The sequence below is a fragment of the Chenopodium album genome, chromosome 24, assembly GCF_948465745.1.
Source record: "Chenopodium album chromosome 24, dcCheAlbu1.1, whole genome shotgun sequence".
Taxonomy (NCBI): domain Eukaryota; kingdom Viridiplantae; phylum Streptophyta; class Magnoliopsida; order Caryophyllales; family Amaranthaceae; genus Chenopodium; species Chenopodium album.
Genome location: NC_137857.1, coordinates 10,743,162 through 10,887,340, shown reverse-complemented (window position 1 = coordinate 10,887,340; position 144,179 = coordinate 10,743,162). Strand labels below are relative to the sequence as shown.

At 34.9% G+C, this 144,179-nt stretch overlaps 10 protein-coding genes across 13 annotated transcripts in view; 4 read left to right on the top strand and 6 right to left on the bottom strand.

The window, feature by feature from the left end:
• Positions 1-583, bottom strand: part of LOC145612727 (endochitinase EP3-like) — a 1,443-nt gene extending 860 nt beyond the window's left edge. Inside the window, exon 1 of the mRNA XM_081668026.1 lies at positions 163-583. Coding sequence (XP_081524152.1) covers positions 163-583 — 421 coding nt within the window. The remainder of the gene's footprint in view (positions 1-162) is intronic.
• Positions 584-27,003: 26,420 nt separating this feature from the next.
• Positions 27,004-28,573, bottom strand: LOC145612726 (endochitinase EP3-like). Its single transcript, XM_081668025.1, has 2 exons — positions 28,144-28,573; positions 27,004-27,533 (listed from the first exon to the last, which is right to left on the bottom strand). The coding sequence occupies exons 1-2, from the start codon at positions 28,556-28,558 to the stop codon at positions 27,133-27,135; spliced, it is 816 nt and encodes a 271-aa protein (XP_081524151.1). The 5' UTR covers positions 28,559-28,573; the 3' UTR covers positions 27,004-27,132.
• A 9,279-nt stretch (positions 28,574-37,852) lies between these two features.
• Positions 37,853-40,227, bottom strand: LOC145610250 (endochitinase EP3-like). The gene is made up of 2 exons (XM_081665555.1): positions 39,744-40,227; positions 37,853-38,431 (listed from the first exon to the last, which is right to left on the bottom strand). Exons 1-2 carry the CDS (start codon positions 40,159-40,161, stop codon positions 38,025-38,027), a joined length of 825 nt encoding a protein of 274 aa, XP_081521681.1. The 5' UTR covers positions 40,162-40,227; the 3' UTR covers positions 37,853-38,024.
• A 3,457-nt stretch (positions 40,228-43,684) lies between these two features.
• Positions 43,685-46,060, bottom strand: LOC145610249 (protein EFFECTOR OF TRANSCRIPTION 2-like). The gene is made up of 2 exons (XM_081665554.1): positions 45,635-46,060; positions 43,685-44,545 (listed from the first exon to the last, which is right to left on the bottom strand). The coding sequence occupies exons 1-2, from the start codon at positions 46,058-46,060 to the stop codon at positions 43,700-43,702; spliced, it is 1,272 nt and encodes a 423-aa protein (XP_081521680.1). The 3' UTR covers positions 43,685-43,699.
• Positions 46,061-48,366: 2,306 nt separating this feature from the next.
• Positions 48,367-54,164, top strand: LOC145611215 (inactive protein kinase SELMODRAFT_444075-like). Its single transcript, XM_081666512.1, has 9 exons — positions 48,367-48,875; positions 50,308-50,462; positions 50,554-50,648; positions 50,800-51,803; positions 52,186-52,346; positions 52,590-52,666; positions 52,748-52,895; positions 52,982-53,131; positions 53,626-54,164. The coding sequence occupies exons 1-9, from the start codon at positions 48,725-48,727 to the stop codon at positions 53,668-53,670; spliced, it is 1,986 nt and encodes a 661-aa protein (XP_081522638.1). The 5' UTR covers positions 48,367-48,724; the 3' UTR covers positions 53,671-54,164.
• A 937-nt stretch (positions 54,165-55,101) lies between these two features.
• LOC145611868 (putative acyl-[acyl-carrier-protein]--UDP-N-acetylglucosamine O-acyltransferase, mitochondrial) lies at positions 55,102-60,437 on the top strand. Of its 3 annotated transcripts, none has more exons than XM_081667249.1 (11): positions 55,103-55,301; positions 55,398-55,474; positions 55,660-55,784; positions 55,954-56,062; positions 57,312-57,404; positions 57,482-57,598; positions 57,709-57,792; positions 58,007-58,111; positions 58,638-58,724; positions 58,799-58,938; positions 60,070-60,437. In XM_081667249.1, exons 1-10 carry the CDS (start codon positions 55,211-55,213, stop codon positions 58,910-58,912), a joined length of 1,002 nt encoding a protein of 333 aa, XP_081523375.1. In that variant the 5' UTR covers positions 55,103-55,210; the 3' UTR covers positions 58,913-58,938; positions 60,070-60,437. The 3 variants fall into 3 exon arrangements, 2 of the variants coding, with proteins under 2 accessions (XP_081523375.1, XP_081523374.1); XM_081667248.1 differs by having other exon boundaries at positions 55,106-55,301; positions 58,793-58,938; XR_014106479.1 differs by lacking the exon at positions 60,070-60,437 and having other exon boundaries at positions 55,102-55,301; positions 58,631-58,724; positions 58,793-58,832.
• Positions 60,438-61,004: 567 nt separating this feature from the next.
• LOC145611232 (protein SHOU4-like) lies at positions 61,005-67,237 on the bottom strand. The gene is made up of 5 exons (XM_081666534.1): positions 67,107-67,237; positions 65,194-66,140; positions 64,004-64,159; positions 61,827-62,038; positions 61,005-61,550 (listed from the first exon to the last, which is right to left on the bottom strand). The coding sequence occupies exons 2-5, from the start codon at positions 66,067-66,069 to the stop codon at positions 61,358-61,360; spliced, it is 1,437 nt and encodes a 478-aa protein (XP_081522660.1). The 5' UTR covers positions 66,070-66,140; positions 67,107-67,237; the 3' UTR covers positions 61,005-61,357.
• Positions 67,238-78,436: 11,199 nt separating this feature from the next.
• On the top strand, positions 78,437-80,319 carry LOC145610549 (uncharacterized). The gene is made up of 3 exons (XM_081665865.1): positions 78,437-78,547; positions 79,447-79,777; positions 79,892-80,319. Exons 1-3 carry the CDS (start codon positions 78,437-78,439, stop codon positions 80,317-80,319), a joined length of 870 nt encoding a protein of 289 aa, XP_081521991.1.
• Positions 80,320-81,728: 1,409 nt separating this feature from the next.
• On the bottom strand, positions 81,729-99,185 carry LOC145611948 (protein ANTI-SILENCING 1-like). Of its 2 annotated transcripts, XM_081667334.1 has the most exons (13): positions 99,032-99,185; positions 98,468-98,664; positions 98,295-98,335; positions 92,306-92,474; positions 91,224-92,212; positions 88,290-88,316; positions 84,827-84,919; positions 84,016-84,094; positions 83,809-83,899; positions 82,677-82,782; positions 82,420-82,536; positions 82,190-82,336; positions 81,729-82,072 (listed from the first exon to the last, which is right to left on the bottom strand). In XM_081667334.1, exons 2-12 carry the CDS (start codon positions 98,646-98,648, stop codon positions 82,286-82,288), a joined length of 1,944 nt encoding a protein of 647 aa, XP_081523460.1. In that variant the 5' UTR covers positions 98,649-98,664; positions 99,032-99,185; the 3' UTR covers positions 81,729-82,072; positions 82,190-82,285. The 2 variants fall into 2 exon arrangements, with proteins under 2 accessions (XP_081523460.1, XP_081523459.1); XM_081667333.1 differs by having other exon boundaries at positions 98,295-98,664.
• A 38,035-nt stretch (positions 99,186-137,220) lies between these two features.
• Positions 137,221-142,558, top strand: LOC145611977 (putative inactive purple acid phosphatase 28). The gene is made up of 5 exons (XM_081667356.1): positions 137,221-137,462; positions 137,574-137,721; positions 139,403-139,818; positions 140,764-141,251; positions 142,087-142,558. Exons 1-4 carry the CDS (start codon positions 137,277-137,279, stop codon positions 141,232-141,234), a joined length of 1,221 nt encoding a protein of 406 aa, XP_081523482.1. The 5' UTR covers positions 137,221-137,276; the 3' UTR covers positions 141,235-141,251; positions 142,087-142,558.
• Positions 142,559-144,179: the final 1,621 nt, after the last annotated feature.

The window sequence follows — 144,179 nt, the reverse complement described above, 5'->3', positions numbered from 1 at the left end:
AGTATTATAAGAATTATTTTTTTTATTTTACAAGTGGCACACAAAACACGGTGATTAAATAGAGACTTACGATGTGTTAGACAATATTATGTAATATTTACTTATGATAGAACTAAATGCATAGTCATGTTGATAGTGTAATTTGAAGTATACAGTACTTACGTCCAGTTTCATGGGTGACATGAGCAAAGAAGGCAGCAACTTCACGTTTAGTATCTTCAGAGGATTGACCACCAGTTCCAAACTTAGGATAAAAATTGAGTGCATCCAAAAAAGCAGACCTACTATAGAAGTTTTTACCCGCACAACTAGAGGAAGCTTGGCTGATAATTCCATTGAAGAACTCTTGAGTCACAAGGTTTCGGATCGGAACACCGTTACCTGGTCTCGGGGTACTTGGGGTTGGATTTCTGAGCACACATGGACCTTCTCGACACCCGTCGCCACAGTACTCGGCGGTGTTGCCACAGAAACCCCATTGGCTGCAACATACACCAGGACCACATCCACAGTTTTGAGCTAGGGCGCTTGACATACAAGCAACCACGATAGTAATGACTAAAATTGATCTTAAGGAATACATTTTGACTTTTTTTGTTGCAAAATATTCAAGTATGAATAAAAGAAAGAGATGAGGAAACTCAACGCAGGTTAGTGGGTTTTTATAGGTACACAAATGATGGAGGTGGTCATCTAGGGATGGAAGACGTTCACTTGATTATTAATTAGCTATTAATTATGCTAATAGATTATTGTCTAATAAAATATTTTAAATAATATTCTGTCCCTTTGTTTAAATTAAAGTATCCTTAGTTTGACTTTTCTTGTTATATTTAAAAATAATCGAATTTGGATAGATAGAAATTGAAGGAATAATTCCATTTACGTTGATAAATCATAACACTAGACATTAAATGAAAATTTTAGGGTTGGTATCAAAGGAGGACCTTATATAAGATAAAGTATGGTTAGTCGGCCAAGATTTATTTATTATACACAAACTTTTATATGTGGCTGGTAATACCGTATGGTCGGGGTTAGTTATTAGGGTAACCTTTGACCGATCGAGTAACCCATGACCGACCATAGTAGCCCGTAATCGAGTAACCCCTGACCGACCGAGTAACTCTTGATCAAGTAACCCCTGACCGCGAAGTAACCCCTGATCGACTAAGTAACCCCTTACTAAGTAACCCATTATTAACCGTGTAATCCCTGACCGACTGAGTAACCCCTGACCAAGTAAAAGATGAATAAGTAAGCCTTAACTGAGTAACCCCTGATCGATGGAGTAACTCCGGCCACACGGTATGCTCAGTTACATAGAAAAAGCGCTATATATCTAATATAACTTTTTGGAAATTTTTTGAACAAAATTGAAATTATTATTACTGTATTGAAACCAATTTGAATGAATTGAAATTATTTTTGATACTCGATCTAACATATTTTTTCTAAAAAGTTACTATTTTATAATAATTAAAGATTATTTTACTGAATTGAATTTATTTTTTCTAACTAAACTTATTTTTATTAAATTGAAATTATTTTTCTTGAATGTTTATTATTATTATTTTTTTGACGGGCTTGAATGTTTATTTTTAAGGTGTGTTGAATTTGCACCTACATCGTTGTGATATGGCAAAAGCTAACGAGAGTCCCCGTGGCGTTATATAAGAGAATTAAAAGTGAAAATATTAGAATAAAACTACCACTAATAACACAAACGACGCGTGATTTTGTCATGCATTCATAACTTCATACTATTTTAAGCAATATATTCATTAGAAATCTGACTTCTTGAGGTACTTGTGAAAAAGATCCTTTTTAGGAAAGTTTAAGTAGTAGTCGATAAACATTAAAAGTATTCCATAATATTTATATATTTACAAATTTATCATTTGAGTAACATACATACGTAGTAATGTATTGTTTATTAGTAAGAACTAGGTTAGATCTCGTGCCATGCACGGTGATCTACAGTATATATAGTACTTATAGATTATTGATTGATAAACATTATTATAATAAATTAGTCGATGAATTATATATAATAATAAAAGTATGTGATATGTTGATTTTTTAGTTGTACCTTCTAATACACAACTAAAATAAAAGTAGACGAAAATTTGAGCAATATTATTTCTAGTTGTAAAAAAGGTCACAAAATTTATTTTAAGAATACGATTATTTTAAGTTCAGTTCAGTTCAGCTCTTAATTTCCTTCTCTTATAAAATATTCATTTCAGTTCAGTTCATTTCAATTCAGTTCATTCAATGAGAACATGCCCATAGTATTATTTTGTAATTTATTTTTGGAAAATTTGATTCTAATAATCCAACCTTTCACGGGTCTTATTTAATTAATCCCACCTTTTGATTATACATGATTACTCCCACCTTTACACCCCATTCTATTTCATTAGGCCAAATCGGTCACCTACCTCCAATAGCAAGTTGCCTTGCCACATGTCATGCTATGATTCGTCCAAATATTAAATTTTTAATTTTTTTCAAATTATTTTAATTAATAATTTTTTTATTTTATTTTTTAGTTTTCCCCTTCCTTCACCTTCATCAATGGCTGCCCTCTTCCCCTCCACCTCCATCCTCCCCCTTCCCTCCCTTTTTCCGGCAGCCCCCATCCTCCCCTTCCCTTCCTTTCCCGTCACCCCCATTCCTCCCTTTCCCGACAGCCGCCTTCCTCCCTCTTCCCAACCCCCGTCCCCAACCTTTTCGACCACCCTTAGATCAATTTTCCAACCACCCTCCCCCTTCTTATCCCTCTCCGGCACCTTCCCTTTTCTTGAACCCGAAAACCACGTAATCCCAAAAACCCCAACCTGAAGATCCCAATTAACCAAAAAGCCCCAATTAATCCAAAAACCCCAATTAACCAGAAAATCCCAACCCAGAAGCAGAGAAACCCCCAAACTGATCCCTAACCAATTATCCCCCACCCCCTCTCGAAAAAATCAAAGAAAATAAGAGGAGAAGTGTGAAAGTAGATGCTACCATTGGAGGGGCAGGGGCGCAGGAAGAAGAGGGAGTGGTCGGAAACTGGATAGCGACGGAGGAGGGCGGCAGGGGGCGAGGATGGTCGGGGAAGGGGATGGCTGGGATGTTTTTATTTTATTTATTTTTTTATCTATCTATTATTTTTGTTAAAAATTGTTAAAAATTGTAAAAGAAAAAAAAATACTTGAAGAAAAGGTTACCGGTCACCTTGGCCTAATGAAATAGAATGGGGTGTAAAGGTGGGAGTAATCATGTATAATCAAAAGATGGGATTAATAGAATAAGACCGGTAAAAGGTTGGATTATTAGAATCAAATTTTCCTTTATTTTTTTTTCTTTAATCAATTCGATGACACGTGTTGTTTCAAAAAAAAAAAAAAAATGACACGTGTCGTTGCTAGGGTGTTTTTTTAGTATATAGTTATTGATGATAAAAAAAAATTAATTTTCCTTATAAAAAAATAGGAACTTATTCATTTTTTTAAAAAAATAGTACTACCACCCATCAAAAAAAAATAAAAAATAGTAATACTCGACAATCTAATATATATATATATATATGGGAGTTTTTTTCCCGAGATTATAGACAGCCACGTAAGATTTAATTTTCTTAGCGCGCCATGTAGGATTATAAATTTAAGTTATACCCAATTAAATAAGAGATTATTAATTTATTTTACAAATAAATAATTCAAACGCACGTAAGCGAAATTGACGAATGAGATTTAAAAGTTTAAATTAATTAAATACAAAATATAATCTTTTGAGATATGGATTTATCTTATATTTTAAAACTACTATGATAACAATTTTAATCACAGAAATATGAAAAATATTTTTAAAAAACATACTAACAAATCGTGCATCATAGGGCTTCATCTAGTTACAAGTATTTCGAAACATAAAGCATTAAGCATGTGAGGTAATTAAATAAATTTGAAAAAAAAAAAAAATAGACCGTTTGAAGAGTTGACAACAATATTCTATTAATGGCGTTCGGAATAGCATGTGATTATGTGAAGTATATATCTTTTTCTGGGAACAATCTTATGTAATTATGAATGCCAATAATTACATTTAACATTGACATTTAAGAAAATTAAAGAAATGAATTGTTCATGATTAGTTACTGGGATTTTTTTTTTCTTTTTTTTTTTTTTTTGTGAGATACTGAGAATACTATATGTAGCCCTTAAAACAATGAATATCTAAGCAATTAAGATCTTTTTTACTCCGTAATAATATAGTATTTCCTCCATTTTATTTTTAGTTGACACGTTTCTTTAATAGTGTTTGCTAATGCACAACTTCAACGATTAATTTCTTTAATTACCGTTAAACAAAATTATGAAAAATTTATATTTTGAAAATATATATCGTGACGAATCTAGCAAGATCTCACATTGCATGACTATATTTTTCATTACGTATAAAGCACAAAACATGGTTAAAAGAGAGTGAGTGAATAGTGATAACGTTAAAAAGTGTCAACCAAAAAAACGGAGGTTGTATTAATTTTATAGGGAACTAGTATAAGTCCCGTGCAATACACGGATTTACAAAATTGTATTACGAATTACAACATTTAGTTATTACTACAATAATTAATTTTAAAAATAAATTACATTACTAAACATAATAAAATAAATTCATTGTTATTGTTTTAAAATAATAATAATAATAATTAATTCATTATTACAATACATTATAACAATAAAATCAAGGTCAATACCAGTGCAATACATTTTTAATCCCACACTTTATTAGTCACATGAGTAATTTACTTGATTATTTGTTTCATTTTAAGTGAATGGTATGGTGAAGAATTTAATTTGTGTTTGTTTTATTAATATTGTTGTTATGATTATAGTCAACTGGTATTTTTTATCTTATATTCCTATAACATTAAACAGAAAATATACATAATTTGTATAAATATATAATTTGATTAATTATTTAGGACTACATATTTGTATTATATTTACTAAATGAGGACAATGTTAATAAAAGTATAGATTCTTACAAACTTCATTTATTTTACTTATTTTTTCCAGAAATTGTTGATGAGTTTATTCTTGTAGATAAAATAAAAAGTACAACATATGCATATAATTAGACAAAAAAAGAATAATTTAAAGTTTTATAGAAAATTACTAATGGTAAGAAAGATATGAAAAAATATATTGGTAGAACATATATGGAAGAAAATTGATATCAAATATAGTAGTTAATATTCCAAAAAAAAAAAAAAAAAAAAAAAAAAAAAAAAAAAAAAACATTTAGCCTAAAAAATTTTAATTAGAAGATGACACGTGTTATCTCGAAGTTCGCCTGTAATATAAAGTTATAAATATTCTTATAGGAAAACATGTAGTATTTTATTTGAATATTAATTGTCCAAAACCAAAAAAAATGAAACTGTTGTATTTAATATTCTAAAAAAAGTACTTGTACATTTCAAGATAGGATTGAAGATCATGGAATAAGGATTGTAAATTCCAAAAGATTCTAGCTAAACAAATTATTAAGTGATTCTCGAATTTTTAAAAAAATAAATAAAAATAAATAATAAAAAACTATAGAATATATTTAAAATCAAAAATTGGTATTGATTCGGCTACAAAAGAGTTTTGATCACTGCTGCAAAAAAAAAAAAAAAAAAAAAAAAAAAAAAAAAAAGAACATTTAGCAACATATTAAATCCGTAGCTAGATTGTACTTTTCTGTCGCTAAATATGGGTAGTGACAGATTTTGAAACGGAAACTGTTGTCGCTAAATAAGACTAGCGGCGTTGTATTTGTTTTCCGCCACTGAGAATAATCGCAATAGGTAGGAGTCAAACCCGTGACCTAAAAATCACATAGTGAAACTCTTACAACTATACCAAATATTATTTAAGTGAAAGAAATATTAGAGAAGGAATTTAAAATCTGCCTCTAGTTTAGCAACGGAATTTAAAATTCGTCTATAGTTTACCAACGGAATTTAAAATCCGTCTCTAGTTTATTAGATACGGATTTTAGTTTACATAATTTGTTTCGAAAATAATTTAGAGACAGAATTAGAAATCCGTCGCTCATATCAGCAACGGAAAAAAAAATCTATTGTTAAAGAAAAAAACTCGTTTCTAATTTTGCAACGGAAAAAAAAAATCTGTTTCTAATTTAGTTATGAATTTTCAATTCCAAGTCTAATTTAGAGCCGGATTTTTTTTATTTCCGTCTCTAATTTAGAAACAAATTTTTTAATTCCGTTTCTAAATTAATTTAGAGATGGATTTTTTAATTTCGTCTCTAAGTTAGAAACGGAATGAATTCCGTCCCTAGAATTCCGTTTCTATATGGACATTTTTTTGTAGTGAATTAGGTTAAGAACTGAGTTTTATTTCATTTTATTAGATGATAAAGATACATAATAATATTTTTGACAAAATATTCTATTTACTATTTTTTAATTGTACATTTAAATGTATGAGATCTAATCAAGATTTCAATATTTAAATAAATCGAGATTAAAATATTAGGAAATTATATTAGGGACGATGATAAATTCAGATTCCACTCTATGAAATTGGATATATAGATCTAGACATTTTAAATATATTAGGTTTACACCACTACATTTTTTAATAGTTTTAAGATAGTATAAGAAATAACAAAGGAATAAATTCACAAAAGAGGATTAATTATAAAGAAGCAAGGATAATGCTTAAAGAGATTGTGTGTAGATGAAACAAATTGGGATGCAGGCCCGTAGAACAGGGAGTGCAAGGCGCCCTCTTGCATAGGCCTCCAATTTTAAGAGGGCCCATTTTTTTTCCTATTTTTTTTTTAAATTTGTATTGAGAGTTTGAGACTATTTTTTTATTTACCGGAAGATGAATATTATCATTAATAAATAGCCATACGGCATTTACAACAATAATAAAGATTTGTAAACCACATATCTAGAGAAACATAACTTTTACAATCAAAATCATAACTAATTTATAATATCGGGCATAGCTCACACTCCACCGCTACAAACTTTACGCGAGCAGTGATTTTTGATGTCTTTGCATCTTTTTCAAGTAGAGACCTTCGCAACCTGCGCTGACGTTTTGATCTTAGCGTTGATGACGAACCCTAAACCCACATGAATCCAAATCACCTTCTCAATTATTCTTAAAACCCTAAAATTAAAATTCTCATCCATAGATGAGAATCAAAACCCCAAAAAATTGGGAAAAACCCAAAACAATTAGGACAAACTCTCACAAACGGAGAGGATAAAACAAAACAAATAACAAAAAAGCAAATTAAATCAAAGAAAAAGGGTCGGAAATTGTCTAATTTCCGAAAAATCTAATCTAATATATATAAATAAAGTAGGCATTTTTGGAGAGCATTTGGCGCGCCACATAAGCAAAGGTATATTTTTGACCAATCAAAGATTAGATTTCTATTTTATTTTAGAATTAAAAAATTCACTTGCCACCTAAATAAAAGTGACTGAGATTTAAGAAATTTACCACGTAGGTAAAAACAACAAATCATGATTTATTAGGATTTTATTTATTTAAAAAACTAAAAATTATCTTTTAAAAAAATCATCTTTAGATATAGGATTTATATATCTAAGATAATCTTTATAGTGTTTATGATAAGAAATAAAAATTATTTTTAAATTGTAATTAAATTAAATTTGTGATGCCTACCACTATATAAATTGACGCATTCTACGACATACATAAAATCTCATATCAATAAACAACCAAATCAAGCGAATTTTGTGTCCGTTTTAGGTCATCAACGGTTGCGTAATTCTTAGTTTAATTTTTAAATTTCATGTGTTAAATGTATATTTTGTGATTATTGCTTACATTGTGTTTATTTGGAAAACTAATGATTATATGTTTATGTTTTGTTTATTGAATTTTGTTTTTACATGTAGATCTAATTAAATCAGAGAATTAAATTCAATCAAAAATGATTGGAAAATCAAAGTACAAAGAGGTATTATATCTTTATAAATCGTTTACATTTTTAAAATTTCTTATAAACCTTTTTAGTTTTTATTAATTAATTTTATGATTTAAATTTATTTTTTGTGATTTAGGTAGCATAATCAAGTCATCAAATTAACTTAATTTTTATTTTTAATTACAGGATGATTGTGTTCATGCCTCAATTAAAGCTAACTTTGTAGCTTTTCGTCCAAAATAAATTGAAAGAAAAGTTTACGCCATTGATACTTTTCAATCATTACAAATAAGAAGCAATATCGCACGCATTGTTAGTGACAACAAAATAATGATGTAATTTTTTTTAAAATATTATTTTTCGGGCAATTGAGGATGATGATAAAATTCCAATGCATAGATCTAGATTTGATTTTGTACAATTAAAATGTTTAGATCAATTTCACAACAATTATTCACTTCCGGTAAATATATAATGATTTAATTTTTTAAAATATTATTGTTCGGGCAATTGAGGATGAAGATAAAATTCCAATGCATATATCTAGATTTGATTTTGTACAATTAAAATTTTTAGATCAATTTCACAACAATTTTTCACTTCCGGCAAATATATACATTGATTTTTTTATAAGACTATAAAGATTAATTTTATGTAAATTTTATTTTTGCTAACATGTTTTGCTTATCCATTTTGATTAGATGCAAAAGATATGGGTGTGAACGAAGTTGGTGATTCTATCTATAGTATACATGATTTTATTATTTTTTAATATTTTTATCTTTTAAAAAACAACGAATAATGATTTAAGATTTAAATTATTTAAAAATAAAAAAATATCGTTTCATATTAAAGATTTTATCCTAATATGTAACAGATAAAATATCACATTTACAAATTTTTTTTTTGAAAGATATCATATTTACAAGTTATTCATATTTTTAAATTCAGTTGTTATATAATTAACAACCACAATAAAATACAAAACAATAATTAAAAAAAAGTCGAATCATAAATTACATTTAAAAAAAAAAAAAAACTTTTGTAATAGGCAACAACACTTTAATTAAAATATTATGTGTTTTTTTTTCTAAAACTATTAGATAGTAAAATAAATGAAATAATTAAAAAAAAACATAGAATCTATACGAAAATATATTTTCTTGAGATTTATATATGAAAAAACCGTGCATCGCACGGGCTTTCATCTAGTATATATAAATAAAGTAGGCATTTTTGGAGAGCATTCAGCGCGCCACATAAGCAAAGGTATATTTTTGACCAAATAAAAATTAGAATTCTATTTTATTTTAGAATTAAAAAATTCATTTGCCACTTAAATAAAAGCGACGAATGAGATTTAAGAAATTTGTCACATAGGTAAAAACAACGAATAATGATTTATGAGGATTTAATTTATTTAAAAAATTAAAATTTATCTTTTATAAAAATCATCTTTAGATATAGGATTTATATATCTAAGATAATCTTTATAGTGTTTATGATAAGAAATAAAAATTATTTTTAAATTGTAATTAAATTAAAATTTGTGATGCCTACCACTATAAATTGACGCATTCTACAACACACGTAAAATCTCATATCAATACAAAACCAAATCAAGCGAATTTTGTGTCCGTTTTAGGTCATCAATGGTTGCGTAATTCTTAGTTTAATTTTAAAATTTCATGTGTTAAATGTATATATATGTGATTATTGCTTACATTGTGTTTATTTGGAAAACTTAATGATTATATGTTTATGTTTTGTTTTTTTAATTTTGTTTTTACATGTAGATCTAATTAAATCCGAGAATTAAATTCAATAAAAAATGATTGGAAAATCAAAGTACGAAGAGGTATTATATCTTTATAAATCGTTTACATTTTTTAAATTTCTTATAAACCTTTTTAGTTTTTATTCATTACTTTTATGATTAAAACAATTTTTTTGTGATTTAGGTAGCATAATCAAGCCATCAAATTAACTTTATTTTTATTTTTAATTACAGGATGATTGAGTTCATAAAGAAAAGCTTACGCCATTAGATACTTTTCAATCGTTACAAATAAAAAGCAATATCGCACGCATTGTTAGTGACAACAAAATTATTTAATGATTTAATTTTTTAAAATAATATTGTTTGGGCAATTGAGGATGATGATAAAATTCCAATGCATAGATCTAGATTTGATTTTGTACAATTAAGATTTTTAGATCAATTTCACAACAGTTTTTCACTTCCGGTAAATATATATATATATATATATATATATATATATATATATATATATATATATATATATATATATATATATATATATATATATATTGATTTCTTTTATAAGACTATAAAGATTAATTTTATGTAAATTTTATTTTTGCTAACATGTTTTATTTATCCATTTTGATTAGATGGAAAAGATATGAGTGTGAACAAAGTTGGTGATTCTATCTATAGTATACATGATTTTATTAATTTTTTTTATATTTTTATCTTTTAAAAAACAACGAATAATGATTTAGGATTTAAATTATTTAAAAATAAAAAAATATCGTTTCATATTAAAGTTTTATCCTAATATGTAACCGATAAAATATCACATTTACAAATTTGTTTTTGAAAGATATCATATTTACAATTTAGTCATATTTTTAAATTTTGTTGTCATATAATTAACAACCACAATAAAATACAAAACAACAATAAAAAAAGTCGAATCATAAATTACATTTAAAAAAAAAAAAACTTTTGTAATAGGAAATAACACTTTAATTAAAATATTATGTGTTTTTTTGTCTGAAACTATTAGATAGTAAGATAAATCAAATAATTAAAAAACAAACATAGAATCTGTACGAAAATATATTTTCTTGAGAATTATATATGAAAAAACCGTGCATCGCACGGGCTTTCATCTAGTTTAGACTATTTCCGGCCTAAACGGCCAAGAAAATTAAAACCCTAATAAAGAGAGAGGAGAGAGAAGAGAGAAAAAAGAGAAAGGGGAGGCGACTATATGTATAAGAGTTTGAGACAATTAACTGTATAGTCTTTTTGCTTATAACGCCTTCAAGTATTCAATGTACCAAGCAAGTCATACGATTACTCCCCCCTCCCCCCCCCCCCCCCCCAATTCAAGCTTCATATTAAGGATTATTTAGAAAATAACACCACAAAAAAGTCACAATTTTGATTATAACACCACAAAAAATAAAACTTTTATTATAACACCTCACAAAAACACAAAATTTTGATTTCACCACCACTTAACAGATTCCATCCAAGAAACTGTTAGTGGGGCCCATAACAGACACATGTCGCTAACCTATTGGTTTAACAAAAAAAATAAATAATTAAAAAAAGAAAAATAAAAAAAAAGAAAAAAACCTAAACTACCAAACAGAGACCAATTCCACCACCGCCACCACCTGTGCCCCACCCCCGACAACTTAACCCAAGTCGCCGGGACCCCTGCCCACCAAAACCAGCGTAACCCTCCCTTTCCCCTCCCCGAAAACCACCCCAGCTCTGCCTTGCCGACAACCTAAACCCAATACGCACCGAGCAACCCCCGCATCCACCACCGCCACTGCAGACACTGAACTCCCACCCCTTCGAACCCCTTCCGACACCTCTCCAGCCACCGAAACCCTCTTCCAAAACAACCCCAGCCACCGAAAACCTCCTTCGACACACCCAAGACACCGAAACGCTCCTCCTTTCCCCACTCAAAACCGACAGCCACACCACATTTCTTCCACTCTAAAACAAAATTAGCTACTCGCGGTTGAGATCGGCCAATTTAGGGTCAAATTTGACCACTCAAGCCCTAAATCGGCCAATTTCAATCGTTTGTGGCTAGTTTTGGTGGTGGCTAGGGTTTGGGGGGTTGCGGGTTGGGGTCAATCGCGGCATCTGGGGGTCGATAGGGTTTGTTAAGGAGGGTGGGGGTGACCTGATGAACGTTGGTGTTGCTTGGCGAGTTGGCGGCAGTGGAGGGTCATGCCGGCGGTGAGATGTCGGTGCTGCTGGTGGTGTGGTTGGTGGCTGACTTAGGATTTAGTTTTTTTTTTAAATTTTTTTTAAATTTTTTTTAAACCAATATATAAATGACACGTGTACTTGGTGGGGTCCACAAACGGTTTTTTGGACGGCATCCACTAGGTGGTGGTGAAATCAAATTTCTCGGTTTTTTGGTGGTGTTATAATCAAAGTTTTTTTTTAGTGGTGTTATAATCAAAATCGTGACTTTTTTGTGGTGTTATTTTCTAAAAAATCCTCATATTAATTTCTACAACTTTTAAAATTCCTTTATTAATTTAAATTATTATTATCTTAATTAAATCAATTTAATTTCATGAAAAATAATTTCTCCATTCAAGATTTCAATGGAAAAAAAATCTTGTTATACTCAATTGATACACAACAAACAAAAACAAAAATAAAAACGAATTGGACCTTCACTTTTTTTCCTATTGTTTTGATAGCTTTGTGAATCACTGATTTTAGTGATTCCTTCTTTGCCCATCGATTAAAGGTAAAATTTTGATGTTTATTCTATTTTAATTTTTAAAATTTTTTCTGGTGTAGATAATATTAATTGAAGCAATTTTTAATTGAAACAATTTATTTTTATACAGTCCTGACTCCTGGTTTCTAATTTTTCTATGGGCATGTATAAATTGTATGAATGTAGTTATGTAGCATCTTAAGGCATATTAACATTTACTTAATTTCAGTTCAGTTCCAATCAGTTCAGTTCAGTTCAGCTCCTAATTTTCTTCTGTCATAAAATATTCATTTCAGCTCAGTTCAGTTTAGTTCAGTTCAACTCCAATCAGTTCAGTTCAATTCAGCTCCAATCAGTTCAATTCAATTCAGCTTAGTAGAGTAAATTTGAACAGGCCCTTAGGGCGTGTTCGGCACTAGCGTTTAGGTAGCTTTTGAGTAGCTTTTAGCTTTTTGACTTGGTCAAAACGCTACTTGATAAAAATTAAGCATGTTCAGCAAGGTAGTGGTGAAAGTAGCTTTTAGTGTTTTATGTAGCTTTTGCCAAAAGTTAAAAGTTTTAACGTTGGATTAGTTGTGGGAATTTTTTTTTTTTTTTTTTTTTTTTTTTTTTTTGAAAAATAGGTATAGAATTTTTATTCAAAATTTATAAAATAAAATCCAATCTGTTTTTTTATCCTTCAAATTTGAAATGCTGTTTTAATACTTATCAAAATTTTAACGTTGAAATTTGTTTTGATAATTATCTCATGTCTAACGTTCAAATAACATAGACTTGGTCTGACATTCTATATTTTGCATTCTTCATTTCAAATCATATTAAAAAAAAAAAATTGTCATTGCTTTACAAAAGACGTAGCTCTGCATTGCTTTGTTCGGGTAAATTTTGTCTTCCTATATGTCTTCTTAAATTATTAGTTTCTAATATTATGAATTAAGCTTTATTGTATATTTTTCCTATTGTAGATATAAGCATCGGGTTGAATTGTGGTTCTCATCCTCCCATTGCTTTTCTTGGATTAAGGTATGAATTCTTATACTATTTTTTCAACAAAAAAAACTCTTGTGGTTCTATTTAGGGTTTTTTTTTAATTATTATTATTATGGGGATTTCTGGTATACTGTGTTTATATAACAAGATAGAATTATATTTATGTCAATAGATAATATAAGCTAGCAAATGTTACGTGTAAACTCTTAAAATTAGGCATATTGTGATTTTGAGATAATTTTGGCAATGTATATAAAATTGTGATGATGTCATGATTAATAAAACATACTATTTGATACAGTATAAAAACATCACTACTAGAAAACAAGCCATTTTCGACGGAAAAATTCCGTCGGAAAAACCCTGAAATCCGTCGGAAAACACGTTTCCGACGGAAATTCGGTCGGAACTGGTTGTCGGAAAAGGCTTTGTAGGAAAAAGCACCTTTTCCGTCGGAAATTCCGTCGGAAACACTTTTCCGACGGAATTTTCCGTCGAAGGAGGTAATTCCGGTGCCGGGAAAATTCGTCGGAAATTTCCGACGGACTGAATTCCGTCGTGAATTTCCGACGGAATTTCCGTCGGAAAACGCTTTTAAAAAACCAAAAAAAAACACACACCGCCACCCCGTACCACCGCCGCAAGCCGTCACCCCACAACCTACCCCTACCTCACACAACCAGCCAAACCCTCACCAGACCCACACCCAACCTCATCCACCGTATCACCAGCCCACACCAAAACCCCTACCCACCAGCCACCTAACCAGATCTACCACCCCACTACCCACTTAAATCACCACCGCCACAGCCACCTACCTAATCAGATCTACCCATCTACAACCACCACCCACCTTCAAACACCACCACTCCAAAAATAAACCCCAAAAACACAAAATTTAGCAAAAAAAAACCAAAAATAACCCATAATCGAAAATCAACCCAAAAATACGAAAATTGAGACAATAAAATCGAAAAACACCACACAAATAAATCAAAACCAATAGATCTACAAATTTAGCAAGAATTTCATAAAGAAAATTAAAAAAAACCATAATTAAACCACAAAAATTAAAGGAAATATATAATTATACAATCATCTAATAAAATTTATAAATTAACATTACAATTTCATAAAAAATTAACTAGATCTATGGTCGTCGTTCTTGTTTTGGTCGCCATTGTTGGTTTGGTCGCCGGTGTTGTTGTAGTCCCCCGTGTTGTTGTTGTTTGGTGTTTACGGTGTTGTTGTTGTAGTCGCCGTTTTGTTGCTTGCTTGGTGTTTTATGGTGTTGTTGTTGTTGGTGGTGGTAGGGGGTGAAAGAGGAGAGGAAAACAACGAAGAGAAAGAGGAGAAGATCGAGAATGAGAGGAGAGAGGAGAAGAGAGAGGAGAAGGTGAGAAGAGAGAGGAGGAGGTACGATAGAGAGGAGATAGAGGGAGAATGTAGAGGAAAGAGGATAAGGAGAGGAGAGAGAAGAGGAAAGAAGGAGGCGGAAATGAAAGGGGGGGTCTAGGGTTTTAAGAAGTTTGGTTTTTTTTTTTAAATAGTAAAAATATATTCCGACGGAAATTTCCGTCGGAAATTTCCGACGGACTATAAATCCGTCGGAAAATGTCTTATCCGACGGATTATTCCATCGGATTACACATATTTTCCGACGGAATTGTGACGGAATTGTTGAATTCGTCGGAAATATCCGACGGATCAAAAATCCGTCGGAAATTTTGATTTCCGACGGAAAAATGTGTCCGTCGGAACCAGTCCGTCGCTATTTGCCTGTTTTCTAGTAGTGCATATTCCTGGGTTTCAACCATCAGCTTAAGCTTATGGTTGAATTGGTCCTCTAACATGGTTTCGGAGCCAACGTGTCATACAGGTCACGGGTTCGAATCTCATCCACCCCTCCTTCAAAGTGGAATTAATTTGCGCCAGGTATGAGAGGGCATGTGTTGCATCCTTCCTAGGAACTTTTGAGATTGCTAAGATGGGTTTTGGATTTTTTTTAAAAGACTAATGCAACTTCGTCTAATCAACGTAATCAATTAATGGAAAAAGATAGAATAAGATATTGTATTTGACTTTCCATCTATATCTATATTTATGTAGATAATCATGTTTAACATATATTAGCTAGAGTATTTGGCTAATCAACTAGAATGTTGTACTTAAGACTAGTGTTATGCTAGCTATCTATATAACCCTAGTATGATCTCAATCAATATAATGGGAACCAAGGAAGAATTTCATTCTTTTTTGATACACTTCTTTTTAAGGTAGCATGTATATCTTTAATATACTATACAAATTTAATATACATTAATTATGCCTTCAATTTATTAAAGACAATGGCCGTTCACAATTTTTTAAGTGGAAGGAAATTCAAATGGAAGTTGATAAAAGAATTGGGTGGGTGTTTATAAATACAAATAGCTGCAAGCATAAGTATGATACAATGAGAATAGATTGACATCATTGGAAGACTTTGAAATCAAAAGAAACTGGTTTAGGATGGAATCCAGAATCCGGTAGAATTGATGTCACGAATGAATGGTGGGCTCAAAAAAATTAAGATGTGTACACATTAAATTTTAAATAGGATTCTCTTATTCATTAAAATAAAATTATATGACATTTTTAAATTTGATTTTATTTTAATGAATTTTTAGGAGTATTCATATTTCAAAAAGTTTCGTTAGTGCAAAGCTTGAAAACAAATGGGATAGTTTATTTGGAGATTCATATGCTACTGGATAATGTGTATGTTTTCAAAGACACCAATTTACATCTGAATTAACAAATGATATTTTTTCCAAAATTTTATGGACTGTTTTTTGCTTTGGGCTCGAAGGTTAGATTGTATATTTGTTAGAATCTTTTTTGTTTTTACGAACCTATAATTGTATTGTAACACTATTATCATAATTATGAGTTTATATTTACTTGCTTATTATCAACAATTCAACATGAGGACGAAATCTCAAAGCATTATGCATTTATGGTGAATCACCCCAAATGATACCCAACATCTTGTATATATAGTTGATTTATGGAAGTGGATGAAGTACGTAGAAAAATCTACACAAGCTTTTTCAATTTTTCGCCTAACTCTAGAAGCTTCATGAAGATAGAAGGTTTCATTGTTTTTTTTAAAATTTTTTTAAATTTTTCCATCGAGCTTTTGAAAGTTGTTACCAATATTGAGCATGCTAGAATTATGTAGGAATCTTTACAAATTCTCAAATGAACCTGGTTCACACTAATTTATTGTGGACCACTAACATTAGAGATAATATGATTGTTTTATTAATAATTAAAAAGGTCACTATACTAAAAATAAAAGTTAATATGTTGAAATAAAAGTTAGTGTGACATTATAAAAGCTATAAGAGGTTAATTTTTTTTAATGAAATTTTTAATATAATGGTCAATATGAATAATAAAGATCACTTTGTTAAAATTAGGTCACTATTCAACACAATGTTTTACTTTAAGTTCATAATAACATTAAGGGTCACACAAGTTTTTAAAAAAGTTACTATATTAAAAATAAGGTTAGTAATAAAATTAGGGGTTACTATGTTGAATGTAATGTCAGTTATGTTGTGGATTAGGTCCATACAAGATTTTCTGAGGAATCATAAGACATAAATAATTAGTTGAAGCGAAATTTGGGCACAAAAATTCAACATGTAAATTTTTTTTAAGTAAAAACCTTAACTTTTTTTAATATTTTTGTAAATTTTTTTAATTCTTATTGCTTGATTTTTCCTTTTTCTTTGGTTTGGTCAAACCTTTTTTTTTTTTTTATATATCTTTTCCTTTTAACTGATTTTCTTTTTTCTAAAAATTAATATCTTATTTTTTGAAAATCTATTTTTTATTTTAATAATTTTTTTATTAATCGGTTGTGATTATATAATAATAATAAAAAAAAATTAACAAAATTAAAAATCAAAATATTGTTCTTATTGTTCTAATGTTCTTCACTGTTCTTCTTCCAGAGATGAAAATAACTATCAATATCAGAATCTTAATCTTTTGAAGGAACTCATGCATCAATGGAGATTGAAAATATGTCTCGAACAACATAGTATATGTGAAATTTGAGTTCACTCAAAATTGGGATTCATACAAATCCGGGTTCAATTTAAATCCTAAAATAATACATACTTGTATTAATTAGACAATCGCAATCAAGGTCAAGGATGCATAATCGGCAATTATATTCTGTGAAAAAAAAAATCTATTTTTTGATGATCTGAGTTCGTGAGGCAAATTGGAAAGAAGCCATATTTTTTTTCGAAACATGTTTGATCCAAAAAAACGAAGATGATAATTTACAACCTGTTTGTGAATAAGGTATTTACTATATTATGAACTGGAGCAATGCCTCGAATGAATAGTTGTATAAAAAATTGTAAATCAATCCTAATTCTAATACATGTTTCAATAATATAGATTTTTTTTCAAAAGGGTAATGTCAATTATTTAGAAGAGAATAGCTTGAACTGTATTGATGATCTTGGCTCATATTTATAGCCTACAAAATATAACCTACACAATATGAAACTGTATCATATAAACTTTCATAAATCTATCTTAGAATATCATTAAGATATATTATTATCCTAAATATAATATCATAAGATGTATATGGAAAATATATCACAATAATATATTTTCCTATATTCCTAACTGGGCTAACACCCTCCCGCAATCGTAACAGCAGTAACACGAACGTTACGATTAGAAGTTCGCACTTTGTTGAAGTCGATCGAGTTGCACTACTCTGTTGATATCGCTTTCAATTTTTTTAAAAAATAAAATAAAATAACAAACTTTTGCAACCACGGCCCTTTGCTGGTGTCCGTGGTCTTTTGTCACGGCCCTTTGCTGGTGTGGTCTTTCTGCCACGACCCTTTTCTTCATGGATAAGCAATAATGGAGGAAGCACACTCAAACACTTCAACCTAACCAAATCACATATGATCATTCACATTGATCACATATACCGGTAAAAAACCCACTTATCACATGGTTATTCCATAAAAAAAGATTAAATCAAAAAGTAGAAATTTCAAAGAGCAATACCATTGGATAGCGGAAGCAAATTTATAGGAATCATCAATAATCAGACAGTACATATTTTAATTAGACAAATGTATTTTAATTAAATAGAGTATCAGTATGCATGCATGTCCCTAAGTCAAATTAATAAAGTAGATAACATATACATAAGAAACTCAAGTCGATATAACAATCAGACAAGTGTATACAATTGTGTATAGATTCACCTAAGTGAACACGATGATAACTTATACAATGCATTAGATTCCTTATTATTATTATTATTTTTTTTTTTTTTTTGGTGTTTAGAGAGCCAAAAAGGCGGGGGTGAGAATCGATCCCAAGATCTCCTGGAATCAGAAGCTCTAACCACTTGAGCTATCCCTCACTCTCATTATTACACATTTAATTGTTGTTTGTTGTTGCAATATTTTTTTATACTAGGGAAGCCTACGCGCGCGATACAGCTAGCCATCGTAGGGGAGTTATAAATTCGAACCTCAAAGTTTACGTACTTTGAGTTGCTGTTGAATTATACTTGTCTTAGGACGATCAATAAAAGTTTTTATCTTAATTTATTTAATTGTAGAAATATGATTTGTATTATGATTATTTATTTTGAAAATGATCATATATATTATAACTCGCCAATGTACGTATAACTATATAAAAAGGCAATCAAAGCTATTGCATCATTCTATAACTACAATAGGAGTGTTATGAAGAGGACAAAACCCTCATTGAACACCCTGGCACAAAGTCTATGTAGTATATTTCCCTGCAATGGAGGAGATAACATTTATGAGCTACGAGCATTTAACTGATGATGTATGAGTACGTCTTAACTATTTCCTAGCTATAATCATAAACTATAAGCTTTTCCTAGGATAAAAATCGAGCCAATGACACAGTAACTAAAGCAAAATACATCTTCAAACAACCTCTTAATCAAAAGCATAAGACTATAGTACCTCATATGTAAGACATAACTGCTACATTCCGTAAAAGACTCATCAAATGAGTTGCTTTGTTTGATTCCCCTATAAACACAACTAAAAGATATTGCTTTGTTTGATTCCCCTATAAACACAACTAAAAGAGATTACATCAAAAATATTACTCTGATGGTTTTTTTTTTTTTTTTTTTTTGGTTTATCATTTTAATGGTATCCAAGCAATTACATTCCACCACTACGAAGGTACCATTATTCCATTCATCCGTCAACTCAACCAATCTTGAGTTGTCCCCAACTCTAACCAGATACGGGCGTCTCCGAATAGTATGCTTATTCACCTCTTCGTATAACATAAACAAAATAGATGATGTACTCCCTGCTCACCAGTTGGCTACTTCAGCTAGAAGACGTCAGTTAGTTTTGTATTAGGTTCTGTTTGTTTTGAGTTGCCCTTTGTCAAAAAGAAAAAAAAAAAAGATTGCACAAACTTTACATTTCCTTTAGTATTAAAAAACAACCAGTAGGGTCATCATCCTTATAGAATTATTGTAACACCCCAATAATTCTCTCTTTAAACCTCTGAGAACCCTGAACAATATTCAAGAGAATTACTGGCGTGCTACCGCCACGTGTTCAAACGTTAAGGCTTTATCAGAAAATAGCAGCGGAAAAACTAAATCAGTTATAAATAAGTTTCAAAACCAACGAATGAAACCAAATTAAGTCATACAACTTGGAACCATTAAGGCCCTTATTCAAAACCCAATAAAAGTAGTAAGTGATTAAATTCAGTGTTCAAATAAATTCAAACCCAAAAGAAATAGTGTCGAATAAAATCGAATTAAAATAAATTCAAACTTGCAAAAGAAATAAAATGAAACAACCAACTCTCTACTCAAGATCCCACAACCCTGATGAATGCTGCATGTGTAAGAACCTGTGGTAATTCTGCTCCCCAATATTACAAGTGTAAAAATTGGATCATCACAGGGTCATTGAAAGGCGAAGGCCATGACCAAAGAAAGACACACAAAGCACGCAATCAGCAAAGCTGAGTACATACAAGCTGCAAAATAAATTAAGAATTCCATAACATGCTACTAATAATCAATCATCATGCATCATTAAATTATAGACTCAACACACGACTCAACTATTTATATTATTAAGACTCCATTAATTAATAATAGGTAAATCATTATTTTTATTCATTGGATTACGCAATAGACAAGGTTGTCTAACCCATGCTCCATTTGGAACATCAATAAAAGAAAAACCCCATGCCTCCTTTCGGAAACATCAATAAACATCCAACGACCACGGGCGCGACTCCGTGACCGTAGTTAGTATGAGATCTCACCTAACTCCTAGTTTTGAAAAATATTTGAAATAAGAGACTCGTAGATCAGACGGCCTCGAGAAAAGTACACGGCTAATACCCCATGTACCCCAACCCCTGATTGTCATTACTCCAGAAGTGCATCAATCCAGAGTTTTATTGCTCATCCATCTTGCACTTTACGTGATTTACAGGTTTAGACTTGGTGATGACTCATATGCATAACAATACAATCAATCCAATATCAATTCAATCAAGTAAAGCAACTTTTCAATTTCAATTCTTGATTTATTAGTGGCAAGCAACATTTATTATTTATTCCTTTACTACCTCGGTGTATAAACACCTTGAGTGCATAAGGCACCCCAAACTCTTAACCTTGTCTTATAAGACATGAACCATTCCTTTACTCATCCTATTTCATTAAATCATGAATGAGTAATAATTAAGTCATTTCACCAATCACATACCTTTGCCTCTAAGCGCACCTTGCATAATTAGAACATAACCAATAATTACAATAAGGAATAGTGCACGTCAAAGGAAATTCACAATGTATAACCAAACAATTTAATCCAGTCATCCCTAGACATGATACTAAGTTATCGATCCGTCCTTAAACATGCACCTAAAAGCAAGGTTTTGTAACTTGTACGTACCTTGAGCAAACGAATTGGTATGCCACTTTACTAACTAGAAATCACCTTCAATAAACTCCTCTCCTAAGCCAAATAATAACATCTCAATCAATACCCAATCAATTAAATTTACAGCAATAGTAACTTACTTTAAAACCTTCAAAATCCAAATCAAACAACACTCTAAAACCTTCCCTTTTGTTAAAATTAAAGGCTTATATATAGTTCTTTAAATTTTTTCTTCATAAAAACCTTAAAATACACTCTTATACATGAAATTACAGCAAGTTCAAAGTCTAATAAAAATCTGAAAATTATATAAAAACCCCTAAAATCTCTCTTTTTAATGGGTGATTAAACTTCTTTATAAAACATCAAAAGTAGTACTTAGAAACTATTTCCAACACTTGAAACTTCAATAAAAACATATATTTATGCTTAATTAACTTTAAACATAATTAATTTTATTAATCAAACTCAAGGATAATATTTTAAGTATGTAAAAACTTCGTTAAAATCAAAAACTGCCCGAAAATCATATTTAGAGGCTGAATTTGGCCTCGAGAGGGTGGTGCTCACTACCATAGGTAGTGAGTCTTTTTTAAAACGTGGTTTCCACATGGAAAACACTACTTTTTTTTCAAAATCGGATGAGTTTAGAACCTGATCGGGATTAAAACGGGATTAATATTAACGAACGGAAATCTATAAATTAAAACACGAATCTATGTGTTCAAAATAATCTGGAATTAAGTTAAACTAATCAGTAGTTATAATCACCAAAATTTCAAAACATCATTACTATAAAAGCTCTAAATCAATTGTTCATAAAAACCCTAAAATCATGATTTTCAATAAATTGAAACCCTAGGTTTATAATTGTTAAAATATGAAATTTATAACATAAATATAATCTGAAATTTATAATCTTTATACCATTAAAATATAATTTGATACTTGTAGACACCCATTTGTGTCTCCCCAAAACCAAACCTTGTGATGAATGCCTTTCACGTTGCACCATTATCGGATTAGGTGAAAGTGGTTGAAAGTCAAGTGTTGCGGTTTAGTTTTAATTAAAGTTCTCTTCTCTCTGTTTTTGAAAATGACTTTATTTACTTGAAAATAGCCGAACTAGTTTAGTTTGGTCCATAATTAAGGTCCAATAATAGTGTAGATGGATGGGGCTCGAAAAGACCTTTCTAACGATATATTATAAGCCCAATTCCGATGAATATTGAGGAAGTTATGGCCAAAATACTAAACTGGGCCTGGTTAATTATTTAAATACGGCCCAATGATCTAGAGGAGGGCCCAATGTTAATTATTATTCCTAAAATTATTAGGATTAATTATAGTTTTCTAGAAGTTTCTAGAAAGTTCTTTTTAATTATAATATTATTAGATTTAATAATTAATTATTTTAAAATAGATTTTTATTTGGAGTAAAATATCGTTTTATTATCTTAAAAATATATATTTTATCTTCTGTACGGATTCCGTAGATCAAGTTGATTAAAGATCGGATTCCGCGTGAAGAAAAACGCGCTAATACAGGTTGTCGCCAAACGACAAGTCTGTCGCCTCGCGACAGACATTGATTCCTGGCGACAGTGTGTAGTTTTATTCCTTATCAAATTCTATGATTTTTCCGGACTATTTTCATTATAAATAGAGTCCGAATCCCTGTTTTCAGAATCATCAATTCTCATTCATTCTTCCTTAATTCTCTCTTTTTTCTCTTGAGCAATATATGCTTTCTTTCTCCCTCTCTTTCTAAATTAGCTTTTTACACACAATATTCCGCAATCACAAGACTTAGAATCTCTTAGCCAAGTTCGAAGTTGCCTTCGCCCTAGACGTGCAAGGTTTGATAATTTCTGAGGGTTTGGTCCAAAACTAGTCAAAACTTTATTCAATTTGATTTCAATTTGATTCTTTAGTTATTGTTTATTATTTTCATTGAAGTTTACTAACTTGTGTATTTTGTTATTAGAAAGAGGCACGAGGCTTCAAAGTAAGTAGATTAGCTTACTCCCTATTTTATTAACAATGTAGATGGCATGCTTATTATTGTTTATGCTTCCTAGCATCATGTTAGAATGTTATTTTATGCTTTCTAGTATCATGTTTAGGGTGCCTTTATCCTTTCTAATATCATGTTAGTACCATGTTAGGTTTAAAGCTTTGATCTTTATTGTTTAGTGACATGCTAGGATTGGTTATTAATCTTGTTAGTATCATGCCTAGGATCTTGCTATCATTATCAAGCTTTATTATGCCTTATCATGCTATCATCATTGTTATTATTGTTTATTACTATGTTGCTTGATCACGCCTTTTATGCAGGTTTAAAGGGAATTTGTACTTGAAATCACGCTTAATAAGATAATTATTAATTTGGTTTAGGCTAATGTGATTTTAATTCAAGTGATCGCCAATAATAGATTTATTTGTGCATTAATATTCAACCAACATAGATAAACAGGGTAGGATTAATATAATGTTTGTATGTTATTCGAAAAGCGCACATGAATACGAGCAGAACAAAGTAGAGGCCTATTTTATAGGGCGGGTCCTTTCTTTTGTAGATTGGATTCGTACCCTCATCCCCGACCCTGTTTGGTTCAAGACCTTATGGAGTAGTTGATGGTCCTTTTGGATTGTCTTTTGGGTTTACAAGTTCCTAAAACTTGTTGGCGACTCTTTTTGCTCTTTTTCTTTCCCTTTGGAACGCCACCGTACTTTAGTGTATGATCACAGTGGGGTTCAAGTTTGGGATCATAATGCTTGAAATATTCCCTACAATACTAAAAATATAATCTTTATACTAAAATCAAAACCCAAAACAATTTAATTAACATTAAGCAAAATAATGAAACAAAGGAGGATGAAAATAAGACTAACCTTTTTGTGTTGGAAATTTTTGGAGATTCATGGGATATTTATAGGAGAGAATTATTGTAGGGTAAAAAGAAAGATTGGGCCTCATAAAAATAATGGGTCGATTAAGTAAACAAATAGGTTAGGCTTGTATGATTGGACATAAATTGTAGAATAAAGGTGCATAAAATAATTTGTTCAAATAATTTTCGACCCAGATTAATAATTTGAAACTTTTGAAATTAAATTATGAAAAATAACAAATAAATATTATAAATAAAATAAATTTTCATTTATAAAATATTTAAAAATACGGGGGATTACAATTATTGCGGCGGTGGGTGGTGACCGGGGGTACCGGAATGGAAACTGACATGTTAACAGTATTTTCCAACAACCAGAAAAGGAGTTCGTGAGAAAAGAGGAAATTGAGAAATGAGGAATTTTGGCCTTTTCGTTAGAATTATAAGAAGGAAGATAAACAAAAGAAATAGAGGACAAAAATACGAAAGGTTAAATACTTAAATGCATCAAAATTAATTTTAATTAGGGGTAAATATGTCGATTAACTTTTTTAAGGGTATAATAGTCTTGACACTATTCATAAGAGTATTTTCCCACTTTTTATAAGGTAGGGATTTCTTTTAACACTTTTAGGGGTCTTAAGTTGTCAATATTCATACTAAAGTGGGATTATTATTTTTTTGATTTTTCCTAACAAATTCGGGTTATTCTTATTGTAAACTAAGGTTACCCTTAAATATATAATTAAGGTTACTTATACTAATGAACTAAGTTAGGTCCCGTGCCATGCACAGTTATTTTAATTAATCCATATTTTCTTTTTATAAAATAATTTATGGCATACAAAATAAAAAGCTAATATTCTCGTCAAAAAAAAATAAAAATAAAAAGCTATTATCTTTGTAGAATAAATTATATTCCACCATAAGCCCGTGCGATGCACGATTCTAGTAATCATTTTATTTAATTTAAAATTGTGTATATTGAGAAAGATCATTCATTAAATATAAGGATAAAATTCCTAATATCATAAGCTAATTTTTTAATTTTAACACTAAAGTTATCTTTTGTTGTTTTATTTATTTTATGTGACGCTTGAATTTAAAATCCCAAACTTATTCACTAATTTTGCTTAAGTGACAATTTAAATTTTTAAATTAAAAAAGAAATGACAAATCTCATTTTTTTTTATTGATCAAAATAAGTCCTTTGCTATGCATTTATTTAATGTACTCGTTTGTTTTACTATAAAAAATTATGGGAAATTAGTCATATGAGATTTTGTTTTATTCGTCTCGATGAGTACATTATTAAAATCAAACTTTTACAATATTTTCTACGGAGAGATTAAAGATATTAGCGATTAAAAATTTGCATCCATATATGTAAAAAAGATAATTATTACTTATTTATTTTTATTTTTTTTAGAGAAGATAATAATTGGTTTTTAAAAGTAATTTAAATTTTAATTATTCTCTATTCGTTGTTTTTACCTATATGTCAAAATTCTTAAATCTTATTCGTCACTTTTGCTTAGGTGGCGATTGAATTTTTTAATTCTAAAACAAATCATTAATCTAAAATTTCATTCGTCAAAATAACACCTTTTCTTATGTGGCGCGCCGAATGCTCCCCAAAAATGCCTACTTTATTTATATATATTAGATTATATATTTCCTTATTAATCATTACTTAATTGTGTAATAACATAAGAAAGGTAGATATTATTGCTTGTTTATTTGGTTGACAAAAAAAAACTTTTCTTTTAAATAACTTCCCTAAATAATTTTTTCTAATTAATTTTTTTAAAAAAATGATAAGGACACACCAGGAGATGACACGTGTCATTGCTGGTGTGTCTTTTAGTATATATTATTATTGATTGATTATTGATGATTATTGATTATTGATTGATTATTGATGATAAAGGTTACTCTTAAAATAAAATGCGGCTACATATGCACTCCATGAGATTTGTCACACTACACAAGACTTGCCATGTAAAGTGTGTAACTGATATTGATTTGTATGTTGCAAGAACCGTATAAAAATGATTGTAGGTACAAATGGTCATGGCATCAATTCGCCTAACACTCTAAAATGGCCTAGATCGCCTTGTTGGCTTGTTGATCGAGCGGATGGTTCTTCTTATGGAACGGGCGCTACTTTTGGAATTGATTTCGTCTCTTTGTTTTATTTGCTTAATTTAATGTAATTTAATCTAGTAATACTCTCACTTAAACTTAAAGGCGGTAAAGCTACTAAATTCGGGCTTGTTCACACTGAACGGAACTGATGGGAGCTGAACTGAATTAAACTGAATAGAGATTCAATGAATATTTTGTGAAAGAAGGAAATTAGGAGCTGAAGTGAACTGAACTGAACTAATTGGAGCTGAGCTGAATTGAACTGAATAAATTGGAGCTGAACTGAAATTGAATTGAATTGAAATTAAGCTGAATTAGTGAACAGGCCCTTTGAAGGGATTTATATGTACCTTTTTTCTTGTAACTCAAATACATGTATTTGATGTATGTTTCAACAATTAGCCTAAAGAATTAAAGATGGATTAACGTTTCTTTTTATTATCAATTCAGAAAGGATACAAGTGAAACAACACAAACAATTAAACTGTCATGACTCAACCCTGAGTTTACATGTACATGATCATATTTTCATTTTTCTTTTGTTATTATAATAAAGTTTGTTTACACATATTAAGCCATGTTATAACTAATTTAACATGAAAGGTTATCACCAGGTGAAACACCAAGCTGGCTACAATATGTAGTGTAGTACCCAACACGAGCATTGACAGCAGGAGTGTTTCCACCACCACATTCTCCACCGTTGATAGCTCGAATGGTGGATCCGAACCCTTGGCCGGAGATGATAAGGGAGTGTACATTGTTCATCCAAAACCAAAAGGCTGTCCTAAACGCGATAGTTGGATCGTTGGCAACTGTTTCTGGTGCATTTAGGCCATCGAATCCAAGGCTTTGACCTGCTGGTCCGTAGTTGTAGTTCCATGTGATCTGAATTGGTCCTCGGCCGTAGTATTGCTTATCTGGGTTACATGGCCAATCTTGACTTTCCTGGCAATAAGTTGCCTTTGCAATTTCCTCAATGTAACAAAAATCTACAAATGAGCAAAGTTTTGTCTAGTTAGCTGTTGAGTAAAATTTTCCATAACAAAAATCTACAATAGAGTCCGATCCGCTTGACAAGAATGTCACAAGTTTTATTAATTCAATTTCATCCACTAGCTCCTTACAAAATGTAATATTTAATATTGTTTATGACGAGTCTCATGTTATTCTACAATTCAAGCCTAAACAACCCACGTGTAAGGTGGCATACATGTCAAAATAAATGACGAAACATCAGACATGCATGTTATATCCACACTTCAAGCCTACATGACCCATGTAAGTTGGTGTGGCATCATGTAAAATTCATCGTGGGATTTAACTATCAACTTAAAGTTTTTTTATTGAACATTTAAATTCTTATTTAATTTATCACCTAAGTTCAAAGATTATTAAGCAAAAAACTATGGAGTACATTGTATATGATTGATCAAATTCGTGTGTACATAGGTTATGTTGTATGATATATTTGGAAATATAAGTGATGAAATGTTACAAATATGAAAAATTATAATTGTAGTTTTTTTTTTTTTAAAAAAAAAAACTTTGTTAGAGATATGAGATCTCATCAATATTGGGCAAGGGGAGAATTTAACTTACGTCCAGTTTCATGGGTGACATGAGCAAAGAAGGCAGCAACTTCACGCTTAGTATCATCACCAGACCCTCCAGTCCCGAACTCGGGGTAGAAACTAAGAGCATCCAAGAAAGCAGACCTACTATAGAAGTTTTTACCCGCACAACTAGAGCTAGCTTGATCAATTATTCCATTAAAGAAAGCGTCACTCACCATATCAGAGATCGAACCACCACCACCACCACTTGGAGTTGGGTTCATAGAATAGCAAGGGCCTTCGCGGCACCCTTCACCGCAATAGGCATCATCATTACCGCAGTAACCCCACTGGCTGCAACATACACCAGGGTCACAGCCACAGTTTTGGGCTATAACTAGGTAACTTGACATACAAGTAACTGCCACGAGTATGGCGAAAATTGGCCTTAGGGAAGACATTTTGGTTTTAGAGGTTTGTAAATTGTAATGTGTTGTGTTAGATGAGGAAACTCAAACAAGAAAAGATTGGTTTTATAGAAGAAAATGAGAGAAGTTACCTAGGGAAGAAGTTAGCTTAGTTAGTTGATATTACGCTAAGAGATTGTCCAAATCTACTAATTATTGTCACACTTGTTCATTATTATATTTTTTATGGCGATTCTATACGGTGCATACGTTCAAAGTATTGACATTTGACTTTGACTCTAACGTATTTTTTGGGAATTATTTTAATTTATATTAATTCCTTCACGCATCTTATAATACGGTGCCTTTTCTGTGTGGTCACGGTTACTTATTTAAGGTTTACTTAGTTGATTAGCGTATTTTCGCCGGAATTACTTATTCAAGTAATTCGTATTAATTATTTAAAATTTATTCAGTCGGTCAAGGGTTACTTATTATGGGGTATTTCTCAGTTGGATAACATGTTTGTTGTGTGAGAATTACCCCTAACCGACCAAGTAACCCCTGACCGAGTAATCCTTGACTGACCGAGTACCCCTAAATAAGTAATTAACCTCATCAAAATAAGTAATCCAGTAAACCCTGTATAGGTAACCTCATCAGAAAGTTATAATGCAATAGAAATTTCAAATTTTATGATATTTTTTTTTTAACCACAAATTTTGATCAAAAGTATTTCATAAATGAATAAAAAAAGATATTAGTCTATAGAGATGCAGTTTTATTGAAAAAAACATTAATGTATAAAATAATGGCTAAAGCTATATCTCAAAGAAGATTTAAAATGCCACCTCCGTTTTATATTATTTGCAACGATTTGACATAAACTAGAGAGAAAAAATATTTAAACGTTGCAAATAATATGAAACGATTGTTGTAAATATTTTCCGATATACTATTATTATACTCCGTATGCTATAATATGGAATGGGACAGTATGTGGTATGCCAATTATTACTAGGTTGTGGGCTTCTAGACTTGTTCAAACTAAGCGAAATATAAAATAATGTTCCCATGGATTATCTTCCTTCTAGATGGTTGACTATGTTAAAATATTACAATTTTTAAGGAAATAAGAGGTGAGGTAATGAGTTATTTGTGATTATTATAATTTCTAGAGAGTACAAACTTACAAATCATATCGATTATGAATGTTAATTAAATAGATGAGTTGAGCCAAGTATTAGCTTGATCTAGCTAGGACTCGAGGTAAGCGTAAAAGACGAGTCAGCTTTATTTGCACCTGAAGGTGCAGGAAACCTAGCTGGCAATGCTCTAAAGGGTAGGGGTGGGATTTGTCGTTGGTGAGGATCAAACTTCGCACCTCGAGGATGCGAGGCGACCTCTTGTGCCACTGCACCAAGAGGTCTCCCTCAATCGAAATACGGATATAATTTTTAACATGTTATTGTTAAAAATATTGAAATTAGAAATAGCAATGTTAATTTCATAAAGTACATTTTGTTTATCTCTTTTTTTTGGAAAAATTGCCCGCAATAATCCCACTTTTGGCCCGTCCGCTGAAAATAATCCCACCTTTCGATTATTTTTTAATAATCCCACCTTTATCCCCCGATCTTTTTTAATGGTCCCAGCCGGTCACTTAACTTGTTACAGCAAGTTACTTGACACGTGTTGGCACCCGATTAGTCTAAATAATAAAATAAATTTTTTTTAAAAAAAAAGTTAAAAAAAAAACAATTAATTAAAATTAAAGCCACCACCAGCCAAAACCACCTCCCCAACCACCGATCCCGGAGCGGCGACCTCCCTAACGACCAACCCCGACCACCCAGCAACCCATCCCAGCACGACAACCTCCCTAAGGACCTGACAGGCTAAAGTCGTATCACCTAATCAAAAATAATTACCTAAGTCCACTAGCTTATGCAGATAGGGAAGTAGGGTCGAATCCACAGGGAAACAAGTCTTTCTACTCCTAATTAATTAATATAGTCTAGATTACTAGAGTAACCAATATTTGTTGTGATTAATAACTATACTACGAAGATTATGAGTAAAGAGAATAGTTAGGAAGAAATCAAATATTAAAAGGCCTAGGGCATAGGTTCACTAATAAACAATATTCCAGGGTAAAACACAATAATCAATCATCAATGCATTAATTAATCAGATCATAAAGGGCTTTCGCTACGTATTACAATCACAGAATTAATTTACCGGTATTAAATCTCATCTCTCGAATCTCGACCTAACCATTTATAAATTAATCTGCCTATTGAAACTAAGCCTAAACATCAATTCTCATCTCTCGAATCTCGAATCAATATTGCTAAACTCATACAATTAAACCTGGCCAAATCTAATTGCATAGCATTTAAACAATCAATAGGAAATCAATTAAGCATTAATAATCAACAATCATAAAATTACCCCTTCATATTATTTATTAGATCCCCATAAACCCTAGAAGGAAAACTACTCAGACATAATTAAAACTAAGCAAAACATAATAATTAAACAAGACATGAAGAAATTGAATGAATAAAATACTGAGATTAATTAAGAGAGAAATTGTACCAAGACGGCGGAAATTACAATAGAGTTGAGGAACAAGAAAGAATAAAAGTCTAGAGAGAGAAAGTCTAAGTAGAGAGAAGGAGAGAAAATAAAAGTCTAGAGTAAGGAATAATGAAGAAGTCTCTAATCTTGCCTAATAAAATTACATTAATACTAAGCAAGAAGATCTCCGCCAAACAAAAGCAAAACGGAAAACTAAAATCCCTAAAACCTACACACGCCCGGTCGGGCAGTGGCTCGCCCGACCGGGCCCGCCTTCTTTGTCTCTGATGGCTTCTCGCGCCCGTCCGGGCGCGTCTTCGGGCGCGGGAAGTCTCAAGCATTGCTCCGCCCCGCCCGGCCGGGCGCGCCTTCGGGCGGGGCCTTGTGGCTTGGGCGAGGCTTTTTAGCCTCGGGCTTCTACCTTTGGGCCTCCGAACTGAGCCCTTAGTCACCGATTTGATACCTCCAATCGGCCTTGGGCTATCGAACTGGGTCGCGGTCTTCCAATACTTGTAGATGCTCCTCGAAAAACCCGGGAAAATACTCCAAGTACACAAATTCCTACAAAACTCAAGCAAAACTACCAAAGCCCTGGAAAACACAAATTAGTAATAAAAGTGGCTCATAAGAGCCAAAAACACTACTAATTACGACCAAGGGACGGGGATAAATATATATATGAAATGAACACATCAGGACCAACCCCGACCACCTCCTTCCCTGACCACCTAAATCCGCTCCTTCCCCGACCACCCAACACACCTAAACCACCTTCTTCCCCGACCACCCAAACCACCTATACCAGTAAACCACCTCCTTCCCCGACCAAAACGACACCCTATCTCCAGATCCACCGTCGAAATCGGCAAACCCCAAACCTCCATCACCTATACCGGCCTCGCAACCACCCCCATCCCCCATTAAAAACCACAAACCCCCATTAAATCCTTGCCCCGATTCTCAAATTCCAGCCAACCCAATCCGTCGGGTTTGGTTTGGTGGGTTTTGTGGTCTTAAATTAAAGGGTTATTGGGGGTCTGTGGTTGGGTTGGCTGGGTGGGGTCGTCAGCGCGGCGGCTTTTAGGTGGCGGTGGTTTCAGGCATGGGTAGGATGGTGGTTCTAGGCTTTGAGTTTGGGTGGTGGTGGGAACGGTGGTGGCTGAATTGGGGTGACTGGTGGTTTTTGTTTTGTTTTTTTTTTTTAACTTTTTTTACTTTTAATTTTTGGCCAATCAAGTCACGACACGTGTAAATTAAACTTCAAAAAAAAAAAACCTACTCAACCGGTTCCAGGTAAAATGGGACCATTAAAAAAGATCGAGGGGTAAAGGTGGGATTATTAAAAAAATCAGTGCCTTTTTGGTGCAGCAGGCCACATGGTGTGGCCTGCTGCCAAGTCAGCAAAAATAATGGGAGTTACTGGTATTGTCAAGGTTACTTGTATTTTTCAGGTGTTACTTATATTTTTTTTTTCAGGAGTTACTTGTATGATTACTTATTTAAGGGTTACTTATAATTTTTTTTTTCAAGAGTTATTTGTATGGATTACTTATTCAGGGGTTACTTGTTTTATTTTTTTTCAGGAGTTTTGATTACTTGTATTTTTTAGGGGTTACTTGTTTTTTTTGAAGGGGTTACTTGTATGGATTACTTATTCAGGGGTTACTTGTATGAGTTAATTCAAGAGTTACTTGTATGATTAATTATTCAAGGGTTACTTATATGAGTTACTTGCTTATTTAAGGGTTACTTGTATGCTTGGGTTACTTGTATGAGTTACTTATTCAAGGTTACTTGTATGAGTTACTTGTTCTAGGGTTGCTTGTACGTATGCCCTATACCAAACCAGTAACACCCTACAAGTAACCCCGACCAAAATTAGTAACACCCTACAAGTAACCCCTGACCAAAAACCAGTAACATCGTACAAGTAACTCTTGAAAAAAAAAATTGTATTCTGAGTTACTTGTTTCAATTCTGGAGTTACTTGTATTTTGGGGTTACTTGTATGGAACACTTGAATGGGTTGAGTAACCCCAGATCAAAATCTCGTACCAAACCAATAACACCCTACAAGTAACCCCTGACAAAAACTAGTAACACGTATACAAGTAACCCCATAATACAAGTAATACCTACAAGTAACCCCTGACCAAAACCAGTAACACTCATACAAGTAACCCCAGAATATAGGTAACACCTACAAGTAACCCCTGACAAAACCAGTAACACCCATACAAGTAACCCTAGAAACAAGTAACACCTATAGTAACACCATACAAGTAACCCCTGCCGCACCATGTGGCCAGCCGCATACAAAAATCTGTGTTAAAAAATAATCGAAAGGTGGGATTATTTTCAGCGGACAGGCAAAAGGTGGGATTATTAAAAAATAATCGAAAGGTGGGATTATTTTCAGCGGACAGGCAAAAGGTGGGATTATTCCGGACAATTTTTCCTTTTTTTTTGTTAGGAAAACGGATTGTTTATCTTTTTTGACATTTACTAGGAAGAATAGTTCTTAATCAAAAGGTGTATTAATATGAGTAATAATAATAACAAATGAGTTTTGATCAACTTTGTTCTCTCGTCATACACAAGTGAATTGACCCATTGAAATTCTTAAAGACATACAACAAAATCTGTACAATCTTTTAAGTTCTGGTAATTAAATTATATAACGTAGTTTGTAATCTTATACATACTTTATTTCATATTAGTTGACACACTTTTAGGCGCGTTGCGTGCATTACATCAAATAATAATAACTTCAATTTTGTACAACAATAAATTATTATTTAAAAAACAGATGTTGAGACGAATCAAACAAAATTCCTTTCGAATTGTTTTATCTCAAGAATATATCACAAATAAAAGTATCTAATGTTAGTAGTGGTGAATTGAAAGTCAAAATTCCCTCAAAAAAAAATGAAAGTTAAAATTTGCCAACTAAAAAAATAAACTGATGAGAAAGTAATAAATAATGTACTAAACTCTGTTTCAAAACCAAAAAAAAAAAAAAAAAAAAAAAAAAAGAAAAAAAGTACTAAACTCATTACTAGGGATGATAGTAGATCGGGTTAAGTGCGGCGGGGATGGAGGGAGGTATAAAGGGTGATAGGGCGGGGATGGGTATAAAATGTGTACATGCCCTGGATGATGGGGCGCGTACGGATTTTAGATTAATTCCACCCCGCCCCGTACCCGCGTTATTCCCGCCCCTTATTTTCTTTAGGAGAGTTTAAAATTTATGAAACCTGATACCCCTAAAGCCCAATCCGCATAAATAGTATAAGATAGTTCCAAAATTTTAATTGAATTTAATGTAATTGTCATTAGTGTGATACTATGCAGCATCATGGCAGTAGGTTTAATTTGGGATAGTTATGGGGCGTGTATGAGTTGGGTATGGGGTGGGTATGGATATCCAAGTGGGTGGTGAGGCGGGGATGGATCCTATCTTGTACCCAACGAGATGTGTATGGATGTGGAATACCCGCCACGGGTAGTGGGACGGGGATGGGTATAAAATTTTTAGGTGGGTATTGGTATGGGGGTACCATCATCCGCATCCGACCCGCCTCATTGTCATTCCTACTCATTAGTCATTACCCATTCCACAATCTTGGTAAATTTTAATGTTTTTTTTATAAGACTTTAAATGTATTTCAAACCCTTTTTAAAACAGAAGAAAATAAAAATATTAATAATAATAATAAATTGATTGACTTTGTAGGTTTTTTTGATATTTTTATAATAATAATAATAATAATAATAATAATAATAATAATAATAAAAAGTCATATGGACTATTAAAAGAAGAAGCGAAAAATTACTAAATTTAGTGTATGCTTGATTCATTCATTTTTAGTTGTTCAAATTAAGGATGAATTTCAATTAATTAATTGGATTCTAAGCTTCCATATAATTACAATTTCAAATAGAATTTATATTTTGCATACAAAAGTGTCGATTAACTTGAGATGTTAGGGTTGCATAAATGAAATTAGCATTTTCAATAACATGGCGAGTTTTGAAGCATCAAGGACAACGAATAAAAGGAAGAAGAATGAACAATCGTTTTGAAGCACCAAGGACAACTACTAAAAGGAAGAAGAAGGAACGATTGAACGATGCTAAAAACTTCAAGGTGCGTGATTACAAGTTTAAATTATTTATCGGTTTTGGATTATAGTTTTACTAAATATAAGTCTATTCAAATTTATGACAAATTCTCTCCAATAATTGATTATCTTCCCTTAGCTTGAGTTTATTTTTAGCTTTCTAGTGTAAGTCAATACTTGCATATATTTTCCCCTCAAAAAAATACATATATATACTTGTATCTATTTATTTGAGATGCTTGTAAAGGATTAAAATTAGTGCATAAATGATCACTAAAATGGGTAGAAATGACATATCTATACTAATATATTAAAAGGTGTTTATAAGAACGCCCATGTGTTACGTAGACTCCCCTCATTATGCCACGTCACCAACTCAACTAATCATTACGCCATGTCATGCACAAGGTGTTCCTAAGAACGTCCACATGTCACGTAAACTAATCATTACACCATGTCATGCACTTAGAATAAAAAAATAATGCTCTCCACAAGATTTGAACACACAACATCTAAATCTAAAACTAAGTGTTTTACCACCAAACTAAGTTATTTTTTATGTATTTCTTTGAATACGAAATATTATTATTATGTAACAAATGACAATTCAATATGAACAATAAATTTAATTACAAAAAACTTGAGTTATAAATTACAATGTATATTAATGATCAACCCTATGTAATAACCCGGGACATCGCCCGGGCTCAAAAACTAGTTTAATTTGGGAATGTGTTGTTCAAAATTTTAGATATAGTACACGTGTGAGATAAGCTAGCCAAAGTCCTTCAAAAAACAAAAGCCAAATTGTTTAACAAAATTACTAATTACTTCATACAATGTATTCATATGTGTAATTAAGTGTAGGGAAAAAATATATTTAATGTAAGAAAAATTATATTTAATGTAAATTTTTTATATTTATTATTTTGACAATATGCAAAACAATTACAAGATGAAAATCAAACCTTGCAAATGATTTACTAAATACGAAGAAACACGTTCAATCTATATGCAATATAAAAATAAATATCGATATATATTGTACGTGAATATGGTTTTGGATTTGTACTTAGAAATATATGGCTACGACAAAAGAAATAAAAGGCTGATGACAGTTGTTTAATTAAGAGGTTCTTTTTTTTTTTTACAAGAATTAAGAGATAATTTAAATTGATTTGAACCACTTAAAAAGATTGTCAGCTCTACTGACTAAGTAAAACTATCTCCTATGGATTAACTCCCAATTCTAATTTTACTAATGTCGTGGAAATAGTCATGTACGTAGATAATAATTTATATTTTATTACTAGTGAATGAAGGCATTTGTATCTTAAGGCTCTTCTTGTCAAACATAAAAAATAAAAAATAAAAATAAAAAAAATAAAAAATCTTAAGGCTCTTTTTTTTTTTATATATTTATTTATTTATTTATTTTTCAGATGCTTGTGTCACTTCTGTTGTGGACCATTCTCATTCCGGCAGTCTCAGGAGTAGATGGTGATCTAGATGCCATGAAGATACCCGAGAACTTCTATATAGCTTATGTGATTGTAATAGTAAAAGTATTATGTAGTTTGGTTATTGCCTTAGTTCTAGGATTCATAGGATATTATATTTATAGATGTTGTTTTCAACCAATTCAGGTTCATCCTATAATTGAGTTGGTTTAATTTAGAAATATTGTTAGTCACGTAAAACTAATCCTTTGTAATAAGATGTACTCTAACTAAATAATTAAATTCCTTTCTTTGATCCCTACATTTTCAAATAAGTGCATCACTTGTTTATGCATAAAGCTTAGCTTTGGGGCCTTGCCCCTCGTGTGCACCAAAAAAAAAAAATAAAGTTTAGCTTTGGCAAATTAATTAAAACTAGTTATTGACCCGGACGATGTTCCGGATCATTATAAAATTCATAGGTTTGATCAAATTAATTTAAAAGAGTTGATGCTGAACACTATTACAATAATTAAATGAAAATATAATAAGAGATTATATATATGAAGAGTTTTCAGTAAAATTAAACACTACAAAGTATTATGTAGCATCAAAGTTAGGTCAATGAAAAGTTTTTATTAAAGAGACTAAACATCAATACAATTCAATATGGTGAGAGAAGATGGGTGACACATTGGGTGACTTGTAGGCTTGTAGTGCACATGTGGTATATGGGTGACACATGACATAAGCATATTGTTACCATGAGTTTCGATAATATTAATTATACATAAGTATGTATATTATCGTGCAAGTGGGTCAAGTTGAGAATATAAAATGCTAATAATAATAAGTGAATGGGAGGATATTTTAGTCACACACTGCACAAATGATAAGATTGAGAAAATATGTACAAAGAATTATGGCCTTGTTTGGCTCTTGTTGTCTGAACAAAGTTGTTTGTATTGACTTTTTATATTAATTGTTAATTATTTTATATATTGTTGGCTCTTGGTAAATATGTTTCGTGAAGTTGATTGTTAGTTACTGGCTGTTTTATGTAAAAATGTCAAAAACTAACAAAAAAAGTTAGTCTTACTCGCTTTTGGCTGATAAGCTAGCTTTTTAGCCAACAAAAAAGCCAAATAACCAAACATATATATTTAAAATCCAAACTTTAAAAGCCATGGAAAATTAAACAATTTATCAAACAAGCCCTATATGTTTTTATTCCGTTTGTACGGACACATGCAAACTAGTTCTTATTAATTTAATTGACAAAGTAAGTATACATGTTATTTTGCTTGAATTAGTCAAAGACAAAATGGTATAAAAATGGAATACTAAATTAGTGATACAATTCTATATATGTAACTAGCAAGAAAGGTTATCCCCAGTAGAAACACCAAGCTGACTACAATACTCAGTATAGTACTTAATACGAGCATTAACAGCAGGAGTATTACCACCATTACATTCTATGCTATTTATAGCCCTAATGGTTGAGCCGAACCCTTGGCCGGATATGATCTTAGAGTGTACATTGTCCATCCAATACCAGAAGGCCGTCTTGAAGGCGATAAGGGGATCATTGGCCACAGTTTCCGGTGCATTTAAGCCGTCGAATCCAATACTTTGGCCTGCTGGTCCATAGTTGAAGTTCCATGAGAGCTGAATTGGTCCTCTGCCGTAGTATTCCTTTTTGGGGTTACATGGCCATTGTGTGTTGGTTTCATCACAGTAGTCGCCTGATTTATCAATTTCTTCTATGTAGCAAAAATCTGTACATGAAGAGAGTTTACTTTAATTATTACTTGGATCAAATTGATATAGTTTATTTCAACTTGAATGTGCTATTATTACTTAGTCAAACTAGTCATTGATAATGATCACATATGAAAAGATTTTCTATTTTACTAGGGCAGCTAACGCGCGCGATGCGCGCGTCATAGCTAGTCATATCTTGAAGGTTTTTTTGGTTTGACTTTTAAATCACAAATTTACTTAAAATAACAATAAGAGAAAATTTTCCTCAAAAAAAAAAAGAAAAAAAAAAGAAAATATATAAATAATTATATTTAGGTGGTATAAATGTTCAAGACAACTAACATTAATGAAAACATAAGAATACATAAATATTTTAGAGGGTATAGTTGTCTAAACACTATTCATTAACAATAGCATGTACATATTAATGAGGGTATCTATGTAAATACACATTTTGAAGGGTATAATTGGCATTACACTATTCATAAGAGTAGTTTTCTACTTTTTATAAGGTAGGGATATACTACCTCCGTTACAGGTTATGTGCAACGATTAGACATTTTCCCTCTATACTTTATGTCAAATCGTTGCACATAATCTGTAACGGAGATAGTATGTAAAGTAAACTACGAAAAGACATGCTAAGTGCTTAAATGAAATGGACTAGAGGTGACCTATTAAAATAGCAATAAGGGAGTCAATTAATCCCACTTAATTAATAATATGTTAGAGATTTTTTAGATTTGAGATTTTTGTTTTTCATAATTTTTTAATAAAATTACTGAACCACTTGATTTCATCACTTGATTTTATATTATATAACCTCACTATAATATAATTTTAGACCTGCCACTTGAAAGTTGAAACAAACTGACATATTATGCTCAAAATTCGTACAATAAAGAAAATATTTTAATAGATTTGCAAATTTGCATATCAATTAAAGATTGACCATAGTAGTTTACCTTGTTCTAACTATATTTATTAGCAAATTAAACAAACTAAATCATGATATTTTTTTTCAAATAAAATTGACAACGGCCAAGCATGTACATAAGAACTAAGGCCCTGTTCTCTTCACCTTACAAAAATAATATTAAGTAAAAATAATTTCAGTTCAGTAAAAATAAGTTCTTTCAGTTCAGTAAAAATAAGTTCAGTTCAGTAAAATTCAGTTTTTTTAAAGAAGAATTATAATAGAAAATCAGTAAAAATAATTTCAGTTCAGTAAAAATAAGTTCAGTTCAGCAAAATAATTTCAGTTCAGCAAAATTAAGGTGAATCAAACAGGGCCTAAGTATATGTAAAAAGAGTTAGTATACTTACGTCCAGTTTCATGGGTAACATGAGCAAAAAACGCCGCGATTTCACGTTTAGAATCATCAGCTGTTCCAACAGTACCAAACTGAGGATAGCTGCTAAGAGCATCCAAGAAAACAGACCTTGTATAAAAATTCCTACCAGCACAACTAGCATCAGCTTGATCAATTATCCCATTAAAGAATGCATCAGTCACTACATCAGGGACCGATACACCACTCGGCGAGGTAGGAGTAGGTGTCACGGGGGTTTTGCAAGGACCTTCTTGGCACCCATCACCACAGTAATCATCTGTAGAGCCGCAGTAGCCCCATTTGCTGCAACACAAACTCGTGTCACAGCCGCAGTCCTGAGCTTGAGCTAGGATGCTCGAGGCACATGCGGCGATGAGGACTACCGCGAAGATTGGGTTGAGGGATGTCATGGATTGGATTTGGGTCGAGTGGTTATGGGAGGTGAGTAGAGGAAAGGGAGATGAGATGAGGTTAGAATGGGTGGAATGAATAAGATATTTATAGTTAAAATAATAGGATAGGAAGTGAAGGAGAAAAGTCTAATTTGAATAGCTATTAGTTGAAGCGTATTGGGATATACGATGTTCATATTATAATAAGCATGTTTGGATCATTGACATTGTACGTTACAAAGTGTATCTAGATGGATAATTGGTGAATTGTTGACTTTTGACTTTGGCTTGGTCGTACGATCTCATACACTTGGGTGGGTTTATTCTGTGTCGGCTATTAGTGTCAACGGCACCATGCCCAACTATTACATACTCCCTTCCTCCTTTATTTTACCATACAACATTTTTCGTGTGAGTTTTTTTAGAGCAGATGGTGTATCTACTACCTGTCTATTTCCGGTTTTTATTACTCGCAACAAAAGATATTATTTGTGAGACATAAAATATTTCTTTGTTGCGAGTAACAAGAACCGGAGGTAGTATAAAGAATTAAACGGAGTTATAATGACATATATAAGAATAAAAAAAAAAACTGTATTTTTTTTCTTTTTAAAAGTTCAACTCGCTTTTCATTTTAAGTCATTTTAATAAATTGAAGTCGTATATATTTTGAAGGATTTTAAAAATCTCTTATCAATCTTACTCCACACTATATTCACCTTTATAGTCTCTCTTATTTTAACTACCTTTAGCCCTTTTACCCTATCTTTTTTACATAACCAGTTAATCACTTTTACCTTACAGTCTTACACCCACTTATTTACTTTTACCTTACACCCACTTATTTACTTTTTGTGTTTCTTTTATTTTATTTTTTTTTCTTTTTTGGTGAAATTTACTTTTTGTATGCATTCTTAGAAACATAAAAATATATAGAATAAGCAAGTTGAACTTTTTGAAATTAAAAGGTTATTTATTAATGTGATTGGATGTAACTTATATTTGACAAAAACAAGAACATTTGAACGTTCAACGTAACTTAATTTTACCCTCAATTATCACCTAACACTTTCTCTCAAAAAAAAAAAAAAATATCACCTAACACTAAAGAACCCTCAAATGGTATTTGATAGTTTTGTAAATAAAACTAACTAATTTGAGGTGAGCTAGCACTGTAGCATTAGCATGGCAATGGACATTGGTTTTTCTTACAAGAATATATGCCGTCCATGAGAGTCTTAACAAACAAGCATTAAGCGAAAAGATGAGGTTAGATCAACTCTTTCAAATATGGAGTATCATATATAGGCAATAATCAAATAGAATAAAGTCCCTTCATATATTTGTAAAACCATGAACGTCAGTAGCACATATGAAGTACATGAAAGAGTTAAACTTTAACCGAATTTTGTAATCAATGTATGAGAGAAAAAAAAAATTACATGTGAGATATTGTTAGATTTATTACTTACAATTTATAATTTCATAAAATCATATTTTCGTAAATTTTACGAATACAAATATAGAGATATTAATGGTAAAGTTGTACTTTTAAGCCCCACATAAATGGTACATATGAATAGGTGTATAATAAATTAAAGTGTTTCAAAGTAGAAGAGAAAATAAAAAAAAGAAAAAAATAATAAAAGAAGTTATTGATGCTAGTTAGTGCATATACAGTATGTAAGAGTGGAACTTCTTTCCTCCAAAGTATATAATTAATCATATATCAAGGAAAAATAAAAGCCATTGTTATGAAAAGAACTAATTACAGAGCTTCATAGTCGTCACCTAGTCACATACCCATTATCCCTGAATTTGGAAGAAGTATCCAGAGTTACATATGCAAAATTATTACAAAGAATTTTTTAGACATGAAGGCATATGTTAGCAATAAAGTATATTATCGAATTAACCAAGTAGCCAAGTTGAGTCCTTTACAAGAGAACAAATATAATGAAAAAATAGCCAAGTTGATTAGTATCTAATTTGTCCCTCACTAGTCCAACCTTAACCTATATAGCTTCGCTCCTTAGCTTACATGTTATAACAGACGTAAAAAAGATTAATGATAGATTTCGTAAATATATGTGGCTAGCTGATGATGAGCTAGCTAAATTCGCGAGTAAGATATAGTTAAATCAATTTTGAGAAAGAGTACAAATTACACGAACTCAAAAGATATACTTCAAATTTAGGGTTACTAGTAATTGGGCACGGTCATATGAATTCAAAGTCGTAAAGGTACACTTGGTTTATAAGAAAATAAGAACAATGCAGTCTATAAAGTAAAGTTGTGCTATTTAAACATGTACATACTCATTTAAATCATCAATAATATCTTAAAATTTTACATAGGAAAGCGAAAGTTGTTTAAAGATATTGGTATTGATACATGGTATATATTATGTGGACCATGTGATCGAGTAACAAGAGATAAATTTGACAATATCTTTTACTAAAAGAGATGTCAATGAGTCAATGCTCTTTTGAATGGCTCATGAACAAACTCAACTCGATCATATATATCAAGTGTCTCTCACTAATAAACAAATGAGCATGAACAAAATTTTGAGCTCATTTAGTAACACTAAGGGTCTGTTCTAATACGTTTATTTTCAGTTCAATTTAGTTCAGTTTTAAACTTCTAATAAGTTCAGTTCAGCTCCTAATTTCTTTCTTTTATAAAATATTCATTTCAGTTCAGTTCAGTTCAATTCAGCTCTAATAAGTTCAGTTCAGTTCAGTTCAATTCAACTCTAATAAGTTCAGTTCAGTTCAATTCAACTCTAATAAGTTCAGTTCAGTTCAATTCAACTCTAATAAGTTCAATTCAGTTCAGCTGAGTTCAGTCAATGAGAACAGGCCCTTATTACTCGACTCATTTAGTATGGTAGACAAGTTGTTCATGTTCATTTAGAAGCTCATTTAAACTCAGTAGCCTCAAATTTTACAACATAGTAGTTTATGGCCCTTATTTTATTTTAGGATATGAATTAGTGAGTACATCTTTACTAAGTAAAGTATCATGCATCAGATTTTAGTAGCCAATACCCAAGACAAAAATCATAGTGTTCCTGGAATCAACAACAATGAAAACTTTCAGTAAAGAGGTATCCAATTATTATTTCTCACTTCTGATCTGTAACATAAATTACAGAGTATAATAATATATATCCTAAACTTTTCAGATGCCTCTTAAAGTATGGCTAAACTCTAAAATACAAATCTATTCCTATTGAAAGATAATTAAAGAAAAAATACACCTTGTTCTACATTTTTTTTGTTTTCATTTTTTCTTCTGTGTTTTAAAACAGACTGTATCTTGTGTTTCTGTTTGTTTAAATAATTTTGAAAAAAGCTATAATTTTGATGAGGACACAATAAATTATGCTATCAATCAGGCTCATTTGAGTCTTCCTTCTGCAGTAAGAACTAAGAACTTCCTGCTAATGATCGAAAGCACTCGGACCAGTGCCCAGTGGCTACAATGAGTAGCAGATAATCATGTACAGGCCTGACATCTGAGATTGGTATCAAATTGGTGTATTTTTGCTCATTTCACTCTTGAAGATAACTTAGACACATATGCATTAACGCGCATACCTTTATGCTGCTCACACCTCTTTCTTCCTTTCACTGTCTGCCTTTCACAGCATTTTCCATCACCCAAATTCACTCCACAACAGTCTGCAGGGTTGGGATCAGATAGAGGCTTTTCGATGACAGACTTAAATATCAGAGACTTGGACATTATTTGGTTAATTCTCATACCTTTATGCTCCTCACATCTTTTCCTACCAGGAAAGGGTGACTTTGTACATGGAGAATCATCAAGTAAAATTACACCACAAATGGAAGAAAACTCGTCGTTAACAAAATTTTCTACCTGAGAGTTGTCAGTGCTTAAGTCCTTTGTCATGAGTTTCGAGTTGATTGATACACTAGTCAATCTTCTTCCTTTGTGCTCGGAGCAACGTTTTCTTCCCTTAGATGGTGAATTACTACAAATTGTTCCATCATTTGCAATCACTCCACAAATGTGAATTTTATTGGTGTCCTTAGCATTGGCCTCAGGATTAGTAGATACTAATCGTGGTTGTGAACGAGAAAATTTGAAAACTCGGTCAAAGAGGCTGAAATTCTCGTCATAAATATCATGACTTGGTTTGTTGCCAAGTGAAAACTTCTCTGCTTTGATTTGGATGCCTACCTTTTGCTCTCTGAAAGATTGTAGCATCTTCAGAATCTTAGGGATTTTAATGTTTCGGGATGAAATCTTCTCAATTTTAGTTAGAACGTCATCAGGACGGCGTGCACCATTTCCAACTTTGTTCCATGCATAATCAAATCTTTCAAGCAGCTTAGCTTCTGTTCTCTCAGCATCACATTTGCTCTTCATCTGTTTCAAGGTTCAACCAAGAAGCAAACCATTAATAACAAAGAATATACCGCCTTTAAGGTTGCAACAAGTTCTGGGAAAAATTACAGCAGTTTCTCTTACTTATCTATCTAGGGATAAAATACATATATAGAAATCTAATGCAGGGAGTAGCATCCACATATTAACACTGAAAGTCATAGAATCGAAATCTAACAGACTAATAGTATCCAACAAAATGAGCACTATTCTGGAGGAAGCTAAGCTATTAAATCTGAGTGATCTATGCTAATAAATTTGCTCACAAGTCTGTCTTATCAGCAAAAACACCAGGAAGTCTTCCCATCTTTACCACTCTTAAGTCTTTGTCTACATGAACTGACTTATTTTATGCAGCATAAACTCTGCCATAAAGTACCATGCCGGTTTATATGCTCAAATTTGGATAATGCTATCTTCACTCTTCAGCAATTTGCAGCATTAAAAAAAGGGAATTTCAGCTTGCAAATTAAAGTACTAAACCAACACTTTCACAAGAAATTACTGAAGTAGCAACCTAGGCAAAAATGGAAATCCAAAACATATTTCTTTAACAATTTGATAAAATCGAAAAAACCCTAACAAAATTGAATTGGGATTTTTTCTTTTTTGTGAATATCTGATCAAATCTTCATAAGAATTTGATCAATATCTGTTGATTCTATATTAATAATGTTTGGTTTGGCGGGGCAGGGCGGGCGAGGCGGAGCAAAGCTAATAAGCTATGCCTATGCTCATCACCAGAATAAACACAATTATCTCTATCATATAAGTGAAGAAAACAGGTTCAATTTAATCAAAACAAATCAAAAATCAAGATCTACAATAAATCTTCTTGACCTTTTACTCCTAACAAATTCTAAAAAAAAAAAAAAAACAAGGAAAATCAATAAAACAGTGGAAAATCTGGCACCAGCCCAAGAATCAAAATTGTAAATTCTTGATACACTGAACAATAATTATAGACCCAAAACCCCAATTAAAAATTAAAACTTACCAAAAAAAATTCAAGAAATAACAAATAAAAAAGACTAAAAACAAAGAATTAAAATTATTTGTACAAATACTTACAGGAGCCCATCGATAAACAATGGGATAGCCTCGAGAAAAGATCTCCTTAAACAACCCAAAACCCTTAATCAAATGAGATCCATTCCGACCATAATCCTGAAGCCTAGACCTCACATTATCAGCTTGTCCCAAGTACACCACAACAATAAACTCGGTATCGAGTTTCGAAACATCACGGCCCGAATCAGAGTGACAAACCACAACTCCAATTTCATACAATCCAGGATTACAAACTGGTGGGAGGTTAGCAACTCTGTATCTTTCTGCCCCTTCTTTTTTGGCCTCATAGTTAACCCAATCTGATGGGCCGATTAGTATTTTCCATTTCGAGAAGGCCGTATCGTGTTTCGTCTGTCGGTAATTCTCCCTCTTTAGCCTTGGTGTGGTGGTGGAGGGAGTGGTGAGGCCTTGAGGCTCTCCTCCCATTTTTTGGAGGTGTTTTTAAAGAAATGACCGTTAAAGTTTAGGCGGCTTTTTATAGTTGGAGTTTTAATAATTTGATTTATTTTTGTTTTTTTTTATACAAAGTGATTTATTTTTGTTTTTATTTTATTTTTTTTTTTGACAAGATTGCCCATGTGAAAATGTTACAAATTGTAGGTGGATCATGCTTAGTTGTGTGTGGTTGAATTTTTTTAATGATTTTATCTCTTTCCCTTTTTATTTTTTATTTTTTCCATTAAAAGGAGATTCGATTATACTTCTTTATGAAGTATTTGTGCTTAATGGGTTTGATTTCTTTGATTGTGATCCCTTTTAGGGCCATTATACCAAAATAACAAAAAGCTTACTTGATTTCACACGGTCACACGTCATTAACGTTTACTTGATTTGATCCCTTTAAGGGCCATTATACCAAACATAACGAGAACTCAGAATTTACTAATCGTAAACACAACTTGATGCAATTCCAAACTTAAAATTAGAGGTGTCAAAACCACACTCGATTTGATTCCGATCCGAAACTGACTCGAAAAATATCCGATTCGGATTTGGATTTAATAATTTAGTATAGCTCAACTTTAAAAATTTACTCGATCTCATCAGCCGAATTGATACCCCTACCTAAAAGTAACCCAACATAAATTTGATTCGCTTTTACTCAACCAGCAGACGAAAGGGTAAACCAACAATCAGACATAATCCAAACTGAACTTTACACAACCCAACTTTAAAAACCCGATAATGAGATGTTGTACGTTAGAGAATAGAGACATTGTATCTTACATAACATTTGTAGACACCAAAATATCTCCCCAAAATAAACCCCGATAATAATAAGACATACAAAATTTGGATTATAGTCTAATATTGTGCGAGTTGCATAATGGACTAGAAGATTGTTTGAATAAACTTTTGTTCTAACCCAAAGCCATTTCAATTTAGCCCATCAGCCATTTAAACCTTTTTTTTTTATTAATTTAGCATGAAACCTTTTGTTTTGCCTAAGATCCATACACCTAAAGCCACTTTTTTTTTTCTCATAGCCTTAGTCCAAAACAAGGTTAACCTAATTTTTTAATCTTATAATTTTTAATATGAAGCTTAGATAGATAGATAGATAGCCCTTGAAATCACAATTTCAATGATAATTCATAACCTCAATTCTGACTTGAAACGAAAGAGATATGACAGATTGACAATTCAACCAAATATTAAAATTTACAAAAGATATTGATCTTATTCTAATTTGATTAGAAAGTAGATTTGATCTTTCCAGCAATATATCATCCTTATTTCGAATTCGAATCAAAAGTTATAACAATTTTAAAATCGGCAAATTAAGTAGACCTCGAGACACGCGAGTCAAGTTGCATGACACGCGAATCCCATGTGTGTCTCACGAATTTCTAAACTTTTCAATCTTTTTCTACCCGTGAAATGGTTTAAGAGGCATCAACCTTTGAGCACCTATTAAAAATAATTTGTTCTTGATCAATTTCCAATTTACTTTCAATCACAAAAATTCCATAATCAAATAAGTTTTATATATAAAGAAAATCAAAGTTCATTCTATCTCCGTTTATAAAATAAAAGTGCAAAGTATAATGTTTCCAAAAATGGAGGAAGTAGGGGATGCCAACCTTTCGTGAAGTTCATTTCTATGGGAATTTTAAAAAGATTTGGTTCAATCACTTGAGTTGGGTTAGAGACAACAAGTTCACTATCTTATGCTATCACATTGTCGACTTCTACAAGACATACCTTTTTCCACAACCACGCTATCACGCATTCACGCCTAATTGAGCAATCCTTGTGAACTGAAACAAGTTAAATTGCCAAGAGTTTATTTGTCACTTAGCCAAGAGTAACAACATAAAATTAAACATGTGGATGATTAATTAGCTTAATAACCTAAAGTTTTTAAAGATGGTATTCAAGACTTGAGATCAAATCTCGTTTATATCATTTGTCTTTGTCCTCTATAAAACCAAAAAAAACATAAACATAAAAATTCTCAAAAATAAATTTGATCAATCAATCATATTCAATTCACACACTCCTTATTTTAGTAAAAAATAATTTTCTTTTATCAAATAAAGTAGATAGATCAATTAAGTCCATAATTAGCTAAAATAGCATGAAAACTTTAGCTTAATGAGAAAGAACATGGAACAAAGTGGGATTGTCACCGTGTCAGTGGTCCCACATAAAATTCTCAATAATTTTGATCTTACCTGTTTATGGGATCAATTTCATTGTCATTATTACAAATCCAAACTTCATTAAAACTTCCATACATAATTTGTCTAAACTCCCTTTTTTATCCTCAATTTCTGCTCCAAGAACATTACCCCTTTTAACATCATCTTCTTTACCCCTTTTTGTATTTAATCATGCAATAAAAGTTGCTTCAGAAAAAAATGTAGAAATCATGACATTTTGATTGATTTCCCCAAAACCCCATCTCAGTTTTTGCATCATTGCTCATGCTTTTGCTGCTCACTGTTCAAAATATCAGAAATTTTTTTCTGTTAAAGCTGAAATAACAGAGAAAATTCATTGTTTTTTGATGTGGGTTTTTCTGGGTTTGAGCTAAATTTGGGGTTTTAGTGAAGATTAAAGAGGTTTAGGGTTGAAGAAATTGAGATGAATTCCAATCAAAAGAAGGTGGTGGTTATAGTTGCTGTTAAAGCTACAAAAGAAATTCCAAAAAATGCAATGGAATGGGCACTTGCTCATGTTGTTCAACCTGAGAACTGCATTAAGCTTTTGGTGGTAACTTCTCCTCAAAATTTTGGTAATTTTTCTACCATAATTTTATTGCTTTTATATTCTGTTAATTTATTGTTGTTAAGTTTGTTACTATGATATTTTATTTTTGCATATTGGGTGTTTTTTAATTGAATAATATGCTCTTGTTGGTTTAATTTTGTCTACCTTATTTTCATTCTGTTTGGGGTGTAATCATCACTATTATACAATTTTCGGGTTTAATTTATTTTTCGAATAGTAGTTCTTGTATCAGACGGTCTAGAGACTATATTGCCTTAGTACTGCTGGGTGCTGCTGCTGCTGCTGCTGCTGTAGTACTGCCTCTAACTAGAATTTACTCCTAGTGTATGAATATGATGAGGATTCACTTCTACAGTGGGTTTTCGGCGAGGAAGTCGTGATTAATTTGCTTTTGCAGTGCATAAAGCATAGGAATTGGCACTTTTCTTGTTTGGAAAGTGAAAAGGGAACTGTTTTCCGCCGCTTTTGGTTGTTTATCTGCTTTAGAATTGGATGTCTTTCCTAATTTGACTCCTTTCTGGCCAGAAATAACCATAGGTTCATAGGCAATTTGGAAGGTTTAAGAGATATTAGTTGAGCCAGAGAATATAGCATAAAAAATCTTCTCTTCTCAGTAGCAATAGGTAGCTAATCTAAATGGGTGTTCCCTTCAGTATATGCCTCAAAGTTCAAGGATGGCAAGTCAAGCGTGAAGCTCTTACTGATGCTATCCTTTTCTTTTGATGTTTTTTTCTCTATGAAGTGATCTTCTCTGCTTAAAATAGTTAAGCAGATCACATGAGAACACTTTCTGAATTCTGTACTCGAGAAAGTGCAAATGCATTCTCATGCTTATGCAATAATGTATTGGATAACTGCAAAAACAATGTTATAATCATGGTTTTCTGCTCAATTTAGTGCTAGGTATTAAATGTGTATTTCCTCATGGTTACATAATGGCGTTTTATGTGCAAGTCTCTGACAAGAACTTTAAACCCCAGTATATTAGTATCAATAAACCTAATGTTATTGTGCTCTCTAGCTGAGCTATCTTACCTTTTACTGGTAAGATTTTAATAAAAATGTGTTCTTTGCTCTAGTTCAAAGGTTGGTTTGAAATTTGAATGAATCAGTACAACTGCTCAACAATATAGCCGCTACTTTATTACATTTTCATTGCCTAGCAGTCATGATTTTGAATTCTTGGATCAGTTAGATGAAGTTTTTCACTTTTTTCTTTATATCTTTCTTATGCCGGGGGTGCTGGGTGAGAAGTTTTGTACAAAGATTCTTAAGTGCAATCACAGTATTCTAACATACCAATGAAATATAATTACTTTCTTTAATGTTTCACAGCAGTTGTCACTTGTCATTGTAAGATCTATAGGTTGACCTTTGTGCTAAAATTAGCTAGTGCATTGATAGTGAATAGTGATTAGTGAATGTGCAATATTCAGGAAAAAAGCTTTGGGGGCTTCAAAGGTTCACTTCTGATTGTGCGAGTGGAGCATGGAGATCTCGCACAGGAACCCTTTTGGATCAAGAGGAAGACATTACCGACTCTTGCTCAAAGTTGATGCATCAATTGTGTAAAGATCAGAAATCATGCAAGGCTAGTTCTTTGACTGAGAACCTTATGTAACTTTTGGTGTAGGCTTGATTTAGTCCATTGAGAGTTTATTCCCTTGTCAATTTCCTTGCAGATTAATGTGAAGATTAAAGTTCTGACCGGTTCTGTTGACGGAGTTGTGGCAGCTGAAGCCAAGAAAGATCAAACAAACTGGGTGATACTGGACAAGTAATTAATTTAGATTTTATTTTCTTTCTACTTGATCTATTGATGTACATAAACTATAGGATTTTTAGAGTTTACATACTAGGTTAGTTTTTTAAAGTCATTTACTAAGCGCAAGTATGCCCTTTGTCTAAGGATGTTGGTTTCTTTCCAGAAAGCTAAAGGATGAGGCAAAACTCTGTATGGAGCAACTTCAGTGCAATGTTATCATGATGAAAGGATCCCATCCCAAGGTTCTTAGATTGAATTTAACTGGATCAGGTGATGTCGAACCTGAAGTGATGCACTCACTGTCATCCATGTCTGAAGCGTCACGTGCTAATGATGCATATGATTGCCTGAATACAATTCGGGTGCCAAATGTGACTCCCATGAGTAGTCCAGAGCATGATACATCGTACACAGCAACTGATGCTGGAACATCATCCATATCAAGCTCAGATGCAGGGACTTCGTCATATTTCCTCTCAGGAACAATTGAGGACCAAAGGAAAGCACTTTTATCAGTTGCTAGTGAAATTGATAATCTAGAGGATTCTGATACGGACAATGAGTCAATGAGCTCAACAAGTTGCTGTCAGCCATGGATGCTGAATAGTCCCATCGTCGGTAGTGACAGCTTGAAGTCTGACATAGATGGGTCACTTAGAACTACAGATCAGATACTGGCCCGTGCATCTATAAATCTGCTGAAGAGATTTTCAGTTGCTGAAATGCAAGATCCTAAGCAGAAACTTAATTTAAACTCAACAAGCGTACGAGACGCTATCTCATTGTCTAAAAAGTCACCTGCTGAGCCACCGCCACTATGCTCAAAATGCCAGCATAGGACACCAACGTTTGGTAAACCTCCGCAATCATTCAAATACGCAGAGCTGGAAATGGCAACCAATGGATTTTCAGTCAACAATTTCTTGGCAGAAGGTGGGTATGGTTCTGTTTATCGTGGGGTACTACAAGACGGACAGTTAATTGCTGTGAAACAATATAAATTGGCTAGCTCTCAGGGAGATAAAGAGTTTTGCTCTGAAGTGGAGGTTTTGAGTTGTGCCCAACATCGTAATGTTGTAACTCTGATAGGCTTCTGTGTGGAAGGCGGAAGAAGGTTGTTGGTATATGAATATATATGCAATAATTCTTTGGACTATCATCTATATGGTAAGTTTGCAAATCCTTATGCATATCAGGTCGTTTACTGAGAAGAGATGTGGGCTGTTAGAATTATGTGTATACAAAGTATTTACTTTTAAAGCTAGATGCTTAGAAATATCCCATTTTATTATTACTATTGTGATACAGTGAATAAAATAAGCAACCAGGGCTTTATCTAAACCTCTAATCTCAACTTATTTTAGTGTAATTTGTTAGCTCACACGGACATATTGCGCTTGAAATTGTCTTTTCATGCTTTTGTACATTACAATGTCTAATAAAGTACCTTTTACATATATGTTGTGACATATCTTTGTTATACCTTGTTTCCGTATGGCCTATCACATCTAACTTCAAAATGCAATTTACTTAACTTTGGGGTGTACAGGTCGTAGCAGCAATATATTAGAGTGGCCTGCGAGGCAGAAGATTGCTGTTGGAGCTGCTCGAGGACTGAGATACCTTCATGAAGAATGTCGAGTTGGCTGTATTGTTCATCGTGATATGCGACCAAACAATATCCTGTTAACCCATGATTTTGAACCATTGGTATGCTTCTTTCCTGTGATATTTAGTATTTACTAGATTGTTTAGAAGAAATTTCCCATCATACACTTGCATAGCAGATTGTCATTATAAATTGTCACGAGTTATATGTTAATTTCTTTTGTACAGTGCTTTATTGATCACCATTTAAAAAATAGATGGTTTCTGTTTCCGCTTTTTTTTTTTTTAAGAGTTTCATATTTCTCTTAAACAAGCTAATTATGCTGATATGTCTCTGATTAACAGGTTGGGGACTTTGGATTAGCAAGGTGCCAGCCTGATGGAGGTGTAGGCGAGGAAACTAGAGTTATTGGAACATTTGGGTAAGTCCAGTACTTCGGTGACAACTTCTTGTTATTATTATTAATAATTGCAAGAGATAGTTACATCCATGTTTTATGCAGGTATTTGGCTCCAGAATATGCTCAAAGTGGTCAGATCACAGAAAAGGCTGATGTCTATTCATTTGGCATAGTGTTATTGGAACTTATTACAGGACGAAAAGCTGTAGATATTAATCGGCCCAAGGGAGAGCAATGCCTCACTGAATGGGTACGATTTTGATTATTCAGATATCTTATAATAACCCATCTCGCTTAGATGAGTAATAAAATTGCATTAATTGGATGGTCATTCAGGCACGACGTGTAGTTAAAGAAGAGAATCTCAAAAAGTTGATTGATCCATGCTTGGGAAACAGCTATGTGAAAGAGGATCTTGTTTCTATGCTACATTGTGCCTCATTGAGCATCAGAAAGGATCCTGATTCAAGGCCTCGCATGTCTCAGGTTTGAAAGTCTGCACCCTTTTTTAGCATTTTTAAGCAATTAATATAATCCAATTTGAGCTCTGGCTAGTTTGCACTATGCTCTTCAATCAATCGGTGCATTTCATTTTGAACTCTTATAGGCTGAGATCTAGCTTTTGTAATTTGGACTGGGGTTGAAATATGAATCTAGGATTTAGATTTCAATTAAGTCAGTGTTAGATTATCCCTTGTTAACTTTCACAGATATCTTCCATCGTATGCATAATTGTTGTATGCTGTTGCATGACATGCATAAATGCAACAGCCAACAAGTTTACATGGTTTGGGCCTTGCGTAAATTGCTGTATGCTGTTGCATGACATGCATAAATGCAACTTGAATAAAAGATTTGATCCCACAACCTGGGATGTGGAAGGCCAAGCCAACCATGATCTCCATGATTATTTTATCATCCTGACCTGATTTATGTTTGCTTTTATCCCCCCACACTGTTGACAATAAGTTGTGTTTTAGGTTCTGCGGATGTTGGAGAGTGGTCACTCGAACTCAATCAGTTAATTTAAAGGCTCTGGATCTTGAACAATACTTCAGCAGTAGAAGTCCTAGGCAAAGTAAATACCTTGTTCAGTTCTGAATCTACTCCAGACATGCACTGGAAGTTCTGTGAAAATGAAGAGCTAGTGCTGAGAAGCCGAAGAAATTTTGTTTGAAGCACCTCAGAATGACTATTAGTGCAAGTTCAACTCACGATGTCTGCAAACATGCAGCAATCTCCCTGCAGAGCCACACAGAAGATGGAGATATCATGCCAGATTTCTGTGTTTTTTTTAGTAGTGATATCTAATCTTCCTTATCTACCTCTTTAGTACGAAGCGCGTTTGTAAAAGTAGAGCCCATGTGTGATATACTGTGGCACTGTGCTGTATAGGGTCATGCAGGCAAATTGAAGGTGTACAGATTTAATAAAAGCAATCATGCACACATATTCTTGTATTATTTCATTACTCATTCCTTAATAATATAAAGATCCCTAAGGGGACTACTTTGCATAATTTTGCAGGATAATTTTGCCCTATATATTTTTAATAAACACAAATTTAAAGCTCATCTAATTAAAATTTTCATTTCATTTTGATCTCTTTTAGGCTTATTGACCCTGACTCTTCAAATATAGCAAATCAAACAGTTTCTCCAATATTTTTTCATTATTGAGACATTACTATAACACATACTGAGGTCTATTAATAAGAACTAATACTACCCGATCTTCTTGTTGTTGAGCTTAAACTTGTTAGACCTTTTAGTTGTAAAATTCACAGTAAAATTTTCTAAACCTAATTTTCTTTTTTTTTTTTTCTTTTTTTTTTTTGTCACTTAATTAATATGAAAATATCTTATTTTGATAAAATTAGTTAAAATACGATGAAACAAACAAATTTTTAGTTTTATCTAACCTTTTTTTTTTCCTGGTGGAAGTTGTGGAGATGTGGTCCTCTAATCAATGTATATACATAAAGTACTGGGTGAATCTGTCATACGATTTTGTTGTGAATCCACGTATCAATCTATCCAATATTAAAGATAAAATTAATGCATGGAGTATCCAATTCCAATACTCCCTCGGTATTTAAATAAGTGAAACAATTTGATTTTTTGCAATATTCATCTAACTCACCTTGACTAATATATAAAAAAAATGCTATATATAGCCCTTAGGGCTACATATAAGCATTAAATTTACACTTGAAAATCGTAAAAAGTTAAGAAATCATCAAAATATAAACACTAATTACACTGATTTACGCGTGTTTTTGTCATGAATTCCTAAGTTTATATAATTTCCAAGAATGTATTTAATGCTTATATATAGCCCTTAGGGCTACATATAGCATTACCCAATATATAATAAGTCAAAATTTTGCTATTAAAGTGTTAAAAAATTTATATGGTCGTACTGCTTTCATTTTTGGGATCATTTTGAAATTCTGTGTTTTGTCACCTAAAAAACATCTGAGGAGAAGAAAAACAAAGATAGTGACGACTGACGAGGGAGATTGACTGAAAACACACACCAAAATCTGCAACACTCGAAAAAACAATGAGGTGGCTTCGCAAACCTCGCAACATCAACACACTCCCTACTTCACTGCTCCAACTTCCTTCTCTCTCCTTCCTCAGACCTCTCTCCAGTTAACCCCCTCTCTCTAACTTCATCAACAAATTCTGGGTTCTTCTTTTTTCTATAATTTCTAACATTTTTTGGGGTTAATTTGATTGATTTACAGATGCAGCAGCAGATGCTTTGAGCCCTACTTTTGTCCACCCAACTGCTATTGTTCATCCCAATGCTACTCTTGGTCAGGTGAGTTTTCAATTATCTTATTACGGATTACTATGTATTTTATTAAACTCCTTCTGTCTCTAAAAGTTTTTCGTGTTTAAACGGTGATTGTCTCGAAAAAATAAGAATTTTTAAAAACGGAGGGGTACCCTTCATTTAGATTTATCATATTGATGGAGGGTTCTCTTTTTATGATTTAATGGCAGGGTGTATCAATTGGGCCGTTTTGTACAGTTGGGTCGTCGGTAAAACTTGGCAATGCTTGTAAATTGTATCCTGGGAGTCACATTTTTGGATATTCTCAATTGGGTGATAACTGTATTCTTATGACGTTAGTATTCATTTCTTTTCGGCGGTTTTTTTTTTTATGATTACTAGTTTTGAACCCGTGCAATGCATTGACTAAAAAGTGAAGTGTAAGCATAGTATTATGTATTTTATGTTATGGTGATTTTCATGTTTTATTTGTTAATTGAAAGAATTTGGTGGAATGTGGGTAGTGGTGCTGTGGTTGGTGATGAACTTCCTGGGAAGACTATGATTGGATCGAACAACATTATTGGACATCATGCTGTTGTTGGAGTAAAGTGCCAAGACTTGAAATACAAGGTGGTTATTTTGTTTTTTTTTAATACTACGTAACCAGTTAACAATAGTACAATACTTATAATATTGGAATTGTTGTTGCATTTTTGGACTAAATGTGCCTAAATGATTTCTGTGTTTTGCTTGTGGAATTCCGAAAATATTTCGTTGTATGCACTAGTGAAGTTTTTGTATGTGTATGATATGTATGGTGTAGGATCTAGATTAAGATGTTTGCTAAGTAAAGGATGGAAGAAGCATCAATAATGTTTTATTTTGTTTGGAGTCTTATGAAGACTTAGGGCATGTTCTCTTCAGCTTAATTTCATTTCAGTTCAGCTCAACTCTAACCAGTTTAGTTTAATTCCTAATTTCCTTCTCTCATAAACAAGTCAATTTTAGCTCTATTCAGTTGAGCTCAGTGTCGCTCAGCTCAGCTCCAATCAGTTCAGTTTTGTTCAGTTGTTTCTAGTAAATCAGAATAGGCCCTTAGGTGGTGATATTTTATCTGATTGTTAGTAATTTTACTAACGATTAGTGGAGGGTCTTCATGATAAATCGAGAATTGTGAGATTTAATAGTTCTGAAATCAGTTTGCAGTAGATTCTGCCATTCTGGTAATGATTTACGCTAAGAGCATTTTATAAGTACTAAAACCTCCAAGGATCAATGGAGGGTCTTCATGATAAAATGTTGTGGAAAGTAAACCTTAATCATCCATGTTTAAACTTGTGATCTTATTTTCTGATATCTGTAACTGCAATGTCTGCCATGAGTTCAACTAAGGCCTACGCTACTGTAAGAAAGACAGTTTGTGAAGGATATTGAACTTAACATTCTACGAACTTGTTTTGAAAAATATATTTCAAATTAGAGTTTGTATTAGGTTTGAAATATCACATGATAATCCTAAATATCAAAAATAATCTCTGCCGTGATCCAGCACTTTCAAGTTTGGATTGAAGTTTGGAATATGACACCCCTGAAGTACCTGATTAAAGGATAATTCAAAATAGGCGGGATCAAGTCAATGACACCCCTTAAGTACCTGATTAAAGGATCATTCAAAATAGGTGGGATCAAGTCAATCTCTAATCTATAATTAACAATGAAAGAAAAATGCAGTAAAACAGTCTCTGCAATGTGATATCTGTTGCTTGCATGAATTTTATTTATTGGTTAGCCTTGCATTGCCAATTTCTTTATTGCTCTTACCTGCTGAAAATGCAGCAGAAACAAAAGATGTGATACTTATCCTTCTACATGATTTCAGGATGGGGATGAATGTTATCTTGACATTGGTGATAATAATGAGATAAGAGAATACAGCTCTGTTCATAGATCATCCAAGCCAGATAAGCAGACGGTGTGGAGTGCAATTAATTCACAGACATTTATTTTGATTGCCTTGCTATTTTATTCACGCTTTGTTCATGACTACAGATCATTGGTCATAATAATCTTATTATGGGATCCTGTCATGTTGCTCATGACTGCAAAATTGGCAACAACAACATTTTAGCAAATAATACCTTGTTGGCAGGACATATAGTAGTAGAGGTGAGTTTATCGTCTCTAATTTGATATTATTTTTTCATTTTTTTCCTGTATTTCCTACGGGGTGTATAAATTGAACAGTTTCTTTTACTTTGTTAAAATACCTGAATTAGGATTACATTCACACTGCCGGTGCGGCTGTTGTCCATCAATACTGCCACCTTGGCTCATTTTGTTTTATTGGTGGTGGCTCAGTGGTATGTATTTTATCCCCTTATTTAAAAGATATTGATCTTTAGGGGTAATAGTAAACGTTAGACATAGAGCATAGGGCGATAAAAACTAGTTGAAGATACCAATCTTGTTTTCTTGATGCATTTTAGCCCCTTCATAAGCTACACTGCCTTAACAAGAGCATGCGTACTTTGTAGTTATCTCAAGATGCAGTTCTAATACTTGTATCCTTCTAAGGTTTCTCAAGATGTTCCAAAATTTATGATGGTATCTGGTGACAGAGCTGAGCTCCGTGGCTTGAACTTAGAAGGCCTGCGACGTCGTGGGTTCTCTGCTACAGAGGTTAGTTACGTTCGAGGTTTTTAATTAAAATCAGTACAAGTGTATGTTAAAATTTTGTAATAGATTTGGTGCCTAAGAATGAACTGATGTTACAAAAGCAATAAAACCTTCCATAATTTTATTTTTGTGACCAGTTTTATATGTTACTGATTTATGTACATTCCTATGGCTAGTTGTTGGAAATGGTAAATTATTTTGCTTACTGATACTGGGAAAAAAAAAAACATTTTACTGATAAAAATTTCTTTCAAGCTAGCTTCATTCTTGTTTGCTAGACATCATGGAGATCTGATGTATGTAGCTCAATTAGTTTTATATGAGCATGTGGAACATCTTGCTTTCTATTTCCTGGCATCATTTTCTCACATTGTGGGTAATGAATTTCGTGATAACATTGAGAAATTAGTTTCTTTTCTAGATTTATGCTGTCTGGTATGTGAGTAAAAGTTTATCATTAGTTATCACAATAGTTTGAATCTTTGAGAACAATTATGAATTTAAATTATCCCACTTGACAAGGATCTAGATTAAGGGCTTGCGAGCTGCCTACCGCAAGATTTTCATGCCTACTGACACTGAATCCGGGAGCATTGAAGATCGTCTCAAAGAATTGGTATTTTCCCCCCTATTTCTGATTCAATTAAAACCTTAACATATCATTAACTGATAACATTTTCACAGGAGCAGCATGAAGAACTGGGTCAACTTCCTGTCGTATGCTCCATGGTGCAATCTATACATGGTTCCTTTTCTGAGAGTCGTCGTGGAATATGTAAATATAGACATTGGAATGCATCATGAAAGTATTCTTTTCCCTATAATTTATGGTGAGCCAGTTCCTGGGATTAATTTTTCTGCTTCAATTTTAAGTATAAGTATCACATCTTTCAAGCATCTGCTTGCTTCAGATCAAAGTTCTTCTAGCAAATCAACACAGACCATAATATATATCTTGCCAATCCTGAAATTCTTATTCTGTCAAAACTAACCACAATGTGTCAACAACAACTTTTTTTTTTTTTTTTTTATTTATTTATTTTTTAATTCTTAGTTTTATCTATCCAGATGATCTTAGCATGCAATCAAGGTTTCTGTTTCTTGTGGACTACAATTACCCTAATTCTAATCTGATTTGTGGGACTTCCTAACCTGCAACATCCTGCATAACATCTCAATTTCGACAACTTTGTTTAAGAATTTTGCTTTAGAAATAGGACCTCGGATTCCCTCAAAAAAAAAAAAAAAAAAAAAAAAGAAATAGGACCTCGGAATTGATTTCCATTAGTGCATTCATCCCCAATTAGATGGCCAGAGGATGACAAATCCACAATGGACTCATGTGGTCTAACCTTACAATTGGTTAGTAACTTTTAGTAATGTCGTAAAAATAATTATTGGAGATAAGAGTCTTTAGCTATTGGTATGAGTTAGTAAGAGTGTGTTTTCATCATATAACCTGTATTGTATCAGAAATAAATTGTCAAAGTTTTAGAAAAATTTGATACTGAAAGGCAAAAGTCAAATGTAGCCTATTATTTTGGGATGGATTGAGTAATATATGCATGAAGTGTATTTTATACCTAATACATGTTGATGCCTTGATTTGTTTTCAACTTCTATTATCTCAAAAGTCAACATTACAACCTTTATTTTGTAAATGTCTTTGATTTATTGTTTTTAAATTGAGCAAGGTGATGAAGTGATAGCTTGCTCAAGGAACTTCACTTTGCATTATTTTTTGACTTTCAACAATATTCTGTGCATAAATTATTTGCCACATTGTCTCAATCCCTTGTATTTAAGGATGTGACACAAAAAATAATTAAAGTAAAAAAACACCCCTCTATAATAGTTGAATTATTCCCACTGCATTACTCTACCCTAGTAAGATATTACAGTATATTTTAGATATGCCAATCACCAACTAATGTTACTTGATTACTTGTTAACTTTTCCAGGAATTCTTTCTCGACGTATCTCTTTGGACAGTGTGTTCCCTGGGAAAGTCATCCACAGACGTGTGTCTCAGCAGATCCTGATAAACGTATTCACCCTCGCTGCCTAAACATTAGCTGTGTAGGACAATGGAAGTATAGTAAGATGCTAATTTTTGAGTAGTTGCAGTTACAAAGATAGCAGTAATTTTGTTGATGTAACTTGTTATTACAGCTTGTTAGTTGTAACACAATGATTTTTGGTTGGGAGATAGAGAAGTAAGACAGAAAGTGGATTTTCTGGTAAATGAATATGACAGAAGCTTTGTACCATTTTCAAAGCTGGTGAGTAGTGACCAACTCTGTACTGTAATTTACAGCTGTGTTCTGGATTTATGCATCAATTTTTGAATAGCTGGATTTTGTATTCAAGTGGTGAATATGTCTTTGTCACAGCCAAGATTACATGTACACTAATTAGTAATTACATGTTGATAATCCTTTATATTATCTCGCCGAATTGAAAGAAAAAAATGAAGGCTTTATAACTCATTGGTGAGATATTGGAACGAAAATGTATAATTTACTATGGACACTAATGTACATGTCTCTTGATAAAATTGGTGTAACATAATTCCAAATGGGGGTATACTCTTTTGTACAAGTCTACAAGATAAGTATTACGGAGTACTATTTTCACACATTAAAGCTGTTTAAAATTATTACGAGTATAAAAGCCGTGTGATGAAGTACTATATCAAGTTGATATCCTTTTCTTTTTAGACCTTGGTGAAAAAAAAACTGGAGATGACGAGACAAATAAAAAAGGATCATTCTGAGAGTTCAGGGAGAGGCTAATTTGAAGAAAATATTACAGAAATTCTCAAACAATTCACTAACAAAGAAGATCAGCTTTGTTTCTTACACAGATCACCAACAAAATTGGTGAACCAGGCATATACAGCAATAAAGTATATTAACTCAGTGAAAATAGAGAACAATATTACTCAAAATTATGTTCAAATTTGAAAACGTATCTAAACATATCACCCAAATTTCCGAATCTCTTCAACGGGCATAATACGGTTTTTCTTTGCATTATAACACCCATGCCATTTCCCAATTACAAAAGATATCTAAAAACCCTAACCATAACATGAAAAGGAATCATATAAAAGCTATACACACGAGATTAACAAAAAAGAAAAAAAAAAAATACGAACATCACAACCACCACCACTAAACAAATCACCAAATATTCCAAAATAGCAGAACCTTCATGATTGTGAGATTCCTATATAATAATACCCTTTCACACAGGAATAACGTCGATCTTTGAGGTGTCTTCACATCTCAAAACAATACCTTCTAGGTTGGCAGGGAGTATGCACTTAGACCACTGGCACCCTGTTGGCAATGGCTCAGGAGGAGGAACAATCATTAGCACATTATCATTTCTTTGTACAACCCCCATCACACTCACGGTACTACCTTCTTTGATGTACCTATCATAATAAAATAATACCAAACAATCAAACATGTAACATAGCTCCAATACAGAGTCACTCAAATAATATTATATATTTTGCAAAATGACAGTTTGTTCAGTGTTTAAGTTATTTTTGTCATTGATATAATAAAGGATTTATTAAAGCAACAGCAGCAGGTATAGGGTCCGAATAAACCACTAGTCAATTTTAAAGTAATACCCTAAATTTCAGAGTAGTTAAAAAATTTAACACCATCTGAAACATAAAGCATTTATGAAAATAGGTACCTACCCTTCTTTCAAACGCATGACACGGTCATCACTAGAGAGGTTCCTCTCAGATATCCACCGAACAAAGTCAGGTGACATATCTTTGTTTGATGGATTGACATCAATGACAACAGATTCATCAACATATGGAGTCACTCTAGCACCATAGCCCGTCTTGACCAGAGCTCTCAACCCAGATTGGAAATCAGAAATGTAGAAATCAACCACGTGCCGCTGCAATGACAAATCAAGTTCAGAATAGATTGAAAGTTTTTAACAATATGTATTGCTATTCAAAATTGTTCATATGTTCTTAAGCCAAGATAGATGCTTTTACTGAAACAAAGATTATAATCTGGCATCAATGCCATGATTAAAGCATACTACAAATAAAATCACAACAATTTTGCACAAAATTTAGAACCTCTGATAAGAGAATTAATGTCACAAAAGAACACAAAGCATTTGATCTGTGCATTCACACATTCATGTCAGTCTGCAACTTTATTTGCAAACAAAACACAGAAGGGGCGTAGAAATTAGAATTGGTTCAGTTTTCAGTTAAGTTTAAAACAACTTAGGAGAGAATGATAGCTTGTTCCCTGACTGGATATCATAGCTGTTTGAAAAAAAAACATGTTAAAGTAGAGGCACTAGCAGGCGTACTAAACCAGCTTTTATCTTAATCTTACAGAAACTACCTTAATTGCACCTTATTCACAATTAGCCAATCTGCAAATGGAAGCCTGATTATCACTAGTTAAATTCTAGGAGAAAAAAGAGAACAAGTTCAATGACTACACCAAGTTTGTTCTAATTCTAAGGCTTTTCCATCAATGGCAAATGCTATAATTTGAACTCTAGTATAGTTTCACAATTTCTTTAGAGAAGACTACCGGAAATCCATATAATTCAAAGAAAACAGAGGTTTACTTGCACAGTCTAACGTACAACTAACGTACAACTCCCAAAAAAAAAAAAGAAAAAAAATATGTTTGATAGACACTTTTTAATAAAACAAACATTTGGAACAAGATATGCACAAAATAGGCCCGTGCTAACTGCTAATTCACTTTACTTCCCCACTAAATATATAGAGTTCTGATACAGACACAAGAAACACAACTCACCTTGAATTTTCTATAAACCCAATATATAATGCAGGCACCTTCAACGAAATAATCTACATCAAAACCAATCAGTTGCAAAATAAAGTATTTGAAAATAAAATGAGCTTCAGATTTCTTGTTCTTAACTTACAGTGTGTATATCTTCTAAAAGTCATTACTAGTATTTCAGATCTTTTTTCGTCACTAAATATTGGGCATATATCAGATTTTTCAATGTTTCACTAACTTATAGTCAAGAATTGTAAAAGACAAAAGGCAGCACATAGTAGGAAAAAAGAACTTCTCAGCGTCTAACTAAATATACATGAAATCTTTTACTATTCTAGAATTGGAACTAGATTACTACTCCCTCAATCCTAAAAAAAATTCAAACTTAGATTTTACAAAGATGAAAAACATTGGAGAGAGAAAAGGCGGCAGAATTTTTTATTGAGACTTGAACTGGGAGGAGGGTTTTTTTTTTTTTTTGAGAAATTTAGATAAACAGTAGCATGCAAATTAAGTGTATCATAGTTTACTATGGAATCATTAACCTGATAACCTTTCTCCCTATGGAACTACAAACCCAATTCATAAACTATTAGATATGCCCTCAATCAGAATCTGGATTGACGGTGATGCCAACAAGCAAGTTACAGCAACCCTGGGATCAACATTAGCATTAGTTCAATGAATTAGCACCAACTATTTCAATCGTTAAATTCAAGTCAATACCAGGAAACACAATTAAGTCTATTAATATAAAATAAAATACAATAAAAAAAACGCAAATGGCTTGTACTTTAGCAACATAATAGACACAAGGGGATCCGTACAAGCGTGCAAAATAAAAGGGTTCAATAGTTACCACGCAAAAAAAAAAAAAAAAAAAATTGTCAATCCTCAAACCATCAAAAATCATGCAGCGGCTTACTAGGCCACATGAAGCCCACAATCCTGGAGGGTGTTGAAAGTAAATTCTCCATATACACACAATAGCCATCTATAATTCTATACGGCTATACCTAAGGAAAGCAGTGAAGAAGCTAAGGCAATAAATTAAAAGGTCAAATAAGAAAGATGTTATCACCTCTAGCGATCTGAGGCCCCACGTAAAACGCCGATGACTGGGGTTAGCAGCTTTTGAATCCCAACCTCGATACTCAAACAAGCTAGTTGATGTGTAGACACACCGTGGAACCTTTTGGAAAGATGACTCAAGAGGTACATTTCCACATGTTACCACCTTCACAATAGCATGATTAATTTAGTTAGAAAAACTAATTTAAACAATGCCAACTGAAGCATAAAACAGCATACATTTTTCATGAGATATTGAACTTCTCAACACAGCAAGAATTTCAGAACCAAAAACAAAAGACAAAACAGCAAGAGCTCAAAAACTCTTAAAGTTCTGTCTAGATAGATTTAAAATATTTAGAAAAAACTGAATTCAATAGATAAAAACCATCAAACAGAATCAGCAATAAAGTTAACTCAAAATCCAGAAGCTATAGTACATATAGACAAAGGAAAACCTCATGTTGAAAAGACTATTGATTAGCCTGCAGACATCATAACTGAGATCGGTTGACAGTTTGTACTTTATCAATCACTCATCCTTTTTTTTTTTTTTTTTTATTCTTCAGTTTACTCTATTGTTCAGTTTGTTTCTTCAGGTTAGACGTTTTCCCCAAAATTTCCTTAAAAGAAAACAATGTTCCCTTCCACAGCTTCACCTGTCATACTGCTTTGTATATTACAATAGTACACCCTTTTCAGCAAGGATAATACAGTGTAACTGCATAACCTAGAAGTATACCAAACGTCCCTAACTTTCATTCACTCTAATGCGCTCAACAAACATGTATCTTTAAAGAATAAAGCTTCCGACAAAACAACCACCAAATTAAGTATTTTCCAATCACTAACTAGTAAAAATCCACATCTTGTCATACTCATTAAAGCAAAATTATCAATACTATGTATCCCTTTAGCTAAAGAGCCAAAATACATTCTTGTTTAGCAAAACAACTCTAATGCCCATCCTAAGTTACATACTTACATTCAAGATAATCAAAAGAAAATACTGTGGTTGTAGTTCCCAAAATAAAAAGTCCGTGTACCAATGCTGTCAACGCGCAATAATAATGAAAAAAAAAAAAATATATATATATATATATATATATATATATATATATATATATATATATATATATATATATATATATATATTAAAAAAAGATAACTTTTTGTAGCATTCAGATAGATCTCACATACCCCAGAAACTTTGACAAATTGACCATCTCTTGCTGTTCGAAGCTCTGCATCTGGGTATTGAGCAATAAAGCCTGTGATAGCTCTCCTTCCCCAGAAAGTGTTCCACGTGAAGACAGCAGCAACAGCACTAAAAAGCACCACCACGACAATGAGAAGAATTGGATTGTGCACAGCTCCAAGAATAAAACCACCAGCAATAAATCCCATCACAAACAAAAGACCCATTGCCCACAAAATTAGCTTCGGGAAGCTCTTGTGGAATGAGTACTCATCCTCCTGAGTGAGCTTTGTCACAGCCTGGTTGTGTACAATTGATGCAGCATGATGTTTCATGGAACTAGTGGACTCCAGAGGACCAGAAGCCTTTCGAGGAGCTCCGGATGAGTTCAAGGGGCCAGATGAAATAGGTCCAGAAGTTATCAATCCTGTGGCGGGAAGAATTGGTGCAAGAGGACCTGAATTTTGCCTAGAAACACCTCCACCAGCTTGAGGGCCAGAAGACTTTTTCACTGGTTCACCATGTTTGTTGAGTGGGCCAGAATTGGATTTTTTCATGGAAGCTGAACCAGAACCTCCAACATTAGAAGATGAAACCCTGTTCACAGAATTCTGTACAATTGGGCCAGAGTGAGATGCAGCTCCTCCAAATGATCCAGTCCTAGTAGGGGCATTGCTTATAGGTCCAGATTTACGTGACCTTGACCCATCCCCGTGTATATCAAACATCTTCCCAAGTTCCCCAGACTTTTTGATATCACCTCCAGTATAAGGCATTGCCACTGAGCTCATGGTAGGTTGCCTTTCCTTAGGTTGTTCCGGGCGTCCTGACACATAAAGCCCATTACTGAGCTGATGGGATGGGAACCGAGAACCCATCAGGCTGATCTCTTTGATCACCAAGAAGGTACGCACACCACTTCCAAAAGAGTCAAAATATTATGGAGAAACTGCATAAGAAGAGTTTAATTGGTCAACTAATAGTCATTCACATAAATTACCCACGGAAGAGTATGAAAACTATTTGACAGACATTATCAGGCTCAAACAATTTACGGACACTCAAATTTAATTACAATAACTAGTTTGGCAAGTTTCGTAAAGTTTCCAGGTGTCATGAGAACACATCTAATCAATTTGAATTCAAAAAGCACCAAAGGAAGAATCAAGCATCCCACAACCATCTCCCCTCCTCTCTCTACTTTTAATGCTTCAAGATTGGGGATCATATAAGAAAAAGCATAGTCTTCCTTGATAATATTACAATAATGTTATCGAACTAAGACCCTTTGTTCTGATTCTAGTTGTTGAAACTGACAATGTCAACCTATCCATAAGCCAGACCGCCGCATAACTCAAAATCGCGATAATTGATTCACAAGCTCAAGCAGTGAAGCAGTATTCCAACAACCATAATGAACAAGATTACCCCAGGGTCAAAAATATGACTACCATTACAGTACTACACCACTCTCACTCATGTAAAACAGCAAAATGTACCCACAAACAAAGATCCGGGGAATAAATCGACATTCAAAATCAAATTCACACCCACAAATCAGGCCCGTCTTCGAGCCGGGGCAAAAGGGGCACTCACCCTGAGCCCAGATCTTAACTTTAAAGGGTTCTTCAACACAATAACAACCAAATTTGATTCAATTATCAAATTAAACTCGTAATTTTTGTGAAAAAAGCTCCAATTACATAGTTGCATCCACCAAATTTGATTCAAACAACAAATTAAGCTCATAATTTTCTTCCACAGCAACAAAATCAAGTTCAGTAACTATAAACAATAGTTCACTAATCGAGTAAAGGAGAACCCTAAATTGAGTGTACTGAGAATAAAATTAAGGATAAAACCCTAGATTGTGGGATTGAAATTGGAAGATTAGAAGAAGAAAGTAACATCTTACCTTAGAAGGTGCTTCAATGGAGGATAGAAATCGCCTCAATGGAGAAGGTTGAGTGCGCTTCAATGGAAACTGAGAGAAAGAGGACAGATCTATGTTTTTGGTAGGTAGCCTTTTTTTTTTAATTTTTTTTTTTTTAATTTTTTTACTTTATTTAACAAATACAGTAATTAAATCATTGATAATATGCAATAGATAAATAAAATAATAAAGTTGACTGTTGTTGAAACATTTACTCGTAGAATCGCATTAGTCATTTTCTTACACTAATTTGATATTAGAAGTCTTTCTCAAAAAATTAAAAAAATAATTATTAGAAATCTTCAACAAAAAAAAAATAAAAATAAATAAATAATAATATTAGAAATTATAATACTCTATAATATACTCGTGTTTCTTTTATCTTCTTTTTCTCTATAGAAATCGTCTGAAAATATTGTGTTGCTTGATTGGTATTGATTGAAGATAATTTTCCTTTTTTTCATGCTTGATTGATATGTTACCAAAAGTATTTTATACGAGTAATAAACATCAATTAATAATCCAATAATGACACATGTCAGTTTCTAGTGTGTCCTTAGTATATTATTATTTTTTAATATTTAATTACTAAATCTTATTTAAGAAAGCTTTTGTTTGATTGCGGCCAAGGCAAGAATGCGAAAAAGCCCACTTTTTAGCGACATGATAGCGCGAAGCGAGCCTCTATCAGAGAAAGCCATTCTTGCAGAACGGGGAGGGGTAATTTTTCCAATTAATCGGCGCGCCTTTAAAGAAAAAAAAAGTCTTTTTGGTCAACTATATAAATGAGCAAATTTACCATTCTTATGTTGATATGTAATTAATTACGAAATAATAAGGAAATATATAATCTTTTTCAAGAAGATGTAATCTTGGTGGGAATTTTTTGTTAAGAATATGATCTTATTCTCCAATTTTGTTCATGATATTTTAACATTGTTTATATTTTATGCTATAAATAAATAAATTACAAAAAAATATGGGGTAATTAAAATAACCGTGCATGGCACGAGACCTAATCTAGTACTCCTCTATGTTGAGGTATGTGTTGATGTGGCACTCTAAAAAGAGAGCATTTTGGGCTTTGCTCTCCTCTCATTAAACCCACTTCTAAACAAGAAAGCCCTAATTTATCTCCTTGATAAACAAAATTTGTTTATCAAATGGCAAAATCGTAAATAAATCAACAAATTTACCAATTCATATGGCATATTTGTAAATAAATCAAGTGTCGTGGGGTCTATTTTCTAGTCATCATGGCATGATTGTAAATAAATCAAGTGTTGTGGGGTCTATTTTCTAGTCATCATGGCATGATTGTAAATAAATCAACTATCGTAGGGCCCATTTATAATAAAAAGCTGTTGATTTATTTATAATTTTGTCATTTGATAAACATATTTTGTTTATGAAGGAGATAAAATTGTATTTTTCTCCTTTTAAACAATAGTAATAATAATATAGATTATGCCAATTGTCATTTACTCCCTCTGTTTTTTAATTTGCATCATTTTAGATTGCACAAAGTTTTAGGAGAGTAATATAATATTGTGAGTTGATGAATAAATTATTATACTACCTCCATTAAAAGTTATTTGCAACATTTGCCATAAACGGGTGTTATCGATTATGTGCAATTAATCATTTTTTTTCCCTCTTTTAATAAGTTTTTTTGTAAGAAATGACCAAATTGCCCTACTTAACCAACTTAGAGCAACTCCAATGGTTAGGAAAAGGGACTAGCTTACAAATATTAAAAATCTTTAGCTAGTAGCTACACCATTGTTGCATCTTGTTGATTAGCTTTGGCAAGCAAATTAGCTTTGTAGAGCTAATTAGCTTGGCATATATTTATTAGATAAAAATATTATTAATTTAAAAATAAGTTAATTTACAACTAGCTTAACCATTGGAGCAGCAAATTAGATTTGGACTCACGTGGATATAATAATTTAGTATACTCAACTTTAAAAATTTACCCGACCCGATCCGATATCCGAACTGACACCCTTACTAAAAATATGCCCACTTCTCGAGCCGGGCTAGGCCAAGTTTCGGGCCGGAATTTTGTGCCCAAATCCACCCAAAATGGTCGGGCCGTGCGGGCTTTTTGGGCCAATTTCGGGTCGGGCCTAAAAATCAAATAAATATGCGTATAACCGTATTCCTGAACCCGCCCAAAAACCGATTTCGGGACGGAAAATTCTGCCCAAAACCCACCCAAAATTGGGCCGAGCCAACGAACTGGACTAACCTTGATCATCTCTAGCTAAAACCATGCTAGCTAGAAAATAATATAAAGAAATTAGAGATAGTATAAAAGTCTAAGATACCCTCTGAGCTTCAATCTATGCAACACATGTGACAAAAGCCAACTATCCATGAGAGTCTAATCCGAAACCCAAAGTATCCAATACAACCAAATTTTCATTGGCTCATAGATGGAACTTGATCATAGATCGTACTAAGATAAAGCCTTCCACATCTAGTATGTCTTGGAGCTTCTCGATCCTCATTATTGTCCCCTTCGTCTTGAACCTACATCAAGCAAAGTGTTTGAACATGATTCATTGTTAAATGTATCTCCTTTCATAGAACTTTGTGAATGATCATATTCAAAGATCAAGGCTTGATAGGTTTCTTGCACAAACACAACCAGAAGTCCACTTACTTGCTCACAAAGTTAAAATCATATCAACTTGTAACACCTTAATCAAAACAAATCATCTTTTTGCAACAAACTTTTACCAAATCTGTTTATACATTGTTAGCACCTCAATATCCTTGCACTCCAAGTATCTTAACAACCTTCTCACACTCCTAATTACAAAAAATCACCTTGAATAGCAAGCAATAATCCACAACAAACACGTACATTTACACAACATAAATCTTGAAATTATGTTCGAATTGTGTAGCAATTTTGATCCAAATTCTGCAACAAAATTGTGGTCTAAACCCAGGTAATTCACGTCTATAATATGTAGATTATGTATGTTAAATTTGCAGCAACGATTCAATCGAAAATTTAACCAAAATAGGAAGCAAAGTCCTCGAACAAAGAGCAGAATTATGTAATGAAAGTTTATTGTAACTGCAAATTCTTTTCTCAATGAAATATTACAAAACTTTATAGTATAAATTTTCAATTTTTTTAGAGTCCAATGCAAAAGGAATTGTTGCAAAATTCCAAGTAGAACTACAGATATGATCAAATACTTTTTCCCTGTCGAGAATTGACACAAATTCTAAAAGCCGATTAATGTGATCTTTCAAGCACGAATTTCACCCAACTTTATGAGGAACTAAGGTGATATTGTAGCACCCTAATTCTAGTTTTAATGATGAGAAAAAAAGGGAGATTCGTTAATCAAGAGAGTAAAATTGACATTGTCATGAATCATTTGGGGTAATATTGTAAATATACCCAGATAAATTGTCAACTAATTAGCGGCGCATTTACTTCTTAGTTTCCTCCTTCCTCCAACCTCACCCATAATCAAAAGTATCGAATCACTTGTTGTAGACACCCATTTGTGTCTCCCCAAAACCAAACTCAGTGATGAATGCCTTTCACGTCGAATCATAATCGAATGAGGTGAAAGTGTGGAAAGTCAAGTGTTCCGGTTTAGTTTTATTAAAAAACTCTCTTCTCTCTGTTTTTGAAAACAACCTTATTTTATTTTAAAAAGCCAATCCAGTTTAGTTTGGTCCATGATAAGGGTCCAATAATAATGTAATTGGATGGGACTCGAAAAGACCTTTCCAACGATATATTATAAGCCCAATTTTGATGAATAATGAGGAAGTTATGACCAAAATACTAAATTGGGACCAAACCGGATTTTACCTACGACCCAATGATCATGTGGAGGGTCCAAAGGTTTAATCCTATTCCTAAACTAATTAGGGGTCGTTTGGTTCAGACGGGGTAAACGGAATGGAATCAAGAAAGGGATTGAGGAGGAAAGGAAATGATACCCTTTGATGTAGGATGTTGTTTGGTTACATAAGTAATAAGTTGTCTTCCACCACTTATGAAAAAAACATCCAGTCTTCTCATCCCTCATATTAATGGAGCACCATCCACACCTCCAGCCTTGATCCCTTCCCAGCCCTATTCTCACCGCCACTTGTTCACACCGCCACCTTCACGTCGCTGCCCCTCTAAGGCCCCATAACCGACATTTTCTCTCTCATCTTATTCTAGTACCTCCACCATGAAATATATATACTTGTAAAATTAAAGGTTTTGAAGGTCAAATTCACCCTTAAAAACTCTAGATCTGGAGTTTTTATGGGTGTATTTGACCATCTAAAGCCATATTTGATGATATAACAAGGTAATTTTTTCACTTATAATTTATTTTTAATTTTAAAATTAGAAGTAATTGGGAGGTTGTATGTGGTTTTTCTGGTGGTGATGGGGCTTCGGGGTGGTTGTGGTGGTTTTGATTAATGGTTGTGGTTGTATCATGGTAGTTTCAAAGTGGTTTCGTAGAGCGTTGGAATTGTAGGGGTGTTCGAAGGTGGGGTCGTCGGTGATGGTGACGGCTACGGTGGGGTCGTCGGTGGGGACGGTTGTAGCAGTGGGAGGTTTCCGGTAGACCAAGTCAGGTGGTGGTGTATGTTTTAATGGTGGTCAAAGTTGGTTATGGTTGTTGGGTGTAGAGGATTTTGGGGTAATGGATGATTCCCTTGGGGGGGCTGGGGAATCATGATGGAAGGAAATTGGGTAATCAGAGGGGAAAGGGAATGATTAAATTAGACAAACAAACAACATGAAAGGGAATCATAGCTGTTGATTCCCATTCCGTTTCTTGAAACCCCCAACCAAACGCCCCCTTAGGATTGATTAGAATCTTCTATAAGATTTTAAAAGATCTTAATTATCCTTTTTTGAAAAGATAAGATCAAGGAATTTGATTTAAATATAAACTTTCCTTTTTATAAAACTTTCCTTTTTTTAAGTCCTAATTGTATTCGAATTTAAACATGTCCAAAGGCAGTTAGATTTTATTTTCGTGCCTCATATTGTTTATCCAAATTTTATATGGTTAGATACATCTTGAAATTATCTTTCCAATGATTTATTATAATATTAATTCCGAGCTATAACGAAAAAGATATGAAAGGAATACGAAACTCTATCCAAAACTGACACTCTTTCACTATTTCGGCCATATCTTTTTTATCTACAAAAGATTTTAATCTGATTCTAATTGAATTGGAAAGTAGACTTCAAGAGCTTTCCAACGACATATATATGAATTATTTGGACTTCTGGATCAAAAGATATGATAAAAACAAAATTCGCAAAAGCTGTTGTCTACGAGTTTTATTTCGATTCGAATTTGGATTCTTTTCTTAATTCTTCGACCCTCTTTTTTCCTATAAATAGAGGTCATATCTCCCCTTTTTCAATCATCAACTCTCATCAAGGCTTACTTGATTTCTCTCTCTTTCTAAACCAACCTTTTAAACACAATTCCACATACACAAGATTTAGAAACATCTAGCCAAGTTCGAAGTTGCCTTCACCCTAGACGTGAAAGGTTGATAATTTCTGAGGGTTTGGTCCCAAATCCAGTCTAAACTTTTTAACTCTTTCTTTTAATTATTTAATTTAATTCTTTGATTTATTATTTCCAACGAAGTTTACTAACGCGTGTATTTTGTTATTAGAAAGAGGTACGAGGCTTCGAAGTAAGTAAATTAGCTTACTCTCTTTTTAATTTCAATGTAGAAAGCATGCTTAGGATTGTTTAATTCCTAGTATCATTTATGATGTTTTTTATTGCTTTCTAGAATCATGTTTAGGTTGCCTCTTATTATTTCTAATATCATGTTAGCATGCTAGTACCATGTTAGGTTTAAAGCTTTGGTCTTTAATGTTTAGTGACATGCTAGGGTTTGTTATTAACCTTGTTAGTATCATGCCTAGGATCTTGCTATTATATTTAAGCTTTATTATTAACATGATTTTGATTATTATGATTAATATTATGATAATTATTATTATTGATTAATATTATGTTGCTTGATATTATTATTATTGCTTGATCACGCCTTTTATGCTTGTTAAAGGGAATTTGTACTTGAAATCACGCTTAATAAGATAATTAATAATTTGGTTTAGGCTAATGTGATTTTAATTCAAGTGATCAGCAATAATAGATTTATTTGTGCATTAATATTCAACCAACATAGGCTAAACAGGTTTAGGGTTAATCTAATGTTTGCATGTTAGTCAAAAAGCGCACATGAATACGAGTAGAACAAAGTAGAGGCCTATTTTATAGGGCGGGTCCTTTCTTTTGTAGATTGGATTCGTACCTTCATCCCCGAACCCTATTTGGTTCCTGACCTTATGGAGTTGACGATCTCCTAGATCGTTTTGGGTTTACAAGTTCCTAAAACTTGTTGGCGACTCTTTTGCTCTTTTTTCCTTCCCTTTGGACGCCACCATACTTTAGTGTATGATCACAGTGGGATTCAAGCTTGGGGTTATAGTGCTTGAAATATTCCCTACACTTGTAAAAGTAATTCAATTTATATTGAGACTTGGTCGTCTTTTCACCTACCCCTTTTACCTAAAGTTAAAGATTCTCAGTGTCTATTTGAGCTTGAATTATTGTATGCCAATAACTATGTGTGCTATGCACTTTTATTCACTTTTTAAGCTCTCAATGGAAAATAGGATACAAAGCAAGCAAAGGTAATATCTGGTATCTCATGAACTATGTTTGAAGGCAAATCCAGAATTTTTAAACAATATGTCTCTTGTTAGGAAGTTGTTATGTAGTTTTAGTTGTAATCTTTGTAACATTATACGTAGTAAAACTTATTTGAGTAGTTTAGTGAACTTAATTTGTAGTTTGTAATGCATGGCGTTGCAAGGTAAACAATACAGTAAGTTCAAATTTTGCTACTTCCGTATTATAGTCTAATGTAACAAAAGAGTTGAAAATTAGTTTTGAATTATATAATTCAAACGGAAGTGCTATTTTCTCCCTCCAACTCTCTTAACTCTTTCCATGTGGATAATATTTTTGGAAAATATTTTTGGAAAATTTTTGTGAAAAAAAAAATTAATAAAATTTAAATCTAGAACGAAGAACAAAAAGGATAGGAGAGAGTGTCTTTCAAGATTCAAAACACTAATGTAGTACTCCACCGTATTTGGATTCAAACATTTCATTTCAAAATTGGAATTTAAATCTAAAATTTACAGACTTTCAAAACCAAATTATTAGTTTGAGAAACCTTAGAATTTCAAATTAATCATTTCAAATTAGCCTTTGCAATTTCATTGCTTCAACAATTACTCAAAGTTAGATTTATAGTACTTACAAAATTGGAAGAAAATAAAAGAGATTTTAAGATTAGAGAGAATTTTTTTAAGGCTTTTTTTTTTTTACCACCATTTTTTAAAAGGTGAAGACGATGGTGGAAGATCTATAATGGTGCAATGGAGGAGGTGGCTATGGAGGTAATTTTCACGAAGGATGCGGCATCTCGAAGGCTACCATAGTTCCTTCAATGAAGAGTTTTGAGGATGTTTCAGTGGCGAAAAAAAAAATCAATTAGATAACCCAAGAGAGTGAAAGTTAGGGTAATAAAGAGAAAAAATTGAAGTTAATGAAATTTAAAATGACTTCTTTTATTTGTTATTTCCAAATTCAAGTTATATGCTTGTTTAATAAGTAGCTAGAAAAACTCCCTCGAAAGAAAGGGCTTTCTCTCTAGAGAGTAGGGTTTTGGCTGCCGTGATTTTGACTTTGCTTTCACTGGTGATTGATCTCCACTAATGGCTGGCGACATTGCAGATCGATAAGCAAACCTGAAACTGGACGATGAGGATGGTGGAGTTGTGGACTTAGGTGCTGTAGATTCTTTTCCTGCATAGGAGAAATTTCATCTGCTATTAATTGGTAGATTGGTGACTAATCAACCTTATAATTCCGGGGCCTTTAGGAGCACAGTGACGAAGGTTTGGGGATTAAACAATAAGCTAATTATTAGGGTTCTTGGCCCTAATTTGTATGCATTCTAATTCTTTCACTGTATGGATAAGGAGAGGGTTTTGAATGGCCAGCCGTGGTGTTTTGACAATAAATTGCTGGTGTTGAAAGAGGTTGAGGGAGACGAACAACCTGAAAAAGTGTCCCTTTACTACTCTCCGTTTTGGGTCCAAATAGAAGATCTCCCATTTAATTATAGGTCGGACAACGATGTCAAGGAAATTATGTCAAATTGGGGTGAACCGATTGAGTTGGAGAAAGATATTCTTGGTTTATATCTTTCGCTGCATAGAGGTTATGGTTAATATTACCAAGCCACTACGTCGTTTTCAACGCATTCTTGACAAGGGTGGGAAGACGGTGTGTGTTGAATTTGCATACAAGAGGTTGCCTTTCTTTTGCTTCACTTGTGGAGTGATTGGGCACTTAGAGAAAGACTGTAGTATAGTGTTGGAGGAGAGTAAGAAGATGAAGCTTGGGTGGGGGAGATGGTTGAGGGCATAACCGAGGAAGGGAAAATGGAAGGAGGATGAGGATCTTGCTGCGATTATTACCCCGAGGAGGCAGCTGTTTGTTACGAAAAAATCAGAGGAGAAGGAGGGGAGTGAGACTAAGCAGTTGGAAGAGGGGGAAAGGCCACTTGTGTTAGGTGGGGGTGGTGTGCTTGAGAATTCACAAAATAATGAAGCTTCAATTCTTCTGATGCAGGGGAAATTTCTTTTGGGGGAGTTGTTATGGGGGTTGTTACAGTGGGGTTACAGGAGGGAGAATGGGAGATGTAGATAAGGAGGGGAGTAGAGAGGTAGGGGAGTGCGTGGGGTCAGGTGCATCTTTGGTGGAGGTGACAAAAGGGAGCTTAGTAAGTGGGGTTAAGGATGGAAAAAATTGGTGAAACAGAAGGATAATTTTGGTTGTCATATGAGTATAGGGGAGTATGATACTTTGGGAAAAAGGGTAAGGGAGGTAGAAAAAATTTATGAAGAAAAAGAAGGGTTATGCAAGAAGATGATGATCGATGGTTCTTTTCTAGATTGCAGGTGGCGAAGGTTGTTGATGTGCAGCCCTGCCTAGCTCAATGAGTATTTTAAGCATGAATTGTAGAGGGCTGGGCAATACCTCTGCAGTTGACAACCTCTAGAATCTAGTTCGGAGGGAGGTCCCGTCTCTTGTCTTTCTTATGGAGACGAAGTAGACTAGTGGTGAAATGACTAAATTCGTGCAAAATTCCCAAACTATGATGGCTTAGCGGTTGACAGTTGTGGTGGTGGTGTAGCTTTATTTTGGTTAAAGGATGTGGAAGTTCATTTACAGTCCATGTCGGTTCATCACATTGATGTGCTTGTCAAATATGAAGCTGGAGATACGACGTGGAAGTTAACTGGCTTTTATGGGTGGCCCGAAGTACGGAATATGCATCTTTCTTGGAGTCTTTTGTCTGAGTTGGCTTGCCAAAGGAATGAGGCATGGGTGTGTATTGCTGATTTTAATGAAATTCTCTTGGAGTCGGAGAAGAAATGAAGACGGGATAGAGCTATTTGGCAAATGGAGAATTTTAGAGAGGCCCTCGATGTATGCAATTTGCGTGATGTGCCCTGCACGGGGTATGAATTCACGTATGATAATGGTCAATGTGGTGAGCATAATGTGTAATGTCTTCTTGATAGAGCTCTTGTGACTACTTCTTGGCTTGATTTATTCCCTATGGCGAAACTCCACAATTTGGATGGGGATTGATCAGACCATGCGCCAATTCATTTTGATTTGGGGGAAGGAGGTAAAGTGCTTAAGAGGAAGGAGAAACTCTTTAGATTTGAGCAAGTTTGGTTAAAGAGTGACAAGTGTACTGTGTAGGTGTTGTAGAGAGTGATTGGCTTCTTGGGGGTGGTACGGTGGAGAGTAGAATAGCCCATTGTGCAACAAAGTTGAAAATGTGGAGTGATATGGAGTTTGGGAGGGTGTTTAGAGAATTAAGGAAAAAAAGAAAAGACTTAGTGCTCTTAATAGAGGTGGCAGGGAGGCGCATAAGGTCAAGGAGAGAAGAAAAGTGGTGAAGGAGATTAATGAGCTCATCCATGTGGAAGAAATTTATTGGTGGCAAAGATCGAGAGCTCTTTGGCTCACTATGGGGATTGAAATTCCAGATTTTTTCATCATAAGGCTTCTCAACGTCGCAATGAAAATACCATCTGACACCTTGACACTAATGATGGGGTTCAACATGTAGGTGAGGAGGGGATTGGTAGGGTGGCGATGGACTACTTTCACTCGTTTTTCACCACCTCTGATCCGTTGATGTTTGATGATGCCCTTGTGGGTGTTGAGCAGTGTATAATTGTTGAGATGAATAACAAGCTTTACGCAGAGTATAAAGCAAATGAGGTCCTTATTGCTCTCAAGCAAATACATCCCCTTAAAGCGCCTTGCCCTGATGGTATGTGCCCTCTTTTTTTCCAGACTTATTGGCATATTGTTGGTCCAGCTGTCACTAATCTTGTGTTGGATGTTCTTAATGGTGGGGTGATTTCGAGAGAGGTTAATAATAAAACCTTTATTGTATGTGTTGGTTCCGAAGAAAAGAGAGCCGGATAAAATGACTGAATTTCGTCCGATAAGTTTGTGTAATGTGGTGTATAAATTGATTACTAAGGTGCTTGATAACCGTCTGAAATTATTTCTCTCCGATATTACTTCCCTGAATCAAAGTGCTTTTACTCCGGGGAGATTAATTATAGACAACATTTTAGTGGCGTTTGAAGTGTTTCACCAAATGAAAAATTCGACTAGTACGGGTTGTTCTTTAGCTCTAAGTTGGACATGGCCAAGGCATATGATCGAGTATAGTGGGGATTTTTGAGGGTTGTAATGGTGAGGATGGGATTTGCAGAATTTTGGATTAATTGTGTTATGCATTGTATTTCTATAGTCTCGTTTTCAGTTTTGATAAATGGTGCACCTTTGAGGGAGTTTACCCCTTCTAGGGGTTTATGGCAAGGTGATCTTAGCTTATATCTCCATATTTGTTCATTTTGTGTGCTGAGGCTTTATCTGAGCTGTTAAATAATGTTGTGATGAATGGTAGTTTTCACGGAATTAGAGTGGCGTCAACGACTCCATGCATCGATCTCACATTTGTTGTTTGCGGATGATAGTATAATTTATTCTAAAGCAAATGTAGAGGAGGTAGAGACTATTAGATTTATTCTCCATACCTATGAGCTGAGATAGCGTCGAAGCAAATGGTGAATTTTAGTAAGACGACAACGTCTTTAGTAAGGGAGTTCCGAAGCAATGAGGGGTGAGTTGGCGAAACTATTAGAAGTACGGCAGGTTGATATTTATGATAAGTATCTTGGGCTTCCGATTGTTGTTGGGAGGTCGAAGACGGTGCTTACTAAGGGGGTTCGTGAAAAATTGTGGAAGAGACTACAAGGGTGGAAGGGGGGAATGTTATCTAAGACGGGTCGGGAGGTCCTGATTAAGGCAGTTCCCCAATCTATCCCAACATGCACGATGAGTGCGTTCAAATTTCCCTCATATGTTTGTCATGAATTGTGGTCTTTGGTGTCAAACTTTTTTAGGGGACAGAAGAAAGGGGAACGTAAAATCCATTAGCTTACGTGGAGGAAGTTGTGTGAACCTAAGGCGGTGGGTGGATTGGGTTTTAGAGATTTTAAGCTCTTTAATGCAGCATTGTTAGCAAAACAGGCTTGGAGATTGATTAAGTATTCAGAGAACCTTATTGCCAGGATCTTGAGTGCATGATATTATCAGGGAAGTGCGTGATTATTTGAACTCGGAGTTAGGTGCTAATCCGAGTTACACATGGAGGGGAATATGGGGGGTGAGATGGGTGGCGCAAAGAGGTATTTGATGGAGACTTGGTGATGGGCTACACATTCCAGTGTGGGGTAGTCCGTGGATACCAAACATCTAATCGAGGATGGTTATTTCCCCATGTGATATACAGCGACGAGATATGAGAGTTTGTGATCTTATTCACCTCCCTAGTGCGTCGTGGAATGCCTCGCTTATAAAAGATATTTTTCTTTGTTTGCGTGCGAAAGAATCCTTGCTATTCCATTAAGTTTTAGGCACCCTGATGATGACCTTTGTTGAGATTTAGTAAAGAATGGCGAGTACTCAGTTCGTTAAGCATATAACGCGATTTATGAAGATGAGTATAGGACTTCGGCTTTGAATTCAACGTCTATTTGGAACAAAGTCCGGAATGTTGTCACTTTGCCTAGAATTAAATTTTTTTGCGGAGGGCGTGTAGGAGTGCTTTGCTAACTGTATAGGGGCTTAGCAAACTAATTCCTGGCAAAGAGGCTACCTGTAGCATTTGTGGGGTGGATGCTGAGACCGAGCTCCATTGTATTCGTAACTGTGTCATTGCTAGGTTCATTTGGGACTGCTGTGAATTAAAATTGGAGGAGAATAAGTTTTTTTTTACTAAGTTCATTGACTGGGTACAAGCATGTCTTGCTCGTATCCGTAGTGATGAGTATAGGTTGTTCTTTACTGTCTGTTGGGCTATATGGACAGCAAGGAACCGTTGGATTTTTGAGGGTGAAGCTTGCAATCCCACACAATCAATTGAGTATGAAATGAAGCTAGACAAAGAGCTGCGTAAGGAGGAAAAAGGGGAAGGATCATGTGGGGTTTCGACTCGGCAAAAATGAAAGCCACCAAGGGAGGGTCTGCTCAAGCTTAATGTGGATGGTGGGTCTGCTGAGGGGTTAGGGGGTTCTGCAGGAGCTACTGTTCGGGATGTAGAGGGACAACTAGTGTTGGCTGCTGCATGGAGGTTTGAGGAGAGGTGGGAGCCGGTTATAGTTGAGGCGAAAGCTGTGCTTTTGGGGCTGCGTGCTGATGTAAATGCAGGGCTTAAGCGGCTTGTAGTGGAGAGTGACTGCCAGGGATTTCTGACCACAATAAAGTCTCAAGAAAAAGGTAGAAGTAGTCTACATTTAATATTGGATGATATTTATTATGTTTGTGGTTCGTTTGAGTTTGTTTCGTGGAGTTTTGTTCGTAGGAAATGTAATAAAGTAGTTTATGAGCTTGCTCATTGCTTGCTATGGGGTGCTAGTAGTAGAATTTGGTTTTTGAATTTTCCGAGTTGTATTATTCCTATCCCGAAATTTGAATCCCCTACGAATGAAAGCTAAGTGCCTTTGGGGCTGTGTTTCATTTTTTTTTTTTTAAAAAAAGCTAGGAATTGGCCTAAATCCTAATCCAAATTCATTGAATTCCCAAACAAATGATTTTGGCCAAATACATCATTTAAAATGGTATTAGTGAGTAGCCCGAGCATATGTTCTGGGTTGTTACTGTTGTAGACGTTTAATTAATATATTTTTTTTAAAAGTTTTTTAAAATTGAAATTGTGATCGTTAAATCAAAATTGAGTTATTTTCTTAGTACCCTTTTTTTTTTTAATAATTATACCTTGTGATTTGCACTTATATATATTTTATTTACATATTATTAACATATTAGATGCTTAGATGGATAAATAACCATCTTTGTTATAAGAGGTTGTGGGTTCGAATCCTCTTATCCTTATATTTTTATATGATGCGTAATGATACAACAGGAACTACATGACACATCGACGTTTTTATAAATTTGTCTTCTAATATATTCCCTCCGTTCCACAATGATGTTCCTGTTTAGAATCTTTGACTTTTTAAAAATAAGAGAGAATCTTCTAATTTCTCTTAATCTATAAAAACAGATATAGTCATATGAGATCTAGTTTGATTCGTCTTGATGAGTAGATTATTAATATCTAACTTTCATAATTTTTGCTAGTGTGAAATTAAAGATATTACGGTCAAAGATGGGTCAAAACTTGCATCGATTTTCGTAAACAACAACATCGTTTTGAAACGAAGGGAGTATTAGTATAGATGCCTATATCCAAACTGTTGAAATTCAATTCAGTTCAGTTTAGCTCCTAATTTCCTAGTCTTATACTTCGTAAAATATTCATTTCATTACATTTCAGCTCAATTCAGTCAATGAGAACAAACCCTTTGTGTTTTTCTTTTATTATTTATTTTTATTTTATTTTGTTTGATTTTCTATTATTATTTTTTATGTTTGGTGCATTAAGAGGGCCAAGCCCAGTACAAAGAGTGAGAAAGTCACCCCAATAACATCCTCCTGAACAAGATCCCTTATTTTGATCGGAACATCATCAAAATAAGTCACCTTATCCTCTTGGACGACTCTTATATTAACCAACTTATCATTTACCTTATTACCCTCCCTAATCCCTATAACAATGAACAATATGAAAATTACTAACAACACTTATTTAACTATCAATTAAACTCAATATCCAACAACATTGCATCCCATAACATGATCTTTGAACTATCAACAATACCGTTTATGCAACTAGATGGTATGATTTTTTTCATGGAAGGTGGTGAGCTGGTGACACATCAATTAATGAAATACCAAATGGTACTTTCTCACTTTTTCTAAACTGTCTTGTAAGTTTAATTCGATAGGTAGACAGTGAAACATTGCAGGCAAACCTAGTTCGCCAATATAGCAATTAATGACGGCAGCGAAGATAACACTTGTATAAAACATTAAAAGAGAAGACTGCACAATGTTAGAAGCAATGTCAACAGAGAACACTAATGATTGTCATTACCAGAGCTGCAGAGCAAAAGGGAGGCAGAGAGTTTTGTAAATTTACAGATATGTACACTTTTGTTTGAGACTTAAAAGGATAGCAAAGGTGGTGAGAAATATTGTGCACATACAAGACACAATGCCACTAACCACCACTACAGAAGTCTCTAGATGCTGCTGAGCCAAAATCACCCAAAATTTCAACAGCAACCGTCCCTACCGGAAGGCAAAATCTTTCCATGATGACATGTTTAACTTAGACAGGTCCAACTGCAAATTATTTTATTTTTTTTTTTTTTTTTTTGGGATTCATGAAAGAAATCTCAGTTAATTTGTGCGAGCCAAAGAAAACAAAGACTGATGTGCAACAAAGAAGTAGACACTTACAAGAAAGTAAGATGTTACTTGACTTCACTGCGAGTTTGGAGAGAGTTAAATTCTACACAAGTTGTCAAAAGCCAGAGCTGCAAAAGACCAACTACCTCATTTTGACTTCTCATTTGCCATTATTTTTTTAATCTGTTCTTCTTGTTTCTACAACAGAGTTAAACAAGAAATTTAAATATATGATCAGCTGAAGAAATAAAGAAAGGCATAGTCCATAGAGATTTGTATACCTTGTATAACATCTTCCATGTCAATTCTGATCTTTCCTGAAGTAAGCGCCACTCAAGTGCCATCTCATATTCAATAGTATTTGGCTGAGCAGAATGTGAAGTAGACACAGCATCTCTCTGACAAAGGATTCAGAAATAAAATGTGTTAGTAATTGAAAAGAGCCAGAGCAACTGAAAATTTATAACCAAAGTGAGTAGTGAGAAATGGGGGTACAAAGGTCAAGTAAAAATTGATGCAATTGCAAAATCCACATTACCGTTTCCCGCTGCATTTGGTGTCTAAGTTTATCAACGATCAGGTGACCAGGAAACTGAGAAGGCTTTCCAGGGAAGCATATACCATATCTACTGCCAACAAGAGGCCTGAAAATAAAATATATTTAAACCAAAAAAAAAAAAAAAAAAAAAAACAGCAACAAGTTATGATCTGGCTAGCAAAGGCATCAAATCAAGAGTTATAATATATGCTATAAGCCTATAACCAAAAGGGAATAATAGTTTAAAGCACATTTGAGATTTACAAGCAACTAAAAAGTATATTTAACTCTACAGCTATTCAAAGTTCCTATAAATTGCTGCTAAAAGTAAATCTGTCCAAAATCACAAAAGCAAAATCCAACTGATGCACAATAATATAAATCAAATGCAACATGTTACAGCTTCATATAACTCTTCTTATTTTTAAAAATGAACTTGAAAATTTATTTAATAAATCACTTAAAATTACCTAGTATCAAATTTATAAAGGCAAAAAAAAAAAAAAAAAAAAAAAAGGAAAAAAAAAAAAAAAAGAAAAGATAAGCATTGTCGCATAAACAAAATAAAGGACTTATTTTCAAGCATAAACCCAACTATTTTTAATTTTTACAAAAAAAATTAATGGAAAGTACTTGCACAGTTTTTTTCTTTCCTCTTTCTCACTCTTTAATCCAATACTCCCACTTCACATTAACTAATTAAGTACATCAAAATCAGCAATCACACGTTGCTTTCTTAATCTTTTAATTCATATACAAAAGTGAAAAACAATGCTTCGTTTTTGTTTCCTTTGGCTTCATCTCCTCCTCCACTCCTCACTCTTCAAATTCAACATCTCGTTGCATTCATTCACATCCATTTTTTGTTTCAAAAAAATCAGCGATAAAAAATCACATTATTAAACCTTGCATTCTCTCTCCTACTTCACTTTAACAAGTCTTGTTATAGAGGACAGAACTCGTGTTCACATGTCCAAAAATACTAAAAAAAAAACAGACACGATTATTCGGCGTGGCCAAGATGTATTGTCACGAGTTACGTGACGTACGCACCAACAGCCCTGTTAGGTAGCGTGTTCAGGTATCCTAGACTATAAGAAAAAACACATAAATTGTATCAATTATAACACACCTTCCATTTGGGAGCATTAAGCACTCTTTGTCCAACCTTTTTATGATCTTCTCCGCTAAATCCCGTGTTTTGAAGATGACAAATGCTTGTCCTGCAATATTTTAATTTTAAAAATAACAGCGATAAATTGAGTTGAAGAAGGCTTCATTGCAAGGTAACATTCTTCATCATGAAAAAAAAATTTAGATACTAGTAGTATTGACGCACCAAAACGTCGACTGGATGTTGCCGTATGTTGAACCACCTTTGCATTGCAACTTTCACCAAAACCATGCCAAACTATATTCTGCATACAAAACAGTTCAGAGATACATAAAGATTAAAAGACATTATTCTAAAGATACATGTACAGATATTTTATTCCTAATTTTTAACCTTTTGTTTTTGTTATTTTGGAATAATCATGGTTTAAAACTTTTGATGAAAACCATTGCAACTATGATTATTTTGAAATATTTTATTCCTAATTTTAAAACTTTTGTTTTTGTCAGTTTGGAATAATGATGATTTAAGCATATAAATAAACTAAATTAAGATAAATAAAAATTTTAAGATTGATTTAATAAATAAAAATATCGCAGATAATAATTTTTTAAAAACCGAAAAACAATTACATGCGCATCTCAATCTGGATTAACATCTATAAAATGAATCTGGAGAGAATTTGACCCTATTGCCACCCCTAGCTGAAAGAAAGATGAATTATAGCAATAATCCAAGTGTAAAAACTAAATTGAAACAATTTTAAAAAAAAGAAAACAAATTGTAAATGCTAATACTAAGGGAGTATGTAGGATGTTTCATTAAAAAAAAAAAAAGGGAGTATGTAGGATACACTTGTGCGCCTCCACTTTTTGAAAACAAAGATAAAATAGGATCGATTAGTTTGTCTTTATGATACAAGTTGTAAAGAAGGTCGTTCAGTAGTGTAACAAAGAAGATGAATAAAATTCAATCCTTTCAGGTGCAAAGAATATAATAGACACGTCAAAACCAACTTCTTGTCAAAATACTCTACCTCAACGTCGGAGGAGGTGAAGGTTGGGTCCAAATTTTGAAGTAGAACAAGTCTTCCCTGATCATGGGCATCTTTCATCCTTTCTTCCCAAGGCTGAAAAGATATATTTTGTCAAATCATTAGAAAAAGTAAACCGGAGATAATGCAATATGATCATATAGAGGTAAAAACATTGACTCGTCAAAGAGTTAGATAGTGAAAAGTACATATTTTACAAATTTTGGATTCCAAACTTCCTACCTCAACTAAAGTCTAAATAAATTTACAAGAGCTATTCCCATGTATTTAAGAATCTTTTTACATACGAGGATTCGATATTAATAATGAGACTCTAGAATCCCTTCTTTAGAGTAAAAAATTTCTCTTATGCCTTATTTAGCATCCCAAATAAAGAGTTCCCAATCATGTCCCTTTGAGAGACAATTTATCCTTGCACTTTAAGTAGAGATTTCAATTCGGGTGTCCGGGTCAAGATTTGGTGGGGCAGGATCAGGTCGGATCTATGCTAAATTATTGTGTCCATGCGAGTTGAAATGTGAATCGGATATTTTCAAAAAGGTTTCAAGCGGGTCAGTCGGGTTAAGTTTGGATAACTCCAGTCATCCTTCTTTGGCCCAAATAGCCCATTGTTTAATTATAATTGGGACTATGCACTTGTCTAAACGAAACAGAGTGAGACCAGAACACCTAAGTGGCTAAGTTTATAATTTTCTTGGACTAGAAGATTATCACAAAATAAACCACACCAAATATAAATGGAAAAAAAAAAAAACAAAAAAAAAAAACCTAATCACAACTTTATAAAAATGCAAATATTTAATAGTACATATGCATCACGATTTACTATGTGGAAGAAGTTTAGATATGCTCTTTGGTAGAGGTCTTCGAGTTTCAGTCGAGATTTCTTCCTTGTTTGGATTTACGATGCACCACTGCCGAATGACTGTTAGTTAAATTGTTGCTTTTTCAAGCAAAAAGAAGATCCTTTGGAGTGGCTAAATGCGAATCGTGAGGAAGTTGGTCCAAATACAAGTTATACAACATTTAAGAATAAACAAGACACATTACATTGATAAAGGGTTTTATTAATTTGCAAATTTTGAGTTCTAAAAGAGGGAAAATTGATGTAGTATGGACATGGACAGTCAACGGAGAAATAAAGAATGCGGAGATAGAGGAGAGAGAGAGGGGAAAGGAGGCAATGAGAAAAAAATACGAAATAGGAGTATTGGAATAAGGAGATAGAAATAAGGGAAAGTAAGGCACGCATAAGAATTGTGAGTGCAATGTAGGTAAAAGTGTTAGAGCATCCACATTGGTGGAAATTAAGGTACCCCATTTGAGAAAAAATGGAAAAGGGAACCTTTCCACCAATGTTTTTGCATTCCCATATAATACATTTAGTTGAGGAGGTGAATAAAGAAGGAACCATCCCAAACAAATCAACAAAAGGAGTGGTCCCTTGACAAAAGTTAGGAGGGAGAAAAGGTGGTGGCTAGTGGTGTACGGAAAAGTAAAAGGTCGCAGGTAAATGGGGGGGGGGGTGGTTAGTGAATGTAGTTGTGAAATTGTGAAATGGGAAAGGTATGTGATTAAGTTAGCGGAAAGTGATGTGGACTAATGAGGTGAGGAGAGAGAAATCAAGGGGAGGTAAATGAATGTGGATGCAATACACACCTCCCATAAAATACATAATATATACAATAAACCGAGTTTCTGACCAGCCACCTCCCTTCCCTCCCCACCACTCTCACTCTCTCTGGAATATTAGGATACATTCCCTAAATCCTTTTTATTTGTTACATTTGATTCACAGTCTCTAATAAACATTATTACCACGAATGTGTACAATTAAATGTGATTAAATATTATAAAAATTTGATATTTTGAAAATCATTTCAAATTGAATCTAACAAGATCCTACATGATATAATTTGAAGTTTATAATAGCTAGTTTTGAAATTAAAAAAAATGGAATGGAGGATGTACTATTTTTCAATCAAATGGTAATCTTGTCTGTCTCGTCTTTTGGTGGGTTGGGGCCTGTACGTTCAAATCATAATACTCATATGATGCATATGCACTCGAGAAAGCAAATAGGGAGAAGATCAATCAGAATTTAGATTTTGATATTCTCTCTTCTTTTTCTTCTCTTTACTTTATCAATTATCTCAAATATAATTCCTTATCTCATTACCTACATTTAAGGTACCTCCTCTTTTCCTACAGCCAATGCACATAAAACAAATGACCATAAAGGTTTCTCCTTCAATCAATATTATTCATTTGGACAATTACAAAGACATGGCGCCTTTTCAACTTTCTGATATCATTCTTATTAGTGAGCAAATTTTCCTTCTTGTACCTTTTTGACCTTTTACACTTTCGAACCTTCTCTTATTCATTGCTAGTGATACTTCCACTATTTTTTTTTTTTCATTTTTTGGGGATTCTTATACTCAAAACCTCTTTTTGTTTAAACTGTCTCTCTACATCTTGCTGAAAAGTGACCCCTAGTTTCATTGACTTAGTGTTAAGGGTAAACATATTTACCACTAAGTGCCAACCAGTATAGAGAGAATAAAAATTCAGCAAAGAATGAACAAAGAAAAAACATGAACCAAGTCTAGTTTCTTTAGATAAAACTCATTTAAAGACTGCCCATAAGATTAGTATTTATTATATACTAATAATTGTAAAAATCAAAGTAATTCTAACATTTAATATTCAAACAATAATTTTAAGATCATACAGAGAAGCTACCAAATTTTAACACTCGTACAAGTAATAAATATATAGAAAGATATGTAACCATTAAAAAAAATTAACAAAAAGAATACTGGCATGATTCTATCAAAAACCGCTTCATGTTATTTAAAATGACAAACACATTTTCTTCTAACTCCCCCACCCCCACCCTCAACCTAAGACCAAATCCTTATCAATGTTCATTCTATTTAGTTTACTAGTTCACAAAAGCAAGTTACCATGCACATTATTAAAATTCAAGAATATTGCACCTAAACAATACATAATAAATTGATGCTTCCATGTAACCAGAGACACTTCCTCCGTTCCATATTTGTTGACACGTTTTGGCTTTCGCCACTATTCTCATAAGTTACTTATGATTTTATTTTTTGATTTATTTTTGAGAAAAAATAGTCAAGCGGGGAATAGTCTGATTTGTCTCAACGTATATTTTCAAAATATCAAATTTTTAAATATTTTGTTGTATATAATAATATAATTGAAGACATTATTATTTGAAGTTATGAATTGGCAAATGCGTCTAAATGAAATGTGTCAACTAATATGAAATAAAGAAAGCATACAATTTTTTTTAAAATGTTTAAATATAGTTGTGCAAGTATACAAAATATTTTCAATAAGTGGGGGAAATAAGCAAAACAACAACAAATTTTAATAAATGCCAGAATTAAGCTTGAAGAAGAATACTCACACTTGCTGTGAACCATTTACTTCGGTCCTGTAAAAATAAGAAAGAGGCACAAGACAACATCAGCACACTGGGCATCAATATAAAGATTTATAGAAAAAGAAAAAATGTTATCTTGAACAAAAAATCATCAATTGAAACACAATTACTAAAAAAGTATCTTAATTGTAATGATCCAAGATTATACCCCTAAGACCCATAATGGTAGGTAGTCCTTTAATAAGCCCACATAAAGACCACTTAAGCTTAAAGAAAAAAGATTTGTTGCTCAAGTAGAAGCATTAAACTCTTATAAGTTGCTCACCATCTAATGTGGGACATTACACTTGATATGTCTCAGAGCGACATAGCTCAAACAATGTCATGTGCTCATTGAAACCTCAAAAAAAAAAAAAAAAAAAAAAAAAAGAAAAAAAAGCTCACACATCTGGCACACCTAAGATCTTAAACAATTTATAATAATTGTTTTAACTTCATAGAGAATCATAAGACAGCGTTGCAGATATAACGAAGTGTACAACCTGAGGGTTGTGGTACCAGAACAAAAAAGTCTTTGAAAAATACTAGCTGATAATTATTTAGTACGGTTTTTGTGATCATAATATGCTATGAGATAATATACAGTATTAAACATACAGATTTTCTACCTTTTATGTCATTATTACTTAAAACAATTGGTCATTCTTATGTCAAAAAAGTAGTACTCTCGATTTAATTAGGCTAGGGTGACAGAAATTAAGAAAGTGTGTTTCTTTAGGGAAAAAGGTGAGACGATGATAAAAGTAAATTAGATTCTTCTAGTACAACATGTGAGCAACCCACATTGTTAGTAAGCTGACATATTCACAAAATCACATCACTCGGACGACCAATATCCTCAAACTTATATTTTTGACCATCATATCTTGATGCCTTGATTTTTTGATAAAGGGTTCTTGTAGCTCTTGATTTTTTGTTCCACTAGTTTTTCCATATCAGAGCTCGCCACAAAAGGCAAACAACAAATCCACACCGTAGGGGTGTCAACGAGTCAAGCCAAGTCCATGCTCAACTCGACATTAGTGGGCTCAGGCTTGGATCGAGCTAGATGAGGCTAGATTTTGAGCTCAGAGCTCCTAGACTTGGCTCGGCTCGATCTTGGGCTTGATTAAAAAAAATATTTGATCTACTCTCATATTTACCTATTTTTATAAATTATTTTAATAGATAGCAGACTCCCTGAAATAAGGCCCTCATATATCAATAGATCATCTTAGGTTATAAATAATTTTATAAAAAAAAGATATTGATATCAAATAATTCAAACTTGTTCACGAGCTTGGCTTATTAAGATCTCAAGCCAAACCCAAACTCAAGTCGAGTTTTGGCCTGAGTTTTGACCAAGTCGAGAATCAAGCAGTTGCAAGCTCGGCTTATTAACACCCTTATCCACACCATTCTACTTAAAAGTACAAAAGCACAAAGTTGGCTTGTTAAGATCTGGAGCCGAAACCAAACTTGTTGCTGGAGCCAAAATTTGACCAAGCCAAGCGTTGCACAGTTGTCGACTCTACTCGGCTCATTAACACCCTTATCAACACCATTCTACTCATTATACAAAAGCCTAAAGGTTTATAGTATGTTATTTTTTGGAAAAATTAGGTGGCATACTAGACTAAATTATTGAGGATTGAAGCAGACAACCTAAATCAAACTTTACGAGGGGTAAAGGAATATTAAGTTACCTCAAATCTCATTATATTGTTCCTCATAATTCCATTCTTTCACTCTCATTATACTATTCCTCACCATTCTATTCTTTCATTCTCATTATGACTACCTTTCCAAATAAAACCTATGTCACCTAGACCAAGGAAAATGGCACTATGTTTTAAAACATATGTATCGGAATGACTAAGCACTTTTGGGCTAATCAAACATATTTATTTGTGTATCGGAATGACTAAGCACTTTTGGGCTAATCAAACATATTTATTTGTGTATCGGAATGACTAAGCACTTTTGGGCTAATCCTTTTTTGCACTCTCTCTGTTTTTCTTTTTAAGTGAAAAACAACCGTTTTTTTAAGTGCCCCATTAGCAAAAGTGGAAACCCCACTCATATTATATATTATTTCTCTCTCTTCCTTTTAACCCTACTATCATTTTATAATATTTTCTCTCTATCACATTAATTCTAGTGGTCCCCATTCATATTTCTCTCTTATACTTTTCCAATTTTTTTTTTTTAATTCCTAACCATACCCACTTATATATTATTTTATTCTTTTGCCTAAATCTATGTGGCACTTTAAAAACGGAGGGAGTAAATAAAAATGGGTTTGTCTACCTTAGCCTTACTCGCTTTGATCAACAACATTTTAAATAAGATATTTGATTTAAAAATCTTATAATGTGATAGTTGGTAGTAAAGCGCATTGTTTGTAGGGGTAGTGGGTCATCTCCTTTTTCAATAATATGAATGAACTTTATTTATAAAGTAAAGTAGTAGGCAAAGTGGTGCCTAATTATATTGTTAGTGGGTAAGGGGTAATATTGTTGGACGAAGTAAGTAAAAATCTAGCTCAATGACACTTTTTTCCCATCTCTAAGACTTACTACTCTAGGATACATACAGTTAACGAATGAAGACACATTTAGAAACCTTAAAATCATGTTTTCGCAATTATGGTAGATGATATAATTTTTTAAGATGCAAATTAAGCTACAATCATCACTTGATAAATATCCATTCGTTTAGGCTCATGCTCAAGAGCACAAAGGTTCATCAAATAAAGAGTAAATCTAACTAAAGCATGCAAGGAAAATAAACATAGAAGAATTACGTTGATTTTTGGATATGGAATGGGACAAAGAAAAAGAAAAACAATTATAGATAATGATGCCAGGGTAAGAGAAGTAAAAATATTCTACGCACGAGAGAACCAACAAAACTTACAGGTGGTCGTTGAGTGACTTCCTTAACACAATCATACGCTTCCTCATCAGTGGGCTTCTTAATGAGTGCTTTACGCAAATTATCATTGGATTTATCCTCTACCATGCTATTGGACTTCAGCTTTTTTGAAAGACCATTACTTGTACCAGCTATTTTCCTACTAAATTTGCCTTTATCATCAGTTTCAGCATCGCCATTAGAAGATTGTGAAGCCTTATAAGTTGAAATTGAAAGGGCAGCAGACCCCTCCTTATCTTTGGATTGTTCGGCAGACACGTCAAGCAGTTTGTCAGCAGATTTACCTTCTGACTTAAGCTTTTTAGAAAGGCCATTGCTTATACCATTGGATTCTTTGATCAGCCTGCCTCTCTTATTAGAATCTATACCAACACCAACAGCAGAATGAGAGCCCTTATTGCTCAAAACAGTGGCAGATTTTGAAGTGCTAGTCCCACCATCGTCCTTCACTAGTTTTGATTTTTTGTTGCCAGCAGCAGCAACAGGTGGAACCACACCTTTCTCATTCACGTCATTTTTCTGGGAATCAGGTGCTCTTGATCTTTTTTGCCCACTAGAAGCCAAGGCTGCTTCAGTGACAGGCAAAACCACAAGACCAAGACCATCAGGTACATCAGCATTGACACCTCCTTTCGAACCTTTATCATTGTGATTTTCATGCTCATCTACTCCTTTAGGATCTTTATTGACCAGCATTTTCTCCCTCCCCGCCTTTAAATCAGAATTATCAGGTTCATCAACATCAGTGTTTCTTACATGATGACGTTTTGACTTATCCAGTGAACTTTTTGCCTCTTGTTTATGTTTCAGCAATAGAGAGCCTACACTGGCATCACGCTCCAGAGTACCATCAGCCCCAAGAATATATCTATGAGAAATCAATGACTCCTCTAAACCCACAGCAGTATTCCCACTATCTACCACACAAAGATCAGGGGACTGGAAATCACTTTTGTTTAATAACAAATTGACTGTGACAGACAAGCAACAGAAAAAGTGTCAAGAAACATAGAATTTCACACAAGATGGAGAAAAAAAAAAACCTGCTAGGCACAAGAACACACCCTCAGTCATGGCTATTTTTTCACCCAGTGTATCTGAAACGGTATGGTTTTGGACATCAAATGTGCGATAAAATACATGGTACGCCATCTTAATTTCTTGAGCTGAGGGTTGCCGATTTCTCTCGTCTTTTGAAATGCAAACAACATTGCACTTCCCAGCAATTGCTTCCTGAATTGACAAGAGCAGAATCAGCATCTACGACCAATTGAAAGTGGCCAACCAAGATCAAAATGTGATCTTGATACTTATTGGGATCCCGGAGAATATGCATATAATTTAAGCACATCCAAGGGATAGACTTAGGGCCAAAAAAGCGTAATATTCAAGCATCACACGCCTCGCGTGGTTAAATTGCATTGGCTTTTCCCTAAACCACAACGCAAGAACATAATGAAATCCAAAGAATAGAAATTTATTGTTTGATCTTGAATTAGGTAAAATCCAACCATTAAAGTTGAATTCGCACAAAATAAACACGCAAAAGAAGGCAAACCTTTCCCTCATGTAGTTTTCCACCTTGGAAAAATAATACTCCCTCTATTCCAAAACTTTAGTCCCACTTTCTACTTCGGGCATTCAAAAAGATAGTCTCCCTTTATATTTTGTCCTCCTTATGTTCTCATATTACCCTCATTTCATGGTCCCCGTGCAACTATGTTATTTGAACTTGGGTATCCATGTCCGACACGTGTACATGTCCAAGACTCAGCTATTTTATGAAAAATATCCTTAATTTCGATTAAGATGAAGTATCTAAGTGTCCTTCCCATGTCCGATGTCCGATGTCCAATGTATGAATTTCTAGGGTCCAACACGGGTACTTGAGGTGTGATGAAGAGTGAGTAACATAATTATGTTAAACTTTAATGGCCCAATTAAAAAAAAAGGTCCTGATGTACTAGCCCCAACATATTTTATTCCAAAGAAAGATGGTCCTGATGTACTAGCCCCAACATATTTTATTCCAAAGAAAGATGGTCCCAATGTATTTTGATGGTCCGAATGTACTTTTTTTCAAGAATATCCCCTTTTCTTAATTTCTGTAAATTCGTAAAAGATTTTAAATGGGACTAACTCTATGAAACGAAGGGAGAATACGTTGTATATTTGAAATAGAATAAATTTTCCACCTTATCAAAATGGCACTACGGAGCAAGAAAGAAATAAGAAATTTTCCACCTTACTAAAGTTGAAGCGAGACAAAAAATCTAACAGCATCGAGGAAGAAAGAAATTTTGTTTTAGATATGTAGTAAAGAGATATAAAAGTAACACCAAGGGGGTGTCACCAATACAAAGGACAAATCTCATGTGCTTGAATAAAAAATCAAGAATAATGAATATCGCTCAAAACCTAAACTTTGACTGCCTATTGACAAAAAAGTCATAAAAAAAGGGCACATCTCCCTCCATTTCAAAAAGGTCTTCTCACTTTCCAGTTTCCATTTTATGTGTTTCAAAATGATCTTGTCAGTTTCTATTAAATTCCACACTTATTCCCATTATTTTCCTATAATACCCTCATTTAAATAGTCTCAATCCCAAAAAAAATGATCTCAATGTACTTTATTCCAAAATAATAAGTGGTCTCAATGTACTTTATTCCAAAAAAAGGATGGTCCTATTATATTTGAATTGTCTAAATGTACTTTACTTCAAGATTTTTTGCTTACCTTAATTTACACAAAAGTAACTAAGTGAGAAGATCAATTTGAAATGTAGGGGATAATTTTCTATAATTCACCCTTCACTGTACATGAAGAAAATTACTAAGGAGAGGTGACCAGCAGTTAGGAGTGGTAACTTTAATAAACGGTCAAGTTAGATTTCGATTTGGTTTCAACTTTCAAGTCGTATCAATCAATCAATCAAAGTCTTAATCCCATAAGTGGGGTCGGCTAATATGAACCAAATTTGATTATTCCGTGTAGTCATCGACATAAATCATCCTCCTCCATCTCTTACGGTCCAATGCTTCATCGGTTTCAAGTCGTACGAAGGGGTATTAAAAAAGATTCCCTTTAAAAAAGAGCGAGAATTGAGAGAATTGATTAAGAACTTAGTTAGCCCAACCCCCTTAAATCAACATGTGATCGACTAATCTCAAAACCCAATCACAAGCACAATCCAACTTCCAACTTCAAACTTCAACTTGACATTGAATCTAGCCAACCCATACTACCAAATGTTACGCGCGAGTGGTAAATACAAGTCATTGCATTTAAGGTTGTGTACAATTCTCATTAAGAAATACATTTATCATCATCTCCGGTAGGATGATTTGTACACAATCCTCCATGCGTCTTTCATGCGTCTTTCGGTGTGCAAAAGCCACAATTGTTCTAGAAGCATGATGTCATCTAGAGTTCGACCCATTAATCTCCCAACCTCCACATCATTCTCTATAAAGAATAATTGCTTAACCACCAAGGGAAAAAAAAAAAACCAAGATCGAACTAAAGGCATCAACCTCTCATCTTTCCATCATCCTAAGAGATAGACATCACCATTACGTGAGTGAAGTGCTTTAGTTATACAAGGCATGCCAAAGGCACAAGATCCATGGAGCATGGATCCAAAATGAAGCCACACACCTCTCGTAGGAGATGCACACTTGTTTCCAAAGATTCTTATAAACAAATTTAACATAATTTCTACTTTCCAAAAACATGCTACAATCATAAATGATTAATAAATAAAACCACTATTATGGAAAGCATAAGTTAGGAAGGAAAAAACATAATAAATAAATAAATGTGTGTATAGGGGTGAGGGTGGGGGTAAGGGTGGGGACTGGGGTGCTATTGGCAAATATCTAAATTTTCATTTTTATAAATACTACTGAACATAATGATGGATCTAACAAGACCCAATTGAAAATATTTTTTTTTCTCATAAATAACCGTATGCATTCCAATCAAGTCGAATAAACCAACCACGACTTAAAAAAATTGAGGTGAAGAAAACACAACCTAATAGTGAAGTGATAATTACAAGAACTTGGTTTTGAGATTTTAAAACAAAAGAAAGATAAAAGAGGAGATGTGTCATTAGTCATGGTTGTCAAGATTACTCTTACACATTGGGGTCAATTAGGGGACATGACGTATTCACCTAGAGACAAAAAAAATGAAAAGGGGTGCAAATTTTCTCTCTCCTCTAAAGTTAGGTAAGGTAAGGCGGGGCTTTCACGCTACACATCTATGACACGTTTAAGACTTTAAACTAAAAGGACAAAACAAAGATGGGAAAGAGAGAGAGAGAGAGAGAGAGAGAGAGAGAGAGAGAGAGAGAGAGAGAGAGAATGGGAGGTGTCACATGTTCATAATTGTCACATTAATTCCTAGACCTAAAGAGATGTGGATGGGCTATATGCCTTATCACTTTAGCTATGTCAAGTTTAAGAGAGAGAGAGGGGGGAGTGGAGATTGGAAGGTGCTTATTGTCATTGCTATCAGGATTGTCACATTAATTCCTTATAAAGGAAATAAAGGTACATCACCTATTCACCCAACTTACTAAATACAAACACTAGACAAGAAAAGGGGTGCCACCTATCCTTTTTCTTTATAATTGAGTAAGAACTTATACACGAGTGCGGTTGGGGTTAAAGCATAGGGAAGTCAAATTCACACATTAGCCTTTTCTCATATTAAAATTCCCCTCTCTTCTTGATTAAAGCAACCAAGCTTACGTCAACCATAAAACCAATCCAAATAGCCATCACCAAAAGTAGCCTTGTAGCAAACCTCATAGCGCCCTTGTTGTAGATCATTGCACCTAGGCACTATTAACTCTATAGTGATTTGTTATCTCATTGATACTCACCTTCGTACTTTTTAAAACTATATCAAACTGATAACATCATCATTATTGGTAACCTTAATTTGTGGAGGACATATAACATACCAAATTCCAACATTATCAACCTATATATATTGGAAAACTATTTTTTTGAAAAAAAAAAAAAGTAGCACTCCAAAGACATCATAAAATGCACAAAAAAAACTTAAGCATCACCTAAATGAAAGTAAGAAGCATCACCTAGATTTTCATTTATCAAAGGCTAGTGATTCCCCCATGGAATTCTCAGGTGAGTTGCTTCACCATGTGAACATGATACTAGAAAACCTCCCCTTGTACTAAAGTCAATTTTATACTTGGAAAGAATTTGTTCTTTAAAAGTAATAGCTTTCATGTCATCATTATCAATAATGGAAAAATGAATTCACTATATCACATTTATTTTTGGCATGTGTTTTGGTTGCATTTCTTACTAAGTTTTGTAAGATGTACATGGGAATTCAAGAGTACTAGAGCAAATGGGACAAAGAACAAGTATTTATGGCATTCTACTTCAATGGCAATTTTGTGGTGCAATTAGTTTAGAAGGAATCAGATATCTTCTCTATCATGGGACTTGCTTTGAAAAAAAAAAAAGATTCCTTGAGGGGAACACAACACCAAGGCGATTTAAATCATAAGCTTGAACCATTGAAGCCATGGATCATATGGTATCCAACTAGCTTTGGAAAGAGGCATTAAAACCTATTCATAGATATTAATAGAATTAGGTAGCTCACAATAAACATGGTTGAACAAAATCGGTAATCTCATGAAAAATGACCCACATCAATGATCAACTTCTGTAAAAAATTAGAAAAGTAGAAAATTAGTAATTTTATACTTCGTAAATAAAAAAAAATTTTAAAAAAAAGAGAATAATTGAGGAACATAGTGGAGTACTAATGGGGCCATATGTACATAATTGCTGGTACTAGCACACACTTCTTTTTTGTTTTTTATGTAGTTCCAACTCATGATAAGGGTTTCCTAAAACAATTTTTTTCCCTTAAAAATTGTTACTACCACCTTCACATTTTTTTAGCTCAATTATTGTAGATAGTACATTTTAAAAAAAAAAAAAAAAATATGAGTGTGTGTGAGAAAGAAAAAATGGATAAAGTAAGAAAGGAGTAACAAAAAGGTGTAGGTGTAAGAGAAAATTAAGTAACAAGGAGATTATGTAAAAAGTGTAAATACAGCGGGCCACGATGGGCTATTTAATAAAAAGGGTTTGCTAAAAGTTAAATAAAGTAAAGTTAGTAGGACCAGAAAAACAGAGGTAGAATTAAAAAAAATAAGAAGAATAAGAATATAATAGAGGAAGAGTTTTTGACGGTTTGTAAGGGAACTAAACTAGTGGTAATAGAGGAAGTGATCTAAAGGAAAAGGTAAGGTGATTGGTTTTAAAGGAAATGAGGAATTTAGGGAATCACAACCCAAAGAATAGGATGGATCAACTAAAGTGAAAGTAAACAAATAAAAATCTTTTGAAGCCCTCTAGTCCTCGATGCCGTACCCAATTTCAATGGTACAAGTAAGAAGAAATATTAGGGCAAGAGACCTAGGCATTTCCACTTTTTAGAGACAAAAGAAAGACTAAGGTATAAAACTACAAATTATGGGTTTGAGTAGGTCCAATACAGTGATGGTTAGGGTGGGGGTAGGATAAGATAGAGAAAGAAAATTGCCAAAAATAATAACAAATAAGACGAAGTATTCAAAATAGGTTGAACAAAACGAAACAAATTAATGTAAATGGTGAGAGGAACAACAAGAAACAAAGGAATTTAAAAAATGATTATATTGTGTAAAAAAAATTACAATATATAATCCCTAAATGTGACTTTCTACTTACACTAGTCCATTTTGAACACAATGATCGTTGAGCTACAATATACTAACATAAAATAAATTCTCACACTATGGGAAAATTGCTTGATTAACATGAAGCCCTTTATACCACATTAGAGATCTCCAATTGTCCACAAACATGATCTTCGACAAACTTCGATTCAAAAACTACAAACTTTTAACAAATAGAATCTTGAACTTTGACAAACTTCAATTCAAAATATGCAAACACATGACAAATAGAATCTTGAAAATAAAGTAAAAAACATAAGAAGAGTACTGATAATATTACCAATGGATTAATATTTGCCAAGCCTTTGCCATCACCACTCGCTAGAAATAACTCATTTTCCAGCACATTCTCACCGTTAAGATAATTTGATATTTCCCAAGGGTAGAAAAACCAAAGTACTTTAACCTTTCTTGCATTAGTAATTGTGTGTTCCCAAATTTTGATAAGCTTACCAATATAAGGTTTGTCTTCACCTTCTTTAAACAGATATACGGAATCGTGGAGAAAATATTCCACACCATCGTACGTAAATGAGTCATAGAACTGCACCTCCTTCTTTTGGCCACCACGCCCTCTCTTTATACCCCACGCGAAATCGATATCGGCAATTTCATTATCTTTTGTTTCAGACATTGTGAAAATTCGTTGTCTGCATCAGAATTGAAGTACCATGATTAAACAAACTTGATATTATTATCAAATTTCATAGTTCAATCCTAACATTAAAGGGTTCTGCAATACATTAGCAACCAAATTTGATTCAATTATCAAATTAGGCTCATAATTTTAGGGATATTTGATTCAATTATCAATTAGGCTCAGAATTTTCTTTACTAACAACATAATTCGCTGGTTATTATCATTGATAATCTTAGTAATTAGAACCAAAAGTTGAGATTTTCGAACCCTAAACTTACTGCACTGACAATAATATTAAATTGATTAAAATTAGATGAAAGATGAACCCTAGATTGTGAAATTGAAATGATGATTACAAAAAAGAAAGAACAGCTTACCTCAGAAGCTGCTGCGCTCCAATGGAGAATGTTGAGTGCGCAACAATGGAGAACTGAGAGATAGAGGGGAGCAAGAGGAGGTTTCTTTATAATTAGAGCATTTGAATGCAATGGGTTTAGAGCCCCAATAAAAGCCCTGAACTGCCCCAGTTACGAGTGGATTGATCTGTTTATTAAATACGGACTATGGCGGACTGGCGGGTTATTATGGAGTCGTTCAGTAATGGATTCTTAATGGGTCGTATCGCCCTCAATTAGAATTAGAAATATAAATCTCTATTATAAAGTATCGAAGATCAATTTTTCTTTTACCCTTCTATTTACTCAAATGCCGGGTCCAAACAAAACTATACTAAACGATTTATACCGTTATATACTACTAAAGCAACGTAACTCTATATACCACCAACCTCACCCTGCTAGCGACGGACTCACCTGTTTCGGGGTTTTTTGGAATCCTTCGGGATACTGGTCACGCTCTCCCAGGCAACAGGACTCGGACACCTGCAAAACACGAATCTCCGGTGATCGAAGATCCGCCTCCGACGATCAAGTTAGTGACCGAAAACGGAATAATTGTAGAGTGAGAAAGTAGAGAGAAGTTGGAGCTTTTATTGCTCTTTGTAAGGAATGTCACAATCCACCCCTCCCATCATCAATGATTGGGGTATCTATAGGGGTGGGAATTTGTGCCCCTTAAGGTAAGTGACCTAGGATTTTGGGCTCTGATTGGCTGTGCAATCAAGTTAACACACGTGTCCTAAGGGGCGTTGTTTTTGCTGAATTCCTAGAAGTTTAGGCCTCCTGATGTAAAGAGGTCTTTTGCCCTTATGTCATTCTCCTTATTTCAAGTGCTCTTTTGTTGTTTGTACGTGTCATCTTCCTAGGGCGACATGTGTCGCCCTTTGATTGGACCACGTACTTGGGGTATTTTTACCCTAAACATTTGCCCCTTAGAGGGGGTGGCTCGTCCCAAACGGGCCTCTGATCTTACTTTTTTCGAGTATCATGGGCGTACTTGGAGCATGTTAAATTGTTGGCAAGAGTCACACAGAATCGTCCGTCTGCTTTATTGGGCTAGACACCTCGTCCGAATGTCCTGATTCCTTTTTATCAACATCAGTCAGGTTATCAGTCGGACTGGATTGACCGAGTTGCTTCAAACTTGGACTAGGTGCCTTAGCTGATTCGTCTGACATCTTCAGGGTATTTTAGCCTGATTGGTCGGACGAGATGGGTCGACCGGCCTAGGCCGAATGGCCTTTGGTTGCCAACCAGCTGTTATCCATTTCTCAAGGAAATGGTTTAATTTCATTTCCGAGACAACTTTCGAACTTAACGGGTAATTATGACGCCCGTTCGACTTCCGTCATAAATGTTCGGTTATCATTGCGGATTCCGTCAAAAGAGGCGGAACGGGTGAAAACCGTTTGACTTCTAGGTTATATTCATATTGAATGTTAACCGTTTCTCCTTCTTTAGGCGGGAATGGATTTTTTTTACCATTTTAACCCCCCCCCCCCCAAATTTTGCCTATAAATAGAAGGCTTTGACTTCACAAATTTTACTTTGCATTTTCACCATCTAGAGAGAAGTCAGAGCTTGTAGAGAGAGAAAGATACTTCCTCCAGAATCTTCGAGAGCTCCGCCATCTGTTCGAGTTTTCCGTTCAAGACTTAGAGTTTTCTGGCCCTCCTTCTTCCAAGATCTTCGAAGTTTCTCAACCTCCTACTCCTACAAAGGTAACCGAATACTCTCCTCTTCCTTCTTGATTTATTTTCTTTTTCATTTTCTTTTTCGAACACACTGGCTCAGCACTCAGAATCCTCTGTTTCTCCTCATGAGGGCGTACGTTCGCCTGGGACTGAAGAGTCTAGAGTGGACGGGGACGAGTCTTCGTCTTTGTGGAGTGGTTCCATTTCTAGTGCGTACCATCTCATCCCCACCTATCCTTATTTGTCCTTACAGGCGGACATGGCGCGTACGAGGCAAACGTACGAGAAGCATGCTGAAAATAATTCAGACGGCAGCATGGTAGAACCTTTAGTCCATTAAGATCCAAATAGCACAGATTTTGAGGACACCACCATAAACAACACAAACACCACCATTAATATCTCGGCCACAGAGAATGGTAGTGCTTGCTCGGTGGTCGAGGTGACCACTTCTTTTGTGGAGCGCCAAAACCAAAGGGGCACCTCTACTTTTGGACGGGGGCCGGACATAACCCGTACTCTTTTTGCCGGCTCGGTCCTTGGAACGGGCGAGCTCCCCACTTCATTGCCCCCTCCTTCATCTTGAGCAAGGGCTGCTCAATTTGGCCAAAGTCGGCCACAGTCTTCTACTGTTGTCATTATTCAATCTGGCCGAAGTCTGCCACAGACCTCCACGGCTGCCGGCTCCCAAAATCAGCCAAGCACTTCTTTAGCGGCCGGGCGAACTCTTGCTCCCCCTTTCTCTCAAGCTCTCAGGTCGACACGACCTAAGACCGGCATAGTAATTGCCGAGTCCACCGAGTGCCCCCGTCCCGTTTCATATGAAAATTATAGTTCTTGGGACGGGAAGAAAGACAAGGGCAAGGCCCCCTTAGTGCCTGAAGAACCAGTGATGGCCGAGTAGATGCAAGGCTCAGTCGGAGGCAGCTCTGCCGAAGCAGATGGGCTGGACAGAGTGCTGTCCAGCAATTTTGGTGCGATTAGGGCAACTGCACCTCAGTCGGCCGAACAAGGAGATGAAAACCCTAAAGCCGAGGCTGAAGAAGAGAATGATTTTAGCATCCCCTGCAGCTGTGTGATCGGGGACGTCGCCTTGGCGTACCTCAACAATAGGTTCGAGGAGTGGGAGATATTCCTTATGCTAGGAGAAGGTTTTACAATTTCTCCCCCCCCCGAACCTCTGGCTCGGTCGCCGCCTCGGAGGATTGTAAGAAGATCTGCCGGGGCTTCAATGTATATAGGGTGGCATTTGAAGTCTGTCTTCGCTTCCCTCTTCATCCATTCGTCCAGGAGTTGCTGGACGAATATCAGATAGCTTTGATCCAGCTATCGTTGAACAGTTGGGTCAACATTTTTGGTTACTTAGTGACCTATCTTCGGATGGGCTTCACCCCAAACTTTCCCGTCATTTGTGCCATGCACAATATGACGAAGATGGAGTCGGACTCGAACGGGTGGTTTGTTCTGAGCACCCAGCCGGAGTACATGGTGACTCTGCTGAAGCTGTCTAAGTGGCGCGACTAGAAGTAGAGTTTCTACTTCGTTGAGACGAGGGATAGGAAATTCAACAAAAATATGAACAAATTAACTCCTTTCCCCTCCAACTCGGACGAGGGGACCACCGGCCGACTCGCCCCCCAATCCACCCGGACCACACTGCTCAGCTTGACTATTTCTCGGTCAGGCGGGAAATCAAGGGAGGCCACCGAGTACCCATCATTCTAAGGTAGATTACCTTAGTGATCTGGCTAAGGGATCCTATCTTCATGTCCTCCTTTGGCCTGCTCAAGAATTATTCCCCAGATTGACCTTTGCTGTATGCATTGTCTTTCTTTTCTTACTTTGAGAAATTTTCTAACTTCTAATGTTTAGTTGTTTTTCAGAGGAAGCCGCGGCCAAGCTCGACCCAATGCAAAGGGGAAAGATGGACATGAACGAGTTCGACATGGAACAGTATCGGCTATTGAGCGAGCAGTACGAGTCGGCGAAGGGGGTATAGACAAATTCTTCCTTTATCCCTTTGCCTTAGAATATTTTTTGCTTCTTTTTATTTTTTATTTTTTTTATTTTTTTTGCGTCCGACCTGCCGTACTTTGCTATCTGGTTTGGACGTTATTCCTGGCTGAGTGGAACTGAAATGTAGGTTCTTTCCTACAACCCTACTCGGACAAGGGTTGAGTGCCTTTTGCCGAGTGAATTTAAATTCAATGCTCTTTGCTTCAGTGCAACTCGAACGGAGTTTGCTAATTTGCCTTTCCCTTGCTTTTTTAAGACAGCTACCCCTAAGCTTGCGAGGAAGCGGCCGGCGTCCGCTTCAAAGGACAACGGATACTCCAAGCCTCGCAAGACTACGACGGCCAGGGCAAGGTCACAGGTTGCGTTGGCGCAACCTAAAGGAGAACAACCCCAGCTGACACCTGGTGGGGGCTCCAAGCCCTCGGAGCCACCTTCGTCCGAGGTGGAGCGAAAAGAGCCCATTTGTAAGGACGGGGAGGGAGAGCCGTCCTTGGATAACACGGCCGGCCGAGACTCAACACCGCATGTTGAGTACTTGGGAACTCAGCCTTCGAGTTCCCAAGCTAAAGGAGAACTGCCATCTCCGCCAAAGGCAGACGAGCAGCCGCAAGTGACGCCTCTTCTTACGAGGCGTCCACGCTTCGCCAATCTCTCAAAAGGTACTCGTACAACTTTGTCTGTTCTTTTCTGATTTTTCTCTTTCTTCAGAATTCTAACTTTGCTTTTTATTTTGTAGAAACTTCTGAGGATTTGGACGTTCGTCCACCAGAGTCTTCTTTGACTGGGGCTGAGCGCAAGGCTGTCTGGGATGCCATTCAGAAGGATGTCCCGGCCGAGGCTCAAGATAAATACCGAGGTATCCATGATGGGCACCTTGGTCCAATGATCAACAGCTGCGTTGAGGTAGTCATCCCATTCTTTAGCAAATACTTAGCCAATTTTTCCATCTTGCTTCCCTTTACTAACTTTTTGCTCGTCCACAACTTTCCTTAGGCTCTAAGCCTTTCAAGACTGGCGTCCGAGGCAAAGATGCGAGTTTGAGCCGGTCTGGACTGACCTCCACAAGTTGCAAGTTGAGAACACCGGCTTGCTGGCCATTGAGAGAGTTCGCCATGAAACAGCCATGAATGTCTTGTATGAGAAGGTCGCTCGTCAAACTGAAGACATACTTAAAATTGGCGATGCTCTTAAACAAGAGAGGCTAGTGAACGAGGCTCTTATCAAAGAGAGGGACGAGGCAGTTGCTTTGGCAGCTAGTCGGCAGGAAGCGTCCAAGGCCTCGGATCAGCTTAGGGTCGAGCTGGAGACCAGCCGGGAAGCTTTGAACTCAGCTCTTTAAGCTACGGATGAGAGCAACCAGGAAGTCGAGCGCCTAAGGAAGGGGTGGAAGAGTTGAGAAATCAGCTAAGTGCCCCAAGGCCAATTCCTCCAGCCGATATTGTCCGCATCGAGCAATCGACCCTCACTCGCCTCAGAAACCGCTTTGAGGATGCCTTCACCATGATAGTGGACCCAGAGGACCTCGCTTACAATCATGAGCGGTTCACCAGAAGGCTAGACTTCCTCATAATGAAGGAAAAGTGCGAGGCCGTCGGCCGTCCACACTCGCCCTTTGTCGAGACTCCCTATTACAGCGATGCTGAAGCTGCAGAGGATGAGGGAGCTCCCCAAGATGACAATGCGGTCAATGCTAAAATGGTCGATGCTGGTAAAGATGGGAGGATGCGGCTGAGTAAGGGCTTCTCTTCTGCGGCTTGTTTTAAGCTTTCATGTCTTCAACCTTTTTTAATTATGTCTCAAGGTATATACGTTCCAAGAGTTTTGGTGCGTAATCTCTTTCACTTTACGTTGTTTACATATTATTAGACTTGGTGATGACTCTCAAAGCATAAAAATTCAATCATCAATAATAATTCAACCATTCAAACATACCAATTTAATTCTTGAATATTTAGTGACCACATAATATTTAATGTTGAACCCTTTTTAATTCTACCTCAGTGTCAAAGACACCTTAAACGCATAAAGCGTCAACAATCCTATCCCTCGGTGTTAAAAACACCTTAAGTGCACAAAGGCACCAACATACTATTTATTCCTTGTGTGCAAAGACACTTATATAGCTCCTTCCTCATGCTTAAAGCATCAATAAAAATTATATGAACCATAATAAAATTCCTTTTCAATAATCCAAACATAATTAAACAATTAGTTTGATTAAACATGCTCTCTATCATGCCATAAATAAATATGTAGTCCATATAATCATGCCAAAATATAATTTTCCAATCCATAGATCATCACAAATAATTCATGCTTCACAATTCAATCACCAACACCAATAATTCACAATTCAATACATGAACCTTAGTATGATACTACTTGCAATTGATTGAAATTAAGCCTAGCATGATCCTAAATCATCAAAATATGCTAAGTACGCGAACGTACCTTGAATATGATCTTAAATTCGCCACGACTAGTAAAAATCGCTTACTTCAAAGTCTCCTACACATTAAAATTATAATAGTGTATCAAAGTCCACTCTAAACAAATTTCCAGCAATATATACTATTTTAAAACCCTTCATAAATTAATTAGAATAAGCTGAAATTATTTTTAGAACACCATAATTAAGTCCCCTTTAATGGGTAATTTAAATTTCCTTTAAAAACATAATATTTAGGGTTCTACATAAAATTCCTGCACTATTTTACCAATTAAAACTTGCTGAAAATTAGTCTTAAAGCACTTAAATTGAAGATCTAAATATTAATACATCATATACTTTCATAATTTCATAAATCAAGAACCTAAGGTTTCAAAAATTGGGGCTTTTTAATTAAAACCAAATCTGAAAATTAATTAACATAATTACAACATTCAAACATCAAAATTAAATCCCAAAACTCATAGTTTATAATTAGATCTAAGCATAGATTAAATTAAGGTAAGAAAGATTAAGTTTTTTTTTTTTTTTTCGAGAGCCAGACACGGCAACAGCAGCCACCGCGGCAAGGCTGGGCTGCTGCCGCCTGCCGCCGCAGCTGCTGGCCGTGCGCCGGTGGCTGTGGTGGTGTGCGGTGGTGGTCCGGCCATGTGTGTGGCTGTGGTGGTGGCCGGCCGTGAGAAAGGGGAAGCGGAAGAGGAAGAAAAAAAAGAAAGAAAAGTAAGGAGAAAGGGGAGAAGCTTACCTTGGGTTTTCTCCACTCTGGGCAAAGTTGATTTGCCTCATAAGTGGGATATTTATACCCCTTCTCTACCAACCCTTTTACCCCAAACTTTCCTCTTTTAATTTTCCTAATCCCTTCCCAAATAAAACTTGTTAAAATTAAACTTTCTTAAATTAAAACCCCATCTTTTAAAATAAAATAATCAAATAAACTTTCCTTTTATAATAATATTAATAAAAATGCTTTAATTAAAATGATTATAACTAATTAAATATTTCATTAAATACATACTTTAAATAAAATACGTATAAAAATACGGGGTATTACAGTCTACCCCCCTTAAAAAAAATTTCGTCCCGAAACTTGGGGAACGAAATTGAAACCTTTTTCTTAATTATGTATAATATTGCTGTACTTTTTGTCACCCTTTTACTGCTTTATGTCCCTTGAGGGCATAAATACTTGAAATACTTGTTAAAATTCGTGCAAAGAGCACAAAAAATGACTGAAATTTGGGTAAAAAAGCGCGAAATTCTACCGCATTCTACCCCCCTTAAAGAAAACGAGTTACGCCCCCGTAACTCTACATACCTGAAACAACTCTGGGTATTTCTTTTTCATTTCATCCTCTGCCTCCCAAGTGGCTTCCTCATATTCTTGGTTAGACCAAAGTACTTTTACAATCTTAACATCTTTGTTGCGTGTACTACGCACTTTGCTGTCAAGCATCTTAACAGGTTTCTCTTCATAGGTTAAACTTTGATCTATCTCGATGGTTTCTGGTTGTAGCACATGGGACTTATCAGGGATGTACCTTCTCAATTGGGACACATGGAATACATCATGTACTTTACCAAGCTCCATAGGTAAAGCTAACCTATAAGCTACCTTGCCTATTCTTTGCAGTATTTCATATGGACCGATGTATTTTGGACTGAGCTTTCCTTTCTTCCCAAATCTCATAACTCCTTTCATTGGTGACACCTTTAGCAATACCTTATCGCCTATTTCAAATTCTTCTTCCCTTCGCTTTAAGTTTGCATAACTCTTTTGGCGATCTTGAGCTGCCTGGATTTTAGCTTGAATTTCCCTTGTTTGATTGTGTCTTCAATCATTTGAGGCCCAAGAACTATAGTTTCACTAATGTCGTTCCAACAAATTGGGCTACGACACTTTCTCCCATACAAGGCCTCGAATGGAGCCATTCCAATGTTCGCATGATAACTATTGTTATAAGAGAATTCAATTAGATCCAAGCTATCCTCCCATCCTCCCTGGAAATCTATAATGCAAGCTCTCAACATATCTTCCAAGGTTTGAATGGTTCTTTCGGTTTGCCCATCTGTGGCAGGGTGGAAGGCTGTACTCATTTTAAGTGTTGTACCAAAGTTTTCTTGCACACTTTTCCAAAATTTTGAGAGAAACCTAGAATCTCTATCAGATACGATATCTTTTGGAACACCATGTAATCTTACAACATGCTTGATGTAAGCTTTTGCAAGTTGTTCCATTTTCCAAGTTTCTTTCATTGGTATAAACACTGCTGATTTTGTTAGTCTATCCACCACTACCCAAATGGTGTCATTGCCGCTCTTAGATTTAGGAAGGCAGGTCACAAAGTCCATTGAAATGCAGTCCCACTTCCAGCTTGGGATTTCTAATGACTGTACAGTCCCTTGAGGCCTTTTGTGTTCTATTTTCACTTTCTGACAAGTTAAGCATCTTGCCACAAATTCAGCCACCTCGTTTTTCATTCTAGGCCACCAAAACATTTTCTTCAAATCCTTATATAACTTGTCTCCTCCCGGGTGTACTGAGTAAGGTGTATTGTGGCCCTCTTCCATCAACTTTCTCTTCACTTCTTCACATTTTTGTGGTACACACCATCGACCCTTATACCTTAAACTCCCATCTTCGTGAACTTTGAAGTCTGTAGCTTTTCCTTGTTTAATCTTCTCACGGATCCTATCCAACTTCACATCTCCCTCTTGGTTCTCTCGGATCTCATCAAATATTGTTGGTTGGACACTCAGATTTGCAAGAATACCTGCTGGTACTCCCCATTCCACGACTTCTAAGTTCAATTTTGTAACACCCCAATAATTCTCTCTTAAAAACCTGTGAGAAACCTGTAAATAACCTGAACAAATTCAAGAGAATTACTGGTGTGCTACCGCCACGTGTTCAAACGTTAAGGCTATCTCAGAAATTAGCAGCGGAAAACCAAAACAATTTTAAATAAACCTCAAAGCAAAATATTTAAATCAAAATAAGTATTACAAGTTGGAACCATTAAGCCCCTTATTCAAAACCCAAAAGAAATAATAAGTGATTAAATTCAGTGTTTAAACAAACTTAAACCAAGAGAAATAGTGTCAATTAAAATCGAGTTAAAATAAAGTCAAACTTGCAAGGTAAAAGAAATGTAAGCAACCAACTCTCTACTCAAAATCCCACAACCCTGATGAATGCTGCATGTGAGAGAACCTGCGGTTATTCTGCTCCCCAATATTACAAGTGTAAAAAATTGGATCGTCACAGGGTCATTTAAAGGCGAAGGCCATGACCAAAGAAGGACACACACACAAAAGCACGCAATCAGCAAAGCTGAGTACATACAAGCTGCAAAGTAAAATAAGGAAATACTTAACATGCTACTAATAATCAAGTATACGCATCATTAAATAACAAACTCAACACACGACTCGATTACCCAATTTATTAAGACTCCACTAGCTAATAGTAGCTAACTCATTTCAATTTATTCTTTGGATTTAGCAATAGACAAGGTTGTCCAACCCATGTCCCATTTGGAACATCAATAAAGAAAAACCCCATGCCTCCTTTCGGAAACATCAATAAACATCCAACGACCACGGGCGCGACTCCGTGACCGTAGTTAGTATGAGATCTCACCTAACTCCTAGTTTTGAAAAATATTTGAAATAAGAGACTCGTAGATCAGACGGCCTCGAGAAAAGTACACGGCTAATACCCCATGTACCCCAACCCCTGATTGTCATTACTCCAGAAGTGCACCAATCCAGAGTTTTATTGCTCATCCATCTTGCACTTTACGTGATTTACAGATTTAGACTTGGTGATGACTCATATGCATAACAATTCAATCAATCCAATATCAATTCAATCAAGTAAAACAACTTTTCAATTTCAATTCTTGATTTATTAGTGGCAAGCAACATTTATTATTTATTCCTTTACTACCTCGGTGTATAAACACCTTGAGTGCATAAGGCACCCCAAACTCTTAACCTTGTCTTATAAGACATGAACCATTCCTTTACTCATCCTATTCCATTAAATCATGAATGAGTAATAATTAAATCGTATCACCAATCACATACCTTTGCCTCTAAGCACACCTTGCATAATTAGTACATAACCAATAATTGCAATAAGAAATAGTGCACATCAAATGAAATTCACAATGTATAACCAAACAATTTAACCCAGTCATCCCTAGACATGATACTAAGTTCTCGATCCATCCTTAAACATGCACCTAAAAGCAAGGTTTTGTAACTTGTACGTACCTTGAGTAAACAATTCGATTGGCCACTTTAGAGACTAAAAATCACCTTCTACAAAGTCCTCTCCTAAACCAAATAATAAGGAATAAATCAATACCAAAGCAATTAAAATTACAGCAATACTAAAGCATTTAAAAACCTCTCAAACCATTAAAATAAAGCCCTTAAATTAATCCCATTAGCCAAAGCTAGTAGTACAACATCCCAACTACAAGTTTATGTGTTAAAATCATGAAAATATAGTGTTTTATACCAAATTACAGCAACTTTAAAGTGGTTAAATAAATCTGAAAATTTGGTTTAAGCATATAAAATAATCCCATAAGCATAATTATTTGAAAAAGTCATTATATAGCAATTTAGAGTGTTAAAACCCAAAAATACATCAATTCAATGCAATTAGAGGCTTCAAAATAGAAGATACAAAATCTGAAAATTTATTAATAATCAAAATAATTGAACTTAAACATAATTTACACATAATATAATTAGATAACTTAATTAGCACGTTTTAAACCCTAAAACCATGAAAAATCAACATTTAAACCCTTAATTTTTAATTAAACCAAATCTGAAATTTTATTCAATAAATTAAACATGATAAAACTCATAAATTTATAATATTTTATAATCCAAGTATAATATCAAACCATAATAATAATTCATGAACAAAATTTCAATAAAGATTAAAACTTTAATTAAAAAATAACAAGAATAAGAGAAGGAGAAATAAGGGGAAGGAGAAAGGGAGGAGTCGAACTGCTGGGCTGGGTTGCTGGCGGCGCGCGGTGGCTGCTGGCGGCAGGGCGGTGGTGGCTGCTGGCGGCAGCACTGTAGCAGCAGCAGGTTTGTTGTTTTTTTTTTCTTTGATCGTGAAACAGTAGGAGGGAGAAGGAGTATAAGGGTTTTTTTTTTCCTGTTTCACGTGAAAGAGAGAAAGAGAATGGGTGAATGAAATTTTTTTTTTTTTTTTACGTAAGAGGAGAAGGGTTTGAGGGTTTTGGGGTTTTTTATTTGGGCTTTAGTTTCCTAATTAGATTAGGAGTAGTATTCCTAATTAGATTAGAATTAATTGTAAATTAATAAAAATACACTAGTTTATTTTAAATCCTTTAATAAAAATAATTTATAATAATTTATTTAATGAAATTACCATAAATATAATTACAAGAATAATATATAAATAAATTATAATTAAATTAAAATGTGGGGGATTACAAATTTTGCCATTTCTCTACATAATTCATTAGCTACTACTAACGAGTTTAATCCATGACTAGTTTTACGACTTAAAGCATCTGCAACTACATTCGCTTTCCCTTCGTGGTATTGTATGTCTAAGTCGTAATCCGTTCTATACTCTAGCCACCTCCTTTGACGAGAGTTCAAGTCCTTTTGAGTGAAAATATACTTTAGGCTCTTATGGTCTGTGTAAATTCTACATTTCACTCCATACAAATAATGACGCCAAATTTTTAGTGCAAAGATGATGGCAGCTAATTCCAGGTCATGGGTTGGATAGTTTACCTCGTGTGTTTTAAGCTGCCTTGATGCGTATGCTATTACCTTCCCATTTTGCATAAGCACGCATCCCAAACCATTCTTTGATGCATCACTATACACATCATACAACCCGCTATCATCTGGAAGTGTAAGCACTGGTGCTGTAACTAATTTGTGCTTTAAGTGTTGAAATGCCTCTTCACACTTCTCATCCAACTCAAACTTCTTGTCCTTCTTCATTAGAGTAGTCATAGGTTTAGCAATTTTGGAGAAATCTTTAACAAAACGCCTATAATACCCTGCTAAACCTAAGAAACTTCTCACATCAGATACCGTTTTGGGTGTAGGCCAACTTTTCACAGCTTCTATTTTGGCTGGGTCTACTTCTACTCCATCCTTAGACACAAAGTGTCTTAGGAATGCTACCTTTTCCAACCAAAATTCACACTTAGAGAACTTTGCATAAAGGTGGTTTTCTCTCAGTGTTTGCAGAATTGCCCTTAGGTGGTCTGCATGCTCTTCCTTGTTTTTGGAGTATACCAAAATGTCATCTATGAACACCACTACAAACTTATCCATAAATTGATGAAACACTCTATTCATTAGATCCATAAAGATTGCTGGAGCATTAGTCAACCCAAAAGGCATAACTGTGAACTCATAGTGTCCATATCTTGTCCTAAATGCCGTTTTAGGAATGTCCTCATCGGCAATCCTCAATTGGTGATACCCAGACCTCAAGTCGATCTTAGAGAACACCGTGGCTCCCTTCAATTGATCAAACAGGTCATCTATTCGTGGTAAAGGATACTTATTCTTTATCGTCACCTTATTTAATTCCCTGTAATCGATACACAATCGCATGCTTCCATCCTTTTTCTTCACAAATAGGACTGGAGCTCCCCAAGGAGAAGCACTTGGTCTAATGTATCCCTTATCCAGTAAGTCCTGTAACTGCTCCTTCAACTCACTCATTTCTGCGGGTGCCATTCGATATGGTGCCTTTGATATAGGGGCTGTTCCGGGAACTAAATCTATGGTAAAGTCGATTGCTCTCTTAGGTGGCATCCCCGGAATTTCCTCTGGAAATACATCCAGGTATTCATTCACTACTGCTATATCCTCTGGGTTTGTCACTTGTTCATGGTCCATATCCCTGACACTGCAAAAATATACTGGATGCCCTTTCTTCATGTATTTTGCTAACTTTAGGACAGAAATTAATCTTGGGCACTTAGTCCTACCCTTCATCCAGTATGTCACTGATTCATTACTGCTTGTGACCATCTTGACTTTTCGTGACCTACAACTAATCTCGGCATTATACTTACTCATCCAGTCCATTCCCAGAATAATATCGAAGTCACTCAACCCAAACTCAATAAGGTCAGAAGGAAATATCTTTCCTTCTATTTCTAAAGGCACATTTCTAAATGCTTTAGTACAATTCACTACCCCACCTGTCGGAATAGTTATAGGTAAATCTACTGCTTTTACTGCTGTTAAGCAGTCCCTAAGTTGTGAAACAATACCTTTAGAAACAAAAGAAAAAGTTGCACCAGAATCAAACAATACTTTAACAGGAATAGAGTTAATAGAAAAAGTACCAGTAATAACATCATTTGTGGCCTCAGCCTCATGTCTACTCAGCACATTCAGTTTCCCAGCAGCTCCTCCCTTATTTTGGTTATTGTTATTATTGGGATTACTGTTCTTCACCCCATTTTTTTGTACTCCCTTGTTCCCATTAAAGTTGTTGTTGTTGTTGTTCCCTTGGAAATTCCTTTGGTTCCCTCCTGAGTTAAAGTTGTTCCGCCTATTCCCATTAGCATTTTTAGAGTAACACTCGTACTCCCTATGCCCCAGTTTGTTGCAAGCGCGACAAGTAACCATATTGCCTTTGCAATCCTTCCCAGGGTGGTTGTTATTACACCTCCTGCAATGATAATACCTTATATTCCTGTTATTCCCCTGGTTATTGTTTCTAACCCCTCCATTGTTGCCACGTCCACCTTGACGTTATTATTATGGAAAATATTATTATTGGAGAAGTTATTGTTATGGTGGTACTTCTGCTTCTTAAAACCATTCTGGTTTCCCTGCTAGTTACCAGAAACTTGCACCACCTCCTTTCTCTTCTCTCTCCCTTCCATATCAGTTAGCTCCTTCTTCTTCTTTTCCTCCAACGCATAAAGGTGTGCGGCTCTTCCATACACCTCATCCAGAGTTTCAAATACTTGCCCGCACAGCTTTAATTGCAGATCCGTAGTTAAACCACTCTCAAACTTCCTAGCCTTGGCTTTTTCAGTAGCAACAGTCTCCTCAGCAAAACGGGACAACTCTATAAACTTGGTGTAGTACTCCGTAACTGACATCTTTTCCATTCTGAGGTTTGAGAACTCCTCAGCTTTCTGCTTTTGCAAAAAGCTAGGGTAAAACTTATCCCTCATTTTCTCTTGGAACTTGGTCCAGTTGAATCCAGGTAGGGTCCTAACAGTAGCTTCATTTTGCTGCCACCAAAGGTCAGCTTCACCCCTTAGGTAGTAGGTAGTACAGCCCACTTTCGAATCTTCAGGGCATCCCACCGCCTCAAACAGTTTTTCGAACTCTCTCAACCAGTTTTCTAAAATGGTAGGGTCAGGCTCCCCTTGATAAGTGAGTGGCTTACTCTGTGCCTCTTTCTTAAAAAGCTCCCCCTGAGCATCCCCATTGCCAGACGTGTTTCTAGCCAGCTGTTGGGCAACTGCTGCTAATTGTCTTACTACCTCACTAAGTTCATTTCCACCAGTGTTGGTACTGCTTCCTCCTGCCATCTTTCTTCTCCTAAATTAAAAGAATCAGGTTCTAAATTAAATGTGGTTTAGGTTAGCTCCCAAGGCATCACTCGCTAAGTTTAGAATTATCAAAGCTTGCACAATTCTTTTGAAGCTAATAATTTTTGAATTGGATTTACCAATTTCAAAGTTCATAGCTTTATCAATTAATTATTGATTGCTAACCAACCAAGAATTTAATAAAGCATCACATAAATAAATAAAATAGTCCCCATTAACCCTCGATATTTGAGACTAGAATTAAATTTGCTGGAATATGGTTTGAGAATTGAGATGGCAATACAAGTTAAAATTATTTGGGGATGGAGTGGTTGTTGTAATTGAAATAAATAAATTAATAGGAAGTAGTAAGGAAAGAAAAGTGGAATTTTATTGATATGAATAAAGAATGAATACTGGAATATAAATAAGTATAATCACTAGCAAGAGATCATAAGATCACTGAATGTTTGTGGCAATACCACTTATTACCTAGACTGCAAATAATAAGGATACTAAAAATAAACTAAGAGTCCTAATAAAAGAAATCATAATAATCAATCCTTTCGAACGTTGTCCCTTTTGTCAGTAGATTGCTTATAACTCGAAGGATCGAAGTCATTGTCATTAGAATCCTCCATTGGTTCAGGTGACTCAGGTTCAGGTTCTACTTGGATGAATTCCCCCTCCTCTTCTTCATCTGATGATATGTCGATTATAATTGGAGTTGGAGGTGGGTTAGGATCGGATATCTCCATCATTGAACTGTCCCCCTCTTGTTGCTCTCCATTCTCCGCTTAGTTACCCCCTGATGATGCAGAAGAGGAACTTTCTGGTTGTTGATTTAAAGGTGGGTTGTTCTATACTGGGTTGTCATAGTAGTAGTTAGGGTAGGGAAGATTTAAACGCTGATAGTGAGCTCTTTCCACCCTTACAATGTAGTTAGTTAAATAAACATAATCAGGGTACCACTGGCCATAATAATTTTTGTACTTGTAGTACTTTGGAACATCTCCTGGAAGGTAAAAGTCAGCAAATTTTTCCTTGATAACAATATAAGGAGGCTCCTCTGGCAGACAGTGCACAATCATTGCTGAGATACGATCAGGGGTCTCAAATATTTTATCCCGCAAGACATTACTCCTATAAGAACAATAATATCTGATTTTCTCTACAAAGTCATAGGGGTGCTCATCGTTTTTCTTTATTAATGACCCTATTTGTGTGTACTTACTAGGAAAGTTAGGCATCCTGTAGAGGAAAAAGGCTTAGAAAAGAATTCCCTTCCCCAAAGAAATAAAATAAATAATACAATTCTTGCAAAAATTTAAGTTTGGTGTTCAATCATACAATTTGAATAATTCCCACAAAACAATACATATATTTCATGCTTCAATCAACAAACATTTAATCATACAACATGCTTGAACACCCTAAAATAAAATTTATGCACGCAGGGAAGAAATTAAATTCTAGCCTATATGCCCTTTCCTTTCCTACCCAAGCTCACCAACATGTTAATAAAAGCTTTTAACACATAATGCTTACCTCAATCCTTGCTCCCTGCAAAAATTAACAAACTAAAAATATTTTACCCTGCTAAAAAAAAAATAAATAAATAAATTTTTGAAATTATAGGGGGCAAAATTTTCGGCCCTTAAAAAAAATTTCGGACACTTGAAAAAAAAATTCGAGTGTCTAAAAAAAAAAATTTCGCACCAATTAAAAATAAAAAAAAAATTTCGGCCCAAAAATAAATAAATAAAAAAAAAGTTTCGGACCTCCCCTAAAAAAAAATTAATTAAAATAAAATAAAATCGGAATGAAATAGACATAATAAAAATTAAATAAGCACTTGGCCAAGTTTAAATCATAAAAAAAAAACGTTTTCGTGTTAGTGGTAATTTAAAATCTCAACCAAAGCTCCCAGATACCACTTTGTAACACCCTAGAAATTCCTTTCCTTTAAATACACACTTTACTCTTTTAAAAATACGATTTAGGAATATCTAAGACATTACCGCCACCGTGAAAACGGCTAAGGCAATTATCAAAGACACACAGCGGAAGACTTGAAAGTCAAAACTAAGAAATAACACAATTTAAAAACCGAACTAATCAAAAGTAAAGTTGAAAATCAACAAAACCAAGTTAAATAAAATCCACTACAACTTGGAACCACTTAAGGCCCTTATTCAAAACCGATCAATCAAATAATAGTGTTAGTCCAACAATCAAAAAAACAAAATATCCAAAACATAAACATTTCACATCCTAGTGGAAACTAGCATAATTCTCTCTTCACTCATGCCCCATCATGAACATGCCTCAATACCTGAAAAGAGTATCTCTACTTGCCCCCACTACTCTCCATTAAAATGGATCATCGTAGGGCCAAGATAAAGACATAACCAGACACAAACAATACACACAATCAGCAAAGCTGAGTACATAAGCGTATTTAAACACACTAACATGAAACTCCTAGCATCACACATACTTACCTCATTGCACCTGTTTACAAGCACACACAACAAACAACAACAAGACTCTTTAACTGGACACTAAATAATTTATTTAGCGTTGATTACGCATCGAACGAGTTTCCAACTAAACCCAACCTACCTCAATAAATTGAGGCCCACTGACACGGGAGCTAAACGTGCCAGCATCACCTATGCCACATCCATTGGTGGCGGAATTCCAGCGCATAATAATAATAATAATAATAATAATAATAATAATAATAATAATAATAATAATAATAATAATAATAATAATAATAATAATAATAATAATAAAAGGGAATATACATCGTCCTGTACTCCATTAGAAGTTATGGTTAAATATAAAACCCCATAACTCCCCCCATATGTTCATACTCAAGGTATATACGTTCCAAGAGTTTTGGTGCGTAATCTCTTTCACTTTACGTTGTTTACATATTATTAGACTTGGTGATGACTCTCAAAGCATAAAAATTCAATCATCAATAATAATTCAACCATTCAAACATACCAATTTAATTCTTGAATATTTAGTGACCACATAATATTTAATGTTGAACCCTTTTTAATTCTACCTCAGTGTCAAAGACACCTTAAACGCATAAAGCGTCAACAATCCTATCCCTCGGTGTTAAAAACACCTTAAGTGCACAAAGGCACCAACATACTATTTATTCCTTGTGTGCAAAGACACTTATATAGCTCCTTCCTCATGCTTAAAGCATCAATAAAAATTATATGAACCATAATAAAATTCCTTTTCAATAATCCAAACATAATTAAACAATTAGTTTGATTAAACATGCTCTCTATCATGCCATAAATAAATATGTAGTCCATATAATCATGCCAAAATATAATTTTCCAATCCATAGATCATCACAAATAATTCATGCTTCACAATTCAATCACCAACACCAATAATTCACAATTCAATACATGAACCTTAGTATGATACTACTTGCAATTGATTGAAATTAAGCCTAGCATGATCCTAAATCATCAAAATATGCTAAGTACGCGAACGTACCTTGAATATGATCTTAAATTCGCCACGACTAGTAAAAATCGCTTACTTCAAAGTCTCCTACACATTAAAATTATAATAGTGTATCAAAGTCCACTCTAAACAAATTTCCAGCAATATATACTATTTTAAAACCCTTCATAAATTAATTAGAATAAGCTGAAATTATTTTTAGAACACCATAATTAAGTCCCCTTTAATGGGTAATTTAAATTTCCTTTAAAAACATAATATTTAGGGTTCTACATAAAATTCCTGCACTATTTTACCAATTAAAACTTGCTGAAAATTAGTCTTAAAGCACTTAAATTGAAGATCTAAATATTAATACATCATATACTTTCATAATTTCATAAATCAAGAACCTAAGGTTTCAAAAATTGGGGCTTTTTAATTAAAACCAAATCTGAAAATTAATTAACATAATTACAACATTCAAACATCAAAATTAAATCCCAAAACTCATAGTTTATAATTAGATCTAAGCATAGATTAAATTAAGGTAAGAAAGATTAAGTTTTTTTTTTTTTTTCGAGAGCCAGACACGGCAACAGCAGCCACCGCGGCAAGGCTGGGCTGCTGCCGCCTGCCGCCGCAGCTGCTGGCCGTGCGCCGGTGGCTGTGGTGGTGTGCGGTGGTGGTCCGGCCATGTGTGTGGCTGTGGTGGTGGCCGGCCGTGAGAAAGGGGAAGCGGAAGAGGAAGAAAAAAAAGAAAGAAAAGTAAGGAGAAAGGGGAGAAGCTTACCTTGGGTTTTCTCCACTCTGGGCAAAGTTGATTTGCCTCATAAGTGGGATATTTATACCCCTTCTCTACCAACCCTTTTACCCCAAACTTTCCTCTTTTAATTTTCCTAATCCCTTCCCAAATAAAACTTGTTAAAATTAAACTTTCTTAAATTAAAACCCCATCTTTTAAAATAAAATAATCAAATAAACTTTCCTTTTATAATAATATTAATAAAAATGCTTTAATTAAAATGATTATAACTAATTAAATATTTCATTAAATACATACTTTAAATAAAATACGTATAAAAATACGGGGTATTACATTTAGGGGGGAATCGCTATCTTAGCCCTAGTGCGGCCTCTACTAGCTCTTCCTTTTTCACAATTTCATCACCAAACGATACGCGATACCTAAAACTGAGTTAGTTGATTTTATTTACACACATCAATTCACGCAGGAATTACATTGCAACGTCGTTATTCTTTATTGATTCAAATTCGTGAATAGGACAAGAAATAAACAATATTCGCCTTGGCTTAAGTGATCACCAACAATTAATTATTCAATTCTAATCTTATTTAACGCAAGATACTATGTGGAATTGATTAATTAAAACTTTTAGTGATCAAGCAACACTAATAAATTAATTAAAGTTCTTTTAAACAAGAAAATAAAAGTGATTTATCTAAGTGCTCGGGAATTTACCACTTCTCTTTGCTAGATCTCCGTTTAGAGCACTTATGTACTCCTTCTTGTTCGGGAACCTCCACCATAGTAAAAAAAAAAAAAAATCAAAGGGGTGAGTGTTTAGGACAAGTGGGGTTAGGTAGCACAAGTTCACAAGTTTTCTGCCAGAGTTTAGGGTTATTTTCTGTGTGTTTAAGCCTCGGATTAAGCCTCTATTTATAGGGAATGGGTAGGTTTAGGGTTTTGAACATTCTGCCGCAGCAGGTGTCGCGCGCAACTGGATGAGTTGCGCGCGACAATCCAGCGCAAGTAATTGAGCTGCGCTGCTATAGGCAGCGCAACTAATTGTCTTGCGCGCGGCTTTATGGCAAGATTCGATTTTCCAATTTTTTGAAATTCTAAATCTTTCACGAGAGCAACTCTGGCAGTTGCGTTAAGTGTCAGGCGCAACTGAATTAGTTGCGCGCGCCAGCCTAGTGCGACTCCTTGAGATGCGCGCGTTATTTTGTGCGACAGCGTTTAGTTTAACCTAGGCGCTCCTAAATCCGTCATTATTGGGTTTTAAGCACGGGCTTAAGCCTAATTATGATCGGATTTAGTTAATTGGACTTTGTTTGGCTTTGTTTCTTGGTTTGGGCTAGTCTTTTGTGTTTTATGGTTTAACCAGGTATCCATAAGCATTCTTTACTTCAATCCAACACGAAGATGGTTTTATTTATCGTCATTGCACTTCCTATCGGGACAGGAGGCCAAAAGTAGATGTCTATAGCCGCCTGCTTTGAGCGGTCTTTGTAAGAATTTCGCCACCTTCTGAGCGGTTTTAACTTGTGTTAATTTTGCCGCCTTCTGAGCGGTTTTCTTCATTTTCGTACTTAGCAATTTTATGCATGTTTTTTTTTATGCTTACTGTTTTTTCGTACGAGTACTGGGGGTATGCCCCTTTATTCGGCATTTGCCTAGTCCAAATTCCAATTGGTTTAATTAACTTAGTAGAATTTATACCTTAAAGGGTATAATTACTAGTGAGTTAATCAAATCATATACAATGATTGCCTTGGACTAGGCGAATGCTGAATCAATTTTAAAGATTCAGCCACTTTATTGGCTTCGGTTGATTTGTCCGTTGAAGCTATTGCTCGGAAGAACCCAAGAAATTCCAAGTATGATCTCAACTTGAAGAATTCCGCTCGCTGGGCTTGATCTCCTAGGGAAATCTTTGCCCTAAATGGGCAACTTTTGCCTTAGGCAATTTTCTCTATTTCCCTTTTGGTCTTTCGTTCGTCCTGAAGGGGTCAAACGTTTAGACTGGCCTTTTGGCTTTTTGGCCGGATGGCTGAACAAAGTATGCCCTTGCTACACTTAGTATTCAGCATAATTTGACATTATTAGAACGTGGCCGAGTGATTTAGCAAAGGATTCCACTTCCTAACACTTTACTCGGCCAGCACAAAGCTTGTGTCCGAGTAGCTCTGTTAAGATTCACTCGGCTGATGCAAATTGCCCCTTTTTCTTTTGGGTGCATCATTGTTCGATTAAGTGTGGCCGAGCCAATCTATTTTGTTGGACTCTCATTGAGGTTCTACTCGGCCTACACTTCATGCCCCATTTAGAGGAGACCGAGTTGCTATATTGAGGCAACATTAGTTTCTCTTTTTAGGCGGCCCTTAGGCTTATTTCATGGTGTCCACTCAGCATATCTGTGAGCCACCATGTTTTCAATTTCATTCGGCATTTAGCTCAAAATAATTATGAACAAACAATAAAAAATTTTATCAGCAATGCTTGACTTTTCATTAATATTTTGTCAAAATTTGTATATTGTTGGTGGTCGTTTGGCTTAATTACATCATTTGGCCATGAAGTCTTAGTTAAACTACTTGGTCATAAAGAGTGATGCAAAAATTAGCTAACAAGCTTTAAACAAAATATTTTTTCAGATGGTCCGTATTCCACGTTCGAGGAATAGGATGATCATTTAAGGCTTCAAGACGGTAGGTTCCATCTCGCACTTCTTTTGTAATTCGGTACGACCCTTCCCAATTTGGGGTTAACTTCTGATCTTCGTTGGCTCGGCCTACCGCTTCTATCTTCCTTACAACCAGATCCCCCATCTTTAGCGGACGCTTAGACACTTGGCGATTATATGCCCTTATCATCCTTAAGCGATAGATTTTGTGTTTGAGTGCCGCGTTGCCCCTGGCTTCTGGAAGAAAGTCCAGGGCGGTCTTTATGGCCTCCCAATTGGTCGATTCATCATATAACATCACCCGAAGGGTGGACTCGTACGTCTCAATTGGGAGAACTGCTTCGGCACCATAGACCAAAAAGAATGGGGTCTCTCCTGTGGAACTTTTAGCTGTTGTTCGTATGGACCATAACACATTAACCAACTCATCAGCACACAGGCCCCCTGCTTTTTCAAGCTTGCGCTTGATACCATTGGAGATCAAATTGTTATAGGCCTCAACTTGGTCGTTGGCTTGTGGTCGGCCGACTAAGGCAAAGCAATGAGTTATGCCTTGATCTCCCAACCATTCCTTGAGCTGGCGCGTTTTGAACTAGGGTCCATTATCGAACACCATAGACTACGGCACTCCATAGCGAGTGATAATATTCTTCCATATGAAGGCTGATGCATCCGTCCACTTTATCCCTCGGACGACTTTGGCGTCGACCTACTTCGTGAAGTAGTCGACCGCTATTAACACATATCACCTTTGACCAGATGCTGGCGTATACGGGCCCAAGATGTCCATGCCCCATTTTGCGAAAGGGAAAGGACTGCTTATAGCCGACAAGCTATTGGCCGGGCGATGAATTAGGGTTGCAAACTTCTTGCATTTACCACACTTCTTCACCATTTGCATGGCGTCTGCGTTTATGCTCAGCCAGTAGTACCCTAGGTGGGTGGCCTTTTCTGCCAAGGCTCGTCCTCCAATATGAGAACCACAATGCCCCTGGTGGAGGTCGTCCAACACATCATGCCCCTCTCAAGGGTAATACACTTCAGGTAAGGCTTCACAAATTCTTTTTTGAATAACTCCCCGGTCTTCATGTCTAACCAGGCCGCTCTCTTTTTCATCAGCCAGCTCTCTTTTGGATCGGCCGGGAGTAATCCATCCCTTAAGTAGGAAATGATCCCATCCATCCAAGTTGAGCTTCCATCAATGATCTATACTGGCTCAGCATCAATACTTCTCTTTTCCTTTACTTCCCAAAACACTGACCTGGGAGTATCACATGATGCCGAGGATGCTGATTTGGAGAGGGCATCCGCTTGATGATTGGAAGAATGGGGAACTTGTTGCAGGCTAAAGTGCTCTAGGATCTCGGCCTCTTCTTTGACTATCTTCAAATATTTCATCATGGCCGGCTCCCGTGCCTCAAATTTGCCATTTACTTGGCCGACTATTAGCTGGGAGTCCGAGCTCACATCAATCTTTGTCGCTCCTGCCGCCTTACACATTCTAAGTCCAGCTAGGAGAGCTTCATACTCGGCCTCGTTGTTAGAGGCTTTAAATTGAAATCTTAGCGCATACGCAAACTTGTCTCCTTCAGGAGATTGACAAATAACTCCAGCATCGCATCAGGTTTTTGTTGCGCTTCCATCCACATAGACCTTCCATATTTGATCCCAGGCTGGCTACAAGTCCGGCCTAGTCATCTCCGCCAGAAAATCAGCAAAGGCTTCCCCCTTGATTGCTTTTCTTGGTTTGAACGTAATGTCAAAACCTCTAAGCTCCAAGGCCCATTTAAGCATTCGGCCACTGGCTTCCAAAGTTGCAAACGGCTTCTTCAGTGGCTGATTAGTATAGACTATAATTGAGTAGGCTAGAAAATACGGCCGTAGTTTCTTTGATTCCATGAACAAGGTAAGGCCAAACTTCTCTATGGGTGGATACCTAAGCTCGGCATTGCGCAGTACAAGGCTCATGAAATAGACAGGGATTCTGATTGCCGTCCCTCTCCACAAGGAGGACATCACTTAAGGAATGGTCTAAAATAGCAAGATCCATGTATAGCATTTCGTCTTTGAGTGGGCTAACGAGCAGGGACAACGTATGCAAATGGCTTTTCAGCTGTACGAAGGCTCCTTCAGCCTCCTCTGTCCACTCGAACATAGCTTTCTTCATGATGGTTTGGAAAAAATATCGGCACTTATCCCCTGATTTTGAAAGAAATTGGCCGAGTGCAGCTAAACAACCGGTCAATCTTTGTACTTCTTTGATGGTCCTCGGCGACTTCATATCTAAAACAACTTGAATTTTTTCAGGGTTGGCCTCAATTCCTCTCTGATCGATCGAAAACCCGAGAAATTTGCCGGACTCAACAACAAAGACACATTTCTTTGGATTTAGCATCATCTTATGTCGCCTAAGTTCGGTAAATGTTTCTTGAAGATCCTTCAGGTGGTCGGCCGTTCCTTTGACTTGACAATCATGTCGTCAATGTATGCTTCTATATTCCGGCCGATCTGATCTCTGAAGACCATATTGACAAGTCTTTGAAAAGTAGTGGGAGCATTCTTGAGACCGATAGCATGACCTTAAAGCAGTATAGTCCCTGCTCGGTCATAAAAGTAGTTTTTTCTTGATCTTCCTCCCAATGTGGAATTTGATGGAATCCGGAGTATGCATCCGTAAAACTCATTAGCGCATGCCCGGCCGTAGAGTCGACCAGCCGATCGATTTTTGGCAAAGGAAAGCTATCCTTCGGGCATGCCTTGTTGAGATCAGTATAATCCATGCACATTCTCCAGGTTCCATTCGACTTCTTAACAAGAAATACATTGGCTACCCAATCTGGGTAGTAACATTGCCGAATGAGACCAGCGTTTAGCAGCTTTTGTACCTCTGCTGCTGCCTGATTTCTTTCCTCCCCATGATTCCGCTTCTTCTGACGGACGGGTTTGACTAGTGGATTAATAGCTAGCTTGTGCACGGCCAGGTCTGGGCTAATACCCGGCATTTCATTTACTTTAAATGCAAACATATCTTTGAATTCTTTCAACAACTTGACTAGATCATCCCCAAGCAGACCCATGGCTATAGTGCCTACCTTGACTGTTCGATCGGGCAGATCGGGGTCCAGCACTACATCCTGGTGATTGCCAGCCGGTTGGGGCCTCAACTCTTCTGGCCGACCGACGGTCATTAACTGCTATGCATGCTCTTTCTTGGCTGCCTTTCTCTTTTGGCCAACCTGGTATGCTTGGAGTGACCCTTCAGCTGAGTTTGGCCCAGACGACTTTACTCGACCTCGGATGGTCGACTTTATAGCCAATTAGTTGCATTCATTTGCCATTTTCTGATTTCCTTGGATTGAGCCGATTTGTCCATCCGACCTCTCAAATTTTAACAGCATCAAATAAGGCACAATAACTGCCTTTGCTGTAGTTAAAGTAGGGCGGCCAAGTATGACTGAAGGAATTGTGTCTTCGATAAGTGCAATTACTAGATATATCAAGGATCACTATTATGGAGATAATAAGTTCATTCTATTGGGGCGTCATCCTCTGTTGCTAGACTATGAGAGATGATCTTTGGACTAGTCAAATAGTCCAAAGCCCTTTAGAATGGATCCTATATTGGTCACACACAAGGGTATTGGGTTAAGCAAGTAAGAGGCCCATTAATGGGCCTCATGAGCAATTAACTAATCATGAATTGGATTGGGCTAGCATAGTTATATTGGAATTAGGTTTTAGGCTTTTGACATGGGCTCTTATTTAGAGATGAGATCTATAAATAAGATCCATGCCTAGGGTTTGCAGCAAGCAGTCATAATTCACACACAGTGAATTTTGACATCAAGGCAACCAATCCCAAAACCCTAATCCTCTATCTAACTCACGGCTATCTCTCCCCTCCCCTCGTCCGTACGGCCGGCCACCCTAGGTGGCGCGTGTGGTGTTCGTGGTGGTTCATGGTGGTTCGTTGCTCGCTCTTCTCCATAGAAGGTCAATTGAAGGTTTCAATTGCAACTAACTAGCATTAGTGGAGGTCTTAATCTGTGCCCGTGGACCAAGTAGAGGAATCATGCTTGGGGTTCTTTATCTCCCTTTGTTCTTGCTCGATCGCACGTGGAATCACGCTTCAAAGGTACAATTATTTGTTCTTTATGTGTTATGCAATGATCCTTGGTTTAGGTGCTTTATGAATATGATTCATGTTTATTTCCGCTGCATAGTACCTATATACTCCTACAGTGGTATCAGTTAGCCTATTGCATTTACGCATATTGCCAATAATTCTTTGATAATCCACAATTTTAATTCAATTAGGAGGGAGAATATTTAATTATGGGTCAATTATTATATTAAATGTGATTTAACTCTTGAAATTGATTAAATGTGATTTAATAATGCTCAAAATAGCCATGAAGAGATCCGAATTTTGCCCTAGTTTATTCGAATTTTTTTCGAACCCTAACCCTAATTTTTCGAAAATTTCGAACCTAATTAGCCTTTAAATTTTGATTTTGTGTTTTGGTTTTGAATAATTTCGATTGTTTCATGCTTCATGATTTTAATCTAGTTGATTTCATGTATAAATTATGAATTTTCATGATCAAATTATTTAATTTAAGAGTTAAATTGAATTGGGGATTGAAATTCATGAAGAACCCTAATTTTGAAATTGAATATGATTTAATTTTGAAATTAAAAGGACCACATTAAGTTAATTTAATTTTAACAAAAATGTTTTGTTTTAATTAAAATCACAAAAAAAGGGTTTTTAGCAGCGGCAACTGCGGCTGGGTGGCGCAGCCACGGCGGCTGCCGCTGCAGGTGGTCCGGAGGGAGGGGTGGGGTGGGGCAGCAGGTCGGGTCAGCAAAGGCGGCAGCAGCAGCAGAGTGCAAGGGTTGCGCGGCACCACTGCTGCTGTTGTGCACCGCTGCAGTGCAGCGTACACCTCACGGTGTACGGCCACCGTGGCCGGCTTAGGCTGGCCACACCACGGTGGCTGGTGCACGGTTTTTCAAAAAAAAAAAAAAAAATTTCATTTTTTGAAAATTCATTTCAAGATAATTATGAATTATTTTGGGATAAAATCAATTTTATTTTGGATAAGTTAAAATATTTTGAAAATATGATCTTTTATTTTAAAAGATAAAATCGGTTTTATTTGGATAAAATCTTTTATTTTAGGATAAAATCAAATATTCAAAAGTTTTTATATTTGATATTATCCATATTTAAGTTGTTAAATTGGTAATTATCCATAATTAAAGTGGTTAATTTTGGATAAGATTTGTTAGGATATTCTGAGCATATTCCAAAAGGATAATAATTGATTTAAATAATGTGATTATCCCATAATTATTTTTGGATATAATTGATTTAAAATATTGTGATTGGCTTGTAATTAGGATAGAATTTTCTAACATTGTTAGGATAATCTTTGAGGATAAATATGATTTATCTTTTAAGATTAAAATAAGATTTGATTCTATCTCATGACTAATTTAGAATATATGATATTTTATTGATGGTCATGAATAATATATGATATTATCTAATTGCATTAATTAAAATATGAGATATTTTGGTGCCATGTTTCCTTAATTGTGAACATTCGATGTTGTAGTTTAGGAAAGCATGATGAGTGATTTATTATGTGGCAATTTTATAATATATGATGTTGTTTATTGCTATATAATGACTAGTATGGCCCAGTAGATTGCTAAATACGATCTGCGCATCGTGATGTATTTTTGTAATCTTAGTACGGTCTACGAACCGATAAAGTATTTTGTAATTTTATTTTATTTTATTTAAGTAGTAGATAGAATAGAGTAGAATTACAGGTTGCAGTTAATCCAAGAAGCCCATAAAGTATAGGCCCAAAGGAGCAAGGTGGATGCGATCCATGATGATTCAAGTGGGAGCATTTACTTTATTAGTTTTCTTAGGATTAGGGGCCATGCTATGTCTTATTTATGCATTCAGTATTTTATGCATGTTTAGGTTTATTTATGTTGCTTGATGATGCGCTAGAGTTCACTATATAATCACAACATAATAAATCTAGATCCCAGTAATATTAATGCAGCTTTTCCAATTAAAAACCCGACGAAAACCTTGATCGTTTGTGATGGCTCGGCCTCAGCAGAGCATCATAATATATCTTGGGGAAGTGGGGGTAGATCACGTTCTACACTTTTAATTGGTTATATTCAACAAGGTTACCTAAAGATCAGTTTAGAACCTTGAAGCTAAGGGTAATAATTAAACATGTGATGGTTAATTATTCAACCAAGAGTTACAAGAGTTGTAATCAGTAAAGAGTTTACTCACCTTGAAAATGTAATGGTTGATGGCAGGGCCTCAGTCCGGTTAATTATTGCACGAATAAAGGATCTTGGAATCACTTAATTCAAGTTGGGATCACTTATATTGAATAGAGTGTTTTAAAGTTACTAATTTAATTCGCTTATGGTACTTTAAATTTAATAAACATAATTGAATTTTGCGTTTACTTATTAGTAACATGTCGATCTAATTTTATTATTATATAAAATCTCCTCGATTGAAAATAAAGTTGAGAAACGTTCTCAAAAAGTTTAAAAGATAATCCATAAACCTATATTCCAATTTTGCTAAGGTGATTCTAAAAGGCAAGTTTTAGAAATTCATGTTACATGTCTAAGGTTGGTTTCATTCAAAATGTTTGAGTAAAATGCCAACACATCTTCATTTTGAAAAATGTTTCAAGGGATATAATGAGATGAGAGGTACAAACCCTCCAAAAGACAAGTATAAAAATCCAATAAAATCTCTTATCCTCAATATGATTGAATATAAGAAAGTGATTGGAAATCTCTATGATCAAAAGTTGATCAAATGACAATATTCTTCATCTACTTTATATAGAGTTTAATACTTGATTAAACTCAAATAAAAATAATGATAGAATAAACTTAGCAAAATCATGAAAAGTGCTTAAAGTAGTTGAGCAAGGTATCATTTTGAACCTAAGAGAAATGTTCTAAGTGGCTCAAAGGGAAAGGTTTAGGAATATATGAGGAATGCATTAAGAAGTTATAGGCCAAGAAATGCAAACAAGTTGCTACTTCTCAAACCCAGAACTACTTACATGCTAAAAGTTGTTATGAACAACAAATGTTTCAAATTAAATGGACTAATTCCAATTGATTAGAAACTACCTCATATAGTTGGAAGGTAAAAGAATGGAAATGTTCCAATTTAAGAATTATATTATAGAAATTGATTTAGCATATTGCTACTTCTTGGACATATGATGTCTTGTTTAGATTACTCATTGCACAATGTGATTGAACTAAAGGAAGAAGTTATTGCTAAAGGAGAAATAAATCTACAAGTTTAGAAGCAAATGTTGCTACTTCACAAGTAGAATCTACAAGTTTGGAAGCAAAAGTTGCAACTTTACAAGTAGAACCAGTATTTCACCACTAATAATTGGCTAGAATTAAATAAATGTTATTCATTCTTGCCATTATCAAAACACCATTCAATGTTAATTAGTACTGACTAAGCATCGAAGATTCAAAAACGTGGAATAAATGTTATTCTATGCTTCTTTGAGTCATAATGTGTTTTGAATTGCTAAATAGGTTTAAAATTTTATATGATAGAAATAATTAAACAATTTCTATATATATAAATTGTCTCTAATATGTCAATTAATTCAAATGAAAATGAAAATTGCATGAGGAAGATCCAAAGGGATGGACTTTCAATATCATTGGATTATGAATCCATTGATATATGTAATTATCATTCTAATTTGAAATTTTGACTAAGTCACCATTTAGAGAAATGATGATGAGAACTCAAGGTCGAATACATATCGATGTAAGAAAACCAAAGGTTCAAAGGTTAGAGACGACAATGAAACTTCATTTGTGATATGATCACTACTTGTGCTTAGTTGAAACATAAGGGTGAAAATTTTGAAATGTTCAAAATGTTCAGTATGAAGTTCAGTATCAACTTGACAAGATAATGATTACACTACAATATGATTGTAATTGTGAAAATTTAAGTCAAGACATGTACTTGGCAACACATTCAAAATATTGCAATATGATCGTAATAATGAGAATTTAAGCCAAGACCTTGATAAACATCCAAGAGTTATGAAATCGTTTTACAACAAACTCCGAAAGAAAACCTTGTGAAGTGTTCATGAAGGAAGCTATCAATCTATATGAGATATATTTTGATAATGGATGTAAATTACCTATCTTCCAACCATTGTTCAAGGGATATACTTTTAAGATAAGCTACAAAACTAAACAAAAATTACATAGGTCAAATCAGAATGTAGCAAACGCTTCATATGTGATATGGTTAAGAAAAGTTCTTATAATGTTTTTTCTACAAAGCAAGGAATAAAACATGTATTAAACCGTTTGATGCACGTTCGATTCCTATATAGAGCACTGGGTACTACTATACAACCATACTTAGCACAAAATGTTTGTTGCTCAAGTAGGTGCCCTTATGGAAATTGTTCCAAAAGGTCAAGTGGGAGTAGTGTAAATCTCAAAAAGAGTTTGAGAAAAGCAACAAACAAACGTGGTTCAAACCATGGTTGGTTCACCCTATGCTAAATAATGCCTCCTCAAAAGGTAAGTGGGAGCATAAGAATCTCGAAAAGTTTGAGAGCCTTGAAAGAGTTCAAGAAAAGTGATTTCGAAAATCTCGAAGAAATTTGAGAAGTTATCGAATAAAAGCAACAATGTGAGCATGATTCACCTCATGTTACAAAATGACAACGCGTGGTCTCATTAAGTGTAATGGGATTAATAACCATGTGTCGAAGGTAGTACATTCCAAGTGCACATCCTCTATTGTCGTTTCTCATTGAAAACTAAACAAAGTTGTTGTATGAGTTTCAATTGTTGCATAAGAACCCACAATGATGACTAGCATATGTAAAACTTAGCCAAAGAAATATGATTTCATATTGACTAAAAGTTCTAAAATATTTATTTTGGAACATGATGATTATGCAAGTAATAAGGATGATTTGACAAGTTATAACTCCAAGTGGTTTAAAACCATGAAATCTGAAATAGATTCTAAGTCTGTAAGCAAGCGTATAACACTTGAATAATTTGCCTAAATTGGGTGAAACCCATTGTAAGCAAAACAGACAAGAAAGAAAAATGTTTTCTAACTAAAGCAAAGACTTGTTTAAGGGATTCAACAAATTCTTAGTATGACTATGACTATGATGAAACCTTTACATTAGTCATGTTGCAAAGATCTATTAAAGATACTTTAGTGATTTCTACCTTATGAAATTTGGTAGATGGATTTCAAAACGTTTTCTTGAAATTGTTCGTGAAATAAGATTTGTATATGATACAATCAAAAGTTTGAAGATCCAATAATCCTAAGGATGCATAAAAGATCCATAATGGTTTGAAGTTAGCATCTGGGAGTTATGTTCCTAATTTTGTGAGTTAATCAAATCGTTTGATGTTCTCGTAAAATGAAGAAAAGGTCTTGTATGTACAAGATGTTTAGTGGGAGCTATGAAGTCTTCTTGGTCTAGTACAAAGAGCAATTATTGAAGGATCAAGTGATGGCTATTGCATTTTGTATGAAAACCTTGAAGAAGAAGATGAGTACATTTGGGATTCAAGATCTATATAGATAAGTCTCGAAGGATGTTTGAGTTTGGTTAAGAAGCTTATATTGATAAGATTCTTATAAGATTCAACATTATATTGAAAAGAGTTTCAATCCCATGTGACATGGCACGTTGCTTAATGATTCAATACCTTGAGAAAGGTTGATGAAATTAAGACTTTGAGTGATGGTCCTTATGCAATTCGCAAAGGATGCATCATGCATGCCATGGACAATACTCGTCTATTTGATTCACGTGTTTTAAAGAACAAGTGATGATAGATTTCAATCGAAATCCAATATAACGTTGGAATACAAATTAGAAATTACTAAGTTCTTTGCGAAAGGGCGAAGGAAAATTCTTAGTGTATGGAGATGAAAATGATTATAAGATTTAGAAATTGCAAAATTCATGTTTATGAGAATGTCTCATGAACTCTACTTTCTAAACCCCTTCCATGACCAAGGTATGAGAGTCATACTAAGGTTTTTGGATTGAAGTAAGTTATGTAATTTTAGTTGTGTATGTTTTGAGAAAGCATATTACAAAGTAAATACATTAGCTTGCAGAATTATGTTTATCAATTGAAACAAAGTTTCAATCTTATTTAATCGTGGTTACAAGATTAAATAAAATGTCCAAAATAATTATGAATTGATGGGCTCACTAGGTTGATGACCTTTTGAATGAAACCCCACAGGTGAACAGAATTCATACATTATTTAAGTTCCTAGTTCGGAATCATTAAAGTGGACATAAATGATTTCAATTTGGACTAGCATGTTAAGATTGATTGGATAGCGCAGTTTCATGGGCTATAGGAGTGTAGTGATGCTCGGTCAATCACATGGATATGCATGAATGATGCATGATCGAACTATAGACCTACTTTGAAGTTCAAGTATAGAGCTTCCGGATATATTAGTGGATTCCTTTGACATGAGTGGAACATTGATCTCATTCAATGGATGTTATAATTGTGGTACATTCAAACGTCTGCCCGTAACTGGAGATTATAAAGGGTGTTTCCCGGTTATTTCAGAAGTTGAGTGGGATCTTTGGTTGTCATAAGATTGGATTGAGTCTACCTATTTAATTAGGAATGTGTCTTGGCCCCTTGAAGAGGGAGAATTCAGAAAATGCATGGCCGTGCTCAAATGGATTACATTGTAACCATTTGTTTTGTAATTCTAACTCAGATTTCAAGAAAAGATTTGTAGATTAATATGATCGCGACATAAGATGCAATCATATTATCAAATCGACACACATTGACTTAAGGAATTTGAATATTGCGCACTTGTCTCAGACAAGTGGGAGATTGAAGGAATTGTGTCTTCGATAAGTGCAATTACTAGATATATCAAGGATCACTATTATGGAGATAATAAGTTCATTCTATTGGGGCGTCATCCTCTGTTGCTAGACTATGAAAGATTATCTTTGGACTAGTCAAATAGTCCAAAGCCCTTTAGAATGGATCCTATATTGGTCACACACAAGGGTATTGGGTTAAGCAAGTAAGAGGCCCATTAATGGGCCTCATGAGCAATTAACTAATCATGAATTGGATTGGGCTAGCATAGTTAGATTGGAATTAGGTTTTGGGCTTTTGACATGGGCTCTTATTTAGAGATGAGATCTATAAATAAGATCCATGCCTAGGGTTTGCAGCAAGCAGTCATAATTCACACACAGTGAATTTTGACATCAAGGCAACCAATCCCAAAACCCTAATCCTCTATCTAACTCACGGCTATCTCTCTCCTCCCCTCGTCCGTACGGCCGGCCACCCTAGGTGGCGCGTGTGGTGTTCGTGGTGGTTCATGGTGGTTCGTTGCTCGCTCTTCTCCATAGAAGGTCAATTGAAGGTTTCAATTGCAACTAACTAGCATTAGTGGAGGTCTTAATCTGTGCCCGTGGACCAAGTAGAGGAATCACGCTTGGGGTTCTTTATCTCCCTTTGTTCTTGCTCGATCGCACGTGGAATCACGCTTCAAAGGTACAATTATTTGTTCTTTATGTGTTATGCAATGATCCTAGGTTTAGGTGCTTTATGAATATGATTCATGTTTATTTCCGCTGCATAGTACCTATATACTCCTACAATGACATTGTAGCCTATGAGCTCCTTGACTACAAGGAAGCGGACCACCATGTCCCTTCCTGCCCCTTTCTGCCCCAGTCGGACAATTTGTCCGACTGGATGAATAACCGTCCCACCAAACCTAGCCAACGGGTGCGAGACATCTTTCAAAGCGTCCTTTGGGAACTTTAGATTTTTCAGACAGGCGAGGCTGATGATATTGGACGAGTTGCCCGTATCTATCAGTATCCTCTTGACCTTTAGGTTAGCTTTCTTCATGTTGAACACCATGGGATCATTGTGCAAGGCCTTGACCTCTCCTCGGTCGGCCTCACTCACAGTTACCTCTGCGAATACCGTAGGCTCCTGCTTAACCCCTTTGGCGTGCATTACTTCTTTTCCCAAATTCCATGCATCCCGCTTGATTCCTCTCATGGTTAGGCAGCCTGCGGCGAAGCCGCCTAATATGATATCCACAAAACCAGAGTTTGTACTGTTTCCATCTTTTTCCTTCTCATTTTGTTTTTTCTTCTCGGACTGGTTGTCTGTTCGATTACATGTGAACTTGGAATTCTTCACGTACGAGTTGAGCATGCCCTTCTCGGCCAACTTATCTAGCAACATTTTCAAATTGTTGCACTCATTTGTATCATGCCCCACGTCCTTGTGGTAATGACAATACTTGTTCTTGTTTCTGTATTGGACCGAGCCTCACAACGGCGTGGGCTTCTCGAACTCGAACTTATCTTTGATCTCCATCAAAATGGAATCACAATCCTTGTTAAACTCATACTGGGGTTCGTACGCCTTAAGCTTCTTTGACTTGGTTTCTAGGCAGTCAGATTCCCAGACTTCCTTTCTCTTGTTCTTTCCTTCTTTCTTTTTCCCGGCCGAGTCTTGCCGAGAAGTTTGTTTCTTCTCAGCCCCTTTGGACGGTACTTCAGCTTTTGTGAGAGAACAGAAGTCTGTCGCCTCAATATAGGCCTCGACTTCCTGCAGAACACCCGTGTATGTCCAAACCTTCTTGCGGACCAAGTCAAATTTGAAACCATTATGCCTTAATCCCAGGAGAAATTTTGAATAAGCCATTTCATCCGGCAGATTATGAATTTGGGCTTTTTCTTTATTAAATCGCTGGACTTACGAACACAGACCTTCATTCATCCCTTGAACGATTATAGCCAAATTAACGCTAGTCTTCCTTGGTGGAATATTGTAGGAAAAATTCTTGACAAACAGCATGCTTAAAGTTGTGAAGCAGTTGATGCACCTGGCTGGCAGACTATTGAACCAGTCTTGTGCCACACCCTTAAGGGTGGGCGGGAAGCACCTGCACCAGGTGGCATCATCCACATATTGCAAATACATAAGATTCCTGTACGAGGTGACGTGCTCTTCCGGGTTGCCCGTACCATCGTAGGCACCCACAAGTACACGTTTCACCTTTGCAGGCCGAGGAGTGCTGAGGATCTCTTGAGAAAACGAAGGTAGCTTGTCTCCAAGATTTAACATACGCATCTGCCAATCAATTGGCTGCGGCTGAGCTGTTGGTCCGGCTAGGTAAGCAGCCTGGTCGAACGGTTAGCCATACTTTCCATACTGTCAGAAGACAGCATGGTTAGTCAGCAGAAAATCATTGAAATTCTGAGGAACTTGATATTAAAATGGCTGCACTAGGGCAACTGGGACTGGAGTTTGAGTCCGATGGGCTTGACTTCTGCTGTTCCTAGCCGTGCTGGTATGCTTGGAGGAGGTATGGTTTGAGAAATCATCCGGCATTGATAGTGTAGTGGCCGTGTCCGAATAGGCTATATATTCGTTCACGCTGCTTGTGCCGAAGGTAATCTCTAGCAACCTTCCAATGCCGAGACGGCTCAGTAATCTCTTTATGAGGTAGTTTGGCCTGCCCTCAGCCGACTGCATTTTGTCAAGGAGCCAGGTCAGATCTGCCCTTGGCACCCTCGGCGAACGCTCATGCCGGCTCTATGGGGTGTTTCCAGCGTCTTCAGCATTACTCGCTTTGCTTTGGGGTTTCTTTTCTGGCCTTCTCCTTCTCTCCTGGGCGGCTGCCTAGAAGAAGACAACCCTTTACCCTCCATCTACTTTCGGAGCTTGTTCAAAGCGAGCAAGAGCGAATTAGCAGTTACTGGAGGATCCTCCACCTCATGGAATGAAGCGGTCAGAGGATCACTCGATTTTATCGTTGTGGCGATATCTTCTACATGGCCGTCCTGGCCGGGGCCAGGGCCGGCACTTGGTGTCTAACCATCCATTGCCATTAACAGACGAGTATCCCTACAGACGGCGCCATATATTTCGGGGTTTTTTGGAATCTCTCGGGATAATGGTCACGCTCTCCCAGGCAACGGGACTCGGACACCTATAAAACACAATCTCCAGTGATAGGAGATCCGCCTCTAACGATCAAGTTAGTGACCGGAAACAAATTAGATGTAGAGAGAGAACGTAGAGCTTTTAGTGCTCTTTGTAAGGATATGTCATAATCCGCCCCTCCCATCATCAATGATTGGGGTATTTATAGGGGTGAGAATTTGTACCCCATAGGGGCTTAGGGTAAGTGACCTAGGATTTTGGGCTCTGATTAGTTACGCAATCAGGTTTATGACACGTGTCCCAAGGGGGCGCCGTTTTTGCGGCATTCCTAGAAGTTTGGGCTTCCTGATGTAAGGAGGTCTTTTGCCCTTATGTCATTCTCCTTATTTCAGGTGCTCTTTTGTTGTTTGTACGCGTCATCTTCTTAGGGCGACACGATTGGGCCACGTCTCGTCAAGGGATTGGACCACGTACTTAGGGTGTTTTTACCCTAAACATCACCCATCCCTCATCCTTACCCAGAAAATCGCCATTCAACCTCCTTGCCTCGCAAACCCGACCCGACCCCACCCTAGAGAACCCACCCATCTCCCATTTCCTCACCCCAACAAAAGTCCCCCCACCCTAGCCAGCACAAAACTCAGGCCATCTAGCAAGTAGCAAGGAAGGATCAAACCAAAATTTGTACTAAAAAAAAAAAAGGATTAAGGGTTTTGTTTTTCATATAGTATATAATTTAATAATGCATAGCAGTGTATGGCATTTACAGGACAAAATGATTATGTCATGTTACCCAAAAATTATAAATGTCATGGTACCAACAAAACTAGAATTGAAATTCTAAAGTTTTGCATTTGTTAGCAACTTAGCACTATTGAAGAAGAGATAATTCAAGTTTATCATCATGAGAAACAAATTTTGTTTATCAAGGGATGATGTTGTACTTTCCTTTGAAAAAGTAAGGACAAAATTGACAATTGCGTGGCACGCTGTTTGGTCAACCCAGACGACGACGTTAACTTTGGATTTGTTGACCACTTTAGGACGTTACTCTTCACGTTTTCTCTCTCCTCAAAAAAATTTTCTCTCCTCCTTCAATTAAACCAGTACTCCGCCCACAAATTCCAGAAATTTAATGGCCTTCTCGATCTCCCTATACTCTTAATTTACTTATCTTCAAAAATAAAAAATGTTTGGGGTGTTGGATTTCATTTCAAATTCTAGAATTGGGGCAAATGAAGTGTTTGGCAAACAAAATAATTTGTAATTGGATTTCATCCAGATCCACTACACTTGAAAACACTCAGATTAGTAATTTTCAACCTTTCCCCTTTCATTTTCCTTTCTTTTATTTGCTGCCCCAATTCAAGTATCGAACTGATTCTCGATCAAGAATTAATGGGATGCAGTTCTTGATATTAGTGACGGAAAGTGCAGGGTGAAACTCAATGGATGAAGGTGGAGTATCCTTCGTCACGATGTAGCAGACGATGAATTGTATGTGATTAATCAAATATGAACAATTTGCCTAAAAGGAATTGAAAAAGTAAATAAAGAAGAAATATGACTTGTGGGGCAAATTGAAAGGCAACAACAGCAGTAGCTATATCAAAACAAAGTTTAGATCAAGAAAAACGACGTTGGTTACGGATCAATAAATCGATGGTGGAAATATATATGGAGCTTGTAGTTTAGCAATAATCCTCTTTCTCTCTTCTCTTAATATTCATTTTCTCTCTCCTCCATCAGCCTCCTAAATGAAACTTCAAGTGCAATATAATTTTACAACTCTTGGAATTTATAACTTTATGATCCAAACGCACAATTAAGATTTAAAATTCGTCAATTGCAATTCCACAATTGAATTCCAGTATTTGAAATGAATGTTGAGTTCCCAAATATACTGTCACTTTGTCAGAACTCATAAGAGAGAGGAGAGAGAATAAGGAGTTAAGAGAAGAAGGAACAATAAAGGAGGTAATTTACTTTCTCTCTCCACGGTAAATAGTACAACCAAGTTAACCCCTTCATTGACGAAATTCCATTCACCAATTACTAGAGCGTTAACTAGACGTTATAGGCATAACATTACTTACTGTTGGCATCTGAGCACATGGACATTTTTTTCAATTTTTTACGGATTTCAAGGCAAGGTATTTACGATAATGCCATTTGATCAACGAATTTCGTTTCTCATTTTGAGTAACCGGGGCTCCCTATTGATGTTACAATGATACTCATATGAGACATAAGGAGTATCATTTAAACACAACTTATTACCTACAAGGCTACAAACGTTACTACAAATTGCTCGGATGCCCCACACCCATGTCAAATTCTCAAGCATGTTTGTCACATTGTATTTAAAAACCCTTATGAAACTCCATTATTGTTAACAACTTCATAACATAATTAGAAATGTTCAAACTAACTACACACTTAGCTCCAAACCCCAGATAAATAGAGTAGCTAAAAATGGAGAATTTCTGCTCAAAATGGTCTGTAACTTTCATCTTCCTCATCATCCTCTTCACTTCAATCCACTTCATTTACACCCAATTATTCCTCCATCTTTCAATCAATTTTGATAACATCAAACTCAAGAAAACCCCACCACTTCCTTTGAGATTCAACTCTGATGGCACTTTCAAAATCCTTCAGGTTTTTCTAATCATCAAAATCATAATTCTCTTTATTTTGGGTAATTTTTATTTATTTTTTCTGATTTTCCCTTCTAATTTTAGTAAGTTTTTTCCTTGATTTGATTTTCAGGTGGCTGATATGCATTTTGGACAAGGGTTGATCACGAAATGTAAAGGGGTTTCGCCTTCGGAATTTAAGTATTGTTCAGATCTTAATACCACTCAGTTTGTTCAGAGATTGATTGAAGTTGAGAAACCAGATTTTCTAGCTTTTACTGGTAAATTTTTTTCAAAACTTTTTTTTTTTAGAAACTTTGTTTTCAGTCTTTTTTTCCTAAATAATTATGTTGTTTCTAAATTGGGTTTGATATATGCAGGTTTAAGGGTGACTATAGACATTAATTACTACGTGTATTCTTTAATTAATATGTCGTATCAAATGATTAATGTTACTACGTATTAATGTTTTTTGTTTTTTGAACAGATGTTATTAATGTTTAGCCAATGCTTAATGTTTCTAGTTTTAGATTGTTATTACAGGTAGCTTTTTAAGAAAGTAGTATATGATACATATAGTGTGTCTATTTATGTATTTATAGTTGATTGCTGGTTTTGTCTTTCTTTCCTATTTTGTTACTTTTGTTATAATTAGTGGAATTAGCTCAATTTATGTAGCTGGTCTTAGTTTTTAGGATATGCTAGCTCTTGCCTCTTGGAGTGCAAAACTAGAGAAGATGACACTAGAAAAACTGAAACTTTTGCTTAATTTACGATACTAGAAGAGTTTTGTTGGATTGTTGAAAATTAGTGATTAGTGGTTAAAAAAAAAAAAAAAGTAGGTGTTAGTTTGGTTTATTGAAGATGAGAGTATACAAGCTGAATAAAGCATTGACTTGGTTATTTGTCGTGACCAAGAAACAAATTGTTGATGGGATTTTGAGAACTATAGGAGTCTGTGATATATCAGATTTTGTTGGCAGTAGTAACTGAGGTTGCTCATGTAAAGATTATGACATGGATTCTTAAACTCAGTAACTGTAGCATAGCGAGGTTCTTAATTTACGATGTTGATAATTGGTTAACACAAATTGGGGATTGGCAAATTTTGAAATTTAAGAAATCGTACGTGGGTTTTGATGAAGTTAGCTGTTGCTTGCAGTCTTGGCACATTTCAAGGTTTATTAGCTGTAAAATGTAAATGGAGGTGCTAGAAAAAAAAAAAAAAAAAAAAAAAAAAAAAAAAAAAAAATGTTTAAAGTTTGGAAGTCCAAATGTTGAAGTCAGGCATTTCTGCAGGAATCCGCTTTGCTCAAAATGTGTTTCACCATACGCTAGCTAAATGATGGATTGCAGCTCCTTTGCTCATAGTCATGTAATTTAGGAAACTGACAGGATGCTTTCCTTTTAGTTATTGCTAATATTGAACACCTAGATGTATTCACATTTCTGGTATTAGGATGTACACTTGTAAAATCTTAATTTTTTAGTGCAAGAGTATTATTAATCTCTGATCCTTCTCACTACCATATTCCGGCTTAAATATCTTTAAGAAGCTGCTTATTACAAAGTATGTCGTTGCAATGTACACAGAAAGAATTTCTTGTAGAAATTGACTTTCTCCGTGTTTAAAGAGTTTCACTTGGATGTAATGCACTAAGGTGGAGGTGAACAAAATTTAATTTATTGACGAAGCCATGCTTTTCGGAGGAAGCCGTGCTTTTCGACATCCTAATGAAAGAATTTACCTTAGATGTGTTTTGTAATTTGTAGCTTTGAATAACCATCATCCAACTCTCCAACAAAGGGTAGGAAAGGAACTGCCTTGTCAAGCTGCTGTATTATCCTTAAAAATTTCCTCAAAATACACACACACGTTAGGGTTAGGGGGTGTGTTAATTACTAGAGAATGAGAAAGCATATGTCAGTGGAACTTAATGTTTTCATGGTTCAATTATATAGGAGACAATATATTTGGGTCAAGCACGCCTGATGCAGCCGAGTCACTGTTTAAAGCTTTCAAACCTGCAATGGAATCTAGGCTTCCTTGGGCTGCTGTTTTAGGAAATCATGACCAAGAGTCTACTATGAATCGTGAAGAACTGATGTCATTGATTTCACTCATGGATTATTCGGTCTCTCAAGTGAATCCATCTTCTGGTCATCAAGAAACAGATCTGCTGACTGGCATAGATGGATTTGGAAATTACAATCTTTCGGTGCATGGCCCTTATGGTTCTCTATTGGCCAACCTTAGTGTCTTGAACCTCTTGTTTCTTGATAGCGGAGACAGGGCCATAGTGGAAGGGAGACGAACATATGGATGGATCAGAGAATCTCAACTGAATTGGTTGAAAGGATTTTCTCAAACAGAACTGGTCAGAATTTCCTGTCTGATATGCCTGGCTTTATTCCACTTTATTTGATATTTGTTAAACTGATGTTTGTATCATGCACCAGTATGTTAGTGCTTGTTGCTATGACATGATTGTCACTACTATAATTTTGCAATGATTGTCACTACTATAATTTTGCAATGGAGACCTAGCTATGTTTTTGCATATTGACTCTAAGGTTGAAGATCACCAGTAACAGCTTTGTTTTATTTGTGAATCCTGATTTTGTGTAGCATAGTAAGAATATTAGACTAGTGCATGGAACCAGTGAGTGTCACATATTAAAATTTAAAAATGACAGGTTCACCAAATACACTACTTACATGGTTTATTTTCTCATTTGATGACTTTCATCACTTTCTTCTTGACATTCTTCTAAAATTCCAAAGAAAACTGTACCATTTGCTTTATATTTATAAAGAAAAAATAGCTATAAGTCTAACATTGTAGTTTTTTCCTTTAGAAGTGCAAGATACTGTTGTCTGAGATTGTAGTTTTTTCCGAAAGACACCTCTGGACTATTACTGATTGAGACCAATGTGGACTGTCTTTAAAAGCGATTTAAACTTGTTTGACTTCATTCCATCTTCCTATCATACTTTTTTATCCTTACATGATGTGATGATGTCTATGGTTGAATAAGATACATATCTATCCTTTTGGCCATTACTTCGAGATTGATATCGATGTTTGTCACATCATTTTTAGAATTCGAAACCTATTTCTATACCAAGCATTATTCTTGGATGCGTGAATTTATTAGGTAAATTATGTGCAAGTTAATCATTAGTCTAGGTAAGCAAGAATGATATTAATAGTTTATTGCCTAAACCCAAGCATTGTATTAATTGATATGGTGTTCATTTTACCATAAGATCTTGTATATATAGATTTCATTGATTAATATGCTGCAGGCAATACTAACAGGATGAGCATGGAGAATGCAATCACCGCAGAGGCTCCCCTTCGTCAAGTTTATCAAGAGTGACACCTCTGGCACTTGGTTTCTTTCACATTCCAATCCCAGAAATCAGACAGCTGTATTATCAGAAAGTTATTGGCCACATTGGAGAAAGTGTAGCTTGTTCATCTGTTAATTCTGGAGTTCTCAAATCATTAGTTTCAATGAAGAATGTAAAAGGTGTCTTCATAGGTCATGATCACAACAATGATTGCTGTGGAAATCTGGATGGTATATGGTTTTGTTATGGAGGGGGTTCAGGATATCATGGATATGGTAGGGTAGGTTGGGATCGGAGAGCAAGGGTTGTTCAAGTTGAACTTTCAAAGAGGGACAATTCTTGGATAGGTTTGGAGAAAATCAGTACTTGGAAACGGCTGGATGATAAATTGTTGAGCAAGATTGATGAACAAGTACTGTGGGATCAGAATTCTTGAAAGTTATTCGATTTCAGGTACGTAATGTCCTTGTTATTTCTAACATCCATCTTCCATGTACTACGTATAATGAATCCCCTGGTATTGAGTTTTATCTGTTTGGACCAAGATTTTACTCTTAATGACACCTGCGTAGTTGCGCTGACAAACACCATTACACTATTGCTTTGGGTCTCAACTAGCCTAACTGATTTCTAAAATGCCTTAGTGGGCATTTTTATATGTGCACTTCATCCCAACTCAATAGTTTTATTGTTGAAAAGACTATTTCAGTAGGTAGTGTAGGGTTGATATATCTGTCAGCTTTCCCAAGAAGATGAAGTATGAAACCTATAAGGCTAAGGCTTAATGTGATTGCTGTTAGATGATCCTTGGCCATTCTCTTACTAGAACTATGGTTAAAAAAAAATTAATGATGAATTGAATTATTATATTAGGGTAAAACTAGTATGATATGACCAATTGGAAACTTGCTCTGCTGTTTGGAAAATGCTAGGGTAGATGTTATTTATCATAAAAGATCTCCTTTCAGTCACGGTTTGTGTTCTGGGTAGCTCTTCTGGTTCTTAATTTCGGGGGGAGGGGGGTGGGTTGTGAACACAATCTGAGATTTGTGCACCAAGAAGATATCTAAGGCATAGTTTGGTCGAAATCTTTTATGCTATGCTCTAGCACCTTATAGATTGGGGAAGTGGGGAAAGGGAAAGGGTGGACAACCTCCATTGATCAAGAGTTTTTGATTTTTCGAAAATATCAAGCAGTAATATTGAGTGGATAGACTTTTTTACATGCAATTTCATCCATATTAATGTTGTTTAATGATGAATATTAATTTACATATTTCTGCAACAGGTGCACTTTCAGTTCAGGATTTTCAATATATAGAAAATCGGGTTGATTTTTGTGACACGTAAGCTTATGATAGGATGAAGATGATTACTTTTTGCTTTGTTTGTGGCTCATATGTCTATTTGCTTATTACAATCATGAATTCATGATGATTGATGAAGCAATTTTTGGTTTAATCTGGATGAGCTAATCATCAGATGCTCTTATGACTTCAGTGGTTGACTGCATGACTGCAAGAATAATGGTACAGCTGCAGGTAACGTGTGACACGAATGAATTGTAAGCTTTGTAACATCAGGCTACTACTCGTGTTATCAAGGATAGTATTATTATTGTTAAAATTGCTAACTTTGCTGGCAATTCTGCAATTTGATTCCTTCAATTCTAAATAACGCCAATGGACGAAATGCTTGTTTTAAACTTTGTTTTGTATATTAAACCTGTAAACGTGTATAATAAATTTAGAGTAATAGCTAATGGGTGCAAAAACTTGCTGTATCCACATTATTTTCCAAGCGGCCCTTATCATGCAGGGTAATTTCTCAAAGCCTCTTATCACCCAAGAAAATAAGAATACTAGTGTAATACGAAAATAAGAAAATAGTCCTATGGATATTCGTTTTCAAAAGGTCCCAACTATCGGTTAACCTATGGTATCCCAACTTTGGGGGTCCTTAAAAAAATCTCTAGCTTATTATGACCGGGTAAACCAATTAAAATTGTCACATGTTAAATTTTTAGTGGACTTTTATCCTAAATGTTATTGTTTTAAGGTGAAGAAAATAAGGCCTAAAAGAGTAAAATAATGGGTTGTTTATAGTGGTGGAGGGTTAATTTTATTAGCTACGCCTATTGCAAACAAGACACATGGCGTTATTAATCAGTCAAACCAGTTAAGAATATGTTAGGGACTAATCTGAAAAAAAAAAATCAGGATTGCCCCGCTAAACTTTTATTTGATAGTTGAGACTTTTTAAAGATCAGTCATAGTTGGGACTGCTAATGTCAATTTTTTCTATATTTTTGGCATTAAGTTTATCACCTAATTTTGTAGCTTGGACGAAGCTCGATCTGATTGTAACTATTAATGTCATATTGTAGTAGTTTCCCCCATATTGATTCATATTATTCGCAAGTGTGTCTCTACGGTCTTTTATCAGATTCTGGTGAATGGAAACCCTTTGCCGGCCTTCGGACCTTCTTATGGTCTTCGCCAGGGTGATTCGCTTTCTTCCCATCTCTTTGTGCTTTGTATGGAGGTACTCTCTGCTATGCTTCGGAAAGCTGAAAGAGAATCTCTTATTACTGGTATCAGCATACCTCGGGGTGCTCCAGCGGTTTCTCATTTATTCTTTGAAGATGATTCCTTACTGTTTCTACAGGTTTCACTCGAGGTCTGTGACAACCTCACTGCTCTTCTTCAGATTTCTGTAGTTTATCGAGTCAGGTTATTAATCTTCAAAAGTCCTTTGTTAAGTTAAGCCCGAATACCCCGACTAATTACCGAGATTATCTTTCCCGGAGTTTATAGCTTCAGTGTAAGCCTTTTTAGGCTCCTATATGGGTGTACCAGTAGAATTGAGTCGAAGCAAAATCTTTGACTTTGGGGTTTCTAGTTGATAAGGTGGTTCAGCGTCTTTTCTCCTTTGCTTCATTGGGTCTTTCTTCGGCAGCTAAGTTGGTTATTATAAACTCTATTCTGGTTGCTTCTTTTAATCATATTCTCATTGTGTTCAAGATCCCTCCTTCGGTTTGCTCCAAGATATACAGTCTTTTGGCCCGTTTCTGGTGGAAATCAGATTCTTAGTCTCGCGGTTTAGCTTTACATTCCAAGACTCTCTTGCATACACCTAAAGGAATGGGAGGTCTGGGCATTCGTAAACTTGAGAGTTTTAATTGGTCCTTTTGGCTCTTCAGTGTTGGCGCATTCATCATCATCCTCAGCTTTTAGTCTATAGGTTATTCACAACTAAATACCTTTCCCTTCGGTCGTTTCACACTACGAGGATTCCTTCCTCGTCGTGGGGTTGTCGTGGTTTGCTTTCAGGTTTGGCTGTTCAATTTGATGGTATTGCTTGGAAGGTGACTCGGGGTCT

Coding starts and splice junctions, on each gene's coding strand:
- LOC145611977 (XM_081667356.1), top strand. CDS start 137,277: ATGGAGAATTTCTGCTCAAAATGGTCTGTAACTTTCATCTTCCTCATC. Junction 137,722..139,402: donor AGATTTTCTAGCTTTTACTG/GTAAATTTTTTT, acceptor TCAATTATATAG/GAGACAATATATTTGGGTCA. Junction 139,819..140,763: donor GATTTTCTCAAACAGAACTG/GTCAGAATTTCC, acceptor CAATACTAACAG/GATGAGCATGGAGAATGCAA.
- LOC145610249 (XM_081665554.1), bottom strand. CDS start 46,060: ATGGGAGGAGAGCCTCAAGGCCTCACCACTCCCTCCACCACCACACCA. Junction 44,546..45,634: donor TTGTTTATCGATGGGCTCCT/GTAAGTATTTGT, acceptor ACCTTGAAACAG/ATGAAGAGCAAATGTGATGC.
- LOC145611948 (XM_081667333.1), bottom strand. CDS start 98,648: ATGTCTGAAACAAAAGATAATGAAATTGCCGATATCGATTTCGCGTGG. Junction 92,475..98,294: donor TGGCAAATATTAATCCATTG/GTAATATTATCA, acceptor TTGTCAATTCAG/GAAGCAATTGCTGGGAAGTG. Junction 88,317..91,223: donor AAGTCACTCAACGACCACCT/GTAAGTTTTGTT, acceptor TTATTTTTACAG/GACCGAAGTAAATGGTTCAC.
- LOC145611868 (XM_081667248.1), top strand. CDS start 55,211: ATGAGGTGGCTTCGCAAACCTCGCAACATCAACACACTCCCTACTTCA. Junction 58,112..58,637: donor GTGGGTTCTCTGCTACAGAG/GTTAGTTACGTT, acceptor ACAAGGATCTAG/ATTAAGGGCTTGCGAGCTGC. Junction 58,725..58,792: donor AAGATCGTCTCAAAGAATTG/GTATTTTCCCCC, acceptor ACATTTTCACAG/GAGCAGCATGAAGAACTGGG.
- LOC145610549 (XM_081665865.1), top strand. CDS start 78,437: ATGAGGGGTGAGTTGGCGAAACTATTAGAAGTACGGCAGGTTGATATT. Junction 78,548..79,446: donor AGACGGTGCTTACTAAGGGG/GTTCGTGAAAAA, acceptor CTAACTGTATAG/GGGCTTAGCAAACTAATTCC. Junction 79,778..79,891: donor GAAGCTAGACAAAGAGCTGC/GTAAGGAGGAAA, acceptor CTGAGGGGTTAG/GGGGTTCTGCAGGAGCTACT.
- LOC145610250 (XM_081665555.1), bottom strand. CDS start 40,161: ATGACATCCCTCAACCCAATCTTCGCGGTAGTCCTCATCGCCGCATGT. Junction 38,432..39,743: donor TGTTACCCATGAAACTGGAC/GTAAGTATACTA, acceptor CTTCATGTACAG/ATTTTTGCTACATAGAAGAA.
- LOC145611232 (XM_081666534.1), bottom strand. CDS start 66,069: ATGGGTTCTCGGTTCCCATCCCATCAGCTCAGTAATGGGCTTTATGTG. Junction 64,160..65,193: donor AATTTGTCAAAGTTTCTGGG/GTATGTGAGATC, acceptor GCTATTGTGAAG/GTGGTAACATGTGGAAATGT. Junction 62,039..64,003: donor GGGGCCTCAGATCGCTAGAG/GTGATAACATCT, acceptor TTGTCATTGCAG/CGGCACGTGGTTGATTTCTA.
- LOC145611215 (XM_081666512.1), top strand. CDS start 48,725: ATGAATTCCAATCAAAAGAAGGTGGTGGTTATAGTTGCTGTTAAAGCT. Junction 51,804..52,185: donor TTTGGACTATCATCTATATG/GTAAGTTTGCAA, acceptor TGGGGTGTACAG/GTCGTAGCAGCAATATATTA. Junction 52,896..52,981: donor AGCAATGCCTCACTGAATGG/GTACGATTTTGA, acceptor ATGGTCATTCAG/GCACGACGTGTAGTTAAAGA.
- LOC145612726 (XM_081668025.1), bottom strand. CDS start 28,558: ATGTCTTCCCTAAGGCCAATTTTCGCCATACTCGTGGCAGTTACTTGT. Junction 27,534..28,143: donor TGTCACCCATGAAACTGGAC/GTAAGTTAAATT, acceptor GCTCATTTGTAG/ATTTTTGTTACATTGAGGAA.